At 42.5% G+C, this 128,705-nt stretch overlaps 32 protein-coding genes, 1 long non-coding RNA gene, 2 other non-coding genes and 1 pseudogene across 51 annotated transcripts; 18 read left to right on the top strand and 18 right to left on the bottom strand.

Annotated features, from left to right (window-relative positions):
- The first annotated feature begins 7,326 nt into the window (after window positions 1-7,326).
- LOC108024406 (UDP-glucosyltransferase 2) lies at window positions 7,327-9,199 on the top strand. The gene is made up of 2 exons (XM_017094318.3): window positions 7,327-7,587; window positions 7,771-9,199. Exons 1-2 carry the CDS (start codon window positions 7,344-7,346, stop codon window positions 9,093-9,095), a joined length of 1,569 nt encoding a protein of 522 aa, XP_016949807.1. The 5' UTR covers window positions 7,327-7,343; the 3' UTR covers window positions 9,096-9,199.
- A 694-nt stretch (window positions 9,200-9,893) lies between these two features.
- On the top strand, window positions 9,894-12,637 carry LOC108024814 (UDP-glycosyltransferase UGT5). Its single transcript, XM_017094939.2, has 3 exons — window positions 9,894-10,298; window positions 11,025-11,284; window positions 11,354-12,637. Exons 1-3 carry the CDS (start codon window positions 10,046-10,048, stop codon window positions 12,425-12,427), a joined length of 1,587 nt encoding a protein of 528 aa, XP_016950428.1. The 5' UTR covers window positions 9,894-10,045; the 3' UTR covers window positions 12,428-12,637.
- Window positions 12,638-13,839: 1,202 nt separating this feature from the next.
- LOC127011511 (uncharacterized) lies at window positions 13,840-17,016 on the bottom strand. 5 transcript variants are annotated; one of them, XR_007764510.1, is made up of 5 exons: window positions 16,955-17,016; window positions 15,871-15,997; window positions 14,849-14,912; window positions 14,340-14,466; window positions 13,840-13,956 (listed from the first exon to the last, which is right to left on the bottom strand). It is a non-coding gene; the product is annotated as an uncharacterized LOC127011511 (long non-coding RNA). The 5 variants fall into 5 exon arrangements; XR_007764507.1 differs by lacking the exon at window positions 16,955-17,016 and adding an exon at window positions 16,380-16,577; XR_007764508.1 differs by lacking the exons at window positions 14,849-14,912; window positions 16,955-17,016 and adding an exon at window positions 15,424-15,487 and having other exon boundaries at window positions 15,871-16,345.
- Window positions 17,017-18,021: 1,005 nt separating this feature from the next.
- LOC108024806 (juvenile hormone esterase) lies at window positions 18,022-19,937 on the top strand. Its single transcript, XM_017094928.3, has 4 exons — window positions 18,022-19,063; window positions 19,120-19,449; window positions 19,508-19,640; window positions 19,696-19,937. The coding sequence occupies exons 1-4, from the start codon at window positions 18,049-18,051 to the stop codon at window positions 19,868-19,870; spliced, it is 1,653 nt and encodes a 550-aa protein (XP_016950417.1). The 5' UTR covers window positions 18,022-18,048; the 3' UTR covers window positions 19,871-19,937.
- A 1,330-nt stretch (window positions 19,938-21,267) lies between these two features.
- LOC108024319 (UDP-glycosyltransferase UGT5-like) lies at window positions 21,268-22,889 on the bottom strand. The gene is made up of 2 exons (XM_017094221.2): window positions 22,640-22,889; window positions 21,268-22,586 (listed from the first exon to the last, which is right to left on the bottom strand). Exons 1-2 carry the CDS (start codon window positions 22,887-22,889, stop codon window positions 21,268-21,270), a joined length of 1,569 nt encoding a protein of 522 aa, XP_016949710.2.
- Window positions 22,890-23,062: 173 nt separating this feature from the next.
- Window positions 23,063-25,016, bottom strand: LOC108024782 (UDP-glucosyltransferase 2). Its single transcript, XM_017094898.3, has 2 exons — window positions 24,667-25,016; window positions 23,063-24,521 (listed from the first exon to the last, which is right to left on the bottom strand). Exons 1-2 carry the CDS (start codon window positions 24,920-24,922, stop codon window positions 23,191-23,193), a joined length of 1,587 nt encoding a protein of 528 aa, XP_016950387.1. The 5' UTR covers window positions 24,923-25,016; the 3' UTR covers window positions 23,063-23,190.
- A 117-nt stretch (window positions 25,017-25,133) lies between these two features.
- Window positions 25,134-26,853, bottom strand: LOC108024783 (UDP-glycosyltransferase UGT5). Its single transcript, XM_017094899.3, has 2 exons — window positions 26,600-26,853; window positions 25,134-26,537 (listed from the first exon to the last, which is right to left on the bottom strand). Exons 1-2 carry the CDS (start codon window positions 26,835-26,837, stop codon window positions 25,216-25,218), a joined length of 1,560 nt encoding a protein of 519 aa, XP_016950388.1. The 5' UTR covers window positions 26,838-26,853; the 3' UTR covers window positions 25,134-25,215.
- A 625-nt stretch (window positions 26,854-27,478) lies between these two features.
- On the bottom strand, window positions 27,479-29,553 carry LOC108024843 (UDP-glucosyltransferase 2). Its single transcript, XM_017094981.3, has 2 exons — window positions 29,041-29,553; window positions 27,479-28,943 (listed from the first exon to the last, which is right to left on the bottom strand). The coding sequence occupies exons 1-2, from the start codon at window positions 29,312-29,314 to the stop codon at window positions 27,613-27,615; spliced, it is 1,605 nt and encodes a 534-aa protein (XP_016950470.1). The 5' UTR covers window positions 29,315-29,553; the 3' UTR covers window positions 27,479-27,612.
- Window positions 29,554-30,181: 628 nt separating this feature from the next.
- LOC108024318 (UDP-glycosyltransferase UGT5) lies at window positions 30,182-32,244 on the bottom strand. Of its 2 annotated transcripts, none has more exons than XM_017094220.2 (2): window positions 31,986-32,244; window positions 30,182-31,657 (listed from the first exon to the last, which is right to left on the bottom strand). In XM_017094220.2, the coding sequence occupies exons 1-2, from the start codon at window positions 32,236-32,238 to the stop codon at window positions 30,309-30,311; spliced, it is 1,602 nt and encodes a 533-aa protein (XP_016949709.1). In that variant the 5' UTR covers window positions 32,239-32,244; the 3' UTR covers window positions 30,182-30,308. The 2 variants fall into 2 exon arrangements, with proteins under 2 accessions (XP_016949709.1, XP_050744985.1); XM_050889028.1 differs by having other exon boundaries at window positions 30,183-31,657; window positions 32,029-32,155.
- Window positions 32,245-32,385: 141 nt separating this feature from the next.
- On the top strand, window positions 32,386-34,545 carry LOC108024397 (UDP-glycosyltransferase UGT4). Its single transcript, XM_017094307.3, has 2 exons — window positions 32,386-32,686; window positions 32,925-34,545. Exons 1-2 carry the CDS (start codon window positions 32,422-32,424, stop codon window positions 34,241-34,243), a joined length of 1,584 nt encoding a protein of 527 aa, XP_016949796.1. The 5' UTR covers window positions 32,386-32,421; the 3' UTR covers window positions 34,244-34,545.
- Window positions 34,546-54,919: 20,374 nt separating this feature from the next.
- LOC108024455 (uncharacterized) lies at window positions 54,920-56,042 on the top strand. The gene is made up of 2 exons (XM_017094372.2): window positions 54,920-55,182; window positions 55,722-56,042. Exons 1-2 carry the CDS (start codon window positions 54,920-54,922, stop codon window positions 55,804-55,806), a joined length of 348 nt encoding a protein of 115 aa, XP_016949861.1. The 3' UTR covers window positions 55,807-56,042.
- Window positions 56,043-57,029: 987 nt separating this feature from the next.
- On the top strand, window positions 57,030-69,196 carry LOC108024745 (nocturnin). 5 transcript variants are annotated; one of them, XM_017094848.3, is made up of 8 exons: window positions 60,363-60,574; window positions 65,054-65,328; window positions 66,859-66,963; window positions 67,212-67,444; window positions 67,502-67,573; window positions 67,931-68,052; window positions 68,121-68,753; window positions 68,821-69,196. In XM_017094848.3, the coding sequence occupies exons 2-8, from the start codon at window positions 65,249-65,251 to the stop codon at window positions 69,016-69,018; spliced, it is 1,443 nt and encodes a 480-aa protein (XP_016950337.1). In that variant the 5' UTR covers window positions 60,363-60,574; window positions 65,054-65,248; the 3' UTR covers window positions 69,019-69,196. The 5 variants fall into 5 exon arrangements, with proteins under 5 accessions (XP_016950340.1, XP_016950337.1, XP_016950339.1 ...); XM_017094850.3 differs by lacking the exon at window positions 66,859-66,963 and having other exon boundaries at window positions 60,371-60,574; XM_017094851.3 differs by lacking the exons at window positions 60,363-60,574; window positions 65,054-65,328; window positions 66,859-66,963 and adding an exon at window positions 57,030-57,303.
- Window positions 69,197-69,584: 388 nt separating this feature from the next.
- On the bottom strand, window positions 69,585-70,414 carry LOC108024398 (succinate dehydrogenase cytochrome b560 subunit, mitochondrial). Its single transcript, XM_017094308.2, has 2 exons — window positions 70,250-70,414; window positions 69,585-70,190 (listed from the first exon to the last, which is right to left on the bottom strand). Coding segments are annotated over exons 1-2 (516 nt in total). The 5' UTR covers window positions 70,252-70,414; the 3' UTR covers window positions 69,585-69,676.
- Window positions 70,415-70,898: 484 nt separating this feature from the next.
- Window positions 70,899-71,944, top strand: LOC108024842 (translationally-controlled tumor protein homolog). Its single transcript, XM_017094980.3, has one exon. The coding sequence runs from the start codon at window positions 71,032-71,034 to the stop codon at window positions 71,548-71,550; it is 519 nt and encodes a 172-aa protein (XP_016950469.1). The 5' UTR covers window positions 70,899-71,031; the 3' UTR covers window positions 71,551-71,944.
- A 1,055-nt stretch (window positions 71,945-72,999) lies between these two features.
- LOC108024822 (zinc transporter 7) lies at window positions 73,000-75,288 on the bottom strand. The gene is made up of 4 exons (XM_017094952.3): window positions 74,959-75,288; window positions 74,696-74,892; window positions 74,205-74,621; window positions 73,000-74,096 (listed from the first exon to the last, which is right to left on the bottom strand). Exons 2-4 carry the CDS (start codon window positions 74,874-74,876, stop codon window positions 73,597-73,599), a joined length of 1,098 nt encoding a protein of 365 aa, XP_016950441.1. The 5' UTR covers window positions 74,877-74,892; window positions 74,959-75,288; the 3' UTR covers window positions 73,000-73,596.
- Window positions 75,289-76,317: 1,029 nt separating this feature from the next.
- Window positions 76,318-77,235, bottom strand: LOC108024356 (40S ribosomal protein S25). Its single transcript, XM_017094259.1, has 3 exons — window positions 77,158-77,235; window positions 76,593-76,869; window positions 76,318-76,527 (listed from the first exon to the last, which is right to left on the bottom strand). The coding sequence occupies exons 1-3, from the start codon at window positions 77,158-77,160 to the stop codon at window positions 76,454-76,456; spliced, it is 354 nt and encodes a 117-aa protein (XP_016949748.1). The 5' UTR covers window positions 77,161-77,235; the 3' UTR covers window positions 76,318-76,453.
- A 285-nt stretch (window positions 77,236-77,520) lies between these two features.
- On the top strand, window positions 77,521-78,885 carry LOC108024821 (transcription factor Ouib). The gene is made up of 4 exons (XM_017094951.3): window positions 77,521-77,706; window positions 77,772-78,544; window positions 78,599-78,670; window positions 78,727-78,885. Exons 1-4 carry the CDS (start codon window positions 77,590-77,592, stop codon window positions 78,860-78,862), a joined length of 1,098 nt encoding a protein of 365 aa, XP_016950440.1. The 5' UTR covers window positions 77,521-77,589; the 3' UTR covers window positions 78,863-78,885.
- Window positions 78,874-81,060, bottom strand: LOC108024820 (zinc finger protein 439). The gene is made up of 5 exons (XM_017094949.1): window positions 80,764-81,060; window positions 80,323-80,705; window positions 79,481-80,262; window positions 79,076-79,411; window positions 78,874-79,014 (listed from the first exon to the last, which is right to left on the bottom strand). The coding sequence occupies exons 1-5, from the start codon at window positions 80,993-80,995 to the stop codon at window positions 78,894-78,896; spliced, it is 1,854 nt and encodes a 617-aa protein (XP_016950438.1). The 5' UTR covers window positions 80,996-81,060; the 3' UTR covers window positions 78,874-78,893.
- Window positions 81,061-81,356: 296 nt separating this feature from the next.
- On the bottom strand, window positions 81,357-82,743 carry LOC108024871 (J domain-containing protein CG6693). The gene has a single exon (XM_017095016.3). The coding sequence runs from the start codon at window positions 82,534-82,536 to the stop codon at window positions 81,640-81,642; it is 897 nt and encodes a 298-aa protein (XP_016950505.1). The 5' UTR covers window positions 82,537-82,743; the 3' UTR covers window positions 81,357-81,639.
- A 541-nt stretch (window positions 82,744-83,284) lies between these two features.
- LOC108024509 (60S ribosomal protein L3) lies at window positions 83,285-86,322 on the top strand. Of its 2 annotated transcripts, XM_017094456.2 has the most exons (6): window positions 83,285-83,368; window positions 83,607-83,799; window positions 83,996-84,164; window positions 84,781-84,916; window positions 85,244-85,633; window positions 85,868-86,322. In XM_017094456.2, exons 1-6 carry the CDS (start codon window positions 83,366-83,368, stop codon window positions 86,225-86,227), a joined length of 1,251 nt encoding a protein of 416 aa, XP_016949945.1. In that variant the 5' UTR covers window positions 83,285-83,365; the 3' UTR covers window positions 86,228-86,322. The 2 variants fall into 2 exon arrangements, with proteins under 2 accessions (XP_016949945.1, XP_016949946.1); XM_017094457.3 differs by lacking the exons at window positions 84,781-84,916; window positions 85,244-85,633; window positions 85,868-86,322 and adding an exon at window positions 84,483-84,744.
- Window positions 83,842-83,920, top strand: LOC122817829 (small nucleolar RNA U43). The gene has a single exon (XR_006367400.1). It is a non-coding gene; the product is annotated as a small nucleolar RNA U43 (small nucleolar RNA).
- On the top strand, window positions 84,265-84,345 carry LOC122817830 (small nucleolar RNA U83). The gene has a single exon (XR_006367401.1). It is a non-coding gene; the product is annotated as a small nucleolar RNA U83 (small nucleolar RNA).
- A 168-nt stretch (window positions 86,323-86,490) lies between the features above and the next one.
- On the bottom strand, window positions 86,491-87,589 carry LOC108024511 (antigen 5 like allergen Cul n 1). The gene is made up of 2 exons (XM_017094459.3): window positions 87,305-87,589; window positions 86,491-87,254 (listed from the first exon to the last, which is right to left on the bottom strand). Exons 1-2 carry the CDS (start codon window positions 87,572-87,574, stop codon window positions 86,580-86,582), a joined length of 945 nt encoding a protein of 314 aa, XP_016949948.2. The 5' UTR covers window positions 87,575-87,589; the 3' UTR covers window positions 86,491-86,579.
- A 49-nt stretch (window positions 87,590-87,638) lies between these two features.
- On the top strand, window positions 87,639-89,725 carry LOC108024507 (protein arginine methyltransferase NDUFAF7 homolog, mitochondrial). Its single transcript, XM_017094453.3, has 2 exons — window positions 87,639-88,590; window positions 88,642-89,725. Exons 1-2 carry the CDS (start codon window positions 88,267-88,269, stop codon window positions 89,635-89,637), a joined length of 1,320 nt encoding a protein of 439 aa, XP_016949942.1. The 5' UTR covers window positions 87,639-88,266; the 3' UTR covers window positions 89,638-89,725.
- LOC108024505 (GRIP and coiled-coil domain-containing protein 1) lies at window positions 89,624-92,060 on the bottom strand. Its single transcript, XM_017094451.3, has 3 exons — window positions 91,839-92,060; window positions 89,955-91,785; window positions 89,624-89,891 (listed from the first exon to the last, which is right to left on the bottom strand). The coding sequence occupies exons 1-3, from the start codon at window positions 91,918-91,920 to the stop codon at window positions 89,711-89,713; spliced, it is 2,094 nt and encodes a 697-aa protein (XP_016949940.1). The 5' UTR covers window positions 91,921-92,060; the 3' UTR covers window positions 89,624-89,710.
- A 221-nt stretch (window positions 92,061-92,281) lies between these two features.
- Window positions 92,282-93,712, bottom strand: LOC108024513 (dnaJ homolog subfamily C member 17). 4 transcript variants are annotated; one of them, XM_044092460.2, is made up of 2 exons: window positions 93,567-93,712; window positions 92,282-93,466 (listed from the first exon to the last, which is right to left on the bottom strand). In XM_044092460.2, exon 2 carries the CDS (start codon window positions 93,455-93,457, stop codon window positions 92,558-92,560), a length of 900 nt encoding a protein of 299 aa, XP_043948395.1. In that variant the 5' UTR covers window positions 93,458-93,466; window positions 93,567-93,712; the 3' UTR covers window positions 92,282-92,557. The 4 variants fall into 4 exon arrangements, with proteins under 4 accessions (XP_043948395.1, XP_050744818.1, XP_050744819.1 ...); XM_050888861.1 differs by having other exon boundaries at window positions 92,282-93,501; window positions 93,567-93,707; XM_050888862.1 differs by having other exon boundaries at window positions 92,282-93,489; window positions 93,567-93,707.
- Window positions 93,713-93,746: 34 nt separating this feature from the next.
- Window positions 93,747-94,351, top strand: LOC108024519 (diphthamide biosynthesis protein 3). The gene is made up of 3 exons (XM_017094470.3): window positions 93,747-93,960; window positions 94,026-94,100; window positions 94,164-94,351. The coding sequence occupies exons 1-3, from the start codon at window positions 93,853-93,855 to the stop codon at window positions 94,239-94,241; spliced, it is 261 nt and encodes an 86-aa protein (XP_016949959.1). The 5' UTR covers window positions 93,747-93,852; the 3' UTR covers window positions 94,242-94,351.
- LOC108024510 (arfaptin-2) lies at window positions 94,252-96,738 on the bottom strand. The gene is made up of 5 exons (XM_017094458.3): window positions 96,241-96,738; window positions 95,645-96,167; window positions 95,188-95,356; window positions 95,017-95,124; window positions 94,252-94,960 (listed from the first exon to the last, which is right to left on the bottom strand). Exons 1-5 carry the CDS (start codon window positions 96,446-96,448, stop codon window positions 94,916-94,918), a joined length of 1,053 nt encoding a protein of 350 aa, XP_016949947.1. The 5' UTR covers window positions 96,449-96,738; the 3' UTR covers window positions 94,252-94,915.
- A 115-nt stretch (window positions 96,739-96,853) lies between these two features.
- Window positions 96,854-97,847, top strand: LOC108024517 (uncharacterized). Its single transcript, XM_017094468.3, has 2 exons — window positions 96,854-97,177; window positions 97,243-97,847. Exons 1-2 carry the CDS (start codon window positions 96,990-96,992, stop codon window positions 97,550-97,552), a joined length of 498 nt encoding a protein of 165 aa, XP_016949957.1. The 5' UTR covers window positions 96,854-96,989; the 3' UTR covers window positions 97,553-97,847.
- A 145-nt stretch (window positions 97,848-97,992) lies between these two features.
- On the top strand, window positions 97,993-99,431 carry LOC108024515 (gastrula zinc finger protein XlCGF17.1). Of its 3 annotated transcripts, none has more exons than XM_044092462.2 (3): window positions 97,993-98,218; window positions 98,282-98,919; window positions 99,135-99,431. In XM_044092462.2, exons 1-3 carry the CDS (start codon window positions 98,087-98,089, stop codon window positions 99,247-99,249), a joined length of 885 nt encoding a protein of 294 aa, XP_043948397.1. In that variant the 5' UTR covers window positions 97,993-98,086; the 3' UTR covers window positions 99,250-99,431. The 3 variants fall into 3 exon arrangements, with proteins under 3 accessions (XP_043948397.1, XP_016949951.1, XP_043948406.1); XM_017094462.3 differs by having other exon boundaries at window positions 97,994-98,218; window positions 99,147-99,431; XM_044092471.2 differs by having other exon boundaries at window positions 98,151-98,214.
- Window positions 99,432-99,757: 326 nt separating this feature from the next.
- LOC108024508 (transcription factor Ouib) lies at window positions 99,758-101,830 on the top strand. Of its 2 annotated transcripts, XM_017094455.2 has the most exons (5): window positions 99,758-99,941; window positions 100,010-100,545; window positions 100,923-101,330; window positions 101,398-101,514; window positions 101,596-101,830. In XM_017094455.2, the coding sequence occupies exons 1-5, from the start codon at window positions 99,825-99,827 to the stop codon at window positions 101,705-101,707; spliced, it is 1,290 nt and encodes a 429-aa protein (XP_016949944.1). In that variant the 5' UTR covers window positions 99,758-99,824; the 3' UTR covers window positions 101,708-101,830. The 2 variants fall into 2 exon arrangements, 1 of the variants encoding a protein (XP_016949944.1); XR_001768157.2 differs by lacking the exons at window positions 101,398-101,514; window positions 101,596-101,830 and adding an exon at window positions 100,761-100,868 and having other exon boundaries at window positions 100,923-101,063.
- LOC108024516 (antigen 5 like allergen Cul n 1-like) lies at window positions 101,744-102,750 on the bottom strand. The gene is made up of 2 exons (XM_017094464.2): window positions 102,584-102,750; window positions 101,744-102,534 (listed from the first exon to the last, which is right to left on the bottom strand). The coding sequence occupies exons 1-2, from the start codon at window positions 102,707-102,709 to the stop codon at window positions 101,860-101,862; spliced, it is 801 nt and encodes a 266-aa protein (XP_016949953.1). The 5' UTR covers window positions 102,710-102,750; the 3' UTR covers window positions 101,744-101,859.
- Window positions 102,751-102,786: 36 nt separating this feature from the next.
- On the top strand, window positions 102,787-103,895 carry LOC108024512 (antigen 5 like allergen Cul n 1-like). Its single transcript, XM_017094460.3, has 2 exons — window positions 102,787-103,071; window positions 103,122-103,895. The coding sequence occupies exons 1-2, from the start codon at window positions 102,802-102,804 to the stop codon at window positions 103,794-103,796; spliced, it is 945 nt and encodes a 314-aa protein (XP_016949949.2). The 5' UTR covers window positions 102,787-102,801; the 3' UTR covers window positions 103,797-103,895.
- A 50-nt stretch (window positions 103,896-103,945) lies between these two features.
- LOC108024518 (HIG1 domain family member 1A, mitochondrial) lies at window positions 103,946-105,828 on the bottom strand. Its single transcript, XM_017094469.2, has 3 exons — window positions 105,650-105,828; window positions 104,493-104,682; window positions 103,946-104,295 (listed from the first exon to the last, which is right to left on the bottom strand). Exons 1-3 carry the CDS (start codon window positions 105,741-105,743, stop codon window positions 104,274-104,276), a joined length of 306 nt encoding a protein of 101 aa, XP_016949958.1. The 5' UTR covers window positions 105,744-105,828; the 3' UTR covers window positions 103,946-104,273.
- Window positions 105,829-106,016: 188 nt separating this feature from the next.
- On the top strand, window positions 106,017-108,606 carry LOC108024506 (dihydrolipoyllysine-residue succinyltransferase component of 2-oxoglutarate dehydrogenase complex, mitochondrial). The gene is made up of 7 exons (XM_017094452.3): window positions 106,017-106,252; window positions 106,541-106,644; window positions 106,700-106,801; window positions 106,867-107,421; window positions 107,495-107,639; window positions 107,828-108,133; window positions 108,193-108,606. The coding sequence occupies exons 1-7, from the start codon at window positions 106,178-106,180 to the stop codon at window positions 108,325-108,327; spliced, it is 1,422 nt and encodes a 473-aa protein (XP_016949941.1). The 5' UTR covers window positions 106,017-106,177; the 3' UTR covers window positions 108,328-108,606.
- Window positions 108,607-114,760: 6,154 nt separating this feature from the next.
- LOC108024317 (uncharacterized) lies at window positions 114,761-117,410 on the bottom strand (annotated as a pseudogene).
- Between the last annotated feature and the right edge of the window lie 11,295 nt (window positions 117,411-128,705).

Genomic DNA, 128,705 nt, shown 5'->3' with positions numbered 1-128,705 from the left:
ACAAAAAAGAAGAAAAAACCCGAGGAAAATAAGTGCGAAAAACCAGCAGAAGCCGACAGAGGAGGAGGAGCAAAAAAAAAAGCCAACACGAAAAATCTAATAAAAGAATAGCTCAAAATCGGTGTGTAAAAATCAAATAAACGCTGCAACTGCAACGGCAGCCACCAAAGGGAAAGCTTGCCCCCAGCTGAGTTTTCTCTGGTCGGTAAAAAGTTTGTTTTTCGCCTTGCGCCAAGTTTTGTGCGTTTTTAAATGGCCCGAGCTGTGCGGCGCTGTGCTGTGCTGGCCCAAACAAAAAGCGAACAAGAAAAGCTGGGAAAACCATTGGAAACACATGTCCAGCCAGCGGACAAGGACAAGAGCCATGGATCCATGGATCCATGGACCCCGGGAGCTGTGCAAATGTTTGTGAGCTTGGATTTCTTTTCGGTCATTACATTAAGTTGGCTATCTGTGGAGATTCGTAGCCAAGCACAAGCACAAGCACAAGAACACAAACCCCCCGATATCCGCATAAGTGGTATTTGTGCTTGTGCTTCTTGCTTTCTGCTTTTGTTCGGACCCCCAGATGGGGAGCAACGGCTGCTCCTAATGGTCAACGATTCGTAATATTTTTAATATTTGCTCAATAAAATGTCAGACAATTTCTGTCTCTGCCACTTAGACTCATTACATTTATTTGTACGGTTGTTGCTTTGTTTGTGCTTAGCAAGTTCTCCATGGCCAAGTAACTCGAGACCAAGCGAATTTGATCATACTCTTTAAATTGGTTTTCTAGCAGAAAAATAATCAAAGGCAGGAAATTAGATTAAAAAAATGTTTATTAGATCATAAGCCATACAGCTATAAGTAACTTCATAAATATTTTAAATATTTTACTATATAGTTTTCATCAGAAAGAAGCTTAAAAAAAACGCAAAACAAAACAATAGGAATATTTAACTATTTAAGTATTTTATTATTTTACAAAAATTAACCATTTATACCATTACATATGTACAGAAGATCCATGCTTACTTACCCACTAGATTTCTTAAAAACAAATGTTATCCCTGCCATTTTATTCCGTTGGAGTATCCTTTAGAGTATATATTGATCCCCTTAAGGAAAGCCGAGACATTACTCTTCATATGCGTTGGCCAGGAAAAGCAGAGATTTCCAAGAGGGCGGCATCGTGTAATCCTTTTTGTAGTTGACGCAAATCCTGTTGCTCTTTGCCAAGTCATAAAGTTTAATTTAGTTTTAAGCCTTTCAACTGGAAAATTGCATGGCTGAGGGAGCGAGACGGCCAGAGAGAGGGAGTGAGAAGGAGATCAACCGTGGCACACCACTTATCCCGCTCCCTCCCAGCAACAAAAGCAAATGGCGTTGACCGCAGCCTGTCATTTCCTGTGGGAGAGAGGGGGACGAATAGCCTGACACCCAACTCAGGGAGTGACAGAGACAGCTGACGACTTGCTGCACTGCTCTAAAATTAACACACGTTTAATATGCAAGTCGTGCATAAATTGCATTGTTGTTTTTGCTCTTGCTGCCTGCCAGTGGAAAGAAGAATTTTCCCATCTTCTTCTTTACGCTTTTTAATTTGCCATCTGACGTCAGAGTGCAGCACCGACAATGACCACATGTCAGCGCCCTGCGAGAAAAATCCTGTGTGCAGCTTTTATTTTCCCTCTGACACTTTTCGCCAAAGGGAAAATACGTGCCCGTCGTCTCGTTATCATCATTATTATTATCATCGCCAGGGCGGCCGGACATTAATGTTGATGCGCTTTAATTGCCAATTGAGGCGATGCCCAGGTCCTTGCATTCGATCCAATCAGAAAACAGGCACTTAAAGCACCGCCGCCGACGTAATTTCATTATGTATGGCCCACCGTTTACTCGGACATTTGGCTCTGCACTTTTTCCCTGTTTGCTTACAATATTCAGTAAGTAAACGCCATTTACAATATGCATTGCATTGAAAGCACAGGGTTGCATTTTCTTATCTTGCCAGAGGCGTTAGATGATTTTTGCAATACTCAAGTTCGTTATTAGCAAGACGCCTTAGTACGTTTTCCCCAAACAGTGTTGAAAAGGCCTTTAACCTTCTGAAATGCTTGTTAGCTGAAATCCAATTTTTTATCGACGAATAACTTTGGAAAACACATTCTTATCAGTGGAAATAACAAATTTTCCATTTCTACTTTGGCCAATCTATTCACCCTAATTTATGTATTTTCGCCCAATTATGCCTGTTTTTGGAACTGTGACTAGCAGACGCGATTTCCGCATTTTTGAGACAGTGCCAAATTTCTTGGCAGCCGCATTAACGACAAATGTTGCCAAGTAAACTGGCGTAAAACAAATCGCCGTCGTCATCGTTATTATCGCTCCTCTTCTTCCGCAGCCTAATTAGATTGTTCTGGCAGCTCAAAAACAACCGGCGAATAGCAGTCGAAAATTGTTAAATAATTTAAAAAGAAATTAGCGGCCATTTTGGGGGCTGCGTGTGTGCAGACAAAATAGCATGAACATAAAAATTGTAACCAATTTCATGCATAACAGTTAAATAAAATTTAATTTAGCAGAAAAACGAAGCAAATGCGAGTTAAAACGGGGAAAAAGCGAAAAAGGAACAGCAACTGCACAAATTGCCGAAAGAAATAAAAATCACAACCAGATGAAAAGAGAGGAGCACACAATCGCGGCCACATAAATAACAGAAAATATTTTGTAAAATAAAATATTTAAATGTTTGATTCTAATAATATACATTAAATTGCAATTCCAAATTTAAACATTTAATGGTTCTTAATTTGTATCTTATAAATCGCATTATAAATCCTATACTTTATAAAATATGTTCACATTGTTTTTCGTTTTAAAATGCTATAAAAAACAATATGTTTTTATCACAAAACAGGCTCAATTTATCTATTTTTTACCTCACCTGTGAGTAAGAGAGTTTCAGAAAATAGACAACAAAAAACGCGTCGGCCATAATGAAGACTTCATATTTGTGTAGCAGCAGCAACAAATGAATGCCGTCAACATTTATTATTAATTTTAATATTTCAAAGAGCTCCGTCCAGCCAAATAAAAAACAAGGCACAAGAACAGTTGAAAAGAGAACGCCACTTTACGCTTTGTCCACCGATAGCTGCTGGGCTTAAAGGCAAAGCAAAGAAGTTGGCAGCTTGAATGTTTTGGCAACGAGCCGACACACAAATTTGATGGCTTTTGTTGTTCACCAAGCGAAAATGGCCGCTTTTAAAACGCAAATTCAATTTTTGACACATTATTTTGAAATTTACTCGCCACTCTTTACACCTCTTATTTTGCCGCCAGCGACAATAATTAACTTTTAAACCATCGCCAATAGCTAAGCAAATTTAATCAATTAATTTTATGCCCTAAAAAACAGAAATAAATGGCACTAAACGCGTATGAAAATGAAAATTTCATCAACTGAAAACATTTGGCTGCGGGCCTAGCCTAAAGTTTTAGACAAACAGTTGATTGTTTGACGAAATTAAAATTTGTTAATTTATTAATAACAAATAGTTTGAGGAGCTTGAGCTAGAAGTTGAACTATAAAATAAGTCACCCAATGAATATTTCCTTTTTCTAAGCTCTGCCCTAAACTATCTGTCAACTTGTAAATTGAGCGTGTTAAAAATGCCAGAAAAAGAAGTCAAAGCCAAAAATCAAAAGACAAAACGAACTTAATTTCGACGACAACCGGAAAATAAATGGGTGCTAAAAAGGAGCTTTAACAAGGAGAAAGGAGCGAAACGCAAAAGGACCAAAAAGGCATCAACAATGAAAACCACAAAGCGGCGCTTTTGTTTGCCAGTGTCGCATGCAGTCAATCTATATACGTATATATATGAGAATATATGTGTGTGTCGCCTGCCAATCAACTCAACAATCGCAATCAATTTGCCCCGCTGCATAGCCCCTCTGACCATCCCGTCGCCTGATTTTCCCCACCCCGTTTTCCATTTCGGGCGCATTGTCATGGTGCAAGTGCAACTGTCATTTCGAGCGCAATCTCTGCATATGCTGAAGGGGCGGCGGAAAACGCGTGATATATCAGGGAAAACAACAAAAATGGCACAAAAAATAATGCCCATGGCGCCGCAGTGCTCTTTTTAATTACGATACTGCGACATTAAGGACCGCAGACATTACATGCATGAATCATAGCCCCAAGATGTTTAAAAAACAAGGAAAAGAAAAGGCTTTTCCCATATAGGTTGCCCCTGAAGGGAAAATGCAGTCGAGAGTTGTAAAAACATTGCCTCCTTATTAGCTAGAATATTGTAGCACCGATTGCAATTTCTTAAAAATATTCATTACCCATAGATTGTTTGTTCTTTACAGTCAAGAGTTTCGATCAAAAACTTAATTGGCCTCTTATTAGCTTTTTGTTTAATTAAAACAAACATTGTAGTACCAAATGTAATTGATCTAGCTTTTATTATTCTCACAAAAATCTCACCAAAATTGGCTTTAAAATTACAAAATGTACCCCCATTATATGTGAATCAAAATCATAATCATAATACGCATACGCAGCGTTGTACACACACAGTCGGAAATTTACCCAGCATTGTTATGCTAAATTTATTTGGCCTCGCAGCCATCTGTTGTTGTTGCTGTTCCCAGTGTTGTTGTTAACTTCATCAGAAGTGCGATTGAAACGCAGCTTCCGTTTCCGCAAAATGGCTGTCAATGTGTGAGAGGTGGGGGAAAAGAAAAAAAAAAGAAAGGAACGGGGAAATTCCACTTTGCCTGCAAACAAATCAACTTGAACTTCCGTTTCATTTCGCTTTTTCTTGCCATTTCATATTCTTTTGCAAGTTCACCCTGCTGCTCGCCGCTTTTCCGCCCTGTGGAAAACTCAATCCCACTCAACTCTCAATTTTTATTTTCCCTTTACTGTGCATTTCGGCGACTTTAGCGTAAATTTACTTTTCACTTTCAGCGCGCCATCAAAAAAGTTTTTGTGCATAGCTAACTTTTTGGCTCACATTACGTATATTTTCCATATTTTTCCCTGCTCCACTTGCCTTGCCTCTCGCTCAATGTGTCTTTTCAATGTCATTGCACACACTCGTATACTGAAAGAAAAATTAGGGATTTGTACAATTTAATAATATAACGCATAGGAAGAAAAATAAAAATAATACGAATAAAAAGTTTAACAAAAATCTTTTATTCAAAAATTCATTATTAAAAAATATTATATTTAAAATTAAAACTAACGTGCACAAAAATTCTACAAATAATGAAAAATTGTATTTATAAATTTTATTTATATATATTATAAAGATTTTATATTTTTCCCAGTGTACTGGCACACTCGGAAAAGCTTTCGTGTGTGTTGCGCAAGGGGAAACTCTGTCTTTTTGGCATTTCATTTCCTTCATTTCAGCCGTTTTGCACCTCGGAGCGGTTTCCTTTCTTTTCCTTTTTTTTGGGGCGTGGACGTGGGCGGATGGTACAGTGGTACTCCTTGTGTTTTTCTATCCCGGACTCACTCTTTTTGACTGATTTTCCTCGACCTAAGTTGTTGGTGCTTAATTTAATGCTCGAGTGCCTATTTAAATTTTCGTCCCTCATCGTCTGCATTTCCAATTTTGTTTTGTCATTCGCGTTTGGTTTATATTTCCCTCTCGTTTCCCAGCGAAATCAATCAGCGACCGGCACGTGTGTGCATTGATAACGTGGCCAATAATAGAAAAGCGAAATGTATTTTTGGCAGCCCATGAAAATACGCCTCAACTTTTCGTTGCGAGTTAGCAATTGTTTGTGCGATGGGTGGAAAAGATGAAAACAATTTTGTGCAGCATGCTGTTAGGCAGTAATTTGCTTTTGGCATCGGAAATGGATGTAGGACAATGGAAATGAACACGGGGCTTGGTATTCAAATGTTTGGCAATTAGAACTGTTTGTTCGAGATAATTAAATACATTGGGTGAACTCAATCTGCAGGGATTATATTCTCTTAAAGGTTTTACAATGCTACGAAACGCAAATAGGGGAACAATGGGTAAGCTTACCAATTTACTCTACTTTAAGTGAAAAAAATGGTCAAATAGAAATATCTTTAAATCTTGTAATTATTTGTATACCTTCTTCTTTACAGAAATAAATGAAAACATATATATATTTAGCTTTTATGATTTTTATAAGGATTTTCAAAGATCTTTATTTTTATTTGAATACTAGTTTCTTTAAAATAAAGAAGACTACATTTTTAGTTTTCTATTCTCGGTTTTCTTTCCCCCAGATAATACTTTTTTAAGTAGTTGCAATATGGCAAAGGGTAGTCCAATTAGCAAAAATATAACTACCCCAAAAATGATCAGTAGGACATCCCATTATGATACTGCCACCAATTCAGTCTTTGGGCCAAGATCAAGGTAAATAAACGCATAGTGATGAAAATCAATCGAGGAACTTATAACAGAACCGAACTGAGCGCGTTGCTAAAACAGACTGAGAATGTTTGGTGAGTAAAAGCATAAAGATAGATATCTGGGTATATATACACTTGATTATTGTGAAATACTACTTTTGCGTGAGGCTCAGCATGGAATGGTCTCAAGCCAAATGGTAAACAAAAAATTTTGATTGTGGAAAATCAAGTGGGTCAATTCGACCGTCGAATGAGCTACACAAATAAATAAAGATAGTACTTTAGTCTAATAAATATACATTTTTCTGTTTAATTTTTAATACTCATGCAATCAAAACTTACTTTCTTACTGCAGGGTTTAGTTTTTGTATAGTTATGGATATCAAAAACTTTGTAGTGTAGTGTTAAGAGCCAAAACTGTGCTGATCAATCAGCATTTGAATTAAAGCACTTAAGTTCTCGAGAGAGCTCACACAAACAAAACTTTTTTGACTCAATTTAAAGCTTTTGAGATAAGAGAAAATTGGTAAAGCATTAAAGAGCTTATATTTTTAAGAGAACTAACATTAATCTTATCAAACAAAATGTAAAAGAAAGTAATACTTTTGGGAGAAATGAAAACAAATGATTAGGATATTTGGGAATTAGACTTAGGATTTAATTTAATAATTATTATTTTTTCTTATAAATGGAACAATGCGTTGATTTTAATAATATAACCTTGCTTTAAATGAATTTTAATACGTAGTCTTCTTAAAATAAATAAAACAAATGCAGACTATGCTGGGATTTTTTTCTCATCAGTACACTTACCATTGTTTGGGCAGCCACTTCAAGCGTATCTATATCTTTTCTTATCAAATACTATAACTAACAGTGAAAGAAGTAAACTATTCTCAGTCTACGTAGAACTCCCAAAAGTACTGCCACAATGCGTTGGCTTCTCACAACTTGGCTTCTTCTGTTGGCCACCTTTTTGGGCCAAACATGGGGATATTCCTACCTGATGGTGAGCCATACTGCCTCGAAATCTCATCATGCAGTGGGTTTTGCGTTGGCCAAAGGTTTGGCTGACGCCGGCCATGAAGTCACTTTGGTATCACCATTTCCCCAGAAGAAGCCCCTCAAGAACCTAGTCGATGTAGACACGCCGAATATTATCACCGTAATGGGAGGTAAGTCCAAACCTTTCATTAGATTAGTTTCACGATCTGGCACGTATTGCTTATCGTCTGGAACATGCTTCACGTCATATGATAAGAAGCACATGTAAATTTGGGTTAATTCCCAGTGGGTCAACAACAAATTGGTTGATTTCAAAATAGTTTGAAATAACTAAATATTTTCCATTTCCCTAGTTCATAAGGCGCGGATTCTGGAAAATGCCAAAAAGTCGGTGATTTGGCGGTACCCCACCCTTAATGCCATGGGATTGGATTTGACCCAGGCTCTTTTTAAGGCTCCGGCAGTGCAGGAGTTGCTGGCTCAAAACCGCACCTTCGATGGCGTCATCTGTGAGACCTTCATGAACGATGCCCACTACGGATTCGCCGAACACTTCGGAGCTCCCTTAATCACATTCAGCAGCTTGGGAGCCACTGGCTGGACCTCTGACCTGGTGGGCACTCCATCACCAGCCTCGTATGTGCCGCATAGTTTACTGCGATTCGGAGATCGCATGAACTTCTGGGAGCGAGCGCAGAACTTGGGATTCCAGGTGTACGAGTTTATCTACCAGAACTTGGTTAATCTGCCCAGACATGAGGTGCTGTATAAGAAATACTTTCCCAACAACAAGCAGGACTTTTATGAGATGCGCAAGAATACCGCCTTGGTGCTGCTAAACAATCATGTTTCGCTCAGTAATCCACGTCCTTATTCTCCAAATATGATCGAAGTGGGCGGTATGCACGTGAATCGAAAGGCCCCAAAGCCCCTGCCCAAGAGTATCCGGGAATTCGTCGAGGGAGCCGAACATGGTGTTATATATTTCTCATTGGGCTCCAATCTGAACAGCAAGGATCTGCCCAAGAAGCAGCGCAAGGCCATTGTAGAGACCTTAAGGAGCCTCAAGTACCGAGTACTGTGGAAATACGAGGAGGAAACCTTTCCCGAGAAACCCGAAAATGTTTTTGTAGCCAAGTGGTTCCCCCAGGATGATATCCTGGCGCACGAGAAAGTGATTGCCTTTATAACTCATGGCGGGCTTCTGAGCACCATGGAGTCGATTTACCATGGCAAGCCCGTGGTGGGAATTCCCTTCTTTGGTGATCAGTTCATGAATATGGCGAGAGCTGAGCAGTCGGGCTATGGAATCACTGTAAAGTACGCCGAATTAACTGCTCCTCTGTTCCGATCCGCCATCGATAGGATTACCAGTGACCCCAGCTACCTTGAACGGGTCAAGGTCATGTCCCATCAATTTAGGGACCAGAAGGAGACGCCTCTGGAGCGCGCCGTTTACTGGGTGGAGCATGTGACTCGGCAGAAGGGAGCCAAGTACCTGAGAAGTGCCTGTCAGGACCTGAACTTTATTCAGTACTTTAACCTGGATGTCTTGGCCGCCTTCTTTTCCGCACTTGGCCTAGTTCTTATTTTGGCTATTCTGTTAATAAGATTTGTGGTAAATAAAGTAAGAAGTAGTCTTTCCAAGGCAAAGAGTTCAAAAAAGAAAACTAACTAAGTTAAGATTATAATATGATGTTAGTTTAAAGCTACAATAGTGTGTACTATTAGAATATCGTAAAAATGTTTAATGCACTTTATGACAAGCATGTAAAGTTTTCAAAAAACCTTATATTTAATAAAAAAAAACATTGATTTTGTATATAATATTGCATTTTATCCTTTGATAGTAAATATATACTTATTCGACCTTTTAAAACGCTAATTAAATTTTACAACCATTGTACAAGGTAATGGTAAAGATGATTCTAATATTATATGAGGCTGTTTTGATGAAGTTCATATTATTTTTTTAGATTTTTAAGATGGATCACTGAGTCATTTTTTTATGAAAAAGGTTCACTCTAAGCGAAGAGAACTACCTAGAGGGCCCCTTATGTATACATATAGTTCTTAGTTATCAGCTAAACGTTTTTTGTTAAATCGTGATTCAGTACCAACAGTCAACAGAAAGAGAGGAGAAAGCCGAAAACAAAAAAGATTGTATACCTACCCTATAAAGCCGGTAAACAAAAGAAAACGAGAATAGAGAGCAACACCATAACCAGAACTGATTGTGGAGGCGGTGGAGAGCGAGAGAGTACCGCGGAGTTTTGGAGATATTGATCGTGAGAGGCCTACAAAATATTGAAAAACGTTTTCGGCGGCGTAACCGTGATGAGAGATCATGTGAATTTTATTGCTGGTCATCTCAGATATACTTGCCTGAGAGAGGTAATAGATTGAGGCTCCCTCTCTTCAAATGTCATCGCAACCTAGCCCAACCGCTTATAATTACCTCATCGCGGACCCATGTTAGCTCAGTTTATTGCGAGGCGCCAAGGCGTCCGTACCCCTATATCAGCCGCATAGAACCCGATCGCCGGTCGATAAGAACGCATTTCACAACTGGCGACGATTAAGTCGAATTAATTGTTTTAAATAGTTTGGTAGTTTGGAGAACTGAAAATGAAACCAACATCTGGGCAAACGAGTTTTCTGGCCCTGCTGTTGCTCGGCCTGCTGAGCTGCGTGTCTGCCTACAACTACCTGATGGTGCTCCACACCGCCGCCCGATCCCATTACCATGTGGGATCCGCCCTGGCCAAGGGATTAGCCAGCGCGGGACATCAGGTGACCATTGTCTCGCCATTCGAGTTGAAGAAACCCATCAAGAACATCAAAGATGTGACGGCCAAGAGTATCACAGCATATATGCAAGGTGAGTCCAACTATTAAATTGGTTTGTGTCTTACTCAATCTGATGTGAAATTGCTGTAATTCTGAAGTAATTAGCACCTATACAAATGAAATTTTTTCCATCCATCATAATGTCTTATCGTAGTGCAAAAATTAGCTAGATCATTATACAATCTGAAGTAAGAAGGTGCCAAATACCCGTAAATATAAATTTAAGAAATTCTAATGAAATTTCAACTTTTGTCAATGAAATCTCTTGTTCTGAACAACAATAATGTATTCTTACAAATATTTGTATTCTAGTCTATTAAAAAGATTATTTTAAAGACATAATATTTAATAAAAATATTGTTTTTATTGAGATTTCGTAGGCCTATATATTATGTTAATATACATCTAGAAAATATACGGTTGGATATGGGACTAAACCGGTTAGGTTACATGGGAGAATGTTCAGAATGTGTATTTTGGACTTATACAAAAGCTATTTGTTGATTAACTAAGTATTATTATTGTGTTTCACCAATTTCACCAGCAAAAAGTATGTTGCACAAATGTTCTAAAAAATAGTTTGTCACTCCCCCACTTAAGGTTTATACATTAATCTTTTCTTCGTTATCACGAATTTGATAACGATGTAATAAATTTCGTTTGAATAGGTTATCAGGTAAATGTATTCGTCGATATATGATATATGTCAACGTAATAGAGCATTCAGTAAAAGACTTATTTGGCATACACTTTTTAGGAAGAATGAACAACTTGCTCGACTCCTCCAAGCAACCCATTATAAAGCAGATTGTTGACTTCCATGAGATGGGCATAGTAATAACCGAGTTGCTGCTGACGGAACCCTCTGTGCTGGAGCTGATGAAATCGAATCAGACCTTCGACGCGGTGATATCCGAGGTTTTCCTCAACGAAGCCCACTTCGGACTGGCAGAGCACTTCAAGGCCCCGCTTATAGGTGTGGGTACTTTTGGCGCCATCAGCTGGAACACAGATCTGGTGGGTTATTAATTGCATAAGTTATTTGGGATTTGTTTAACTAATTTATATTATATTAAATACTTAAAGGTGGGATCTCCTTCACCTCCATCGTATGTTCCCAGTGCGCTGCTCAAGTTTAATGACCACATGACCCTCGTAGAGCGAGTGGGCAATCTGGCCTTCCTGACCTACGAATATATCTTCCTAAACTACTTCTATCTGCCAAGGCAGGAGCTTCTCTACCACAAGTACTTCCCCAACAACAAGCAGGACTTTTACGAGATGCGCAAGAACACGGCTTTGGTATTGCTCAACCAACATGTATCGCTCAGTTTTCCCCGACCCTACTCACCCAATATGATCGAAGTGGGCGGTATGCACATCAACCGCAAGCGCCAACCTCTGCCCAAGGACATTCAGGAGTTCATTGAGGGCGCCGAGCATGGCGTTATATACTTCTCCATGGGTTCCAATCTGAAGAGCAAAACACTTCCCCTGGAGAAACGTCAGGCACTGATCGACACCTTCGCCCAGCTGAAACAGCGGGTTCTGTGGAAATTCGAGGACACTAACCTGCCCGGAAAACCTGCTAATGTCTTCATTTCGGACTGGTTCCCCCAGGACGACATTCTGGCCCATGATAATGTGATAGCCTTTATTACCCATGGCGGTCTGCTGAGCACCACGGAATCGATTTACCACCGCAAACCCTTCGTGGGCATTCCCATCTTTGGCGATCAGTTCTTGAATATGGCACGCGCCGAACAGAATGGTTATGGAGTGACGGTTCATTACGCGGAATTGACAGCTCCCAAACTTTTGGAGGCCATTCAGCGATTAATTAACGATCCGGAGGCCACCAAGAAGGTGCGCGACATGTCCGACAGATACCGCGATCAGCAGCAGACCCCCTTGGAGCGCGCTGTTTTCTGGGTGGAGCACGTTACCCGGCACAAGGGTGCCAGGTATCTGAGGAGCGCCTCTCAGGATCTGAACTTCATTCAGTACCACAATCTGGATGCCATGCTAATCCTTTATGGAGGCATTATCTTCGTTCTATATTGCATTTTCAAGCTGATCCGTTTAGTGTTTCGATTATTGCAGGAATTGTTTATTAAGAAAGAAAGCCCCAAGCAGAAAAAGAAAGCTAAGCAGAATTAAACTCAAGTGATATTTATGTTTAATATCCATGACCAGTTTACAATTAGGGTGCTTAGTGGTGCAGTTTCGTAAGAAAACCCTACTTTTGTTTGCAATAGTCTAGTTAATTAGAAAAGTCCGAAAAGCATTAAATTTCCACAGTTAAAACGTACATTTACATTTCCCCATTGTAAAAGCTCACAATAAAATACAGCACATTTTTTGCAAGTATCTAAGGTTTTTTTTATAAACTGTCTTCGAATTTGCAGCCATTTGGTGTTGGTGGAAAAGCTCGTGAAAATTTTATTTGATTTTACAAAGGGGTTGTGCGGTTGGTTTCTGCCTGCGGCTCGAAACTTGTAAACTAAAATGGAAAATATTGTGAACTTCTATCGAAAAAATTCTCAGTTGCCTGTCCATTTTCCTCGATTTCCCTTTTTATTCTCTACCGTACACCCTTTTAGGAAGCAACAAAGGAGTCTTCATGAGTATATTAATGCAAATCAAGTGAACTTGGAAATAGATAAGAAAAAAAAATACTTATATAAAACCAAATAGGTGCAAAAATTTAGCTTACTTTATAAATAATCATTTGTTTATTATTTTTACTCAGGGTATTTGTAGTTTCAATCTGATGATGATAATTTTTCTTTGTTGGGTCCTATTTTCAACCACTCTTTTCTTTCCCCCTACTGCAACTTGCACATAGTTAACGCTTCAGTTGTAAAAATGCCCATCAGCGCGTTCAAATTTTTAACAGCAACCAACTGAGTGCCACGCCCACTCCCATTGCCCTCCCTGCCACTCCCACTAACGCCTCCGGCTAAATGCTTTTATTTTCCTTGCCGTACATCTTCCCCTTCTCGCTTTTTTCCCAGGCAAAAGGCGTGTAAAACTTTTAGCCCAACTTATTGAAACTGTTTTGGGCCATGGCCGTGCTGCTGGAAAATCAGCGTCCGTCGCGGAAATGTTGGCGGCTTTAATGCCGATCCGGCTTAAAAGTGAAGCCAAAGATGTATTGTTTTCGTGGTAACATTTCGGATTGTTGAGAAAGTCTTAAAAATAATTTTAGCCGCAAGCAATCCTCAAAAACTATAGATTTTAATATACAACTGCACCTAAGATTCCATAACTTGAGTTATATGATACCGAATTAGTCGTGGGATAACTACATGAGTTTGTGGTGACATTCTCTAACAATCTACATTTAAATTTCTAGTTTAATCGGCAGTCAAAATTTTAACCCATTTTCATGTTCGTATTTTTCGTAATTCCAATGGATGTCGGTATCAGACTTTAAAACTATACTTCTAAATTCCATAACTTGCGTCATAGTATCCCGAATTAGACGTGGGATACCTCTATGAGTTTGTGGTGACATCCTCTATTAATATACGTTTAAATATTCCTTTTAATCGAGGGTCGAAATTTTAACCCATTTTCAAGTTCGTTTTTTCCGTATTTTCAATGGATCTCGGTATCAGACCTCAAAACTGCACTTCTAAATTCCATAACTTGAGTTACAGTATCCCGATTTAAACGTGGGATACCTCTATGAGTTTGTGGTGACATCCTCTATTAGTATACGTTTAAATATTCCTTTTAATCGAGGGTCGAAATTTTAACCCATTTTCAAGTTCGTTTTTTCCGTATTTCCAATGGATCTCGCTATCAGACCCCAAAACAGCACTTCTAAATTTCATAACTTGAGTTACAGTATCCCGATTTAAACGTGAGATACCTCTATGAGTTTGTGGTGACATCCTCTATTAATATACGTTTAAATATTCCTTTTAATCGAGGGTCGCAATTTTAACCCATTTTCATGTTCGGATTTGTTCTGTTTTTAAATAGATGTCGGTATCAGACCTCAAAACTGCACTTCTAAATTCCATAACTTGAGTTACAGTATCCCGATTTAAACGAGGTATACCTCTATGAGTTTGTGGTGACATCCTCTGTTAATATACGTTTAAATATTCCTTTTAATCGAGGGTCGAAATTTTAACCCATTTTCAAGTTCGTTTTTTCCGTATTTCCAATGGATCTCGGTATCAGACCTCAAAACTGCACTTCCAAATTCCATAACTTGAGTTACAGTATCCCGATTTAAACGTGGGATACATCTATGAGTTTGTGGTGACATCCTCTATTAGTATACGTTTAAATATTCCTTTTAATCGAGGGTCGAAATTTTAACCCATTTTCAAGTTCGTTTTTTCCGTATTTCCAATGGATCTCGCTATCAGACCCCAAAACAGCACTTCTAAATTTCATAACTTGAGTTACAGTATCCCGATTTAAACGTGGGATACCTCTATGAGTTTGTGGTGACATCCTCTATTAGTATACGTTTAAATATTCCTTTTAATCGAGGGTCGAAATTTTAACCCATTTTCAAGTTCGTTTTTTCCGTATTTTCAATGGATCTCGGTATCAGACCTCAAAACTGCACTTCTAAATTCCATAACTTGAGTTACAGTATCCCGATTTAAACGTGGGATACCTCTATGAGTTTGTGGTGACATCCTCTATTAGTATACGTTTAAATATTCCTTTTAATCGAGGGTCGAAATTTTAACCCATTTTCAAGTTCGTTTTTTCCGTATTTCCAATGGATCTCGCTATCAGACCCCAAAACAGCACTTCTAAATTTCATAACTTGAGTTACAGTATCCCGATTTAAACGTGAGATACCTCTATGAGTTTGTGGTGACATCCTCTATTAATATACGTTTAAATATTCCTTTTAATCGAGGGTCGCAATTTTAACCCATTTTCATGTTCGGATTTGTTCTGTTTTTAAATAGATGTCGGTATCAGACCTCAAAACTGCACTTCCAAATTCCATAACTTGAGTTACAGTATCCCGATTTAAACGTGGGATACCTCTATGAGTTTGTGGTGACATCCTCTATTAGTATACGTTTAAATATTCCTTTTAATCGAGGGTCGAAATTTTAAACCATTTTCATGTTCGGATTTGTTCTGTTTTTTAATAGATGTCGGTATTAGACCTCAAAACTGCACTTCTAAATTCCATAACTTGAGTTACAGTATCCCGATTTAAACGTGGGATACCTCTATGAGTTTGTGGTGACATCCTCTATTAGTATACGTTTAAATATTCCTTTTAATCGAGGGTCGAAATTTTAACCCATTTTCAAGTTCGTTTTTTCCGTATTTCCAATGGATCTCGCTATCAGACCCCAAAACAGCACTTCTAAATTTCATAACTTGAGTTACAGTATCCCGATTTAAACGTGAGATACCTCTATGAGTTTGTGGTGACATCCTCTATTAATATACGTTTAAATATTCCTTTTAATCGAGGGTCGCAATTTTAACCCATTTTCATGTTCGGATTTGTTCTGTTTTTAAATAGATGTCGGTATCAGACCTCAAAACTGCACTTCTAAATTCCATAACTTGAGTTACAGTATCCCGATTTAAACGTGGTATACCTCTATGAGTTTGTGGTGACATCCTCTGTTAATATACGTTTAAATATTCCTTTTAATCGAGGGTCGAAATTTTAACCCATTTTCAAGTTCGTTTTTTCCGTATTTCCAATGGATCTCGGTATCAGACCTCAAAACTGCACTTCCAAATTCCATAACTTGAGTTACAGTATCCCGATTTAAACGTGGGATACATCTATGAGTTTGTGGTGACATCCTCTATTAGTATACGTTTAAATATTCCTTTTAATCGAGGGTCGAAATTTTAACCCATTTTCAAGTTCGTTTTTTCCGTATTTCCAATGGATCTCGCTATCAGACCCCAAAACAGCACTTCTAAATTTCATAACTTGAGTTACAGTATCCCGATTTAAACGTGGGATACCTCTATGAGTTTGTGGTGACATCCTCTATTAGTATACGTTTAAATATTCCTTTTAATCGAGGGTCGAAATTTTAACCCATTTTCAAGTTCGTTTTTTCCGTATTTTCAATGGATCTCGGTATCAGACCTCAAAACTGCACTTCTAAATTCCATAACTTGAGTTACAGTATCCCGATTTAAACGTGGGATACCTCTATGAGTTTGTGGTGACATCCTCTATTAGTATACGTTTAAATATTCCTTTTAATCGAGGGTCGAAATTTTAACCCATTTTCAAGTTCGTTTTTTCCGTATTTCCAATGGATCTCGCTATCAGACCCCAAAACAGCACTTCTAAATTTCATAACTTGAGTTACAGTATCCCGATTTAAACGTGAGATACCTCTATGAGTTTGTGGTGACATCCTCTATTAATATACGTTTAAATATTCCTTTTAATCGAGGGTCGCAATTTTAACCCATTTTCATGTTCGGATTTGTTCTGTTTTTAAATAGATGTCGGTATCAGACCTCAAAACTGCACTTCCAAATTCCATAACTTGAGTTACAGTATCCCGATTTAAACGTGGGATACCTCTATGAGTTTGTGGTGACATCCTCTATTAGTATACGTTTAAATATTCCTTTTAATCGAGGGTCGAAATTTTAAACCATTTTCATGTTCGGATTTGTTCTGTTTTTTAATAGATGTCGGTATTAGACCTCAAAACTGCACTTCTAAATTCCATAACTTGAGTTACAGTATCCCGATTTAAACGTGGGATATCTCTATGAGTTTGTGGTGACATCCTCTGTTAATATACGTTTAAATATTCCTTTTAATCGAGGGTCGAAATTTTAACCCATTTTCAAGTTCGTTTTTTCCGTATTTCCAATGGATCTCGGTATCAGACCTCAAAACTGCACTTCCAAATTCCATAACTTGAGTTACAGTATCCCGATTTAAACGTGGGATACCTCTATGAGTTTGTGGTGACATCCTCTGTTAATATACGTTTAAATATTTCTTTTTATCGAGGGTCGAAATTTTAACCCATTTTCATGTTCGGATTTGTTCTGTTTTTTAATAGATGTCGGTATCAGACCTCAAAACTGCACTTCCAAATTCCATAACTTGAGTTACAGTATCCCGATTTAAACGTGGGATACCTCTATGAGTTTGTGGTGACATCCTCTATTAGTATACGTTTAAATTTTCCTTTTAATCGAGGGTCGAAATTTTAACACATTTTCAAGTTCGTTTTTTCCGTATTTCCAATGTAGGTATCAGACCAAAAAATTTAAACTCGAAAAGTAATGTAAGTAAACTTATAAAAATGGTTCCTTACATAAAAAAATTAGCCTTGTGTTTTTTCAATTTTTTTATTATATTGTCAGGGGATTTCCTAAGATTGACATAGAAATGAAGTCAACAGAGCGCTGAAAATTCCGTGATGCAGTCCAAGTCGGTTGTTTAGAGCCAATATTGTCTTTTAACTTAATTTAAAACCAATTTTACGACAAATGTGTTTTGACAATATTAAATTGTTGTTACACACTTATGTCAATATCGGTTATTATTTTTATTAAATGTTGGTGCAGTTGGTTCACTCATTTCTTTGTTCTCATCTGAAGCAACTATGCAGCTGTTCCCCATCGTCCTCTGTACGTATGAATCAGTACATATAGAGACGATCTTGTTATTCAGATCAGTTTCAATCACTGCTGGGTAAAGCCCCACAGCAATTTCAGCCGCAAAGTTTTGTATAAAAACGGCGTCGGAAACTTTTGCAACTCAGTTTAAGGCAGGCGTCAAGATGCTGAGGTTATACATAGTAGAACTGCTGGTTCTACTGGCCAGTTCATCGGTTTTGTCCATCGAAGTGGACACTGATTTGGGACGAGTGCGCGGTGCTAATCTGACCTCCAGATTGGGTTCGACCTTCCATGCCTTTCGCGGCATTCGCTATGCCGAGCCGCCCTTGGGAGATCTGCGATTTTTGAATCCCCTGCCCGTTAAACCCTGGTCCCCGAAAACCTTTGATGCCACTGAAGATGGACCGATGTGCCCGCAACCGTGGGATAATATGACCGATGTATCCGAGGACTGTTTGCGGCTGAATGTGTATACAAAGGACTTGAAGGCCCGTCGTCCGGTAATAGTGTTCCTGCATCCTGGAGGCTTCTATGTCTTCTCCGGGCAGAGTAAGTATCTAGCCGGACCTGAGCATTTTATGGATCGCGATTGTGTGCTGGTGGCGCTTAATTACCGCCTGGGTAGCTTGGGTTTCCTGGCCACTGGAACTAAGGAGGCCCCTGGCAATGCGGGGATGAAGGATCAGGTCCAGGCATTGCGCTGGATCCAGCAGCACATCCATCGATTTGGTGGTGACCCCGGAAGTGTTACCCTTTTGGGTTACAGTGCGGGTAGCATCAGCGTAGCTCTCCACATGCTGTCGCCCATGTCGCGGGGTCTCTTCCATCGAGGCATCTGCATGAGTGCTGCGCCATATGGACCAGTTCAGTATCAGAGCAATGATCTTCGACTGGCCAAACGACAGGCTGTATTGTTGAAGTGTCCCCAGGAACCGGTCAGGGAAATGGTCAACTGTATGAGACAAAAACCATACCTGGATTATGTGAGCACCTACAATGGCATGTTCGAGTTTGGCTGGAATCCCGTTCTCAACTGGAGAATCGTTGTCGAGGAGGATTTCGGCCAGGAACGCTACCTTATCGAGAGTCCCTTCAAAACAGTTCGAAAAGGCGACTTTTACAAGGTTCCTATTATCACCGGCATTACTGAGTTTGAATTCCTGTCTGGAGCATTTTGTAAGTGATAAGAAAGATTTAAGTAGAATTTTTTAACAATTTCTTTACCCTTTCAGTTGATCTGCGAAATGAAAGCATTGTCAGCAAGTACAATCAGGAGTGGGAACAATACGCTCCTATTTCCCTGATTTTCGAACGCAACTCTTCTCAATCGCGAGTTGCCAGTCGAGTTTTAAGGGAAAAATATATGCCAGAGAGTAAGAACAAACTGGAGTACCCGAAATCCCTCAAGGGTATGGGAGAACTGTACAGTGATGCCTTGATTGGGGTGTCCTTCCATCGGTTTCTGGAGTTGATGGCTCCCCACACACCTATTTACACCTATCTGTTTCGGTACAAGGGTAGATATAGCTTTTTGAAAAATCCAGATAACCAGGAAGCCATGGGTAAGAAGCTTTTTAATAATTTTACGTCATAAAAACGTAAATTTCTTAAATCTTATAGGCCCCGTTCATCATGATGAGCTCCTATATCTATTCCACGTGGGACTTTTGACTCCTCTATTAAAACGAGAGGAACCCGAAAACTTCATGATTGAGCTATTGACTCGCATGTGGTTTGAATTTGCTCAAAAAGGGTGAGGTTTATATTTTTACATTTTTTATATAAAGTGATTAATTTTTTGTTTCTAGTAATCCCCACAATAAGAACGATGCATACCTGAAAGATCTGAACTGGCCCCTGTACAATTCGCAAAATAAACCTTATTTGGAAATCGGTACCAATCTTACCGCAAAAACTGGAGGCTTCTTTCTGGATCGCTATCATATCTGGGAAGAATTATTCCCTCTGTCTAGTTTTTTCTGAGAGTTTAACTATACATAATCGAAAATTTATTATACTTCAACACAAGCATTCAAAAATTGCTAATGCAGATAGTTGTTCTTCATTTCTTCGATTAAGCTAAATTGAACTACACTTAAACTTCCATGTTTAGAAGCTAAATGGAAAAAAGGCACATGACACACTCGTATCTTTGGCAAAGAGCTCACGAAAATTAACAAACAAAAATGACAGAATGGTTGAGCGCATAACTATCGCCAGGTGAACGAGCATTGAGCATATTTTCAGCAATTTCCATCTGCAATTCGGATTTTCTCGACTTTCTGCCTGCACAAATTGTTGTAAAAACACGAGAGGAAAAGCGAGCGAAAAAGAGGAATGCAGTGAAGCGACCCATTTGCTTGGACAAGTTACCGATTAGATGCAGTCAAGAAGTGAGCTGATATGCCGAAGAGTCCCTGAGAATGCAAATTGGAATTGCTGACATTGCGTAAATAATAACTTCAGCTCGAACAAAAAACCCAGGTGTGTGTCTGTTTTTTCGAGAGTGACAATTAGGCGGCAAATCCTTTGCCTAGGATAGGGACAAATAATCATTTTTGCCGTTTCCGTTGATGATAATCAACAGCTCATTAAAAACGCGTCGAACCACAAAACAGGACATCATTAAATAGCCTCCTCGCCACTGCCGACCACTCGGGGGACATTTAAAGGGTTAAGAGACGCAGCTTCGGGGGGTCGCCAGATGCAACCCTAAATCGCATGAAATTATCTACATTTGCATGCCAACACAAAACACACAGAGCTAATGGCAATTCCAGCCACACCACATTTATATAGCTCATGAATTTTTGATTACGCATTTGGCAATGCGGCCAAAAACGGCCAAAAGCACCAGCCGTACCCAAATGAACCAAACCAATCCAACGGAAGTGACTCCGTGCAATTTAATATTACGCATACGCAGCGAATGCAACTGATTGGCAGCGGTTAATAAATGCGCTCAAACTGGCGCACATACTATATACCTATACCCGGCCTCGCAAATATTTGAATGCGTATTCCATAATTCACTGGACGCCAATCGAGCAGCTTTGCGTGTGACCAGAAAAGCATCGTTAAAATATAAATACGCGCATCATAATATCCCATCATTTTGGGGCGCTATCTGCGGTGGAGCAAACTGGAAATCGTGTTGCCGCTCTCAGTTGAATTTCTCAATAGATGCTTATTTGTCTGCCATTATCTGGGGCTTGCTACCTGGAATTACCTGGCGTGGAACTGAGTAGAAAGGTAAATCAATAAATTAAAGACGACCCTCTAAAGAAGCTGAAATACATACTTTTAAAGTTTATTTGTTTAATTTTCAACTTTCAGTATTACAATAAATATAATATATATAATAAAGCGAATTTATTGGCTTAGCAAACTTTGTGCTTTCTTTTTCCTATCTTAACAGCACGTTGGAATATTATCTTTAAAATCTTAACCAAGCAAAGGGAAATCATAATAGGAACCACTAAAAAAGTAGCCAAGACATCTAGGCTGTGGTAAGTGAAGAAGTCCAGCTCTCTTCCTGCCACCCTCATATGAGGCGCTCCCTGGTGACGCAGGACGTAGTGAGTCCACCAAATGGCCTTCTCCAGAGGTCTCATGGATTGATCCCGAAATCGAGCTGATTGTATTTTTGCCTTGACATCAAAACTCTTTTCCGTCAGCAATCGGAGAATTGTGACCCTGAAGCCACCGCTGGTCATATCCCTGTAGCTCAAAGCCAAACCTAGCCCCTGTTTTTTGATATGTTCCATATTACCAAGCTGATCGTAAAAGAAGGGCAACCCGAGCATAGGTTTACCATGGTAAACGCTTTCTATGGTGCTCTGCATTCCTCCGTGGGTTATAAAGAGTTTTACTTTTGGATGGGCCAGGATGTCCTCTTGAGGGAACCATTTGCTAATTAAGACATTTGGTGGTTTGTCAGGTAAGTCCTCATCTTCAAATTTCCACAGGATACGCTGTGGCAGAGTGGCAAGGGTTTCAATCAATATTTTCCTGCGATCCTCTGCCAGATTTTTGCTCCTTACATTGGTGCCAAGAGAGAAATATATTACTCCGTGCTCACCAGAGCCCTGGATAAAGTCCTCCAAGTCCTTGGGCAAAGTTCTTGGTTCCTGATTAATATGCATACCTCCCACATCTATTATATTCGGAACATATGGCCTGGGAGGACCCAATGTAAAATGTTGATTTACCAAAATCAAAGCAAAGCTTTGGGATATCTCAGACAGTGGCTGCTTGTCAGCTATTCTCGGAAAATATTTCTTATAGAGGGCCTCATGTTTGTTTTTATACCGCCAATGCCAGTTTATCCAAGAAACGGAGCGTTCTGCAAAGTGTCCTAGACGACCCACATAAGAATCCAAGTCATAGAAGTCAGTGGAAGGAGACTGGAGGTACGACATTGGTGAGGGATTGCCGACCATTTCATCGATCTTCCAGTCAGTTCCGCAAGGGGCCATTCCGATGATTGGTGTCTCCAAATAGGCGGCCAAGCCATATAGAGCATCATACTTCCACATATCCACAATGACCAAATCAAACTGACCCCTTCCTGGGCTGAGTATCTTTCGACGCACTTCCTCGTTATCAAATACCACCTTTGTAATGTTGTACACGAATTCATTGGTTACCTCGAAAAATTCCCAAGTATTTTTTGGTGTTGTCATAGCTTTTAATAACTCTGTAATAAATCTTATAGAGCATATATATTTTTTTAAACAAAATCTTTCTTACCATCAAAACTGTGAAATACCTCCGGAACGGGAATATCGTGTAGATTATTTATTGGTTCTTTTGATGGAAACGGTGTTACAGAAGTTATGTCATGCCCTAAGGAGCCCAAACGTTTCAGATACGGTAAGGCATGATAATAATGCGATTGACTTGGTATGGGAAACAAGGCAAGAATACGAGCTGCTTCCAACAAACCAGGTAGTAGAAAAAGCAGTACAAAGAACAACATCATTCTCAGACTGAAAAACATTTTTAGAAAAATCCAAGGAAAGCTTAAGTATCAACGCCAAACAAAAATCGTATGGTGTGCAAATTGATAAGATTATACTGATAAGGCCGTTAAGAAACTAAACTGAAAAAAATATTAACTAGTTATTTTTGATGAAAAATGTATTATTTAAAAAATAAATTAAATTCGAAAAGTCCTTTAAAGAAGCAGAATAGTTTTATTGTTTTTAAATTGTATATAAATGTTTGTCATATTCAATATCCACGTCCTTATGTAGGGAAATGTAACTATAACTTATAGAGCCATAGCTCCAAACAACATTTTAATTAGCCTTCTGCTTTCGTTTTTTTGTATTATTATTTTTTCGCAGGACAATCTTCACTAACTTAATCACACAAAAGACAACTATGGCAAGGACCAGCAAAAAGCCTAGTAGAAAAGTGCCCAAGACATCCAGGCTGTGATAGGTGAAGAAGTCCAATTCCCTGCCAGCAACCCGCATATATTTCGCACCCTTGTGACGCAGGACGTAGTGAGTCCACCAGATTGCCGTTTCCAAAGGACTCACGGGTTGGTCCCGGTATCGGGCAGCAGTTGTTCTCGCCGAAATATCGAAACTCCTTTCTGTCAGCAGGCGCAGGATGGCGTCCTTGAACTCCTCGCCTGTCATATCCCTGTAGTTCAGCACCAAACCTTGACCCTGTCGTTTGATATGCTCCATATTCCTGAACTGATCATAGAAGAATGGCAGTCCCAGCATAGGTTTACCATGGTGAATACATTCCACGGTGCTCTGCAAGCCTCCGTGTGTTATGAATAGCTTCACTTTCGGGTGGGCCAGGATGTCCTGTTGCGAGAACCATTTGCTAATTAAAACATTCGATGGTTTCTCTGGCAACTCCTCATCCTCGAATTTCCACAGGATACGCTGTGGCAGACTGGCGAAGGTTTCAATCAATATTTTCTTGCGATCCTCTGCCAGATTATTGCTCCTAACATTCGAGCCGAGGGAAAAGTATATTACTCCCTCCTCGCCAGCTCCTTGGATAAAGTCCTCTATGTCCTTGGCTAAAGCTTTCGGTTCCTGATTAATGTGCATACCTCCCACCTCGATTACGTTCGGTGCATAAGGCCGTGGTGGAGCCAATGTAAAATGTTGATTTACCAAAATCAAGGCGAAATTTTTGGATATCTCCGACAAAGGCCGCTTGTCGGCAATTTTCGGGAAGTACTTCCTGTACAGGGCCTGATGTTTCTGCTCATGACGCCACTTCCAATTAATCCAGGCAATTGAGCGATCCACAAAGTGCGCCAGACGACCGCCGTAGGTTTGAAGATCGTGCCAGTAAATGGACGGGGACTGGAGGTATGACATCGGTGATACATTACCCACTAGCTCGTCAATCTTCCAGTCGGTTCCATATGAAGCGATTCCAATTATTGGGGCATCGAAGTAGGCTGCCAAGCCAAAGAGAGCATCTAGTCGCCAAAGATCCGCAATTATCAGGTCGAACTGAGCCTTTCCTGGCTTCAGAATCTCTCGACGCACTCCGTCATTGTTCAGCACTTTTTTTACAAGTTCAAGATTGTAGTTGTTGATGTATTCATTGTCTGCCCACGTGCTCTTGGCCGTGCTTAAAGAATGTATAAGTTCTGAAAGAAATTTTAAGATAAGTACTTCAGACGAACAATAACGATGACATGGGGTTTTTAAGCCATTATATGAGCTTTTACTAATGATGTGGGCAGTTTTTAGTCAAAAAAGACCAGAATGATTACAGTAAACGGTAATACTTACCCTCAATGTTTTCGAATAGCTCCGGAACATAAATGTCGTGAATATTATTCACAGATTCCTTCGATTGAAACGGACTTACAGAGGTAATTTCATGGCCCAAAGAGGCCAAGCTTTTTAGGTAGGGAAGAGCGTGATAGTAGTGCGAATGGCTGGGTATGGGTAACAAGGCCAGGATGCGGGCTCCTTCCAAAAAACCAGGCAGAAGGGCCACCAACAAAAGGATTGATTTCGGAACCAATATATTAGGACTGGCCATGCTTTAGCCTCGAGTGTTAGCGAGAGACTGTCTGCTGGAACTCAGCCAAATTATTATTTCTGATTGATAAGAATAATCAACAATCGTCTACAGACAATAAATTATACAGTTGCCTTGCTGGTTAGCTTACAATTTGGGAAGTACCATACCTCGGTTGATTGTAAATCAATATTATTACTGACCTATACAAATAATTATAGACTAGCAAGAATAATTTTGATTTTGGTTTATTTATACCTATGTTTAATACACAGCTTTACCACATCGTAAAAGTTCAATTTTTGTCTCACTTTCTAATGGGTCTTTTGCTTTTTCTTTGAGTTACCACAACCAGCTACCTTAGCAATTTTCCATAAAACATAGAGAGTGATTGAGAGAACTAGGAGAGCTCCTGCAAAGAGGGTTCCTATGACATCCAAGCTGTGGTAGGCAAAGAAACCCAAATCCTGGCCAGCCACTCGCATATGGTAAGCTCCCTTGTGCCGTAGAACATACTCTGTCCACCAGATGGCAGTCTCAAGAGGAGTCATGGGCTGATCCCGATATCGATCCGATATCTGCCTCGCCGTCTCCGCAAATTTCGGCTCCTTGACCAACCGCTCGATAGTCCTTTTAAATTCCTGTTGGGTCATTGCCTTATGATCCAAGCCCAATCCAAATCCTGCCTGCGTTGCCCGCTTTACATTCAAGAACTGATCGTAGAAGAAGGGCAGACCCAAAACGGGCTTCCCATGATGAATGCTCTCGATGGTGCTCAGCAAGCCGCCGTGGGTGATGAAGAGCCTGACCTTGGGGTGGGCCAGGATATCCGGCTGAGGGAACCATTTGCTGATGAAAACATTGGAGGGCTTTCCAGGCAACTTGTCGTCCTCAAATTTCCACAGTACTCGTTGGGGCAGACTGGCAAAGGTCTTCAGAATTAGTTCCCTTCTCTCTGCCGGCAGATCCTTGCTCTTAACATTGGAGCCCAGGGAGAAGTAGATCACGCCCTGCTCCCCGGAACTCTGAATAAACTCCTCCAAGTCCTTGGGCAAAGGCGCAGGCTTGTGGGATATATGCAGACCGCCAACCTGGATCATATTCGGAACGTAGGGCCTGGGAAAGCTCAGGGAAAAGTGCTGATTGAGAAGCACCAGGGAGAAATTCCTGTTCAAATCGGTGAGAGCAACCCTTTTTGAGGCCACGGGGAAGTATTTCTTGTACAATTTCTCCTGCTCTGGCATATGCACCAATCTATAGTTGAGCCAGGCAATGGTTGTATCTATAAAGTTAGTCACACGCTCCCCGAAAGTCATTCGATCCGTAAGACCCGCCGTTACCAGGGGAATGTACGACAGAGGTGATACATTGCCAACCAGTTCATCAATATTCCAGTCGGTGCCAAAGGTGGAAATGCCTATAATAGGTGCATTAAAGTGAGCCGCAAATCCGTAGTAGGCATCCGAGCGAAGAGCCTCCACAATAATAAGATCAAAGTGATCCTTTCCAGGAGGCAAAAGGGTTTCGGTCACTTCCTTGTTAGTGAGAACTGAGCGGGTGACGTCCACAAAGAATTTGTTTACGAAATTGTTCTCCTGCCACAAGTTCATTGGATCGTTCAGCTCATTTATGATATCTGCAAAAAGGTTTAAGTCTTATACAATGTAAACCTCACAGATATATTTCTACTTTTCCTACCATTGTAATTTTCAAACACTTCCGGTATGGGAATATCTCTAAAGTTATTCACCGGTTTCTTCTGCGGAAAGGCATTAATCGAGGTCACCTGGTGACCCCGTGAAGCCAATTCCTTTAGATAGGGTACCACATTGATGTACTGCGATGGTCCTGGAAACGGAAATACGGCCAAAATTCTGGCAGCCTGAAGACAAGCAGGCAGTATCAGCAGCAGAACACCTAATTGAAGAGCCAGCATCCTAAAAATCGTCCGATCTAAGCAAACTCAGGCTAAAAACTAAATAAGTAAACGCATAATCAGCATGGCATGAGGCTATTAGATAACACCCTGAGCCCCCGACATGCGATAGCAATTCTCGACAGTTGCGATTACGGAAATTTCGTAGGCGATCCACATCTCAGCGTCGCACCCCATCTCAATTTTGCTTCCGATCTTAACCCCTTTAATGCCACAATCAAAAAGCATCATTGCTCTGCTCTTCTGAATTAACAATGGATTCCAGTCGTAAAAAAACAAAGTAAGTTTGGTTCTTAAAGTTCTAGTACAGGAACACTGTCAAATTTCTTCATATAGCTTTTTTGTTAGTACTAACCAAGGAATATTTATTTACAAATAAATATATTAATATGCCCACTTATTTTTCAGAGTGTTTAACCTTTCATAGTGATGACTTTATATACATTTTTAGACAAAGTCTGAGGTTCATGCGTGCACAAAAATCATTATGATAGCTTTTGACGTTTTGACAGTAAACTTTTTGTAATGAATATTTAAACCTTCTTACCCTTTTACCATATGGCTTAAAAAAAGAAAAACCATCTTTCAACTTCAACTACTTCAATCGGTTTATCCCAACTCCAACCAAAAGCGGCTTCATATGTGTTTTAATTGGAATAAAAAATATACTTAGTATAAGTATTATGTTTAAGTGCTAATAACAGAACAAATAATTTCAAATGTATATCAAGATCGGTGGCGGCATAAACTCGACTAGTTAATAGAATATAATTGGTTACTGGGTCTTCAATTTACTAGACCCCTTAAAGAGCTTGTAGATGATATGTCTGAGACCCCTTACAAGGCAGTTCAGTGCAGTCACGAAGCTCAGTAGGAACGCAACTGCGAATGCGATGATCAGACCACAGGTGTCGAGACCATGAAGCTGGATAAAGTCCAGATCCCGGGAGGTACATCTCAAGTGGTTGGCGCCCTTGTGCCTCAAAACGTATTCTGTCCACCAAATGGCTCGCTCCAAAGCAGTTTCCTTCTGATCGCGGAATAACTTGGACTTACTTTGAGCTGCTTCGGCATAGCTGGGCTTACTCAGCAGCTCCTGGATCAGAGAAGTGAGTTCTGTGGCATTGGCACTCCATATATCCGCACTAAGGCCATAGCCCGCCTTCTTGGCCCTCTGAACATTCAAGTGCTGATCGTAGAAAACTGGCAGGCCCAAGACGGGCTTTCCAAAATAAATACTCTCGATGGTGCTCAACAAACCACCGTGGGTGATGAAGAGCCTCACATTAGGATGGGCCAGGATATCAGGTTGGGGGAACCACTTGCTAATAAACACATTCGATGGCTTTTCCGGCAGCTGATCGACCTCGAACTTCCACAAAACCCGCTGAGGCAGACTGGCAAAGGTTTCCATTAGGACTTTACGAGTGGCTGGCGGTAGGTCAACGCTCTTGATATTAGAACCCATGGAGAAATATATTACTCCTTGAGATGATTGCTTTACGAAATCCTCTAGTTCCTGCGGTAAAGGCTGAACCTTTCGCTGCTGTTGTAAATGAAGGCCCCCAACCTCAATCATATTGGGCAAATAGGGTCGTGGGTAGCTTAGTGAAAAGTGCTGTCCCAGCAGCATAAGTGAAAAGCTATCCAAAACTTCTTCTAGAGATATCCTAGCATTTGGAAAGTATTTGGCATACAAATCCCGCTGAGTGGGCAGATGAACAATCCTTTTGTGCAGCCACATTAGTAAAGCCTCCCCCACATTCCGCAGACGTTCCTCGAAATCCATTCGCTCTGTTCGCGATGAAAGCAGCATGGGATTAAAGGATAATGGTGATATATTGCCCATCAACTCATCGATGTGGGTATCTGTGCCGTAGGATGAGATTCCTATGGTCTGGGCACCGAAATGTTGGGCTAAGCCGAAGAGCGCCTCGGTTTGAACCGTTTCCATGATAACCAGATCGAAACTCTCCTTGCTGTTCAGCAAATCCTTTACAGCTGGATCATCCAGAACACTGGTGGTCAGAAGATTCAGGAACTCCGTGGTCATTGACAAGACTTTCCATTTACTAGCCGCCTGGTTGTAGACCATGTCTCCAAATGCTGTTATATTAAGTTTGTTAAATTGAATTCATAAAGTATTTTTTAGTGTTTTTAAACCTCTGTATATAAATACACTTCTTTTAAAGATCTCTCTTACCTGCCATTATTTCGTGAATTTTTCTGGCACCAATCACTCGAAAGTTTGGTTCGGCTTTATCGCTGCCGAATGTATTGATCACGGTGACATTATGACCTCTTTGGGCCAGTTCCTTGAGATACTGCTCGGCAAATATGTACTGCGATCGGCCGGGGAAGGGAAACACGGCCAAGATGCGGGAACTTTGAACCCCTTCGTCGGCAGTGGCGCTTAACAGCAATACCAGGCCAAATAGCAGAAGGCCCAGACCAGTGCCAGAACATATTTTAGCCATTCCACTGGCAACCACAGCGATTCGCTGACAAACGACAACTAATCTCACATAAAAACTTTTCTATATATAATTATCGGCGGGTGCCGATCCGAAGAATCGCGCAAAATTTGCTCATTCTACACACAGTAAGTTCACTGAAGCGAGGCAGAAACCAATTTTTTGTATGCTCAACAAAACTCTCTCTTCCTGTGTTTTTAAATTTTATGCACATATATTATTTTTTGGCGTCACCGGCTTGACACAAAAAACTTTGTTGATTGTTTACACACAAAGCTCAGTTGTTATGCAAGCGATAAGAGAAAAAATACTGCTCTTTCTCTTCATTTGGCTCTCTTAGGCTATCGCTTTATCGCCATTTGACTCTCTAATTGTTTAACTCTCCAGTTGTTATTGTTTACTCGAACTTTTAATTGAACACGGCGTTTTTGCTCAGAGAGCTGTGAAAATACCTGTATATACCCTTCACTTAATTAAATGTAGATACATTTAGTTTTAAGAAGGCTGAAAAGATATTGCAAATCAGTTAAGTCTTTTAAATATAGTCAAATATTTAAATGTCTTATATATTAAGTACCAACTAAGGTTATTTATAATTAACCAAATGAAAATAATTTCATGGTATGATGACACAAAGCCCTGAACCATTCCAAAAATAAGTCCAAAAACACTTAGAAACAATCATAAATAAAGGTGCAATTAAGATTAGATAAAGCTACTACGGTGCTTATCATTCTCTGTCCCTGCTGTAATAAACCTGAGAAAAAAAAAACAATAAAATAATTACCATCGAACCCAAAATAAACTCTTCAACTGCGCAGATCGTGTAAAATACTTATTTTTTCGTTTATCAAATTATTATTTAACATTATAAAACTTGTAATAAATTGCATTTCTTTTAAATATTAAAAATAAATAAATTTTGAAAGAAACAAACTAAAATACTATTTTACAAAAAACTTTTTCTTAAAAAGCAACACTTAAACGTACAAATTCTTTAGCTTATCACATCGTTATTACGTTGAATGCCAATAACGGGCAAATATGGCTTCAAAAACGTGATCAAATGACCCAGGCAACACCTTCCTTTGGATAGAACCAGGAAAACGATGCCGACCACCAGGGATATCCGTACTCCGACCATCAAGAACTTGTCCAGGGAATAGTATTCAAACAGCTTCACCTGCGATGGGGATACTTTCATATGATTGGCTCCCTTATAGCGTAGGATATACTCGGTCCAATAGACAGCAGTTTCCAAGGGATGCATGGGCTGATCCCGAAATCTTCTAGAAACAGTCAGGGCATTTTCTCTGTATTTTGATTGATTTATCAAACGATCCACTGCATCCCTTAGTTCCTCTCTTGTCATGCTGTTAAGGTTCAAGCTCAGGGATGCACCCATTTCTTCTATCACTTCCAAGTTCCTGAATTGATCGAAGAACAGAGGCATTCCCAGGACGGGTTTCGCATAATAGGCAGCCTCAATTACGCTGAGCATTCCGCCATGACTTATGAAGAGCTTAACATTGGGGTGTGCTAAAATGGCTTGCTGTGGCAAAAGTTTGGATACATAGATGTTACTACCTAAGCTCTTTGGAGGATTGCCCTCAAATTTCCAAATCACTCGCTGTGGCATTGATTTGAAGCTCTCTACCAAAACGGTCTTTGTTTCCTCCGGCAAATCCATACTCTCCTGCTCCACACCCAAAGCAAAGTAGATTACACCATGTTCTGCCCCATCAATGAATGCCTGAAGATCTTCAGGAAGTTTTGGATTCTCCTTGGGGATATGAAAGCCAGCCACCTCGATAAGGCGCGGTACACTCGACCTGGCCTTAAACAAGCTGAAGTGTTGATTCAGCAGAATGAGTGAGAAGTCGTGTCGGATCTCCATAAAGCCCTGCTCCAAATGGCCAAAGAAGTGGTCGTAAACTTGACGCAGCTTCGGTAGAAAAACTAAGTTCAACAACAGCCACTCTTCGGTGGTATAAAACCAATTGTAAATGCGATCCCAAACATTTCGAGCAGGTTTGAATTCAATGGGCAATATTGGCTCATCCAGAATTGACCTTGCATGGCCCACCATGTTATAGGTATTCCAATCAGATACACATGTGGAAAGTCCGATTAGCGGGGCATTGAAGTGAACTGCAAACCCGAAAAGCACATCGGTAAAACCAGGTTCCACAACCACCAAGTCGAATGTGGTATTCGATTGCAATAAGGATCGAACTTCCAAATTATTGAGTATATTGAGCGAACAGTTTACCATTAATTTCGTCATGGAATTCATTTCTCCCCATTTGTTGGCCGACGGTGAGATTGCCATGACATCTTCAAAATCTAAAATGAAAAAAAAAAAACAGAAGAAATATATAATTTTTTAAAATCCAGCATAGCAACATATACAGATTTTAGAGATATAATATCAACCGATTTGTTTTTGTTAGATTGCCATTTTAAAAGCCTTTATCTTTTGAGTTAAGATTGTCAATCGATTTTATCAGTTTTCGACGGAATACTATTTGTTATCTCGCGTCTGAGAACGCTTTGGCTGCAAAATTAGCTTATCTTATAAAGTGTCTGAGTTTAATGGGCTACACTAGACTCAATCAAAAGGCATGTAAGGTTTCCCCGCTCTTTATACTATCCCACTATCACTATCACGTACCTGAAAAGACGTTATTATTATCCCTTATACGTATAAAGGTTACATTTTCAACGAGTTTGCAGTGTTTGTACGCATGAATCACCGTCAGCTGGTGACCCCGATCGTTTAGGGCCTCTATATAGGGTGTCATTAGCATGCACTGCGAATGCGTCTCGAAGGGGGCGATGAGGAGAATTCGCGCTCCGCGTATCCAGCAGATCGCGTTCGAAATCAGCCAGAACATCGGGAGAAGCCATCGCCCCGGTGGAAACATATCGGTCGAGCACCCACTTTTCAACTGAATACCCGAAGAGTTTTCATTTCGAACTCTTGCGCATTTTCGCTCGCTTTTATATCGCTGATTAGATTGCCAGCCCCATCGAGTTTTTATTTCGACCAAATCAAAATCGAGGCAGTATCTCTTCGGGCAGCGGCATGTGCGGTCGATTTATGTGAGATGTTTAGGGGCCCGGGCATTGGTGGTCTGCTGCTACCGGCACTGCTCTGCTTTGGCCTACTGTGCCCCCAACCGGCCGAAACGGAAAATATTTTGGCCATATTCTCGTACACCTTCGGCTCCTCGTATTTGCTGATCACTCCGTTCCTGAAGCACCTCGTCCAGCGGGGTCACCAGCTGACTGTGATATCATCGGTTAAGGAAATGCCCCACATAGAGGGTGTCCATCACATACGGGTGCAGAAGTTGGATATGCTGACGCAAAGTAATAACCTTTAACGAACTCGAATTTGCTATTACAAATTCTAAAAGTGCAAAAAAAGCGTTATAAAAGTTCTATAAAATGTGGGCAGAGCACCCAAAGAGTTTGTTTTTCAATGATCTTAGATTTTTTATATTGTATACCTATTATCAAGTGAAATGGACTATGAACATAACTTAAAATTATTAACAAGTTATAAAAACTTTGGTAACTTTTTCTAAAAGTGTATGTTATTTTTCAGTCCTCTTGGACTGCGATTACGACGTTGAAATAACCAAATGGATGGAGGCCCAGTTCGTGTCCGAATACTTTTACAACTGTTCGAAATTCGTCCTGGAGGATCCGGCGGTGCAGGAGCTGCTCCACAACGCCAGTGCGCAGTACTCGATGGTCATACTGGAGGCCTCCCACACCGACGCCCTCTACGGATTCTCGCAGCACTTCAATGCGCCGCTGGTGGGGATTGCTGCCTACGGATCGGCATGGAACATTGACTTTCTGGTAGGGAACTCGGCACCCAGTGTCTACGAACCCATGTCCGCCCTGGGCTATTCACCCGGCCACAGTCTGATGGAGAAGTGGCACAACCTGATCTTCATCACCGAGGAGCGACTGGTGGAGCGATTCATATACCTGCCGGCCCAAATCGATCTGTATAAGCAGCACTTTCCGGGCGTTTCGGCCAGTATCCATGAGCTGCGCCGTAAATTCTCCCTGATCCTGATCAACCAGCACTTCAGCATGGGTAGAGTGCGCAGTAATGTTCCCAACATCGTGGAAGTGGCGGGCATGCATTTGGCCGAGCCCACGGAGCCCTTAAATGATGAACTTAAGAAGATATTGGATGAAGCCAAACATGGAGTTGTGTATTTTTCGATGGGCCTGCAAGTCGTGGATAAGTGGTTGCCTCCGGGAATGATAAATACCATGTTGGCAGCCTTTCAGCAGTTAAAACAGCAAGTGGTTTTGAAAATTAACGATCCTGCAATGGTCAACAACTCAAGGAATGTCTATGCAAGATCTTGGCTGCCACAGCGAGAGATCCTTAACCATCCCAATGTCAAGGTCTTTATAACCCATGGTGGTCTTCTCAGCTCCATCGAGGCGGTTCACTATGCGGTGCCCCAACTCAGTTTGCCCCTATTTTACGACCAGTTTCAGAACACCAAGCGTATGGAGCAGATGGGCGTGGCCAGGAGAATGGACATCATGAACCTCTCTGCGGAAGAAGTGGTCTTGGTCATTGAGGATCTCGTGAACAATGCTAGTTATAAGGAAAATGCCAGGTGTTTATCCCAACGATTTCGTGATCAACCAATGTCGGCCATGGAGACCGCGATTTGGTGGACCGAATACATCCTGCGGCACAAGGGAGCCGATCACATGAGAATTGCCGAGCAGGAGATGTCCCTGATGCAGTACTACAACGTGGATGTTGTGTCGGTGCTCTTTGGAAGAATTGGATTAAGTGTCATTATCATGCTCTTCCTGGGCTGGAAACTGGTCTCATTGGCAACCAGAAACCTTGAGTACCGCTTTAATGTACCCATGGTAAGGTGAACCTAAGATATATTGCATAAGTCTACCAGCAGTTAACGACAAAATGAACAAAACAATTTTAAAACGTTTGGTAACCTTTTGTTTTAAAAAGTTTATAATACAAATGTTTAAATGTTTTAATCAATAGCTTTAAATGGTGATAAGTAATGGTTTAAATAAATCTAAAAACTCTTCAAGGCTGTACCTTTATGCTTTTGGACTAAACTTCATAAAACAAATCATTAAGCAAACTCACACTTTTTAACCTTAATCTGTCTTGCATTAACATGAGTTGGCTATAATCGCAGGTAGCGTAAAAAAGTGTATTAGTTGTAAATGGTTCTATCGCATTGATAGTAAATTATCTTATCAGTCTGCTAGACGACCGTGGACACCTTAAAAAAAATATTTCGACTTCAGTTATCAGCTAAAAGATTTTAAAGTGAGTAAGCATTTGTTTATTGTTTCTTTTAACAGGTTACTAAAAATAACAGTTCGTTAAAATAAAGCGTAATATTTGAAATAAATGAAAGGCTTAAATGTAGAACGGGGAGAGTGTTTTCCCCTCTTCGCTGCCACGCATATTATAATTAGAAAACTTTACCTCCTTCAGCTGTTATCTATCCGAAACCTTTTTACCTTCGGTCCTTTCTTTTTCCGCCCATAAACATAACCGCGCTCATTACGCATTTTACATCAATCAGCACGTGCCCAGCATGCTTTCAACTCTTCCAGCCAAAATAAAAAACAAAGGGAATAAAAGGGGAATTGAAAAAGGGAAGGCCTTAAGAAAAAAGGACATTAAAATGCACAGGACAGGCCGATGAAAAAAGTGCGCACAAATGCTCCCTCAATTGCTGGGTGAAAAAACCCCAGGAACGTGAACCAGAAGAAGTCGATGCCGAATCGTCCGGCGAACTTGAAGGTTCAACCGAAAGTGTATAACTTCCCCTTCATAGCCACTGAGGCGTAATGTCTGTGACGGTCCATCGATAGCCAAGGTAACGAACGCACTTCGCATAAAACAGACCCAAGCACAGTGATCACTCCCTAAGAATAACGTATAAACAAAGACATTCAGATACATGCATGCATTCAGATACATGTGCATTTATTTGCCTGTTTATTGATTAGATAACTTGATAGCAGTTTGTTTATATATTTTGCTGGCTTTTGTGATAGGCGAGCTTTTGAAAAATTAAACGCCTAAAAAAGTTAATTCAATTTATTAAGCTTAATACATGTAGTAGCTAAATGCATATTAAAATTAATTAAAAGGCGTAATTAGTCAATGCCCACCGTGTTTCCAGCTCATCAAATTTATTTGAAAGCTGCTACTAGTAATTGAAAACAAAAATCTATAAAAAGCGGTTTTTCACCCACAAGAATGTCAATTTATTTATACCCAAAAAAAGAATAAACCTAAACAGGGAAAATAAAATGTGTGCCAAACGTTGGCATGTTAATAAGTTAGGCGGAAAGGACCGAAGCAAAATTGCACTCAACGTGTTGTCAATTTGATGTTTATTGCAGATTTTTATTTGATTTTATGTTTGCAACGTTTGAATTTATGTGCTGGCCATAAAGTGCCGTCGACTCTAATCCGAAAATTCTTGTAAAATTGCCAAAGCCTCGCGAGTCACTGGGCGCTTTGGGGTGGAGAGTTGACCCGAAGTCAGGCCATTTTTATTGGCCATTTGGCAGAGGCGCCATGGCAAACTTTGTCCCTCATTGTTGGCCATGGCGTTGCCGCTGCCGCTGCTCTTGGCCAATACTCAAGTGGGCGGCTTTCATTGGCGCTTAACTAACTGAAATTAAGTAAACTTTTCTTTTGACTTTCATAAGCCTTTTAATAAGCCATAATCCCCGCTGGCATTATCTGGCCCCCGTCACAAGCGCACAAAGGACAAACACACAGACACACTGCCACCCACACAGAGACATGGGCATAATAAAATCTAATTAACATCCAGGATAGAGCTCGGTAAAACCTCGCGCAATAAAAATCATCAATAGTAGCACAGAAGTTTATTAAAAGTGATTTTCATCACTGAGGCCAAGTCTCTGTGGGTTGATGATGCTGGTGCAAATGGAAACAGGAATTAATGTAGGGCGAAGAACTAACATTTCCCGGGCCGATCAACTTTATAACACATATCCTGCCCGGGAAGGGTCGCCAAATCGGGGATATGACCAGCAGATTTTCTTAAGCCCTGGGGACAGGCTGATATCTTAGGAATATGCATACTCTTTATTAAAAGATGTGCACGATTTCTAAACATTATGTCAAAATACATAATTTTTACTTTATACATTTTCTTTTAGATCTACTTATTAAGACCACTTTTGTAAAAAAAAACTAAGTATTCTTTACCTAATAATTATTTAAGTACTTAACTTATAGTTTTAAAACAAACCTACTCAGAAAGTAACGCCTCTTTATTCTTCTTCTTTTGGGCACTTTTTCAGAGTTGCAATTTATTAAAATACTGAAAATAAATTACCCAGAGTGACCATATTTTCCTAAACACTTTCTTCGATATTACCCTGATAACTATGCCACAATAAAATCAATTACAGAGCATTTCCGATGCGTCCCATCGATAATACTCGTAATTTTCATTTTCCTATGAGTCTTATACAATTTTTTTGTTAGAAAAGTTATGCGGCAGGCTTTTAATTAGCGCCTGCCAACCAACCAGTCAGCCAGCCGTCGTGGCCAAAGTCCCAGAGCGCATTACGCATACGCAGCGTTGACGTCGAGGTTGCCGCTGAGGCTGGCACATTGGCTTTGGGATTGCCGCTGGCTGGTCGGGCACGATTTTAATTAATTAGACTTTTATGAGGCGTACATGCAGCTCCGGCATTGTTGGGTTAAGGCCCAGTTATTGTTTTTTCTCTGCTCTCCTGCTGAACTCCCTTGTGCTGCTTTTTCCAGCTTGTTGGCCTGGCCTAATAAGCGTTTCAGAGCTTAACACCGCCAACGAAATGTGTATCAAAATTTAGCATTTATTTTTGGCGGACGGGTGTTAAGGGGGAGGGTTGCGCACACACACATGTCGATGTCCGTTGGCCATGTCGTGTGCGGTAATGAAAATTGCGGTGGCATTATGCTCAACATTTGGCATAATTGCAGTCCAGGATATGCGTTTATGCTCAGAGATTACTTTTTGTGGCTGCTGGCCATTGACCAAGCTCCACCACCGCCACATACAGCACCACCATCACCACCACACCACCTCCACCAACAACAACAGCAGCAAGTGGCCAAGCGTAATAAAAGCCAGACGATGTCGCCTTTTGTATAAAGAAATAAAAATAATACCCAAAACCCCGTACTCCTCTGTGGGTTTTGTGTTCCAGCCCTTGTTATTGGTATCTCGCTTTGCTACTCTCCGGCTTCTTGTTCCCCTTTTTCGCTGGGTTTTTCAGGCAAATTAATTTCCACTTGCTTTATTATTTTCTGTTTTTTCATGGCGCGACATATTATTTGTCGTTGTCAGACCTTAAAAAAGGGGGCTCCTTACGAGCGAGATAGGGGTAGAGAAATTGTAAAGCATTGTTCTCGTTAAATATTCAAGAGATTAAAAATCAAAAGCCTTTTCATGACATAGACTAAATTAAAGTATATTTAATTATGTTTTTATAATATGAAATGGCACTCAATTTGTCAGTATATACTAAATTAGGCACTGTTCACAATTCATACATTTTAAGACAGGTTTGTCCACACTATATATATGTCAGTATATACTAAATTGGGTACTGTTCACACAACTGAAATTTTCAGAATTTAGTACCTCAAAATGTTTTATTTTTCGTGCAAACCCTCTAAAATGTGTAATTACTTATCGCCATTAAATATTCCTCTTATATTATATACATAAAATACTGCGAGTTGCAAAAAAAGAGACTCCCAAAAGTGTAAAAGTTTCTTATCATGCAAATCAAACCAGACCAGCAAAAAGTAACCAATAAACATAAAAAGCCAGTTGCAAAACAATAATTAAAATGCACACGCAACAATGTTCTGGCTAGGCAAATGTATACATAAAAAAGTGAATAAAAAATAAAGAATAAACCAAATTATGTTTATTATTATGCACGATGAATGGGGAAGTGGAAGTGGGAGCAAACAAAGCGCCGAAAGAAAAGTGAACTGTGGCAAAAAAGAAGTAAGGAGAAAACTTGGGGGTGGCGCCAAGTAATCCGCTTGTTAAAAATAAACGAAAAGGAAGAGACCGGCGAGCAGAGGAAGCGCACACAAAACATAATCATCATAAACCGGAAATATCCCGACGGCAAAACATCCGCACATAAATTTTTTAAATAGTCTACAATATTTCGTTTTGCCGTTCGGCATTTGCCATTTGCCATCTCGGTTTGGGTTGCTTTTTATTGTTGCGGTGGTGGCTCTACTTCCACTTGTTGTTGCCGCCGCTGCTGTTGGCCATATCGCGTGTAAATACGTTTAAGTGTCGGTGTGGTGTGCTGGTGCTCACTCCCCAAAGATGGTCCGAATCCGGACTGCGAGTCCCAACCCAGCAGCGCCGAGCCGAACTTGGCCAACTGCAATAAACACACAAATTAACCCGTAATACCCAAGGCCAAGCCAAGGACCAAAAGGACAACGTGCCGCAATTCCAATTCGGTTTGCTTTTGCTATGCTTTTGCTGCTGCTGTGGTTATATTCCAGGGCCCAGCAACAACGCACATAAATAAAATATTACAATTTTAATTTGTCTCTAATCCCGTTGGACATTGAATGGCTTGTGGCTGCCAACCAGCCGGGCATCCTAGTTCCCCGGGACGGGATTTCATAAATTGCTTGAATACACCCAGACCACGTTTATCTATACGGGATTTGTAGCCACGAAACAATGAATACATAAATCAAATGGATCGCTCCTGCTGACAGAGCTTATAAGGTATATGGCAAGGTATCTCAGCTCCTCTTCTTTTTTCTCCCTCACAGATTGTCGCGGATTTTCTTATAGTTCGCTCATATTAAATCTGGGCAGCTTAGCGGCCAAGACTTGATTGAAAATTCTGTCGATTGACTGGCCCATGATTGGGCCAAAGATGGAACGGAAATGCTGTGAATACTATGATAAGCTCTTTTTATAAGTATTAGTATTTAAATATTATAAATCAATATGTATCCCTAAGGAACACATCTTAGTAAAAGGTTTACTAACATAAGTACCATATTCCGTAATAGCCCATAGTGCACCATACATTTCAGTTGAATTTAATGCCCTCTAAAAGTTTTCGTACGCTCCATCATCAACGTCATGTGTTGATCTACTTATTTATGATAGTTTCCGTAGTATCCGACCCTTTCCGCTTCGTGCCGGGCACACGCTGCGTATACGCAATCTACGCTCTCACTTAATTCAGTGGGGTAAGATAGCGAGCGCTTCGATTGTGGCCCACTAAAAATCGCGATTTGAGCCCGGTTCTCGACAATAGCCGGCGGCGCGACACTAACGGTAACCGTTACGGCAACAGCAATAACTACAGCACCAGCAAAACTCAAAATGCTCTGGGCCATGTCCTGCCCTCCGCCGTTGTTGCCTTTGCTATTGCCATTGCGATTGCGATTGTGATTGCTACTCGTTGCCATTGGTGCTGGGAACTTGGCTATAGGAGGATATGCAAAACTAGGTATTACTATCCTAAGAGCAAGTAAAACTTATTGGGTTTTAAACAAGAAGCATATCTCTCAGAAATAATAAGGTTATAAAGAGTACTCGTTAGCAATGTAAAACCTCTATTTATTATTCGATTTAACTTGGTCATAAATTATAAAAATAGTTTTGCTTGTACTACATAAGAAATTCTAGATCCCCACCAATATAAAAATAGATATAGCTAAAATTAATGATGAATTTTATAGAACCTAAGTTGTTATAATGGTGTTATATTGTACATTAATTATTGGCTTTAATATACCTAAGATAGAAGGATAACAGTTTTTTAAGTTCTTTACTTTAAATTCTCTCCAAAACCAATCTCTTATTTTTAGTATTTGGCAAAGCCAGACCACTTTATACGGTTGATTTGGCCACAATAGTTGGCAGCACTGGTTTTCCAGACTGTTGCCAGGGTCCGCTATTGCTTTCACGTCTCTTTTATTATTTCACGCCATTTCAACAGCCGTGAGCAACAAGATTATTTATGCGTTTTTCTCGCCCAGTCCCAAGCACGCTTTAAAACCGTCCCAGGTCCATGTCCATGTTCGTGTCCGGGTCCGGGTCTGTGGCCCGTAGTCTATATACTGTATTCCATATTCCGGGAGTCCCGGAGTCTGGGAGTTCGCGGTCCGAGGACAAACGCATTTTGTAGACGCGCGTGTTTGGACACAAGTTAGGGAGTCTGTCCATTGCCTACTTCGCGGCGCTGTTACATTGTGGGGGAGTGGGAAAGTGGTATAAGTTGAGCAGGATGCGAGGGCCGCGGAATGGCAACGGAGAGGTGTGAGCACTTGGAGTGCTATAAAACGCCGACGGAGGGACTGTTATTGTGATTTTTGGCAATGAATACGAAATGCCCAGCGTCTCCGTTCTCGTTTTCGTTTCAGCTCCCTTTTCCCACTGGTTTCATCATCGCCACGCTGTGTTGTCTTTTGACAAATGGCTTCGATGATGTTTTTTATTGCCCAGACCTATCTGACTCAACTGTGTGTCTCCATGGCTGCTGACATTGTTATATAGCAGCCTCATATATATATATTTAATCTTACATATGTATATCCACGCATTGCGCACACTGAGGCATATTTCGTCCATTACATACGACACAGACTTCCACCTGCCCCTAACTCTACTTTTTCTGGGATAGTCAAATATTTATTTTTCCTTTTCTCATTCTTCATCGGTCTGTATAGGATGGTTTCTATTATAGGCTATTGTCTTCTCCATTGTATATACATTTAAATGTACATTTCTTTATCGGTTCTTTTTTCGCCAGTTAAAGTTCTTTTCTAATATATTAATATAGGTAATAAGAAAATTAAATTCTTTCCTTATTTAAAAAAAAAATTATTTTGTATTTTTTTTTATTTTTGATTTAAATAGATTATCAACCCAATAATTATCACTTTAACGTTTATTTGTCTTTCTCAGAGTATTCACCATTTCGGTGTGATTTATATGATCCAATTCGGTTTCTTTTTGTATTTGTTTTATTTTTTGTGTGCTTTTATTGTTGTCATGTTGCTTTGGCCGTAATGGCAGCTCGTAAAAATGTTTCATTTATGCTAAATTCATTTTTGTGCCTTCGAAATCTGTTGCCGCGCCAAAGTAATAAAAGGATTCTTTCCATTTGCCACCATTCATTCGCTCGCATCTCATTCATTCATTCATTCGTTCGTTTCCTTGTCTAGTGGGTGGTTTTCTTGCCATTTCTTTGTTGTTCGCCGGCTTCCGCATCCCCATCTCCAACAGCCATTTTTGACCCAACCAATGGGGGGTTCGGGAAGTTTATTGGCCTACAAATTATATTTGCTTTGTTCAGCAGTTAATGAGTCTGTTAACGTTGTGTGCTAGCGCTTTTGAGTGTTCATAAAACAAGCGAGTGCATACTGAGTGGAGTTTTGAGTCGCGGCATCTCTTCAGCCATTCATGGACACTCGGCACTCACCCTTTGATGCCGCATAATTACTCGATAATGTGCATTCAAATCGTAAAATCGCCCAAGTCCCGCGAACCGCCGAAAAAGGCAGTTAGCACTGAGGAGCAGCTATAAGCCGTGGCCACCTGGCCAGCTTTATGATGGCCATGAAATCGGTGGAATAAAGTGCGAAATAGTTTTCAATGGATTCCGGTGTGAAGAACAGCGTTCACGTTTGCATTTGCAGCTAATTGCCGAATCCACTTAGCATTCAAAACCAACTTTTTATTGCATACTTTCGGGGCAAAATCGCTGTACGAAACTCTCTACTTCCAATCCGCAGACAAATCAGAAATCCAACAAGCTGTGCAGCTATTCACACCGAACCCCAAGCCGCAGGACCAAGGACCAAAGACTTCGGGTTCCCAAATCTGGTATCTGGAATCCTTGGCCAGCGCCAGCGAAGCGTTGCGCAAGTGACAGGCATTAAAACCGAGTGAGAGGTTGGAGGATGGGGAAAACTGCGAGGCACCCAACCGCCATGTCATTAAATGCGAGAATCCATTAAAAGCCGAAAATCAAACCAACTTTATTGAATATCAAATTAACATGTTCATAAAAATGCGCACATTAAATTAAAAGCGGACTGGCGAACGGAGGAGCTCTCCTCGGCAGCCAAGGACAGAATGCCGAGTCCAATACCAATTTCACTGGCTGTGGTGTGAAGAGGAAATAATAAAAATTAACCAGCAGCCAGAGAAAAGAGATATTAAAGGAGATTCTCAAGACGGGGCGAACTACGTTTATGGGTTCGAGGTTATTTAATTCGTGTAATGAGCATCAATGAAAAATAATACTGAGCCACTATTTAAGCGTAGTTAAATTAAATGTTAAGCGGTGCTTAAACAAACTATGCATAAAAAATACAGCTTATCATTACAAAAACATTACCATTATTTAAATAACCGATTATATATGCATTCACTTTAATTTTGCTTGATGAAATTAAACATTTAATTGCCTTAATAATTGCCTAACGAATTTAAGCCACTTTACAAATTATTTAATGGTCATACCAAATTAAATTAGCTAGTGAAACATAATGTAAGTTTAGGAACCAATATTATATCTTAATTTTTATATTTATTTTTTGGCAATATATCAACGCATAAACCTTCGGGTTTCGGGACACTTGTTAGCCAGGACAAAGATGTCCTTTGGTGGCCTGTGAAAATAGCACGAACATTTTATTTATTTATTACGCTTAGGTGACAAGGACATTGGAGGAGATTTTGCCAGCTCCTTTTCCGATGTGCCACCTCCTCAGCCCGGCTCCTCTCCCCCTCTGCCGCTTTGTGTGTGTAATTAAGTGAGGCATAAATAAAATGCCTTTTTAGTATTCATCACAATTTATGCTAAGCTCTCAAAGCATCAAGTTGCCTATGACAAGGCGGCAGAATCTTTTTCGCATTCCTTGCCAGCGAGCTGGGGGGCGAAAGCAGCAGAGAAAGCGGCGGAGAAAGTGGGTGCGGGTTCTGTATCTCGCTACTCTGTTGCATAACTAAGCGCGTCGTGGGGCTGGGATTGGGCGGATTATACGGGTGTATCCACTAGTTTGGGGCACCGGATCCTCATCCCCCCTACAATCCACCATTACCATTTGCGTCGCCGCCGCCCGGTTCGCAGCTCATCAAATATGCAATTAAATCAGTTTCCGTTTAATTAAACCGGAAGTGCGTCGACTGCCATCTCGCTCGGTTATGTATTGGCATCCCAGTCTCACACTCTGCGGTTTGATTTTTAAGTGCTGCGCCAAGCTGGGGATTTTTACATTTTTATGAGGTTTTCCCCCCTGCATTCCATTTAATTTTCTCGCTGTTTTACTCTCCGGCTCATTGGTTATTTTGCATTTTATTGACTCGAATGGAAAGAATCAGAGCGGATTGGGGAAATGGATGGCAAGACCACAAATGAATCAGTCGCTAAGCATGCAGGAAGGCTTTGCCTGGGCAATTAGTTAGCCATTGGCATGGCCATTAAGTTAGCAAGTTGGAATCGCAATCGGCGTTGCCTTGGCTGCGCTTTAAGCCCTCGAAAACTGGCTAATTAAACCACGCGAATTGTGCGCCCTAAGTTATGCCACACTCGAAAACAACAATATTGCCAGCAACAATGCAAATTGCTGGCATTGCCTCCTTTTCTGCCTTTCCGTTTCGCTTCTTGTGCTTATTTCTTAATTATTAATTAAGAATGAACACAAGGCAAAAAGTAAGTTGCATGCGCGTACTTTCGCTGGAATTGCCACAATTTCACTGAGACGCCCGTGAGCATGCAAAAACCTCACCACACTAACTCTGATGGACGGGCATCTCGAAACTTACCACTCAAATGGGAACGACGGTGATTATAAATTATTCATGGTGTTTTATTGCTTAAATCTTAACCTATCTATCTTTGATTTTCACGACTTAAGAGCACTGCGGTTCTTACCAGATAATTAATACAATAGATAATTAAATAGAATATTATTTTTTTATATCTTCTTCTTATATACATAAGTATTAAATCAGTCAGAGAAAACATATTAATTTATTGAACCTAAAAATTGCTAGTTCTGAAAAATTGGTTTGAGAGAACGAGATGTAAGTATATTTAAGATGAAAATTTTTAATAAACATTTTATTTATATCTCATACCATACAAGGTGAAACTTAATCAAAATCAGGATATATTTTTATTGGAATTATACTATTTATATATAGTCCATATATTTGAAAGAGCATTCCTTAGGTTACCTGAATTATTTTTGGCATTTTGCAATTTACCCACTTTGGCAGCCTCGTCAAGACATTTGGATACAACAATTGTGTCACTTCAGCCATTCACCTCAGCAGTACAACCAGCCCACCCACCCAACCACCCACCACGCCCACGAAGCCCACCGCCCAAGCCCAAAGCCCCGGCACTTGTATACCTAAGGTATTATCCAGCGTTGTCAACGGCAACCAACGACAACAATGGCGATGACGACGATGATGATGATGAGGAGGAAAACGAAGACGATGTTGCCATAAGTTAATTTGCGTCTCATATATGCATGCCTGCATTTGCATGTGTGTCAGTCAGCCCGGGTTTTGCATTAAAACTTGAAAATTTAAATGCCCTAAGTGATGCAACAACTTCAACTGTCTTACCGTCTTTCAAGTGGCCACATAAGCATGTCTCTCCTTGTGCCAGTGTACGTAGTATCTCAGCGATTTCAGTTGTCTGTGGCTTGCGTAATTAGCATGAAAATAACTTTCTTAACCACCTGCAGGCAGGGCTTTAAAGATTTTTCGCCGAAACAAGAATGCAGAATGCGTGGTGGCACTTGGCACTTGTACGTAATTGAAACAAATGCATATTTAATGAATTGCGCATAACTGCTAATATGTGTCATCTGTCAATAGAGAGTTGTTAGGCTTTGGCCAGTAATTGATTTTGCGCATTTATCACGCAAATTAATGTTAATTGTGAGCTAATATCGAAATTTATCACCCCGCCCACACTGCGTATGATTGATGTGCTCAAGTGAAAGCACTTCAAATCGATCTATGTGCGCGCTTAAGTGGGCCTATTTACGAATGTGGTACACATTCGGTGCCGTAAAATAATAGTAAAAAATATATATTAAAAAGACATAAAGTTTAATATTGAAAGATAAAGATACAGAATTAAAAAATGATTGAGGTGCTCAAGTAAGAGCACTGCATTCGAAATTCTACGTGCTTAAGTTGGGTTGTTTAGGAAAGTACTTAAAATTCGGTAATCTAAAATAATAATAAAGGGTCTCCAATGATTTATAAAGCATAATATCTTTGGATAACTAATAATTATATCGGGCGTTAGTCCCAATCCCAAAATACAACACACGTGACCCCCCACATTTTTGGGCAAGTCGAAGATATTGGTAAAACATTCTTCACTATTTCTTCCGCATCGTCTGCGTTCTCTCTACTTTTTTTTTTCAATTTTAATTACAAAACTTTTCAGGGAACCGAACTTGGGTCCGTGGGGGTCCCTGCTCGGGCGCCACGCTTGATTACAGGGCGTGCTTATGCGCTGATTGCTTGGCTATGAGTCCCATTCACTCCATTCACCCGCTCCTGCCCATTGGCTTCTCTCACCCGCCCCACTGATTGTTTCATGCAGCTTGACTTCGCCATCATTATTGGCCATTGGTTGTTCTTTTATCTCTGCGTCTATTTTTGTGCTTTTGTATTTGATTTTGGCTCTTTTTTTCGGCTTAAATGCCACATAGTTGTCCTTTTCATTATTTATTTTCTTTTGACTGCGAGCTGTGGCAACGAAACTCTTTATCAAACATTGTTCTGATGTTTTTATTACTTTCTAAATACTTTTGTGGGGCATTGGTGATTATTTGCACAATGCCAAAGGGGATACTTTGAAGGCAATCATAATCACTGGGGAGGAGGCTATAGATTGAAGATGGCAATACTCTTTGTACTAATGAAATCGAAGAAAGAAAACTATAACATTTTTATATTTCATAGAACAGGTTAATTGTAATTTTAAGGAAGGATATACGATTATTTTTATGGTAAAATTAAATGGTTTAAGTTTTTAATTAACATATTTAGAAAAGATCTCACATTATATTTTCAATCAGAATTGGAGGAAATACTTTGTAGAGTCCTTACAGTTTTACATATTATATAGAATTATTTTTTATATTATAACAAACCTTTTTCCTTTTCAAGCTTCTTACCTTAAGAAAGAGTATAATGACGTCTTTTCCGGCTGATTGCTCGCAGTGGTATTACCGATACTTTTACCTTTTCGGGCTTCACTTTCCCTTTAACCTTTTTCCACTTGAACTTCTGTCTAAGGCCAAATGCCAGGAATTTTTCACCAGGATCGAGGCCAAGTTTCATTTAACCAAATTAATTTTCCAAATTAATGGATGGCATGTCTGCTTACCTCGCTTAACTCGTTTTCCTGGCCCCGAAAGCGCCCCTCTCCCGCCTCCGCCGCTTTTAACCATAAAAATTTCTTTAAAATCTTGCCAAACGTGTGTGTTTTTTGTTTCTGGCCGGGGTGAAATATGCTGGAAATGTTGCCACAATGCTGGCAGGCAAAAGAGTTGACAGGAATCTCCTGCTGAGAGCGAGACAGCTGCTTGTGGAGGGGCAGGGCAGACTACGACGAATTACAATTATGATGACACAAATTGGTTATGTTTTTCTCTGTGTGCGTATGTTGTTTTTTGTTCTGCCTGGAAGTTGGTTTTATTTTATTTTATTTTATTTCTCTTCTTTTTTTTGTGCTCTTTTGGTTTTTCTAACAACCCAAAATGTCAGGATACTCAGACAGGATACATGGCATGTGGGGCTTGTCATCGTTTCGTTGGCATTCGGTTGGCTCTCTATCCATTTGGACATTTTTGCCGGCTCACCCCAAAGCGAATAAAAACAAAATCGTAAAAAATCATACAGTATAATGCTGAAAAATGTAAAAATGGCTTGCTAGCCTTCTGGCCAGGCCAGGCTATGTATATCCTAACATAAAATATGAAATTACATATAATAAAAAATCAAGCCATAAAGTTGTTTGCTGCTGCGTGGCTCCACTCTTTGATGCTGGAGTCATATTCTTTGGGGTTTTTCCAGGCCAAGGTGAGATGGAAAATACTGCTGCCGGGGTCTCCTTTAAAAAGTAACTAGAACAAATTGCATTTGATTAGGTCGATTACGTAGGGGATGCTAGTATGAAAGATGAATACTGACAAGAGCTAAGGAAATGCATATGCAATTTAAAGAATTTTCATTTTAAATATTTGCTATCTCTGTAAAATATTAAAGAAAATATTTTTTAAAAAAGTTTAAATTTCTTAACTGCCCCAAATGACAGGCTACAATTAAAGTTATTTTTAAATGGGAAATCCTGTAAATTCATTTATTAAAATCCAACAGGTACAACTTTTGTGCGAAAGTCAATTGGATGCTCAATAGCTAATAACCGCTGGCTATGTGTGCGTGTCCTGGTTTTCCAGGAGGGGAGTGGGCTTCGGGGGGTGGGGGGAAACAATTTGGAGTAACAGAACTCCCGCATACAAACGACTATTTCAACCCTCCGGCCAGGGAAAACCACCCCCACCACTACCGCCACCACCCACTGAAATAACTTTCCCACCTGCTGGCCAAGGAAAACAACAACAGCAACGAGGGCATATAAATAACAATGTTGCCACTGAATATGAGGAGGGGTCTAAAAATGGGAAAATGAAAATTGTTTACGCTGCCCACGGAGTTCTTTCGCCAACAGCATACGACCCTAAGTTATTAAATTATTGTTCTGGCCATAATTTCAGCGACACTAAAATTAAAAAACCATTACCAAAAGCCGGAAAAAGCATTATTTGCTAAAAATTGTGCTGGTGGTGGAGTATCACCCTTGGCCAACGCCAGGAAAATATATTTCCGCTTAATTTATTAACGGTTTTTGTAAGCCATAAACTTTTCATGAGTGCGTGAGTGTGTGTGCTTGGGCCCTCCACTAAGTGATTTTTATCTTAGACGGGCCAAACGCCCCCGTTTTGTTTCGCTTTTTTTACGATTTGCACATAATTATAATTGAAATTGCGACGACGAGGAGCCGTGAGCGCCAACGACTTTTATTCGAGTGCCAATAAATAATAGAATCAAGTCATAAACTGATAAATGATGTGCCACCATCAGCGGCAGGATGAGGATGAGTGGGTATACCACTCCCAGTCTCTTTATTTTTTGCTGTAATAAACAAAGTTAATCATTTAGGATAATTGAAATTTTTACGAGACACTCAAAGTTATGTTTGCCTCTTTTCTTTCCGCTTTTCACCAATTTGGCAGGTAGCTTAGACCCGGGGCCCTCATTAGTGTGGGGGACTTGATGCCCAAGTGTTATGTACTTATCGATGCAAGCTGTTGATTGGAATTACGCCCACACGCCCAGGAGAACAAAGGCAGACGAGGACGAGATGGCAATACATAAAGAGGGGCCAACACGTGGACCATCAAAACGCCTGAAAGTATGCAACAAATGGCGAGTCAGCAAACAAAGAACAAAAGACTTGGATTCTGTGGTGAATATGATGATTTCTCGGAGCTTTTAAAAAATTAACAAGGTATGACATTCCGTTTTTGAACTAAAATACTGATTTTGTCATAATACTAATCATTTTTATGTGGAAAATAAATATCTGTGTTTTTTGACGAAAAAACTGTAAGTTTGCCTTGACATTTTATAGTGTAACTTGGACAAAAATAGTCAGAAACCTACAAGACGTATTGTATTGGACTGCTAACAAGCTAGACAATTGATCGTAGTAATTTTTTTGCTGATTCTAGAAATTAAAAATTTTCTCAAATTTCCAATTTTTTTACAAGGGGTAGCATCGTCTTTTTTTGCGAAATTGGGTCAAAAATTAAATTTTTTAGCTCTGAATGCCAGTTTGTTGAAAATTTTATTACGAGTTCAACAAGGTATGGCATTCCATTTTTGGAATGTTACTTTTTTTGTTACGCCAAAAATACTAATTATTTTTAGGTGGAAAATTAGATTTTTTTTGTTAAAATTTAAATTTTTTAGGTGTGAATGCCAATTGATTGGGAATTTTATTACAAGTTCAAAGGGGTATACCATTCCATTTTTGGACTATTTCTTTTTTTATTCGTTAAAATTACTGATTATTTTTAGGTGAAAAATTAAAAAATTTTATTTTTTTGGCGAAATATTTATATTTTACCTTGACTTTTTTGGTGTCTTATACATTATACATCTTATTAAAAATTAGCAAACTTTATAAAGTGTAAGAACTACAGTAAAATAAAAGGTATATAATCTTTACTAATCAATAATTAATTTTCACATTCACATCTGCCCTTAAAATGAAAGTTCGTTAACCTATTCCCTGCCACTGTGGCCACACTTGATGCACACAAACCGAACACCTCGAAACACATGTTCTCCACCCTTAAAAAAACCTTGCTGGCAAAATACATTAAAATTAAATATTAAATTTAAGTGCATCATAAACGAAAAACAATGAACCCATCAGACGGTCGAGAAAGACAGCCATCGAGTGTGAGGCTGAGATGGGTTGGGAATTTACCTGGGCACAAGTGTCGACGCCTCAATTTTCATCACACCGAAATAAGAGCAGAGGTGGAAGAAATCCGAATCCCCGAACCCAACAAAAAGAATGAGACCCGGACGTAAGCCAACTGACAATATGTTAAACCGAAATGGTGGCATGGAGTGACGAGGCGGGATGACTTGGATTAAGCTGCACCAAGGAAAAATTCGGAAAGAGGCGAGAGCAGTGCACTGAGGAAAGCAAAGGTGGTTCTCCTGAAATAAGATGTAAGAAATGGAAATAGTTGTTCTTTGATTTATTTAAATAACATGATCAGATGGATTTTATTTTTCTTTTAGCGTTTAAAAACTTGCTATAAAGGTGCTTGAAAGTATGCAACAATATATTGTCCCTTACATATATTGATTCTATTTTCTGCAGTATACTTTTAGGCATCTTTATAAGTGATTTCCTGTAAATGTTGACGGTTTCAAGAGAATAATATTTTTTATTTTCTGTAAAATTCCTCCACCTTTATCACATTCTTTCAGTGTAGTCCCACTGTTACTGCCACTACTGCACTTGTCGATATCGACGTCAAAGTCTCGTAATGCCGGCACTCGCACTTGTCAGCCTAAAAGATGACAGTGATGGCGATGTGTTATTCTTGCCACGGTGTGGTTGCGGGAGCGAGATGGCGACCGAAAGGACGCGAGGTCCTGGCGGGTTAACACATATTACGGCCCTTGCGTATTGATGTCGATCAAACCGATATATGTATAGTAGGTATGCGACTGTGCAGTATATGTGCCCGTATGTGTGCGGCTGTATCCAACGCAATTGAGGTCATGTCCATGCGGCATCGCCGAATGGCGACGTATATGCCAAAGCATTAACTCGGCATTTGTTTCAAGCTGCTCCGAGGCAAGTCCGAGAAGGGCGACATGGGTTATGGGGCATGGGCATGGTCGGAGGGATATTGGTGTATTGGCGGGTGGACAGATAGCGCAAGTTCGGGCCGAGAGTTGCGACATATTGAAAATCATTGCACACATACCCATACACTCAACAAGCCAGGGGAATGGCAAAAAAATATAAAGAAGCAAGAACAATGTATCGAAAGACAAACGGCATTGGCATCAATTTTTATTTGCCTGAACTGGCATGTTTGTGTATGTGTGTGGCCGGAGGAGAAAAAATTTTTATTACATTGAAAATTTGCATAAAATATTTAAGCCAAATGGTCGGTCGATTGTACGGGTAGGAAATGTGGCCAAAAAAAAAACACTTCCTTGATGCGGTGGCAGAATATCAGCCCAGCTCCCCACACTTTTAGACCTGCGAAAGCTGATGGGATTTGTTGTCTGAAGATTTGACAGGCCTTAAGGGCTACAGAATGGAAACCGACAGTTGCGGTTCGATATGCGAAATATCCCATAATGGAGTACCTCCTTGTAGTGGGACCACAGAGCGATGGGATTGCTGTGCAGGAACGATTGTGGGAATATTAAAGGTATATCATATTTTGGACAAGTTGTTTATTTAGGACTCCATATTGGAGTATTTCTTCGTATAGGGATAGATCGATTGCAAGAATATTTAAAAAATGTTATATCGAAATAAATAGTGTACAAAAATTCTTCGGATTGGGATGCATTGATTGAATAAATATTTAAAAGTAGTTATTAAGGCGAGTTACAAATTTGATAAAAAAGGCATCAAACTAAAAATTTTATTTAACACTTTTAAATAATTTAAAAAACTGAAAAAATCTCAACTTCACATGTGTGAATTTTAGGTACTTTTCTAAGTTCAAAAAAATTTAAATTACTTAAAGAAAATGAGATAGCACTACATCCCTATAAAGACAAAAAAAGATGGAAAGAGAGAGTGGAATCCGTAGAAAACTTCAAGGATTCGCCGCACGTTCGCATCTTTAACGCCATATGTTGACTTTTGCTACAATTTTCATGCTAACCCACGAGAAGTGGGCCAGGGGCGGGGTCGGTTGGCCATATCCTTTATCTTATATACGCTATTTTATGCCTGCACCACACCACGCCAACCACCCATCTTATATGGCTGTTGTTGTTTCTCGCCTCTTTCGCCAATAGATTGTGCCACCACACTTTGGCACTTTATAACATAAAGTTTCATTTGTTTTCTTTCCTTTTTCTTGATGTTATTATTTTTTTGCTATTTTTTTCGCCACTTTCTTTTTTTTTGGTTTCCATTGTTGTTGTTAGTGCTTGTAATGCGATCATGTAGTTGTGCCCCTCTACTTCTGCTCCCCCTGACTTTATATTCGGTTTGGGTCGCATATGCTAAGCCCCGAATACAGAGAAACGAGTCTGATGTCTTGACATCTGTCTACCGGGCCCACAGGCCCCAAACCACCCAGTTTTTGGGCTTTGACAATCGTCCAAAAATGTAGATTTGCATGCACATCAGCATTGGGCATACATTTATCTCGCCCACTGTCGACGATGGCCCCTTAATGCGATGGCACGCGAGAAAGGACAGCCAGATAATACTTAAAGGATAGGGATGTATGGGATCCTTCAGAGGAATAGTGAAAATTGTAAATAAATTGTTACATAAACATATCGCTAATTTTATAATAATAGTTTGCTTTATTCTAACTTATGCTTTAAATTCAAAAAAATCGTGTAACCCCAATAAAACGATTTAAAGCCGAGTAAATTTAAACTTCACGACTCTGCAATTAATCTTCTGGCTTTTAATACCGCAAACGAGTCACCGCTTCGATTGGATAAAATGTATGTCTAGGCAGACCTGAATTCACATTGATTGAACTGGATGTGCCCAGTTCCGTGATTGATTGATTCGAGTAAGTGCAACAGTTTATTTGCATATTTTGCACAATTTTATTACACAACGGTAAACAGAGCTGAATTACTGCAAAAATATGCAAAATATTTAAATTGCCAAAATATCCCTTAGCCGAGCACATAAATAAGGGAGTTCGCAGATGTCAAGGGAGGCCACAGGGATGGACAGCCCAGTGTGGCAGAAGCCAAACAAATGTAAACTCGCTTTGTAGTTTATTGAAAATTTAATAAAGTGCAGCCCACAAACACAGGGAGTGGATGGATAAAATAGGGAAATACCGAAATGCCGAAATGCCAATGAATGCGGAGACTGCACGGAATAAGAAATAGCCAAATAAATATGCTATTTGCCTTTATTGCAATTCAATTTACTATCAAAGCATCGGCTACTGGAATCAGCAGCCAATGGACATATTCGGGGCCATATTTATGCCATAAAGGATTTGCAGCTCCCACAGCTTCTTGGTATTTTTGGAATTTAAATGGAATTTAAAAAGCATTTCTGTCCGGAATGGTTGTCAACTACTCGGCACAGGTATGATGACACAAATCCGCCCGCAGGTGGGGCAAAAGCCAAGGCTGGGACAGCCTTTCGAGCTGCAGCTGCCTTCTGTCATCCGATTTCCTTGCACTTTTGCGATCAATAAATGCGGCTGCAGGGAAAAAATAATTCTAAAACGAATGAGTGATTGTTTGAATGCGTCATCCGATTTTAATTTGATTTCTCTGGCATTTTGCTGAACGATGAAAATAGAAAGGGTAACCATGAGCTAAGGAATCCAGGTATTAATTGGTGAATGGTTAAAAACATTATTCCAACTGTTTTATACTTAGAAAATATTCTTCACTCACAGCTTTATTCATTTTTGTCTAAATCCTTAAAATAAATATCAAGTTACAAATATTGAAAGTAAAATGTAATGCTTAAGGAACCCTATATATTCGCAATGACTGCAATATTCTCAATAATTGTCATTCGACAAACACCTGTCAACGAACAAAAAGGATCAAATATCAACTTGGATTTAGCCCTGTATTGTTTTCATTCTTGTCTCGAAGACAAAATCAAAATCCAACAGTACGGCAATAAACGAATTTCGGTTATAACAATGCAGTTGACCTCCGCTGGGTTGTTTCGAAAAAGGAAAACCCCTGCCACACAAACTGCGTTTAACCGCATGCAATTTTGTTAGCATGCACATGTAACCATGGTCTGGCCATGGGGACAATAGTCGAAATAGAGCCGGACTATGGGGTCCAAATTTGGGGGAGGAATCCACCTAATTGGGGACAGGGAAGGCTCCAAAAATGTCCCTAGGTGTTGGCCACATGGGAGCCGAATGAACGCATCTATTTGTATTTTGTTACAGGACATGCTCTCAGTGGGCATATCCTTTGCTCGCCCGAAGAGCCAGGAAGGCATGGGGCTGTCACAGGGACGACAGACAGAGACTTTTATTGAAAATGTGCTATGGCTGAAATTCATAACTGAAACAGAAAAGTGCACGGAAAAAATATTGATAATACTTTACTATATTTTTGACCAACACCTGATGATAATAATATACGATGTTTAATCAATAAAATATATTGAATAGATCCAAAAAATTACAATAACATTATAATTATATACTTTTTTTTTACTATTTTTAAATAAGAGATACAATAAATTACAGTGGAAGAACTTTTTTGGAAGATAATATAACCAAAATTGTATATACAATACTTATATTATAAGAAATATATCCCTTTGATTTACTTACTCATACTTGCCCACACTTTTTCGAGCAGTGCACTGCATTTAGGTTTTCATTTTGAAATCAAACATGGAAGGTCCTGTCCCCCGGGCAGGACATTCGACTTCGTCTGCTTTTACGGCAAAGAGAATTATTGCGTTTTTGCGAAACGTTGAGTAATACGATTGCGGTGCTAATTTAGCTGCAATCTGCAATGCTTCAGTTCTAGTCTCTTTTCTGACTGCCACAGCCGGCACTTGGTTAGTGACGATGGCAAATCATTGATACGCTTCGATTGCCGCCAGGGAATCTTATCAATGGCCGGCCAAGTGGCCGATGGCTCTTTGAAAAGGGGCTCTGGCAAGTCAGTCAGTGTCAACATGTCGTCGTGGGTTGTCTCCACCACCGAGCTGTACGATTGCGGGGCCCATGGGCCAACATCATCCTCGGCCCCATCCTCGCGGCACACGCGACTGATCCTGCTGGTGTGGCACAATCTCGCCGAGAAGTGCCAGAAATTCGGCAGTTTTCTCAGGCGGGAGACGAATAAGCCCCTGCCCAAAGAACTGCGGCGATCGTTACGTCTCAACAAATCGGCCAGAAGAAAAGGCTATCGGAGTTGCGAAAGCGAGGCAGATAAACGGTAGGCATTATGGAACCTATGTATTATATTTGAATGGGCCAGATAAGCCCATTGTTATTGTTTACCTCAAGGTTTGACTATGTGCCGACACCTGTGAGGCAGAGCAGACCTCCATAAGCCAACTTGGAGTGGTGAAAATAGTAAGATATTTATTTTGAGACAGAAAGCATACCACATTTTACATGGACAGTGGCTACTTTTCGTTCTTTTAAGTATTTTTTTAAGGAAAAAGGTTAATAATATGTAAATTTCTAAAATAAGTAAGCACGGAAAAAATAAACAGGTACAATTCAGCAACACGGATAGTTAAGTACAGGCGAAAGTAACTATTTATTAGTAAAAGTGCCTAAAAAATTGAGGGTTTTTGCAAGGGCAATAACTATTGCGATGGTGAAATTGACAACTTTACCTAAAAGATTTTCCTTGGGTACTTAAATTAAAGTTTCAGGCGACTTTTAGTGATTTGACTAAAATACAATCAACAGTAAATATATTTAACCTTATCTAAGTGAAACTAACTAACCTCTTCCATTCTCCAGGTTGATGAAAGAGCGCTTAAACGAGCCCGTCAACATATCCATTCGCATGGGTCCTGCCTATGACTATAGACCAACGAATTTCTAACCAATCTGCAAAAGGATACTAGGAAATAAAAAGAAAATAATTTAATTAGCTCACTTTAAATTAAATAAAAATAAATTAATTCAGATTAGTAAATTTGGGGAGAAAATACAAGGAGTTATAGGCAAAAAAAAAACAAAGATACAAAAGTATTCCCAATTATTTATCTAAAGAAATTTAATCGAAAAAAATTAATGTTAAATAATATTATTTATAAAAAAAGAAAATTGTCATTTCCATCATGCATGCAAGAAACTGGCGCCACATTTTTTTCGTTTTTTTTTTTTGTAAGTAACACTTACATTTAATTTACATTTTTACATTTAGTGTCTTCACATTTAGTATTTTTACATTTAGTATTAATTTGTTGTAAGCTCTCAAACAGCTGTTGCAATCCAAAAGCTTTACAAGTAATCAAAGCTCTTTTTACTCTTAAAGTCTCTCTTGATTCGACCAGCTCTTTTCACCTTTAGTTGGCCTCTACTCTGCAAAACGCCCACACCAAAGTTTATTGCCCCGCTCACAACAAGTGGACGTGACTTAGTGCATTTCTCATAAGGTATATCACCTGTTTAATAAAAGTTAAAGATTATATATATATTTTTTTATCGAATTATACATGTGAATTGCCAAGTTTTATTATGTACTACTAGTTCGCTAGAATAAATTAAAATATATTAAAAAAACGTTTTAAGGTAGAGGAATAGTATGTAAAAGTAAGTAAAAGTTTAAAATAAAAAAATGTAATTTTCAAAGTTTTTTAAAGAGGTGATGAATGTTTTAGTTGTTTCTGCTTTAAGTAACATATAGGCAAATTTAGAAATGGGAACCGTAGCCTTACGTAATACCAAATTTGTTTGTCTAGCATTTTCGTTGTTATAATTCTCAAGTTATTTTTCTGTCCCAATCAAGACCGTTAGAAATGGTTTTAAAGTGCAATTATCAGTGCATCTCTGCCTTTTATAATTCTCAAGTTATTTTTCTGTCTTATTGAAGATGCTTTAAAAATGCTTTTCAAAAAGGAAAGAGCAATATGCGGTCGGTGAGTCCTTGAAAATAACTCGAATTTCAGTTGGCTTTTCCTTTCTTCGCCGCCTTGCACTAATTCGCGCCGTCTGGCACTCTCACTCTCCGCGGAGCACTCTCTCCCTTGATTCCCCAGCTGCTCTCTTCCGATTCGTCCCAGAAAGCGTTATCTACCGGGTTTTTTCTTGGCGCCCGCTTAGTGAGAAAAACGTGTTCGACGCGGAAATGACATTGATAGTGAAATTTTAACCAAATTTTACGAGTTCCAGTTTTGTTTACAATTTTCGGCCAGCAAGCAAAACAGTAAAGAAAAGTGTCGTACTTTGAAAAGAAAACTTATTCAAAGCCATCGAAAAAAGTGTTCACCTTAAGTACTCAAAATTACCATACACAAAGGGTTCAGTGCAAAATGAACTTGATTTCCACAATTGTTTACTTCCTGGTGGCATTCTACAAATTCTTCAAGAAGTTCTTGTAAGTGGCACCAATTATCTAATATTATTAAGAGACTCTGTGTTTTTGGGTGTGCCAGGCCTTGTCCTTTTTTCGCCCTTTTTTCCTCCCTTAAAACAACAAACTCGGGAGCTTATTGATAAAACAACAAACACCCTGCACGAAAAACATTTCGCTGTTTGCTGCTGCTTTTCATAAATTAAGTTTTCTTTGTGGGGGCTTTTCCGTCTCGGTCTTTGTTTGCCGTTTTCCTTTTACTTCGATTTTTTCCTTGACTTATTGTTTATGCGGTTTGTTTTTTATACAAAAATACAAATTTTACTCCAATCTCGAGACTTGTGCGAGCGAGAAAGAGAGCGAGTTAGAGTCCAACCCGCTCTTTGTGTGCTCTTCCCTCTTCCCGCCTCTCCCTGTCCCGCTCGCTCAACCCCCCACCTTGGAAGCGCCACGTTTTTGTTTGGGTTTGAGGTCGGTAGGAAATGGTGTGTGGTTTTGTGCCATGTGGAGATTGTAGTTCAGCCAAGTGCCCCTGTCTTGGGGTGGATTTCGGGGGCGGGGATTACATCGGAAATGGGTTTTTAATTACAATAACTGTCCTTTTGTGGGCCTGTTTCGGGTGAGCTCTGCAGCTCTGGGGGCGTTGCCCACATAATTTCCAACAACCACATAAGATCGGCTCTGATTAAAGTGAACATCTCTTGTCGGAGGAGCCCGTAATTTCCTCACAATTGACCGGAATTCCCCGGCTAAATATTCCACTTGGTGGGGGCAATCATGGGTGACAAAAAGTAGTTTGGTGAAAGCCAATTACCCGCCCTTGATAATTGACCTGGAAGAATTTGGGTGCTATTAGTAACACGTAGATTTTCAATAATTGTTGATTTATATGATTCTATGATTCTTTATAAATGTACGAAAAAATGTATTCAGATTTCAGTTTTTATTTCACAATTAATCAAAAATCAAACCCAAAACAATCAATTATATTATTAAAAAGCATTAAACCAGTTCGGAAATTATCCTTAGCTTATCTTATCTAATGTTATTGCACAAGACAAAATCACGAGAATTTAAAATAGTTACTGAAGAATCAAAAACACATTTATAATTATAATATTTGTCAACCAATCGACATTAAAAAGCATTTAGTTAGTGTTAACCACCAAAAAACCCATTAAACCTGTCAGGCAATTATTCCTATCTTATCATATCTTATGTTATTGCTAAACATGCGATCCAATACAGGAGTTACGATGGCCACTGATTTTTACCATCTCTTAACCGTATAATGGTTTTCATACAGCTTTTACTAATGGGTATATAGTCAATCGATCTTGATTTAACCATTTAATACTGTAGCAATGATAATTTTAACATCAGCAACCTATATATATTTATACAAAAAAATATGTATAAAAAAAGACTCAGTCTTTAGATTGTTTACATATTTACTGATGTAGATTTTCATCCTATTTTACACTGAAAAAAAAACATTTCCTTCATAATACTTGGGGACTTATAAGAATTTATTTTAACTAGACCATGGCATTTTTTGGTTGTATTGTGAAACTGTTTGAAAAGACGTTGTACAGTCATATATGATAATAATATTATAGAAAACAGATAAAATTCCGAAATAATATATGAAGTATATTCACTAGGCATTCATTCAAACATGAAACATAAATCCGGCACGTTTTTCACTTGACCCAACTGATAAGGTGCAAAAATATGTTTGGCAGCCGCTAATGAATCAACACTCCATGGACAGAACACTTTAGTCGATAAACTAAATAGCGAACTTTATACCGAAGCACATAATCATGGTCGCTGTTGCTCCCCACAAAATCCTTATCTTATCTCAGCGGCTAGCCCACTGGCTGCGAGAAATAAATATACAAAGGCTCGTCTATAGTATGTTAATGAATAGTTGCACTCCCCGCCTAATCGGCAGTCACCACTGACCTTGGCAGGCCCACTGGGAGCTGGACTTGCGAGAACTACGCAAATCCAACCGCCCCAAACTAAATTAAACCAATTGGACCGAGAGTAAATCACTTTTATTTTTGCATCCCCATTCTTATCAACAAGGCAAATCCTAACCTAAAAACCTAATCAAAGAGTTTAACAACTCATTTGCACGAACTATGCTAGACTGTTAGCCTAACCGGTATCCTACCCCCAAAATGGGTCAATTAAGGCAATTTTATGATAACAGTGCACCAGTTTTAAGGAAATTTACTCAGTGAATTTTATTTATGGACCAACACCACCTTTAAAGAGGTCCAAATACCCCCAGAATGGTAAATAAAGACCAGTCGCGACTCCAAGTAATAATATCACTGCGAATTTATAAATCGTTCTAACCGCTGATTCTTTTTTGGGCTCTAAGGAATTGAAGAATTTCAATAGACGATAGGAAGAATCACATTTGTACATTTTTTTATGGTACCATTAAAAATCTTGAGAACGATTTAGAATAGCATATATTTTCATAACCATATATATTTCTCTACTCATCACTTTTTATCCATCCCCATTTTCATCAATATGTACTTTATAAAATCCAATTTAGGGTATCGATAATAATTAAGTAAGGAAATATTCCCAGAGATTCTTTATCAAGAAGCTAAAGAGGTAAAGCACACTCCTATTACTGCGAATTTACAAATAATTTTCACCACTGATCTAATTATAAATGTTTTTATTGCAAGGAGAATCACAATTATAAATGCTTTTATGGTACCATCAAACAACTTGAAGCAAAATGCGGAATGATTTGGTAGCATATGGTGCGTGTGTTGTACATTTTCCTAATCACACATATCACTCATACGCGGGGTATGCCCAATAGAATCCAAGTAAAGAGCCCCTCGCGAGTGCTTACACTAGTGTTACAGACCCTGAGAGCGTGAGCCATTGAACTTAGCCCGATAATGAGGTAGAGCGTCTGGGAACACCAGAGAGGAGTCTTCTCGCCGGGCGATGATTGTGCAATGGGGATGGCTGCTCAGTCCGCCTTCCCCAGACAAACAGAGAGGTCTCTTGGCATTATCCTTATCAGTCGATGGGCCCTGAGAGCGCTGGTATAAATGTCGAAAAGCACGTACCACCGAGCTTAGTTCTTTGCTGCTCGCCGGGGTATCGAAACCGCCTGAAATTCGCGCTCTGTCAGTCCGCAATAGACAAATTCTACGGATCGCGAAAAGGCTCTTCGGGCACACTTTGGATACTCCTCGTCGGCGGCAGCTAACCATGTGTGGTAGTGATCTCTAAGGCAGTCTGCAAAATGGTGAGTCCCAGAGCCCGGTGCGATCTACGGAATTTGCCCCACTGAACCACTTGCAATGTGCGCCACAAAAAACCTTTCGGGAAAAGCGGTCGAAGTTTCATTTCGCGTCCAGATGGAATCAGCTTTGGCCGGAGTAGAACCAGTTTTTTCCAAGCCAAAGCCGACGCGATACTCTCCATATGTAGTACGTTTATGGGTCCCAATCTGTCGCTATGCTGTTGTATAACGAAAAATAATCGCAAGGCAGCCACTAAAAGCTCAGGGCGTTCCCTATTTGTCTATACCCTATAAAAAGGCGGACAGGTGCCATAAAAAGATTGATTTAATATTATAAATAGACCTGTAAAAACGACGGATACCCGAAGAAAATGCGTATTTAAAAAAATATATGTGCTAAAGCGCATATTTATTTTGTAACATTCGGGAATATGTCATAATATTTACTTCGAAAAGTATATTTTTAAATGAAAGAAAAGCCATTTCAATAGTATTTCACTTACAAAATGTACTTTAAAGATTCTGTTATGGTAAACAAAAATGTAGTAAACAAGTCGCGACCACTCAGTTAAATAGGAAGTGAAAGATAATGAAGCTTACGTATACACAATCTTTATAGTAATTTCAGTATGCATTTTTTGTTTTAACATCTGGGACAGATGCAGGTCATCTGATAGTCGAGCATCCCAGATGGTTTCGAGTGAAACATCCTGATAAGCTTATCAAATGGCTGGCGTTCTTCCCTTTTTATTTGATTTGTGTTTGCTTGGATTAATCCATATCAGATGTGTGATCGATGACCCGACCAGCCAGAGGAAGCAGGTGGTCAGCCACTATATAGTCAGCAATTAACAAAATTAGTTACATAGTTTCATTTTCACAATTTTCCATTATCTCTCCCACGAGGTGCGGGCCTGTCATAAATTGAGCGGACCTGTTGCCAAGTTCATGTGGCTTTCTCGGCATTTGGACGACAGGTCCCCACAGAGCCGTACACTCACGTACATATAGCCATATAAATAAAACTCAATGTCGGCCGCTGCTCTTGTTTATTCCGCTCGATTTTCCGCAGTGCATTGCCAAAAAAATCAAGATTCGTACAAACGCTTGTAGAGCAGTCGCACCTGCGGAAGGGGAAGAGAGTATTATATTCAATTAGTGATACATCGAAAATTGACTCAAGTTATATAGGTATGTACGGTTAAAAATATAGAAAATGTTTATACAAGTAGATCAAGTTCAATAACAGCTGAGCAAACATTGTGAGGCAAACTGAGAGGATGTGGGGTACATTTGTCAAAATTAAAACTAAATGTTTGTGGATCAGTACAATAGTTCTCAATACAAACATTATTTATTAATAATAAATATATTTTTTAATTAACAAAGGCCTATAACACATATTGTGTGCCGTAGAAATAACCATCCTATTGATCTTGGCCAAATTTTCAGAATATTTTACATGTAAATACAAAAAAACGTTTGCCTACTTTTAGGCAGCTATTCTAGAAGAATTTAAAATGAAAGGAACTCAAACTGAATAATTTTAAGCCTTGGACAACTATATCCGTCAAAGATATATATAATTAGCATTAATTAATTATTATTACTTAAAAGCAGTTTATTAATTTTCATAACGAGAGATTCCTAGGTAGACACCATAAATTACCGCACTGCGGAAATGAATGGAAGTCGTTCTGTTCATTCAATTCGCTGTAAGTTTATTAGCCGAATGAAGTGCAATCAATTTGCTCTTGAATTAATGCAAATCTTGGAAGTGCACAATAATTTATTAGCTACAAATTAGCATTGGAGGCTTTCGGCTTTCCTATCATTGCGTTTTTGGGGAGGAGCATACTGAGGCGTAAAATTAATTATTTCTGTGTGGATGTCGAGTGACAGGCGGCCGACATAGAGCGTAATTAATCAATCCCCGCTGATTGAAAACTGTTCTTTATTTATCTCTAATTGATTGTTTGCGGAAAACATAGCAGCACTATTGGTCTTTAAAATTAAGTTACACATTGGCAATTGATGGGAAATTATTGTTTGGTTGTTACAGAAATTACTTCCTTTTGTTATTATTTTTTAAATATTTTTAGAATTGATTAGAAATTAATTTTTGTTTTTTACATTCATTATCAATTATAACTTATTTATAATTTTTAAAATATTTTCATAATTTATTTGAGTTTTATTTCTGGTTGTTGCATGTATTACTTCCTTAAAAATGAATGATTAATTGGCTTTTTTCTTGTAAACAAAATTTTTGAAATATTTGCAATTATTTTACACCCGTTGCAACCTTAAGTTCAAGTGAAATATTGCTTATTTGTTATGCTTTCGAAGCAATAACAACGCTTGTCGAACTGATTCACCGGGTCAAGTTTAAAGTCAACTCGATGAAAGTATTATTTTGTATTGCACTGCGACTCTATTTGGCTACCAATAACTTTGACATTTTGGAAAGTAATCAAACAAAATGTGGTTTGCCTTTAAGCGAGCCGAATGAGAGCGGCAATTGCGATTTCAATTTTGATTTCATGCCATACATTATATGGCACATGAACCTATGACTGCCGCACAGCGGCAATATGTCTGGGCCTGCTCTTTAATGAGAAACCAGAGAGAGATCGGATCAGGGAACTGAACTGAAATGAGCAACTGGCACTTGCTTGCCTCGATCTCGACTAGAGTCGGCCAGAAGATATAAATAAGGAAAGGCAACGCACGCGCGTATTAATTGTTGGCTGTTCTAAACGGCCAGAAGTGCGCCTAGCCAATATAACGCATACGCAGTGTGTTTGATGATATAAAAAAAAGAAAAGAAAACCCCAGTGAAATGGAGCAAAAGAGTGAAGTGAGGGAGAACTATGGCCATCGTCGTCAGCCAGCCCTGGGCAAGGCCATGCCAGTGACTGCTTTGCTGTTGAACCTGGAGGCGAATCCTTTGGATTACCGCAGAAGTGATGGTGGTTCGGAACAGCTTCCAGAAGAACAGCTTCCCGAAGAAGATGACAGGCCACCGCAGTTGTTCAGCATAACCGATGAACCGCCCTCGCCCAGTGGCGAAGAGGACTTTAAGCCGCCGAATCACTATACGGAAGACAAAAAGCTGGCTGGTGATGGGCTCAGGGATATACCCTGTTCGAACTGCCTCCGATCCGCACCCGAACACCTAATCGATCGGAACTCGGCCATCAACGAGATGTGTCAGCGCCTGTGTGGTCCCGAGTGCCGCAGACCCCAGGGTCTGACGCTCGATGGCTTGCGCCAGGATTTCCTCAGGCAGTACGAGATCGCGGAAGCTGTGGCCAAGACCTCGGCCATGACCTCCACCGTTCAGATGAAGCAGCGCCTGGCGGCACGAAAACTGGAAATCGGCAAGGAAATGGACGACCAGCTGGGCGTGGCCAGCCCCCATATCGATATCAATCTCGGCCAGAGTGGTTCCGCTGGCCATGGGGAGTTTGAGTTTGAGCCGCCCCGCGATCTGCTCTTGTACCTGGTGAGGTGAGATACTCGTTTCGTACGCAGGGGCCATGGATGTGGCTGTGGATATGGATATATGTGCCTCGCCTGCCTGTCGTGCTTATAAATCAAGTTCATGGCTTGCAGCGTGTCAAGTGTTCTTAGGCATTGGCCAGGCCTCAAAGCCACTTAGCGGCAATCAGCAACAGCAACAGCAACGACGACAACAGATCACCGAGATCACCGACAAAAACTAACCTTGCACAATTTGCGCGAAAGTGATCATGACAAGAACTGACAGTATATAAAAATACATATAGCTGTGTACCAGGGAAAGGGGGAATACGAAGGATTTTATTTTATTTACGAGTTTTAATGGGGAACTATATTAATTATGATTGAATTCAATGATGAATTATTAACAACTGACAGTATATACATATAAAACGGGGAAATACGAAAGATATTATTCACTTTATAAAGTGGGAAAACCATATTAAGGCTACTCAGTACACTTCGTATGAACTTTATTAAATATACTTCAATTTGTTATGATTGAAATCATTAATAATTCATTGAAAACTACCATCAAGGTATATCAAAATCATTTTCTCAGAATTTAAATAAATAACATTAAATGCTTCCGTAAGCATTATATTATATTTCCATTTCTTTCGACCTTCACAAACATTTTCACAAGCTTCAGTGTCGATTTCGTTGGCTTATCTAACGCAACAGTTGAGAACTTAATTGCTTTCCATTAAGTGATAACTCATAAGTGACAATTAAATTGCCCTCATATCAACGTGAAATGAAGTGAGGAGATCCTATCAATGAATGAAATAAAATAATTACATGTAGGTCACGAAAGTGTTGCGGCACGTGCCGAGTTCAAAATTCCGCTCCCGAGATTAGACTAGTGGGCATCTTGCAAGTGGCGTTCGGCGAATGGTCAACCACTAAACCCCCCATATAACTAGCAACTAACCCTGTAATATTTTGCCTTTCTAGGAAGCACAGATGGGGCCGCGTCTCTTTGACATTGCCATACTGACACTTAATATAAAACACTTCAAGTTATCCTAATATCTAAACCAGAAACGAAGAATCCCAGTGAATGCCAGTTAAGAAAAGTTCAGAAACCGAATAAACTGAAAGTGATATTCTACTTGGACGTTGAGTAAATATTGACAGAAACAGTTCAAAATGGAGTTTCTAATGAAAACATCGCGTTTGATCGTCACATCGAAGACGTTCGCGAGACGTGTGGCCGTTCCGATTCCCAGGTAACGAAAATGAAAACGAAATCCCCCATCCCCATTCGCGAAATCGGATGTATATGTGGTATATATCTTTGGGCGGCCAGCTCATTACGCATGTAACTGCGTTGCTGTATAAATTGTGCAGATACAATTGTGTCTCCTTTGTCTGAGCCATTTGCATTTGAGAGCATTTTGCCATTCTGCTTAGGCATACAACACCGCCGGGCATTAGCTAAGGATGCTGGATTTTGCATACCTATACCCCCGAGTACATTGCCCATACCATACCCACAGCCTGGTACGACTCGAAGAGCACTTTTGTTTTCATCAACTGATAGCCACAGCCCGCCGCCCTGGCCGCATAAATATTTAACGAGTCATATGGAATCGTTCTTTTGTTTAGCATTTTGGCGGGGCGCTCTCACACGTGAGCCGCCGAACGTATTGATCTCGTTCTGGCTGCGCGGTGCGGGGGCATCTGTATCTTGCAGATACATCTCGTATGCGAAATACCCGTTTGTGCGTGCACTCCTCGCGATCTTTTCGCTGCCTCAACGCGCGAATGATCTCTCTAATAAAACCCCGCACTTCAGTTGGCATTCAGTTTCGCCAAAGTCGCTTGCAAGCGCACCTCGTTCCGGCGCCCCCAAAAAAAACATCCGAAAATCGTTCGAAAACCCAACCTTTAAATACCCAACATCCCAGTCCAGCTCCTTTGATCCTGCCGCCATCATGGAGCCTGCCCTGCCCATAAAGCGAGCCAACAAGGCGCCCTGCAAAAACGATCGCAAGGCCTATCTGCAGAAAGTGATGCTGACCAGGTGAGCGGGGCATCTTCTACTCGCGGGCGGGTGCGGTGGCCATCTGATCCACCGGCGGGCGATCGTGATTGATTGCGGTGACAGGCCGAAACCCGTAAGCCCCAAAGCCAGTCGCCATTCGCCATCCAATCCCCGGCGCGAACTGGTTTCGGTTCTCTCGCGGAGCGTTCCAAACCAGACCAGACCAACAGCTGCGAAGCTATTGACCGAGCGACATTTTTCGCCTTTGTTTTTGTTTTGCGGGATTATCGTCGCGTGGGCGACTTAGCATCTCCTCCTCTCAAGACCCCCAATCTCCTCCAATCCCCATCCCCTAACTCCCGGTAATCGCCTCCGAATCAGAGCATGTGTGCTAATTGCCGAGAGCTTCGATGTACGAGGACCAGACATTGTATTTCTATCATGAAATAGATTTCAGTAGCTCAGTTTCAGCTGTATGCTACCCTTTATAATGTAACTGATTACATTATCAGGAAATACCAGAGATATCCTAAAAAACAAATTGAAAAGATTTTTAAAATTTTAAAGTCCCTATTTTTACCAAGATGTCTTCCTTCTTTTTTAATCAATCACCGACTTTTATTTACTTTCATTTTTGCCTCTGCTCATTTATTTCGATGTTTTTTTTTTTGTATTTGTAAATTCTTAAAAATGTTTTGAAAAATCCTAACAGTTTTAAATATTTTTCTCCCCCAACACACACTATATAACACGACCAAAAAACTAATTTCAGCAAAGGGAAAATGGAAAAGTTTTATATGACTCAGCGTCATAGCCATAGTCTATTCATTTTCAGCATAATACTGAGAAAAATTCTGTATAGAAAACCAGATGCTTTGTGAGTACCAGAATATGTTGACATTATACTTACTTAATCGATGTTGTTTACTTGGTGTTGTTCGCTGAAAGTTGTTTGTTTGTTGCAAGAGCTTTTTAAGTTATTTTCGATTGAAGTGCTTAAAAGAAAACATTATTGAAGAGTTGTGTTTTGCAAGCAATATAATCGAATAGTGAGCGTTATACAAAGGTTGAAATTGTTTTGGTTGTAATATGAAACTAGTTTTCAACGGTTTAATCGTTTTCCAGAATGGGTTCATTCAACACGGCTCCAAAGATCAACAATGTGGACTCCCAGGACGATGGCCTGGAACTGCCCGCGGGCCTGGACACCTCGGCTCTCCTTCAGCACGTCCAGCAATTGAGGGGCGGTGGCATAGAGCAGCCCTCGCTGCTCACCCGCGGCTTCCTGAAACCGCTGCCGGTGGACGAGGACGTGACCGACGGTCTACGATGCCTCCAGCTGAACTCCGTATCGAGGGGTAGGATTGCATCCTTGTCTTATCCGTGAGAATATATTTTCTAATGCCTTTATGTAGTTTGCAGTGCACCAGCGGAGGGCGACGCCTCGCACAACATTCGATTGCTGCAATGGAACATTCTTTCGCAAAGTAAGTGTTACAAATAACTGAAGCTCTATAATAATTATTTAAAATTAGTGTGGTAAAAACAAACAAATGGGCTTTTAAGGTACCCCTTATTAAACATTTTGAAATCTATAAACACATCCTAAAATAAAAAAAAAATAACTTCAATACAAACGTTCTAAAATTATATAAATGTTTCTAAGATAATATTAAGATATCCCGAATTTAATGAATCTGAATATTAAACTAAGGAAAACTGGCACAAATTTCAAAAATGATAGTAAATTTACAAAAGTTATTCTAACATAATATGTATTAAATGATGTTATGAGACCTAATTAAATGAGACATTATTTTCTAAAAATCTTCCCAAAAATGTAGCTCTCGGACAACACAACGATGGATTTGTGCGCTGTCCCGAGGAGGCGCTCACCTGGGAGCACCGCAAGTACCTGATTGTTCAGGAGATCCTGCAGAACCAGCCCGATGTGATTTGTCTGCAGGTACGTTCGCGCCATTGCCGATCCTCAGGCGGTAGCTCTTTAACACCTAGTTTGGTATATCCCACCAGGAAGTAGACCATTTCAAGTTCCTGCAGACGGTGTTGGGTAGCCAGAACTACGAGGGCATCTTCTTTCCGAAGCCGGACTCCCCATGTCTGTATATCGAGCAGAACAATGGCCCCGATGGATGCGCCATATTCTACAAGCGGGATAAGCTGCAGCTGCAGGGATACGATACCAGGATCCTGGAAGTGTGGCGCGTGCAGAGCAACCAGGTGGCCATAGCCGCCCGGCTGCGAATGCGAGCCAGTGGTCGGGAGTTCTGCGTGGCCACCACCCACTTGAAGGCCCGTCACGGCGCCCTGTTGGCCAAGCTGCGCAACGAACAGGGACGGGATCTCATCCGGTTTGTGAAGCAGTTCGCCGGGGAGACGCCTCTGCTGCTGTGCGGCGATTTCAATGCCGAACCGGTGGAGCCCATCTATGCCACTATACTGGGATGCGATCTTCTCCGCTTGGGCAGTGCCTATGCCGATGTGAAGCTAGACCGCGAGAAGATCCTGCAGCCCAGCGAGGATGTGGGCGAGTTCGTGTCGGAGTCGATGAAGCGAGAGCCACCCTACACCACCTGGAAGATTCGCGAGGAGGGCGAGGAGTGCCACACCATCGACTACGTCTTCTACACACCCGATCGCCTCAAGGTGGGTCGCTAGATCTAACATATCCCAAAATCCTGAAATTTATACCAAAACCTCTCTTTACATTCAGATCAAAAATTGCCTAGACTTTCCAGAGGGCGAGCAGATCGGCAAGAACCGCACACCCAGCTTCCAGTATCCATCGGATCACTTTTCCCTCGTGTGCGATTTCGAGCTGCTACCCTCGGCGGAAAACGGAAAGGGAAGCGCCAGCGATGGGGAAAATGAAACGGAAGTGGAGGGCAGCAAACACGGTTCCATTCAGTAGGCGACTCCAGTTCGGGAATTCACCACAGAAGAAGTTTTAATTACATTACATCGATTGTGATATTAGTTGTTAGATACATATTAGCCTCGTACACAACCGTTGCACTACAGCCTGCAGCTTTTACAAATGATAATCCAAAATCACAATAAATAAATGACATAATACGGAAGAAAGTTAACTGAAATGTGGTTTTCCTAATAAAATAATAAATTTATCGTCTATGTCGTAAATATCGAAAAATAGTCCCCGAAGTCTTGAATGTCTTGTTTCCTTATTATCTCCGAATTCTAATTTTCCTAATGCTCTTATCAGTAGTAAAAAGTGTTGCCTACTTTTCGGTGTGGTTTGTAATCGTTCTCCCAAAGAGTCGGGGCTCGGGGCGTATACTTGATTCCGCTGCCTTCACTGGACCGCAAATTACCTCCCAAAGAGCCTACAAACAGAGATCTCCGTATAAACTAACAACAATGATTAGAAAACACGCAAATCCTGCAAATTGCAGGGAAAACCCATAGAACGCAGTGCATTAAAGCCAACAAATGAGTTGCGTAACACAACAAACAGCATTTTAAATATACACACTACATGTATTTAGTATATAACAATTTTCACATAATGCTCGCACTAGAATTTAATAAGTATAGCCAAGATCTGGGACTTAGAGCAGGGCCAAGATAGCGGTCAGCACGAAAGAGGTGGCGACCATTGCGTAACCGGTCGAGTAGACCTCCTTGATCTTCAGGAACCGCCCGGTGTCCCAGAAGAGGTGGCGGATTCCGTTGGCGGTGTGATAGCCCGCCGGATAGGCGATGATGAACTTAAGGGCGGTCAGAGTGGCGCCGCTCAGCTGGAGGCCCTCCACCATGGTCACATAGTGGCTGATGTCGTGCGACGAGATCAGGGCGCCCAGTCCCAGGCCCCAGACACCCACTCCCAGGGCCAGACCGGTGCCGCGATGGCAGATCGACAGCATGGAGGTCAGCTGCGGCTGGTAGATGGTCAGGTGGGGCGACAGCTTCCTGCCCAGCCGCTCGTTCTTCTCGAAGAACGACTCGTCCTTCTGGGTGGCGGCCACGGAAACCACCTTCAGCGACACCTGGCGGCTGGCAGCGGCCATCTGGAGGCCCTGGCGCAGCGCCGGCGAGCGGATCAGCGAGCTGGAGAGTGCATACCTGCAAAGAGCAGTCTCAGATCAGGGTTTTCGCAGTGCCATTTCGCGGAAATTACGTACATTTCTCTGTTTTTCACTCGAACTTGTATTGATGGGACCGTACACTGCCTGCGCTAATAGCCCGAGCCGGTGTTGCCACCCTGTTTTACAAATTCAAAGGAGTCACCGGCTCGATAGTATCGATGACATAATACATTTTTTGTTTGAAGAGTTTTTCTTTTTTTACTGTGCTTATTTTGAAATTTGTTTTTAATTTATTTGACTAACGTAAATTATTTGTAATGCATGTTTTGACTCAAGAGCTTTCAATCACCTGCCGAAATATCAGATAATAAAAACTTTTTACTAAAACTTATCAAAAGGTAATTCAATCGATAAAAACCAAACAAACAATATAAACAAAAGAAAACTATGTATTTTCAATTGCTTAAAATGTAACAGAGAGCACAACAATAAAGAAAATGATCCACAACTTAAAGCAGCAGCAGATACGCTTTTGTTACGAACAAAAGCTTTAATTTTAAAATTCTAAGTTACTGACCAAAGTTATTAAAAATTCAAAATAAAATGAGAATAATTTTTAACTATCAGATCAGAGGGAGTAGCCCCCACAGCACTATCGATAACTACTAGGCGCTGCCCTACCGGCGTTTGGCGTTGCCACGCTGACGCATTTCGAGCGAGTTGGCAGCTCATTCGCCATTTTTTCTCGCTCATTCTTTTTGCTGTTCGAGTGAGCGCGTGGCAAGTCGTTCCGCAGTGTTCCCGGCCCGGTGCAGTTGTAGTTGCATATTCGCCAGCGATTCAGACGCCATCTTCCGACCCCCGACAACCCAATCACCATGAAGATCTACAAGGATATCATCACCGGCGACGAGATGTTCGCCGACACCTACAAAATGAAGCTGGTGGACGATGTGATCTACGAGGTTTATGGCAAGCTCATCACCCGCCAGGGCGATGATATCGTACTGGCTGGGGCCAACGCATCCGCCGAGGAAGCTGACGAGGGCACCGAAATCACCTCCGAGACGGGCGTCGATGTTGTGCTGAACCACCGCCTGCAGGAGTGCTTTGCCTTCGGCGACAAGAAGTCCTACACCCTCTACCTTAAGGACTACATGAAGAAGGTGCTGGCCAAGCTGGAGGAGAAGTCCCCCGACCAGGTCGATGTCTTCAAGACCAACATGAACAAGGCCATGAAAGACATCCTCGGCCGCTTCAAGGAGCTGCAGTTCTTCACCGGCGAGTCGATGGACTGCGACGGCATGGTGGCCCTGGTGGAGTACCGCGAAATCAATGGCGACAGCGTTCCCGTGCTCATGTTCTTCAAGCACGGTCTCGAGGAGGAGAAGTGCTAGATGATCCGCCGCTGACACCTCCCCCCCACGGAACTATACTCATGCATACCTTCTACACATATTTATCAGATGCTTAGTTACAATTTTGAAAGTCTTAAATTTATGTTAAACGCTGACAAAATGCCTGTCCTCGACCTGTGCGATTTTATTTCTGATTTCTTTCGGCCGGAGCACTCATAAATTCGACTCAATGTATGTTTATTGTTTGAAATCACACCGAGCTAAACAACTGAATTGCGCCAACTATTGTAATTAAAATAATATTTTGATAGAACAACACCTTACAACTTTTGTATGCATTTCCGCCCACCAGCCCTTGCAGAAAATCGAAATAATAATCGAAAATGGGAACATCAGTGCTGAAAATTAAACGGAAACCATATACAACTGTAAATCCGCATGCCTGTACTTCTTTGCCTTTAACCGTTATTCGTAGGTAGACGCCGTCGGCGCCATATGGTGGCGCGGGTGCGAGCGAGACAACCGACCCGCCGTCTGAGTCACACGGCTTGGGCCACTTTTTTTTTGTTGTCTTTTGGGCAATAGCGAAGTTATTGACCTTTGACAGTGATGTACACGTGCCCCCCGCACGCATACGTACATGTGTGCGTAAGTATTTGGAGGTCATGCGCACTGGGTAGCGATTTTCTGCACGCTGCAGTTCCACTTGCCCCAGTTTCACACGTTGGACTCGCCCTAACCTCAACCGAGCTGGCGAAATGCGCCACTCTCGCCAGAAATTGGAATTCTATAATCTAATTCTAGGGCGAGGAATACGGCCGTCTTTATCTGCTGGCCGGGCGGGGCGCACCAGCACAGGTGCTATTTCCATTTCAGCAAACGTGTCGACCTGTTGCCATCGTCGCGTGAGAGATGCGCACAGTGGGGCTACTCTAGGGAAATAAGTAGATATGTAGGTAGATAGGTTTTACTATATTAACTTATTTTTAAATAAGTGAAATTATTTTTTAAAATTTTAATAATTGTAATTATTAAAAATATGAAAAAACAATTTATAATTTTTTATAACGAATACCAACTTTTAAAAACAGCTTTATCAGTGCTTTGAAAAACAGTTATCCTATTGAATAGACTATTTTCTGAATAGGAAAACTTTAAGAAAAGATAAAATCTCTTTAAAACATATTTATTTAAAAACATTTTCTGAGGTTTCGAATTTTGTGAAAGAGGACGTGTTTGAGCCTGTGCCAAACCCCCATTTTTATCTTATGATATGAAGGTTAAAAAAATACTTTATACCTGAAAATTAAACTTTACATAAAATGAGACTCACTGGTGGTTAGCGTGATCCACTTAAAGTCACCTTTGTAAATAATCTTATCAATTGAGCTACTAAGTAAATAGAGCAAATACTGCTTTTCATTTAGAACACACGAATAACCATCTCAAAGCACTTGCAAAAACCCGCCCAACCGGAATTAAAACTCCTTTCATTTCGGTTTACGTATAAAAATGCTAATAACAAATTAAATTTTATTTCGTTCATAATTTTGATGCTTCAAACTGTGGCAAAAACGGTTCACTAATGCACTTCCACCGCACAGCGGAATGTCCGTGGAAATGTCAGTCAGATTAGATGCTATTTGTAGGTATGCACGACTCTGGATTTGTTCATTCTGAATTTAAAAAAGACTTTAAAAGTATGTATTTACTTATGCACAAATTCTTTCGCTTAGCTTACAATTACACTAATGCTTCTCGGTCTCGACTATCGCACATGCTATGCGTTAAGTTTGTATAGAATGGAATGATGCCGAAAGCATTTCAACAAATACAAACGTTAATAAGTTAACAAAATTCGGAAAATTACTAGTACAACTGAAGTTTGAACATTTTTGTTTTACTTAGCTCTTGGAGGGGACTTTCGGAAGTGATGGGTGGCTTTGTGGCGCCGCAGTGAACTAAAATTTTCAAATAATATTTGATAACATCGACGCTCGCTCGCACTGCACACAAACATGCAACACGCGTTGTTAAATATACACATCATTGTACAAGCACACCGGTGGGTCGATCCCACCTGGATCAGACGTAGTCCAGCTGTATGTAGATCTGCTTCACGCCCACCGCCTCGAAGATCATCCGCGTGTGCGTGACGACGTACTTGGGATCGACGTTCTTGGACACCTCCAGCTTGAGGGCTCCCACATAGACATCGGAGCAGAGGGTCCAGAAGTGCGGCTCCTGCACCGCATAGACGCCGGCCAGGCCGGTGACCTTCTGGTAGCACTGCGGCAGGGATCGGTCCAGGTCGGAGGGCTGTCGCTGCATCAGGATCATTATCGACTCCTTGATCAGACTGAGCACACTGAGCGCGATGAGCAGGGCGATGAAGATGGAGCAGATGGGGTCCGCTATCATCCAGCCGAACATGTGCATCAGCACTGCCGAGATGATCACGCCCACCGAGCCCAGGGTGTCGGCCAGGATGTGCAGGAAAACGCCGCGCATGATCTGCGAGTTGCTGCCCGACATATCGCCGTGCGAGTGGCCATGGCTGTTGTGGTCGTGTGAGTGACCATGACCTAGAATTCAGGGGGAATGTATTACATTATATAGATTATTTTTTATCATTCCTAATCATTGAAAAACCGAATCAACTCTTCAGCCATCAACTATCATCTTAATGTTACCATTGTCCAATGTGATGGCCTGGTGATTGTGGTTGCCGGCGTCGTGCGAGTGGCCGTGTCCATGGCCTCCGCCGTGCGAGTGCCCGTGTCCACCGCCGCCGTGCGAGTGTCCATGGCCACCATGATTGAAGGCATAGATGCCCACCAGGTTGACCAGCAGGCCCAGGACGGAGACAACGAACAGTCGCTCGTGCTTGACCTCCGGCGGCTCGATGAGTCGCTCCACGCCCTCCGACAGGATGAAGAAGGCGATGAACAACAGGAACAGGCTGTTGACAAAGCCGGCCAGCACCTCTGCTCGCACATAGCCGTAGGAGAACTTGTCGTTGGCCTTCCACTTGGTAATAACCGAGGCGGCCAATCCGGCCAAGAGGCCCGTGCAGTCGAAGAACATGTGGAACGAGTCGGAGATCAGGCCTGCGGATTAGCCATTAAGAGGGTTATAAACTGCGGATAAGATAAAAAGCCATTAGTGGCTGGGCGGCACCCACCCAAACTATTGGTCACGATGCCGTAGAAGAGCTCCACGAAGGCGAAGCTCAGGTTGAGCAGCAGGAAGAGGAACAGATTGCGGGAGTTGGGGTCCGAGAAGATGAGTCGCTTCCAGCTGTTCAGCTTCTCCCGCACCCGGTAGCCGAAGCTGCTCCTGTCCTTGTGCGACAGCGGTATCATCCTGCCGGATATGATTCTGTAAAAGAATTCGAGATCACCGTGAGACTGGCGGACCTTCAGATAAAGCAGTTTGTTTGCGTACGTGGTATTATCGGGGGGCTATGGCCGCGCACTCCAGCTGATTCCGTGATTCCCACTCCGCCTCTGGCCGGGTCCGCGAGAATCTTTATCGGCGTGTGGCGGCGGCAGGTCTTTTCTTTGACTCGGGAATTACCTCACAGCCCAAATCGCTTCCTGCTCTGCTCGACGTCGTCGTCGTCTTGTGTGCACAGTTGTGCGGCGCGGGCTGGTCGATATGCGAGTTTGCTGCAGCTTAATTCATTTTTACTGGCTGCCAGATACCAGAACCGAACTCCCGTCTTTGCCAGCTCCAAGCCAATCTGCCGTGTTGTCATCAAAATAAAGATAACCACGTAAACATTTCGCCCGAGCGCTGGCGGCGCTTCGCTGTGAATGGCAGCCGAGCACAGTGGGTATCCACCCGGATGTTCGCTGGGTGAACATTCCATCGTGGGGGTGACAACTCTTTTTATCAATAAATTCTTAATATTAAAAGGTATTTATTATTTACTTAAAACAAGTTTTTTGCAGATCATGTAACAGTTGAATTGAGCTAATTAAGCAGCCAAGAAAGACGTACTTATTTTGTCAGAGCTAACTTTTTTATTCTTTAATTATATTTTTAAATTCATTTTTGTTTAGGCTTAAACGTTTTGAAAACCATAATATTGCGAAATATAAATCCTTTATTCGTTTTGAGCATGCAACCTGGTCTTTGTTTACACATTCGAGTGCTTACTGTCACGTGATAACGCTTAGGGTGAATGTCATCATAAGGAAGAAGCAGTTTAAAAATTCTTATTGGAATCGGTAAAACAAATATTTTTCATACATAAATTAATATTGGCATCCTAATACAAGTAAAATTAACACTTATTATTATTAAATATTAAAGGTGCTAATTCAGCTGATGAATCCATTTATGTATTTAGTTCACTTCAAAAGTAAACATTTTTTTCATGAAAGTATTTTTTTTACCTAAGGTAAAATATACTTACGTATGTATCTCTCTAGTTCTCAAAAAAATGGATTTATAGAAAATGTAATGTTTATTTATAGTTGATTCTTCTTGAATTGAGTGGCTATCATTTCTACTTCTGCTTTGCATGTTGAAGGCGCAGGACTAGAAACTATCTTGCTTGTTAGTTGAATGTATACTCTTAGCTAATAAAATTTTAAAATTATAGGAAGTAAAAGAAACATTTTAAAAAGGATAAGTTGCAGAACGGACCTGCGGGTTCCACATAATTTAGATTACTAGGATCTTGGATCAGCAATAGATATTTTCCGATCCGGCAAAACATTGAACTTCCGGAAGCCACTGATCCATGATAGACCCTTCTTTGAGAGGGTATCATGTCAATAAAACATCACGCAAATGTCCCTTACATCAATAAGAAAGCAAGTTTATTCAACATTTCACACACAGCGGCATCGTAGTGCTCTCGAATACAAACAGAATCCTTTGTAAAGCGAATGCAGCCACGGATTTGCGAGATGGGCAAAAGGTAAAACATTTACGCCTCATCACCCTTGGTGGCACGTGTGTAGATGACCTGGGAATGATGCTGCACAACCTGCTTGATCAGACCTGCAAGTGGAGAGGATGTGGGATTAGTTATTGACCTACGGGTATTCGCATTCAGATAAACATACCCTTCTCGCGCAGCTCGATGAGAGCACGCTTGGCCAGGGAGCCGCGGATCTTCAGACGCTCAGAGACCACCGAGGGGGTGATCAGCTTGTAGGCGGGCACTTCCTTGTACAGCTTCTCGTAGGTAGCCTTGTCGAACAGCACCTGGTTGTTCAGCTTGTCCCTGACTTTTCCCTTGGACCACTTCTTCTTCTTGGCCTTGCCGCCGCCGGATCCCTCCTTCTTCTTCTGTGTCTTTTGCGGCTGCTTGGCCGAAGACTTCGCGTCCTTCTTAGGCGGCTAAAAGGGTGATAAACAAATGGATGGTGTTAGTTGCTGGCACTCCAAGTAGTATAAATAAACTCCTCCTTTGGCCACGGGAGCAGCACCCGGAGGAGCTGGCCGCTTTCGAGGTTAACGCATGCTTTTGTTTTTCACCCGGATTTTCACATTTTCCCCCCTTCAGTGGGTGGTTTTTCCATCGCACAGCCCTGGGGCAGCACTTCAGTCATGGTTTGCCACCGTTTGCAGGCCACTTTCACAGTAAAAAACCATTATTTTCGAAGAATTCAGTAGCAGCGAACTCACCATCGTGAAAAGTCAATGCAGAAAGATGGAGGGCGGAAACGGCCAGAGTTACCAACCATCGTATAGGGTAGCACACCTGCCTATCGATAGTTCGTGACGCAGTGGGAAAAATACTAAAAACTTTTTCAATTATTTTTGAAGAACTCGTAATCTATGCATTGATAAAGAATTTAATTTTTGGGCTTAAAATATATTACAACATAATAAGAAAATGTTCGGCTGATACAAATGTGTTTTTTAACCATATTGCAGATATTTAATTTACTTTTATTTTAATTTCAACAAATATAAATAAAAGTCTATCTCCTCATCCAAACGATAGTTGATGTGTGACCAACGGATTCTAGTAAATTTGGTATTCTGACCAACGGCCACACCTTTTGTGCATGTCAAACAAATAAATTTAAATAATTGGCAAATCAATTGGGCGAAATGAAAGAGTTCTGCCGCACCTGCGGCAAGACCATCGTGGCCGACCAGTGCCTCCAGATCTTCTCGCCGGCGGGTCGGAAGCTGCTGCAGTGCGTCCGCTCCATAACGAACTGCTGGGTGAGCACAAAAGCCGAATTCCAGTGGGTTTCCGTTTCCACTGAAGATTGTTTACCATCTTGCAGCTGCAGAATGTCCAGGATTTGCCCATTCACATGTGCCCAGATTGCCAGGCACTGCTCAAGCAGTTCCAGAAATTCCGACGGCGCTGTGCCAAAATCGAGAAATACTTTGCCAGGCGACGGATCAGGATGAATCTCGGCGAGGCCCCTGCGGCGGTGCCTCTGCAGCTACCCGTCCAGCAAACGGCTGCTCCGGATCCGCTGGGCATCGACGAGCTGATGGCGGCCAGCGAAATCAAGGTGGAGCCCGCCCAGGTGCAAATGGAACCGGAATTGGATTTGCCGTATCTGAACAATCAGCTCGCTGAGGGAATCAACTATGAGGATGGTCCGGGCGAGGACTTTCTGCCCCCGCCGGAGGACTATGGAGAAGAACAGACTGAAACGGTGACAACCAGCACCAGCAAGCCGGAAAAGAGGAGCATCAAGGCCAAACTCAAGTCCAGCAAGCACACAATGCGCATGGGCAGGAAGCTAATCCACGTGAAGGTCATCAACGACAAGCAACCGAAGCGCATCGTGGACCGAAACGGACCAAACCTTAAGCCCTGCATCTGCGAGCACTGCGGCCGGCAATTCAAAGACACCAGCAATCTCAATGTCCACCTCCTGCGGCACACGGGCACCAAGCCCTTCGAGTGCGAGCAGTGCCACCAGAAATGCTATACCCTCCATCTCCTGCGGCGCCACCAGCTGAAGCACACGGAGGGACCCTACGCCTGTACTTTCTGCGGCCTGGAGTACAGCACGAACAGCTCTCGAGTGAGGCATGAAAGGTAAGTCATTTAGGGTTTCCTTTTGCTCCATTTACATGGCTTTCCATTCCACAGGGAGGCGTGCAAGAAGGGGCGAGCTCCGCAGTCCAAGTGGGAGATCATCAAAAAGGGCGAACGCACGTTCCAGTAAGTTTTCATGCTTATTCAACCATTGTGATGGCTAATTTCCGTCTTTCCTTCAGCTGCGAAGTGTGCGATCTGTGGTTCCTGCGCGCCGGCAACTTCACACAGCACATCAACTCCTCCAGTCACGTTGAAAACGAACGCAGAAAAACACGCAAATCCAAATCAGTGCAACCCCCCGCCTTGAATACATGAGACAACTGCGGTTAAAAAACAAACTCTCGTTTCATTCGTCTTCAACAAGTGGCTCTAGACCCGTTTTGCGAACGTTTTCCTGGTGCGTTTTGCTGTTTGCATGAGTCTTCATGTTGTACTTGTAGCGGAAACGGACATTGCACACCTCACACCTGCAAGGATCAATGGGAGATTACACATACATACATCGTACCGATCTAATGGTTAACCCACCAGTAGGGACGTTCTCCGGTGTGGATGAGCTCGTGCTCCCGCAGTCGCGTGCGCTGATAGAATCCTTTCAGGCAGATGTCGCACTGCAGCGGTCTCTTCTCGTGCGTCATCTCATGACGCTTCAGCTTGTTGGGATCCGAGTAGCTCTTGCTGCACTGCTGGCACTTGTAGGCGTTGCCATCGGTGTGTGATTTGATGTGCCAGCCCAGTGCGTACTTGGAGGCGTAGTGCTTGTGGCACAGCTTGCACTGATAGCGCACATCCTCCCGAGGCTTGGGCATGGGCTTGGGATTGATTCGCTTCACAATTCGCCGTGGGGGAGCATTGTGGACCTCACTGAAAGAGTGAACAGAAATTGAACAGGAATATATAAATCGCTTCTTATTTACTTTGTTTACCACCAACCTTTCATGCTTTTGACGCGCTCCCGCATAGGCGAAGGTTTCGCTGCAGAAACTGCAGGCGAAAGGCGTTTCGCCACGGTGGCGGATGCGTATGTGCATGTTGCGCATGTAGGCGTCGTAGAAGGTCTTCGGACACTCGCTGCACTGGTAATTCTTGATGCGACTGTGCCGGAGCATGTGCATCCGCAGGTTGTGCGACATGCGGAAGGCCTGGCCGCACTGGTCGCACACGAAATTCGGCGGTTTGTCCCGCAGCTGGGCACGCCGGATGAGGTTTCTCTCTTCTTTCGTCTTGGGGTTGGCCCTGCGCCTTGGCTTTTGTTCACGGACTGCGGTCTTCCTGATCCTGGGCTTCTTTGCAATGGGTGCCTGCTTTTTGGGTCTCTCATGGCCCGTATATTGATTTATCAGCTCCTTGAATATCTTGGCGCCCAGAGCCACACTAAGTGGATCTGGTGTGGCGGGCTCAGCGGATTCTGTGGCTGGTTCCTGACTTAATTGGTCATCGGAAGGGGATTCACCTTCGCCAGACTCTTCCTCAAGGTCTTCAATCTCCTCCACATTTGTGTACTCTGAATCCGATGCGAAGTCGGGCTCTGAAGTAGCTTGCTCCTTATTCACAGCCTCCATTTCCGTTTTATCTGGTGCGATCTGGGCTAAGGACTTGGCCTGGCTGATCTTGAGCTCCGTGTTGATGCACATCTCCCGGAAGTCGATGGCCTGGTCTAGGGCTAATACACAAGCGGGGCACATGAGCTGAGGCTCGTCTGGCTTGGGGCTGATCTGTCGGAGAAGTAGGATTACAAGGGCTTGCCTCTTACACGTAATGAAATAACAACTCACCCATACGCCGCTGATGACTTCTATGTGGAAGAGCAGCACACTGTTGGCCTGGTCAAAGAGATCCTTGGCACTGGAGTCCATGGCGAAGTCCTTGTAGCAGATGCGGCACTTTGCCAGCTCTTTTGGCTTGTCCTCGCCGACAAGCGGATCGAAATCCATTGCTATAGCCTGTGATAACTCCAAATTATCACGTTGTGGACTGACAAAAGTTGGCGCCGCTGGAGCACCCGGCTCGGCCTCATCCTCCGCCAAAAGTTGGGCCACCAGTTTCTGGTTCCTGCGCCGCTGCGTCCGCTCCTTACGGGCTCTTTCCGAGGCAGTTTCATGGCTTTTGTTTAGGCAGGGAACTGCACCTGGTCGCAGAGTTCGCTTTTTGGCCAGGCCTGGTTGAAGGACGAGGATTAGGTTTATGATTTTTAATGGATTACTGTCAGAACTCACCCATCTCGAACTTTAGGGCTCCCTCGATGTCTTCGTCCTTGAAATGGGCTATACAAATGCAGGGATTCTTCAGTTTCATGGACTCCTCCGTAAACCCGCAGAAGGCGAGCCAAAGTTTGAATGTTTCCGGGCACTTGGGAAAGCGGAAAAAGCCGACCTGTGGCTGCTGACCCGGATCCCTCTTGGATCTGCCCACAAAGGCATTCCGGCAGTTGGGCACGGCACATCTCATAGTTTTAGGGGCACATGAGTGCGCAATGTTTATAAAATTTATATTTTTAGCATCGAATTAGTGTGACCAGCTGCCGACCGGGAATGATTACCGCAGGTCGAGGTGGACCTCGTAGTGACGTCACAAGCTGCAGATTATTTTGAAAGCATCTTTAACCCTATAAATAAAATTGGGGATCTTTTCAAATAAATCTTTCTTAACTTCCTTTTTTGCATTAAAATAACAACATAAATTAATATAATTTGCATAGTTTCGTGGTTACTGGATTATAAGGTTTTTATATCCTTATTTAAAATGGATTCCAATTTAAATATTACTTGTTTCCCGCCACTTCATTTCAATTGTAAACAAAATAAAATAATTGCGCAGTAATAACATGAGCATCTTTTATTTTGATTTACATGCGAACCAAGGGACTGTAGACACACAAAATATTTTCATTAATTCCCTGAACTTGTTGATCACAAAAACAGACGTTTTTTGTATCGCTCAAAACAAAATTTTGTAATTCCAATTTGGTACGAATTTACGAAAGTATAAAAAGTATACGTACACGGATAATAGTATGAGTAACTAAGACTAAGCTAGGGCGTAAGATTAGGATATTATATTTAAGAGAGTACGATGCGGTGAGGAAGGGGCGCCTAGTTCTTGCCCTTCTCCACCCTGCCAGTCTTGACTCCGTTGAGCTTCTGTTTGGTCTCCTGCTTGGCGGGCTTCTTGGTCTTCTTTTTCTTCTTCTCGAAGGCGCTGAAGTCGACGGTGTCCGAGTCGTCCTCGTTGCCGTACTTCTCCATCAGGCGGTCCATCAGGGAGCCGAAGTTGGACTCGCGCTGGTTGCGACGCGCCAGGATCATTTGCTGCAGATCCCCACCGTTGTCGGCCAGATCCTGGTCGTCCTTCTCCTTCTGGCGACGCTTGAGGCGCTCCTTGATGACCTTGGCCTCCTTGAACTCGCGCGCATACTTCTGGTGGCGCTTCTTGCGCTTGGCGGCCGGCTCCTCGGTGAAGATCTTGTACTCGGGCACCTCGCCGCTGGCAATCATGTCCTGGACGATCTTCTGGATGCGCGGCTCGTCCTCCACCTTCATGAAGGGCACATGGTTCATCAGGTAGTTAATGCACCCCTTGCCGCCCAGATACGCCTTCTTCAAGTCCGTGCGCTCCAGCTCCGAGTCCACATACTCCTTCTCATAGTTGTTGATCTCCTCCTCGGTGATGGGCTTGAAGATCTTGCTCCAGAGGTCCAGCCACGACGACAGCTTGGACTCCCCCTCGTCGTCGTCGTCGATCACGCCCTGCTCGTCGTACAGGGCCCGCTTCTGGCTGTCGGTCAGCACCTGGTAGAGCTTGGACAGCACCTTGAACTTCTCCGTCGACTCCTCCTTCTGCTCCTCCGGCACTCGGTCGGGGTGGACGAGCAGCGAGAGCTTGTGGTAGGCCTTCTTCACCTCCTTCTCGGCGGCGCCCTTGGCCAGGCCCATCAGCTGGTACACATCGCGCGTCCCAAAGTACTTTTCGCACAGCTCCAGCGTCGACATTGCGAATTTTACTTTATTTTCCCACAAAAACACAAACACCACCACAAAATGCGCCAAAACGCCGCGCCAGAGTGACCGTGCGGGGGGTGGTGAAATATGCTGGATGGCAATGGTGCGAAGCTTGGCTGTATTTGCATGGTGAAGGCCTCTCTACACTGTCCAATTTCTCAAGAAACTCTGTCGTAAGTAAAATTTGAAATGATTTTAAAAGATTTCTGTGGCACACTGATACAAAGGTCTGATTGCTGAAAATAAATGTTACTTAACAATGTTAGATAGGGGCCGCATAATTTCACTAGAGCAACCAACCAATTTTTATACTTATTACTTTGCTTAAGAAGTAGCCAAAAAACCATGATTGACTACAATATTATTATGTTGCTTGGGAATATATTTAGGGGTACAACTTGAGGTAAGCTCTAAAAATAACAAAAAAATTAAGCAAATATATCACCAATGGCTACCTTGATGGTGCAAAGTTTATGTTAATGAACCAATGAGTAATCCCTATTTTTGTTAGGCTATTTAAAGCAATTTAAGGTAAGTTTTTTTTATAAAAATAATAAAATATTGTGGTTTTTTTATTCATAAAAGAGCCAAGAAGATGAAGAACCAATTTTTGCGCTTTAAAAATTAAAACGAAAAAGAATGATGTTAACAGCTTAGCATAGTCATGAACCAATGCATGCGCCTCGGATAACTACTTGGAGAGTTATTTTTTAGCTCATTTTTTAAATGGCCTTCAGCCACACTAACCCATTGCAACCAACTTCGCTCTGCCGGGATCCACTTCCCTTCTTTTCGTTTTCATCGGCTGAAGAGAACAGTCATGGTAAGGTTTCCTCTCCCGGGCATAAGATAAAATATGTGAACAGTGTGAAAATATTAATAAAGTAAAGTAAATAAATTAAAGAAAATTAAAAAACTAAGAAATGCAAGTGGTTTTCCACAAACTGTAAAAACCAAGCCCATTCCGTTGCCCTAACCTGCACTTGCAACCTCCACGTGTTCACCTAACCTCAAAGTGAAAGGCCAAGATTGCTGATGGAATTTCTCTATTTATCTTCCAGTCGCATCGTAAGTTCTCGGCGCCCCGCCATGGTTCCATGGCCTTCTACCCCAAGAAGCGCTCAGCGCGCCACCGCGGCAAGGTCAAGGCCTTCCCCAAGGATGACCCCAGCAAGCCAGTCCATCTGACCTGCTTCATCGGCTACAAGGCCGGCATGACGCACATCGTCCGCGAGGCCGATCGTCCTGGCTCCAGTAAGTACTTACTTCCGCATACAGCCACCAGCCGACCCTTCCATGATGAGTAAACTAGAAGATTTATGGTTAGAACACAACTGATTAACCGTGATTATCTCAACTAGGGCGGACTGATTGCTCCACTCAATAGATGGAATTTGGGCAATCCCTTAGCGTGATTTTAATGGCTTTTCTCTCCCCTAATTCCTCACAGAGATCAACAAGAAGGAGGTGGTCGAGGCCGTCACCGTGCTGGAGACCCCGCCCATGATTGTGGTCGGTGCCGTCGGCTACATCGAGACTCCCTTCGGTCTGCGTGCCCTGGTCAACGTGTGGGCCCAGCACTTGTCCGAGGAGTGCCGTCGTCGCTTCTACAAGAACTGGTACGTATCGAGGACCATGTGGTTTTCCCCCCTCCCTTCTCCCGGCGCCATTTTGTTTGCAGTACACACATGCAGAGGAACCACGTGTTTTCTACTAGTCTGGATGATGATACGATGGTATCTGAATGAGCAATATATTGTTGAGAAACCTTCTACCATCTGCTGCCTTCCTTCTGATCGGCCTACTAGAAAACACCTGGTTTTGTGTAGGATTTATCTTGCACTATTAAAACCGAACTGTGTGTGTACTTCGCTGTAAAACCCTATAGACATCCACGTAAAGACGCCCCTTATTAAATGTAAAATGCAATCATAAAGTTCTTCGATCAGCTTGCTGAGAGAGCTTTTCAAATCGCTGAAGGTTGTGTGAGCTGTCAGGTTTTTGGTCTTGCGGGCTCTGAGCCCCTGGTTAACTGAAACTACTTGACGAGTGAGCACGGCATGGAAGACCGCATCTCCGCTCGCCATTTGTTTGCGATGAGGTGCACTTCCTGTTCTATCTCGCCCTTACATAAACAGCAGCGCGCCGCTAAGAAGTTGGAGTTGTTTGAGGCACCCAATGGATTGCGTGTCATGTCGCTTGTCGTTTCTGACCAACTTGACCATCGTCCATCAGGTACAAGAGCAAGAAGAAGGCCTTCACCAAGGCCAGCAAGAAGTGGACCGATGATCTCGGCAAGAAGAGCATCGAGAATGACTTCCGCAAGATGCTGCGCTACTGCAAGGTGATCCGTGTGATTGCCCACTCGCAGGTAAATATCAATTCCGCTTGTATTCCAAAGACCCTCTTGAATTCACGACGTCCTTGGCCTTGTTGCGCCACTGGTGCTGGGTCCTCGGACTCGGTGCCTTTGGTGCGCCTGGCCTAAAAAGCATTCGCGCTGTGGTTTCAATGCACAGTTTAGGGATGCAACGTCGCAGAGCAAACTGCCCCTCGGGTGGCGGAGCTTGATATATTCCAGTAACGGTGCGGAGCCGTTCAGGCGATGATAGCGCGGTTAAACCATATCACGCACAGTCCAAAAATCGTATCCAACTACGAATGAAACTAACTGAATCCTTATTTCCTCTTCCCTTAGATCCGCTTGATCAAGCAGCGCCAAAAGAAGGCCCATGTCATGGAGATCCAGCTGAACGGCGGCTCCATCGAGGATAAGGTCAAGTGGGCTCGCGAGCACTTGGAGAAGCCCATCCAGGTCAGCAACGTGTTCGGCCAGGACGAGATGATCGACTGCGTCGCCGTGACCAAGGGTAAGGGTTTCAAGGGTGTCACCTCGCGTTGGCACACCAAGAAGCTGCCCCGCAAGACGCACAAGGGTCTGCGCAAGGTGGCCTGTATTGGAGCCTGGCATCCGTCGCGTGTGTCCACCACCGTGGCCCGTGCCGGTCAGAAGGGTTACCACCACCGTACCGAGATCAACAAGAAGATCTACCGCATCGGTGCTGGCATCCACACCAAGGACGGCAAGGTAAGCATTCGAGCGCCATCGTTAGACATACTTCAATCTGAAAAGGCTGTAGTAATGTCTGTTGCACTGATGATAAAAAACCCAAAAACATTAACGACATCGAAACTAAAAAAAGCTTGATGAACCGTGATTTTTATAATGATAGGACTGATAACAGACCTCAGCCAAAGAAGATTGAATTCTCGCTGTTTTTCCAAGATTTCAGTGGCTAACGCATTCAATTATCTCTTGCAGGTCATCAAGAACAACGCCTCCACTGAGTACGATCTGACCGACAAGAGCATCACCCCCATGGGTGGCTTCCCCCACTACGGTGAGGTCAACAACGACTTCGTCATGATCAAGGGCTGCTGCATCGGCTCCAAGAAGCGCATCATCACCCTGCGCAAGTCGCTGCTGAAGCACACCAAGCGCTCGGCGCTGGAGCAGATCAAGCTCAAGTTCATCGACACCTCGTCGAAGATGGGTCACGGTCGCTTCCAGACCCCTGCCGACAAGCTGGCCTTCATGGGTCCGCTCAAGAAGGATCGTCTCAAGGAGGAGGCCGCCGCTACCACCAGCGCCGCTGCTGCCGCCGCCGCCACCACCGCTTAAGAAAAATGTCGTGTCAACGATTAATTGTCTGCCCGCTTCTACCGCCCACAGCTGCGGTAGGGCGGCGCTCAATAAAAATATTTTGACTAAGCTAATTTAATCAATGTTTTAAATTCAAACCACTGGGAAAAGACTGCTTGCGTGATAAACGTTACATATAAATTATTATTAGGACGCTAGTCAGTAGCTTACCATCAATAAACAAAAAACAACTGAATACACAAACATCTTTTCTCTTAGATTTCCAAACCATAAAGAATATGTAGATTTTAGCAAGTTATATTTGCGCAAGCTTTGTGTAACAAAAGAAGTTAGGATCATTGGTCATCATCGTTCGAGTCCATTGCAGTTTTCAAAAAACGTGGGCGCCCTCCACGACCTTCTCGTTGTCGTAGATCTCCTTGGCGTAGCACAGGTTGGGGTAGTCGAAGGCGGCTCCGTAGCGGTTCTTGCATCCCGTGGTGGACTTCTCTCCGGGAGTGTACACGGGCTGGCCCACGATGTTGGAGGTGGCGAAGTTGCAGGTCAGCACGAAGTGGTTGTAGAAGTCGCGGGAGAAGCGCACGGCGGCACATCCCACGTGGGTGTTCTTCTCGGCCACGGAGATGGTGAACTTGGCCACGTCCTTGTTGGGCAGCTCCTCCGGGAAGCTGGCGAGGATCTCGGGGGAGGCGTTGGGGCGCTGGGCGAACCAGTTCTCGATCTGCTCCTTGATCAACTCGGCGTCGGTGTACTCCGTCTCTGCTCCACTGTAGCTGAAGATGGCGTTGTTCTGGCCTGCGTAGGCGAATCTCTCCGTGCTGCGGCACTTGTCTGGCAGGGATTCACAGGTCCGGACATTGAGCAGGGCCAGGTGGGCGAGCTCCTCGCACCAGGACATCTTGGCCATGCGAATCGCCTTGGGTAAACCCTCTATTTTGCCTCCAGCCACGTTGTTTCGCAGTTCGTTGAAGAGGGTCAGGATCAGTTTGTGATGGGGCTCGATCTTCACCTCCCGCACATCCTTGGGGCAGTTTTCGCTGAAGTTCTGGAAGGGAATATGTGAGTATCTAATAGAGTTGGGTTTCCATTGCTTACTCCTTTATTGTTGCAGGCTATGTGCTTATCCAGGCAAGTGGGCAGAGCACAGTAGTCCACGGCAATGGTGGCTCCGATAAGGAATGTTAGTACAATGATTGTCTTCATGGTGACTTCCAATGCTGGCTTCTCACTGAACTCCACTAGTTCAGGGGGCTCTTTATATAAGAAACCAGCCACACATATTCCTCGGATTTCAATTTTCACCTGCGAAATGGCAGCTGTTTTCGAAGGAATCTCTGGTTTCAGCTCAAAATTCCTGGTAATCATGCAAGTAACTTAACCAGGAGGTGCTCCTGTCCTCTATATAAGCCGGAAACAGAGCCAGTTGAATCAGTCGCAACTCAGAAGCAATCCTAGCCAGACAAGTGCTACAGCTACAGAGGAGCAGAGACGGAGTACACCGATGGCTCTCCTGAGATCCTTGCCAGCTTCCCGGAGTAGCTGCCTAACAAGGACGTGGCCAAGTTCACCATCTCCGTGGACGAGAAGAACACCCACGTGGGATTTGCCGCCGAGCGGGATGCAAGAACCGCTACGGATCCGCCTTCGACTATCCCAACCTGTGCAATGCCTAGGAGATATACGACTTTTACTTTTCTGAAATAATATATTTAAAATCTTAAAGTAACGGCTTTGAATTTCAATCAGCTGTTTTTCCAGCAAGTGGGCAGTCCCTTTTGGGGAAATTGGAGTACCCTATAATTGGGGTAAAAGGTATATATTTTCTTGTACATATTATCAGTCCATGTATAAATTAAGTTCAAAAGAAAACAAGAAATATTAGTCTATAAAAACCTCGTATATTGCATATGGAAGTCTGTAATTTTATGACACAAATGTTTAAATATAAATGGTTAACTTTATGGTGCTAAAAATCAAATACAGGGTATCCTTCCAACGGCTATCTCTCCCTCACAAGTCTCATTTGTTTTCCGTATAAGTTTTTTAGCCGGCTCGAGATGTTACGCGAAGCTTTAAGGATCGGCAGCCGGCGATGGTATAGCTACAAGTCAGTCCGTCGCCCGAATCTGGCTGCCACAGGTGCTGCCAAGGTGGAGCCGGCGAAGGAGCAACCGGGAGCATCCTCAACGGTGGAAAACGGAAATGGCAGCCTGGCCAAGCAGCTGCGGGCCAAGATTCTTGCCACCGGACCCATACCCGTGGCGGAATACATGCGCGAGGTGCTGACCAATCCGCAAGCTGGCTACTACATGAACCGGGATGTGTTCGGCCGGGAGGGTGACTTCATCACCTCACCGGAAATATCCCAGATCTTCGGAGAGGTAGGATATTCGCATTAGAAGTGATCCGGCTAAACCTTTCTCTCCCCGCAGCTCGTGGGGATCTGGCTGGTGAGCGAGTGGCGCAAGATGGGCAGTCCCTCGCCCTTCCAACTGGTGGAATTGGGACCTGGTCGCGGCACCCTGGCCAGGGATGTGCTGAAGGTGATCACAAAGTTCAAACAGGACGCCGAGTTCTCCATGCACATGGTGGAGGTTAGTCCATTTCTGAGCAAGGCGCAGGCACAGCGCTTCTGCTACACCCACAACATCCTGCCCGAGGACTCGCAACTGCCCCATTACCAAGTGGGAACCACGGCCACGGGGACAAAAGCCTTCTGGCACCGCCGACTGGAGGATGTGCCTCAGGGCTTCTCCCTGGTGCTGGCCCACGAGTTCTTCGACGCCCTGCCGGTGCACAAGTTGCAGCTGGTCGATGGCAAGTGGCAGGAGGTGCTCATCGATGTGGCTTCTGGTGGGGCCAAGGATGCAAAGCAGTCTGACTTCCGCTATGTCCTCTCACGCAGCCAAACGCCCGTTTCCAGTGTTTTCCGTCCCATGCCTGGCGAGACGCGATCCTGTCTGGAGTACTCCCTGGAGACGGAACGCCAGGTGGGACTCCTGGCCGAGCGCATTGAACGGGATGGCGGCATCGCCCTTATCATGGACTATGGACATTTTGGCGAGAAAACCGACACCTTCCGGGCCTTTAAGCAGCACCAGCTACACGATCCCCTGATCGAACCGGGAAGCGCCGATCTGACGGCCGATGTGGACTTCAAGCTGGTGAGGCATACCGCGGAGACGCGCGGAAATGTCCACTGCTGCGGACCCGTGGAGCAGGGCCTGTTCCTGCAGCGCATGCAGGGAGAGGCTCGTCTGGATCAACTGTTGGCTCACGCATTGCCTGAAAACCAGCAGGTCATCCGCTCTGGCTACGAGATGCTCACGGATCCCGCGCAAATGGGCAGTCGCTTTAAGTTCCTGGCCATGTTCCCCGGCGTGCTGGCTACCCACCTTCAAAAATATCCCGTCGTCGGATTCAGTTAGTGATTGCAGGTTAAAGATGTGTTTGTTAAGGACTTAAATATGTTGCACATGATTGTTAAACAAAATACGAATGTTATTTCTTCTGGAATGATGCATTGATCGCCTGCATCTCTGCGGCGGTGAACTGGAGCACCGCCGAGATGGCGTTTAGCATGTGACGCTTGCCATCCGCGTCCCGGGTAACAATGTAGCTGATGATCACGTTCTTCAGGTACTCCAGGTTGGCGCCCTCGCGCGTCTTGCAGCGTTCGAGTCTGGAATGGAAAAGGGAGCGCATTTAATACAAATCCTGGTTAGAGATTCTGAGAAGAACCTACCTGTCCACCTGCTCTTCGAGGCACTCAATCTTCTCGTGCATTTCCTGTTGCGATGTGACCTTATCCTGGATGGCCTTCCTCAGCGTGGACTCAGCGGCATACTTGGCCTTGCGGAGGTTGGTGATTTCGATGTCCTTACGAGCCAACTCATTGGCGTAGTGCAGCATGTGGCAGTTCTCGCCCAGCGACATTTTCTTGGAGCGCACCTTCAGCTTCCGTTCCCGCTGCTCGCCCTCCACCTCGACACTGTCGGCATCGGAGGAATAGTTGAAGGATTCGGCAGTGGCTTCCAGTGTGGGAGTGGCCAGTGTGCTGCCCACACCGCTGGCCGAGTGAAAGACCTCGAAGGAGGTCTGCAGCGTCTTGATCTCCTGCTCCTTCTCATCGAGAAGCTGCAGGGATCTCTGGCGCTGCTTCTGCAAAAGCTGCTCCAGTTCGTTGAGCTTGCAGCGCGTCTCGTTTTCCAGCTCCGCCTTGGCCTCCTGCCACTTGGTTCGCTCGTTCTTCAAGGCCAGGCGCAGCTTCTCGCCCTGCTGCTTCAGTTCGATCTCCGCCTCGTCGATGTTGCGATTGAGCACCTGCACCTTCTCCTGCAGCGTTTGGATGTGCGAGTGCTGCAGTTGGACCTTCTGTTCTAGCATTTGTCGTTGTTGTTTGGCTGCCTCAAGCATTTGCTGGACTCCCTGGAGCTGTTGCTCGCAATGGGCGTGACTTTCGGCACGCGTGGTTGTTTGGCCGCTTAGAGAAAGGATCTCGGCGAGATCCATGGGATTGGCAGATCGGGCATTGACACTGGTAAGCAGTTTCTTCAGACGCACCATCTCGTCCACCAGCGTGGCCACGTCCACTTCTTCGTTTAGAGCTTTTAAATTGGATGTGGGACGGACATGGGCCTGCTCCAAGTCCTGCAGCTGCTGTTTAAGGTCGTGGATGCTCTCCTGATCTTGCTGACGCAGGCGATCGTAGCTGCCCACTGTGGTGCTGAGCTCGGCCAGGCGCGCCTCCAAACTGGCCACGCGATCCTCATGCAACGCCGCCTGCCTGCGACTCTGATCCTCTGCCCGCAGCACACGTCTTTGCTCCTGGCGAATGGCCACTGCATGCTGATCCTTCAGCTGCTGCATTTCCAGGCGCACTTGCTGGAGCAAAGCAGCGCTATCCGCACTGGCCGCCGCCGCTGCAGACTGCTCTGCCTTGGTCTGGTATTGCTTCAGCTGTGAGCGGGCCTCCTTCAGCTGGGACTGCAGTTCGCGCAGTCGACTATTTTCCGCCTCGTTGCTGGCGAACTGGGTCTTGAAGTTGTTCAGCTGCATCTCGATGTTGTCCTTCAGATGGCGCTCGTCGGCATAGAGCTTCTGCAGCTCGCGAATCATGAGCATCTGGTTGTTGGTCTCCTTCTCGCGCTCCTGCCGCTCCACAATCCACTTGGCCTTGACCTCGTCCACGTCGCTTTTGGCCCGCGCCGCCTGCTCCTTGGCGCGCACGTGCAGCTCCTGGATGGTCTGCTCTTTCTGGGCGATTTGGCTGCGCAGTTGCTTCTTGTCCGCCTGGAAGGAGGCCTCCATGCGGGATTTCTCGGCCGAGAGAGTGGCCAGCGAGTTCATCAGGGTGATGATTTGGGTCTGCAGTTGACCCTCAACGGGAGGAGGCGCAGATGGACCCGAAGCTCCCTCCGCTGCTCCGTCTGCGGTGTCTGTGCTGGTGTTTTGGGACTCCACTTCCCTGGCCGGAGATCCGGGGTCACCCACCGCCGTGGCCTCGGCGTGCGCCGCCAGACTCGTTTCCAACGCCTCCTTCTCCTTCAGCAGTCCCTTGTAGGCAGTGACCACGTCTGCAAATTGTGTTAATCACCCGGAATGCACTGGGAAATTGCCAAGAGCTCACCTTTCAGTCGCTTCTCGTAGCGCCCCAGCTGCTCCTTCTGCGTGGAGACCAGCGCCTCCAGTTCCCTCTGCCGCTTCTCCATCTCGCTGCGAATGGGAATAAGTCGCTTAACTTTTAGTTGACTTGGCTTTCCAATTTATTTCTCTCCCGTGGCATTTTTGCTCTGCCAATGCAAATGCAATTAGCAATTTGTAGCAGCTGGCAGGCGGAGCTGCCAACTTGTCTGGTTTTCGGAGCTACTAAAAATGGTCCAGTGCTGTAAAACTATTTTATTTGAAATGTTCTCATCAGCTCTATAAATATTTATAACTGATAAACTATTATTATAAAGGTTTATTTAAATAAACAAATTTTAAAAAATATTTCATTTAAATAACATAAATGTAGTTACATAAATTCCCACTAAAAATTGATGTTAGAATCTTGAAAAATATTTATATATATTTATTTTTGACTGAATTCGGTTTTTTATTAATTTAAATGTTTTACAGATTCGATGTTATCATTGTATCTATAAATATAAATATTTGTCCAAATTTCGTATATATTTATTTATTTTACTCTAGTATGGGTCGTCTAAACGTCTTAATTTTTGATTTTCCTAGTTTTTTTAACTCAATACAACTTAGATTAAACTACTTTTTTTAATATAAGTTGTGCTTATCGTTAGCTAATTGTAAATAAATAATAAATGTAAAATAATCCTAAATAATAATAGCCTATTCGCCCTCCTCCTCCTTCATCATCTGCTCGATTAGCCGCTTCCGCTCCTCGGCCTGCCGCATCTTCCGCATGACTAGGTCCTCGTAGTCGGTGGCTGAGCTGGTGCTCCCTGTGGCGGGTGAGTGGGATGGCTTCTTTTCTTCCGCCGGCGGCGTTACCCATTCGAAGTGCAGTGGCTTGGCGGGATCGCCCTTTTCGTAGGCCAACACCATGTCGCAGGCTTCGCGGGTGGCCAGCTCCACCATGGCACGTCCGCGTCGCTTGCTGTTGACCACCAGGGCCACCACGTCGCCGTACTTCTTGAGGTACTTCAGCAGCTGCTCCTGCGTGTAATCCTGGCCCGGATCGGCCTTCCACTTCATCTTGATGCGATGCTGAGCCGAATCAAACTTGGCCGGCTGCTGCAGGAGTTTCTGTTTCTCGGCGTGATTGCGCCTAAATTGCTCCTGCATGGCCCGCTGCTCCTCCTCCAGCAGCCGGGATCCCTCCCGCCGCAGCCGCTCGATCTGCTCCTGCAGCAGCTCCTCATCGCTCTTGGCCACCGTGCTGTACGGCTGGGCCTTGGCCAACTTGTTTAGGGCCGCCCGTTCGCGCTCCTCCAGCTCCTGCTTGAGCTTCTGCCGCTTCCCGTCCAGCTGGCGACTCCTCAGCTCCGCCGCCTTCTTGGCCTTGAGCACTTTGTCGTAGGCCGCACGCGCCGATTCATCCGTGAGGATCTCCAGCGCCTTGGACAGCTCGTGGAAGCGCTCCACCGCCTTGGGATTATCCGGATTCTTGTCGGGATGGCAGTCGAGTGCCCTCTTGCGGTACGCCTTGCGTATCTCATTTTGATCGGCCTCCAGGGAAATGCCCAAAAGATCGTACAGATTGATGTCGCTGAACTTTTTGCTCGCCATTTCGATGTGCTAAAATATTTAAGTAATATTTACTAGGTTTACCACTGCAAGAAATCGCAAACAAAACATTTGTTTACCAAACGAAACTGAGTCAGCTGTTCGGAAATACCTGTTCTTTGTCTACGCCAACTTTAAATATATACGAATATTTTATTAAATATGTATTTTTAAAGATTTTATAGCCACAGATAATTGCACAACTGCAGCCTGCTTCCTTGAAAATGAAAATAACACAATTCCCAGCCAAAATTGTTTACTGGATCAGCTGATTTGTGCAGCGAGTTGGCAGCCCTGCCGCACAACGTGCGCAATTGTTTGGCGTGGAGTTGCCTTTGTAACCGCTCAAACCCTAAATATAATGGTTTCAAGCCCCTGAAGCACGAAGAGAGTACGTCATGAGCATCTATCACGACGAGGTGGAAATCGAGGACTTCGAGTACGACGAGGAGGAGGAGATGTACTACTATCCCTGCCCGTGCGGCGATCGATTTCAGATCTCCAAGGTAACGCGGCGTATACGCAACCCCTTCCTCAGACCCCTCAATAACTTGGTTATTTTCCGCCTCAGGAGGAGCTGATCGAGGGCGAGGAGGTGGCCACCTGTCCCAGCTGCTCGCTAGTCATCAAGGTCATTTACGATCCGGTAGGTGACTCATCCAGATTCCCCCGAAAACCCACTGAACGCAAGATACATTCCATATTTCAGGACATGTTCAAGGCCGAGGAAGATGAGGAATCCGCTCTGAACGAGAAACTCAGCGACTTGAAGCTGGAGAAGAACTAACGCAGGCAGCTTGGTGTAATTAAATAGTTTTTATTTATATACTTTTATATATATAGACTTCGTTTTAGTGTAAATAATACGTTGACTAGTAAAACAATGAATTCAAATTATGCAAGCTCGCGTAAACATTTCGATTTGTTATGGATTATTCGTTTTGGGTGAATTACAAATGATTTATACACGCATTGTACAATATCTATAACTAAAACAAGGGGTTATTAACACATACTGGGCACTTTGTGGTCTAAGTCTCACAAGCAGAGCGCATTATGATACCCAAACGCAAAGTGGCAATTTGGAAACACAAATCAAAGGAACTGTGGCGCACCAAGTGTGGAAATGTGAGTAGTACAGACAGAGGGAGAGAGAGAGTTACATACAGTGGAAAGCGGTTGGAAAAATATATATATCAATACATAACATACAGTTACCACTTTCTGCTTACGGCTTAGGAATTCGACTTAAACTTAGCGCGTAAATATTGTTACGGTTCGTCATGCAGCATCCAGTGGATGGATATTGGATTTACTCTGCTCCAGATTTCTGTTTAGAGAGCGTGCTCGTTCAGCAAGTGAGTGGGGGAGCACGAGGACGAGAGAGGTCCATGTCCCCCCAGTATATGCGCCTAAATGCCGTCTGCAATGCTTTTCGAGAGTGGGAGGGATCTACGGATTCTACTGTTCCAGCCAGGATCCAGTGACCGCATTGGGCGACTTAAGCTGCAAGGCAGAGAGCTTAATCATTGGATTACATGGCAATGCTGAGCCATACTCACCTTTATGTTGAACTGCTTCAGGGTGCTTTCCAGCGCCATGGCGTTGCCCGAGAAGTAAGCTGCGATGGCATTGTGCAGCAGAATCAGTTGTTTGTGCATCACTTTAATCTGCAGACGGATTACACACATATCATACGCACTTATCTCCTGTTATATTAAGGTTTTACTTACGCGATTCTCGTCGAGGAATTGCATTTTAATGGCCACGTCAGAGCGCAGCTTCTCGTATTGCTCCTTGTGCTGCGCGTAGCTGCGCTGAGTCTCCTCCAAGGCAGCAGCCGAGGGCGTCAGCTCCGGCTTGGTGTTCTCCAAGTCCATGCGATAGGCATCAAATTCGATTCTAAGGGGAAAACCAGATTTAAAATGAGTTTCATAAGAAATGACCTTGTTTTTATATTGTTTTTCGGTTTAGTTTGATAAGAGCGCCACAAAAAAGGGGAATTAATCATGTTTTCGTAGAGCTGGTTCAAATTTGTCAAGAAATGAAAACGAGATAAGCAAATTTGCATAAAAAGCAACGCTACATATCAGAAATACGTTGATATCATTATCTTTACAGCTCTAAGGGCCAACATGAATAGACGCAAAGGGGCAGGAATATTTCATCATGCCGAAAGAGCTCCATTACCTGGCTGTCTCGTAGTGTCGTATCGTCATCAGGGTGTCGTCGATCGTCTTGTTGCACAGCGTGTTTACCGACGAAATGAAGAAGTTGAGCGCGTTGAGCAGCAGCTCGCCGTTCTTGGTGAGGTTGCGTTGCGTCTCCGAGTTGCAGGTGAACTCCTTCTGCAGCTCCGGGTTCTTCTGGGCCAGATCGGCGAAGGAGTCGGCCAGCGCGTGCTGGGTGACGATCACATGCTGAAAGTGCGAGCTGAATGCCCGCGTCAGCCTTAGGATGGACAGATACTTGCGCTGCGTTTCGCGCAGCTGCTCGATTTGGGCCTCCAGTTCCGAGTCCACGGTGCGCTGCGACTTTCCCAACTTCTCCAGCATAATCTGCCGCGTGCACTTGTACGTGGATATGCTCCAGTTCTTGAGGCTGTCGATCTTGGAGGCGCTAGTGCGTATGAGGCTGCCGCTCCCGCTGTCCGTGGGGCTAAGGGTGCCGTTGCCCGAGGGTGGACTACTGGGCGACATGGGTGTGGTGGGTGCTGCATGGTTATAACAATTTGGTTTGATGAGTCAGGCGGCAGGTGGGCCAAAAGTGATGCGATAACGACTCACCTGAATGGTTGCGCAGTGGCAGACTGTTGGGGGCGCCAAAGGGACCGCCCGCGGCTCCATGGCCTCCTCCTCCGGCTATGCTGTGGCTGCTGGCGCTGCCTAGGACCAGGCTGCCGCCCTCGGTGCCCGTGTGTACCGCGCCGCAGCTGTCGTTCAGCGAGGGCGCGTCCTTCAGCATCTCGTGAATGCTGCGCTCGCGATCCGCCATGGAGATTGCTTTCTTTCAGCCCCCGAAAACCCTCTAATTGCCTGCGGAAAATGACTTTTCCTGTCTGTGGGGGTGTGTGCCGTGTGTGTGTGTGTGCGGGCTGGGTAAACGGCGTAGGAGGCGCTCCTACTGCGATTTCCACGCCGGAATCAATATCGCGCTCTGTGCGAGGCGAGACTTTAGCACCCTTCGCCTAAACTATCAGCAGTCTTGCAATTTTCAAAGATCCGGATAAAGTTCATCAAACTTTTTTAGCTGAAAAAGTGTGACCGCGTAATCATGGATCAATAATGCCGTCCGGCTCTGTGAAATATACCTATTGTACCAAATATACTAAATAAATTGGGCGACTATTTCTAGATCTAGTGGGGCAATAGCTAAACACTCACTGGGTATTTTGTCACTCACACCCTGCGGTCATACCAAAGTGGACATTCTTTTGCTTTTTGGGGGATTTTACGGAAACCGAGTGGCCTGCCCTATCAGTTGGTTATTTAATTGCCGTCGATTGCGTTTTATTGAAACCTCAAGTCGTTGAAAAATGGGTTACCTTTTGTTTGGCGTAGGCTTGGCTCTGGTGGCAGCTTTAGCCGTCTACTTGAACTTGCCCGGTGCGCCGCAGAGCGCGGCTCGTCCCAGGCGCCGGGACGAGGACGAGTATGAGTATGAAGGAAGTTGCGGAACATCTAAATTGCGCCGGAACTTAAGGGACCAGGAAACGCGGCGCAGGTTGGTGATGCCAGCAAGTGGCGAAGTGGGTTTCTAGTTTCCTAAACCTCGTTGCTTCGTTTCAGTCTGCCTGGAGACAAGTGCGCCGTCTGCTTGGATGAAATGAGACATGGCAACATGAATTACATGAAGTGCGGCCATGCCATGGACAGGGCCTGCTTTGAGGAGTATCGCTACCTTCGCAGGAACTGTCCAGTTTGCCACAAGCCCATTAACCTCAGTCTGCCTGGCGACGACTGTGCCATTTGCCTGGAAGCGCTTTCCAAGTCCAACATGGTTCACCTGCGCTGCCAGCATGCTCTGCACTGTGAGTGCCACCAGCAGTATATCGAGAGTGGAGCCAAGCGCTGCCCACTTTGCCGCGAGGCACTGTAGGAGCACAACATATCTTTCAGCGATCTGTTACCACAGTAATGGGTCTCTCTACTTAAGTGCGCTCCCCGGGAAGATAGTGGGGAACACACATCAAGTGCTTAGCCCTTGTTGCACAAAGAATTTGTACTCATAAGCATGCGAAACGATAAGCAATCGAAAGAAGTCTGTTCTAGCGTCTAGTTGTCAAGCGTTTTGTTAAATAAACCACACAAATTGCCTTTCACAAATGCCTCTAGAGATCGATTTGTACTGATTTGTGATCTTGAAACGAATAAAACTATTAAGAAGAAACCCATGCTAACAATTTTATTTTATTGCAGGGACCGGCCGGCCCTTTTATTTACGTTTCCTTTGTTTTGATACAAAAATGAAGTTTATATTAACCAGTGTGTACACACCAATAACTAGCTAATCAACATCTGTTTTGCTTCTTCTCCTACTGCCATTCACTTGGAAAAATAAAACAATATTCTTTACTTTGATTTTAAAAACATTTCGATACTGTTTGCTTTGTATTTAAAATATAACTAAGGAATGTCTGGGCCAAGCTCAGTTTGCCGAACTTGCGGCAAGAATGTGAAGAGTTCGCGAGCCAGAGCCACCAAACTCTTCGACCAGCACAACTATCATTTAATTAGTTTAATAGAAAACATCACCGATATGTATGTAAGTATCTGAGCCACTGAAATATAAACCCTATTTAACTATTTAATTTAAATAATTTACCAGTTGGAGTTCGACACCACCATGCCGGATCTTATTTGCCATTGGTGCAAGCAGCAGCTGGACAGAATTCTGGCTTTCCGCATGAAGTGCCTGGATGTCCATCAGTCGTTTTTGGCCTCCAACAGGAAACGCTTGGAAGGAGTGTCTGCACATGATGAGGAACTCGATGAGCAGGAAGTGGAGCAACAGGAGCCTTACCAGGTGGATAAGGTCAAGGAGGGGGAGGCAGAGCAGGAGGAGCACCGCCAGTCGCCCAGGACCAGGCCAAAACGGGCGCCGCCTAGCTCCAAGACCTGGTTCTGTGAGCAGTGCGGCGGAGTATTCAAGGGCAAGTCTATCCTGGACTTCAAGATCCACCTGCAGCGCCACACCGGCCACAAGCCCTTCGAGTGCGACCTCTGCCAGTCCAAGTTCTACACGAAGTACGAGATGCGCCGCCACAGGATCCTGCACTCGGATGCCCGGCCCTACGCTTGCCGCTTCTGCACCAAGACCTTCCGCTCCTGCAGCAGCAAGGCGATCCACGAGCGCAACCACACCAACGAGCGGCCCTTCCAGTGCCATCACTGCGAGAAGACCTTCACCTCCAGTTCCTCGCGCCAAAGGCATGAGATGGTGCACACCGAGCAGCGGAAGTACCAGTGAGTAGGAGTTACTGGTATCTCGATGTACCTGCTAGGATGTACACCATCGCAGGGAGTTATTCTTATAGATCCTTACCGTAGAGTGAACTTCGTATGGAACCTAATAATCCACAAAACTATAACAAATGGGCTTTAATCACCAGAATAATCACAATATATATTTAAATTATAGAGTCGGCAGAGATTCGAATACTTTTTAATATATTAAACAGTCTTTTTTGCAGCTGCGACACCTGTAACCAATGGTTTCAACGGTCTAGCCACCTAACCCTGCACAAAACCACTAAACTACACCAGCAGAGACTGGAAAGAGCTTCGACTGCCTAAAAGGAAAATATAAACCTGCTAAGAATCAGTTAAAAAATGGATAAACTGCATAGAAATTAAAACAACTTGATTTTTGATGACCAACCTGAAGATACAAATTATATTAAGTTACATTGACTGAAACAATTATTTAGTTTAAGAAGGTACAAATAATTAAAAATAATATTTAATATTTGCCTAAAGAGAGGGATACTTACCCCTAATTATAAGTTTCGGTACTTCGACTGTCTAAGAATGGGGAAAAAATATCTTATGATAGAAAACAGCGTATAAGGAACTTGGAAATAATCTTAAGTTGAACTTACTATCTTATAGGACAAGATAAGCTTAATTTTAATTTGCATTGAGTGCACAAGGAAAATCATTAAACATTTTGTTGAACATTACAAAGAAAAGATCACAAGATAAGTCGACTTTTGAATTTGCTCGGGATGTTTGCGCTGCGGGGCGAAAGTCAACTTCGGGGGTTGCAAATTGCGAATGCGCCTTCTCTTGTTCTTCCCTGCAAACAAACTATCACACACTTCCAATCGATCCGGGCGTCTCCGTCTCCTGGCTTATCTTATTTTTAAGTCATGCGGTACATTTGCAGGACCTGCTCGCGAATGTCCGATCCCGCGGCGGCCAGGAACCTCTTCGAGCCATCGAGCTCCTCCGTTTTGCAGCAAATCGAGGCCCTGACCAACTTGCAGGTGAGTTTGTGCGTGGGCGTGTTCCCAGGGCGACGCACCGAAGGCTAATCCCTATTATTAACCTGCAGCTGAAGGAGGACGACAAGCTGCCCAGGTTCATGTGCCAGGAGTGCCAGCACGACCTGCAGATTGCCATCGACTTCCGCCGCGTTTGCATCGAGGCCCAGGAGCTGCTCGAACTGCAGCTGCGGCAGGTGGAAAAGGAGGAGGAGGCCCTCGAGAACCTGGCCGAGCAGTGGTTGGACGACTGTCCCGGGGAGTACTCCAACTTGTCGCCGCTGCCACAGAAATATGATGGTGCAGGCGAGGGTCTTCTTGATCTACAGCCAAGGGATGTGGATTTTGCGGAGTCGGCGACAAACGACTGCAAGGAGGATAGTGCAACGGATGCATCGGAATGCCCAATGGACAGCCAATTGTCGGAGGAGAACTTCGACCTGCTGGTCTCGCCCGAGCCGGATGCTCCGAGTCCCCAGGGCAGCGAAGCCATCGATAATCCAGAATCCTCCAGTCACACCTGCAGCAAATGCGGCCTCGAGTTCGACACCGTGGACGAGCTGACTCTGCACAAGTACCATCTGCACGATGTACCTCCAAATACCAAGTAATCATTGTACTATATGTGTCCAAGCCCATTTAGCCTGTTTACTTCAGTTCATTCCCTTTCACTGTCCCCTTTTCAAACTGATTTTAATTTTTTGATAGTATAGATTCATGGACAATTTAAATGTGAGCACATAGGTATATTTTGTGTTCATTTATTTTAATAACATATTTTTATTCGTATTAATATTTATTCCGTTTTTGCTTTGATTTTAGAAAGGTTTTCTGTATGATTTTATTGCGGCTGTATTAGTGGATATCAAAGACAGATCTTTAGGAGTTGTTTTCACCCTTATCCAAAGACTGACCCCCAGCCTACCCACAGTACGAGCAAGCCAACCATTAGGGAGTACAAAACTAAATCTATATCTTTTCCAGATTCGTTTGCGACCACTGCAGCGAGGGCTTCCGATCGGCAGCCGCCCTCACCAGGCACTGCAACATGCTAGATCTTCCACTGACGCACCCCTGCACCAAGTGCAGCAGCAAATTCCACAACAAGATCCTGCTGGAAACCCACGAGGAGCGGTGTCAGAAGGCACCGGTCGCCCAACATGTGTGCCATATATGCGGCAAGCGGCTGACCACCTCCTTCAACCTGAAGAACCACCTGGTGCGTCACACGGGAACTCGACCCCACAAGTGTGACCAGTGCGACTCCTCCTTCGCCGTCGCCGCGGAACTCAGTTCGCACCGGAAAACCCACACAACCGAGCGACCCTACGCCTGTCGCTACGACTGCGGGAAAACCTTCCGATTCTGCAGCGCCCGCAGCATGCACGAGAGGTAGATCCTAACCAGAACTCCGCTGTCAGTTAAGACGTACCTAACCTGAACTATTGTCTCCCCCAAGGGTTCACATGGACGCCAGCAAGCGGATCTATCAATGCGAGTATTGCCCCAAGTCGTACGTAACTCCAGGTGACTGCAGGGCCCACCAGAAGTATCACAACTTGACTCGCGATCACAGGTATGCATTCCACCTCAGGAACTATTTTAATACCAATCACTTGCCTTCTAATGACCTTCTTTACCCCTCAATCTCTTTCAGCTGCGACATCTGCCGCATCAGTTTCAAGACACTCAAACACTACAAATCTCATGTGAAGTCAAACGCACACAAGACTCTGGAAGCCCGTGCTAAGGCGGCTAACAAATCCTGAATTCCATCACTCCCCTCATGAAAAGTATTCCTCGAATTGCAATTACTATAGTCTGCTGCATTTTAAATATATATGTGTATATGTACCTAAAAGATATTAATAAAGCTTCCGTTCCATAATCAAGAGTCTTGTTTCCCATTATTTCGTCCGCCCTAGAATGTCTTGGCGTTTTCGATGACCTTCTCGTTGTCGTAGATCTCCTTGGCGTAGCACAGGTTGGGGTAGTCGAAGGCGGCTCCGTAGCGGTTCTTGCATCCCGTGGTGGACTTCTCTCCGGGAGTGTACACGGGCTGGCCCACGATGTTGGAGGTGGCGAAGTTGCAGGTCAGCACGAAGTGGTTGTAGAAGTCGCGGGAGAAGCGCACGGCGGCACATCCCACGTGGGTGTTCTTCTCGGCCACGGAGATGGTGAACTTTGCCACGTCCTTGTTGGGAAGCTCCTCCGGGAAGCTGGCAAGGATCTCAGGAGAGGCATTGGAACGCTGGGCGAACCAGTTCTCGATCTGCTCCTTGATCAACTCGGCGTCGGTGTACTCCGTCTCTGCTCCACTATAGCTGAAGATGGCGTTGTTCTGGCCTGCGTAGGCGAATCTCTCCGTGCTGCGACACTTGTCTGGCAGGGATTCACAGGTTCGGACATTGAGCAGGGCCAGGTGGGCGAGCTCCTCGCACCAGGACATCTTGGCCATGCGAATCGCCTTGGGTAATCCCTCTATTTTGCCTCCAGCCACGTTGTTTCGCAGTTCGTTGAAGAGGGTGAGGATCAGCTTGTGATGGGGCTCGATCTTTACTTCTCTCACATCCTTGGGGCAGTTCTCACTAAAATTCTAGAGGAGAAGATGTGAGTATCAAGAATAATCCAGTATCATTACTTACTCCCTTGTTATTGCAGGCTATGTGCTTATCCAGACAAGTGGGAAGGGCACAGTAGTCCACGGCTGTGGATGAACCAAAGAGAGCAACTGCCAGGAGCAGGAAACCAGGTAAAATGGTAAAAGCCATTGCTTGGATTGCTTCTGAGTTGCGACTGATTCAACTGGCTCTGTTTCCGGCTTATATAGAGGACAGGAGCACCTCCTGGTTAAGTTACTTGCATGATTACCAGGAATTTTGAGCTGAAACCAGAGATTCCTTCGAAAACAGCTGCCATTTCGCAGGTGAAAATTGAAATCCGAGGAATATGTGTGGCTGGTTTCTTATATAAAGAGTCCCCTGGACTAGTGGAGTTCAGTGAGAAGCCAGCATTGGAAGTCACCATGAAGACAATCATTGTACTAACATTCCTTATCGGAGCCACCATTGCCGTGGACTACTGTGCTCTGCCCACCTGCCTGGATAAGCACATAGCGTGCAACAATAAAGGAGTAAGTAATGGGTGCCCAAGTCTATTAGATACTCACATATTCCCTTCCAGAACTTCAGCGAAAACTGCCCCAAGGATGTGCGGAAGGTGAAGATCGAGCCCCATCACAAACTGATCCTGACCCTCTTCAACGAACTGCGAAACAACGTGGCTGGAGGCAAAATAGAGGGTTTACCCAAGGCGATTCGCATGGCCAAGATGTCCTGGTGCGAGGAGCTCGCCCACTTGGCCCTGCTCAATGTGCGAACTTGCGAGTCCCTGCCAGACAAGTGCCGCAGCACGGAAAGATTCGCCTACGCAGGCCAGAACAACGCCATCTTCAGCTACAGTGGAGCAGAGACGGAGTACACCGACGCCGAGTTGATCAAGGAGCAGATCGAGAACTGGTTCGCCCAGCGCTCCAACGCCTCCCCCGAGATCCTCGCCAGCTTCCCGGAGGAGCTGCCCAACAAGGACGTGGCCAAGTTCACCATCTCCGTGGCCGAGAAGAACACCCACGTGGGATGTGCCGCCGTGCGCTTCTCCCGCGACTTCTACAACCACTTCGTGCTGACCTGCAACTTCGCCACCTCCAACATCGTGGGCCAGCCCGTGTACACTCCCGGAGAGAAGTCCACCACGGGATGCAAGAACCGCTACGGAGCCGCCTTCGACTACCCCAACCTGTGCTACGCCAAGGAGATCTACGACAACGAGAAGGTCATCGAAAACGCCAAGACATTCTAAATCCGAGTTTTACATCCCAAAAATCATCTTCAACAGCGGTTTGTATCCGTATCCATAAATGAGCATGCAAATAAATAGCTAAAAAGCTAAAGAATCAAATATGTCACCAGTGATTTTAAGTTTAGAAAAAAATTAAAGAAATGTAGGGGTTCTGTTTTAGTCTAAATTGATTTATTTAAATATATCATATCATGCGAGAGGTATTCATAATCTTGTCGTCTGCCTTCAACAGCTTTCGTTTGGATGTCCAACTTGTACAATTAAAACACACCATATCACAATCTTACGCAGGTATACAAAACATTATCTAATTCTCGGGGCCTGGACAGTCCAGCCTCCAGGGATCCTAACCCTCTTGATCGGTATGAATCTTTGATGGTGCAATACATAGAGTTACTGATTGCTGGGGTCTAATATCATCCCGATTTGTGTTGGTGGGGTACTTTTAGAGAGGGAGGCCATACAATCAGATGAGCTTTAGTTATTCAGTGACTTTGTACTAAAATAAAGAATAAACCAAAGGGGGGTAAGTGAAATAAACCAATAGGGGAACACAAGGTAAATAAATAAACAGTAGGGGAGGACAAATTTCGAATTAGACAAGTGTGAAGCTTGGGATTGGGCTTGGAGCTTCGTGTACGAGTGACAACAACTATAACTACAGCTAGTATTAACTAAGTAGGAACTGGCCATTACTTCTCCTTGGGCGCCTTGTCGAACAGGTACTCCTTGGCCATGCTGTAGGCCAGTCCAATGGTCAGGCAGCCGACCACGGTGCCCTGGGCGGCCACTCGCAGCTGCATCAGGAACACACTCGTGCTCATCGTGCCGCGGTTCCGGTACTTGTACGCGCCAATCGCTCCGGCGGCCACAAAACCGGCAATACCTGTAAGTAAGAGTGGAAATCACTGATAAGTTTCGCTTGGTCATTATGTGGGTGCTTTGTTGTTGCTAGCTTTCTGTCCCAAACAGCTGATAAAAGCCAGACGGCGGGCAAATATAAACATACAAAAGGTGAAAAAAAATTATGAAAGCAGTGCTGGTAGTATACAATGCTAAATATCTAGCTACTTGGGTAATATATATATTTTTCCAATTTCTTATTTTAAGTTGCATTCTTATTAATTTGCAAAAAAAAATTCAGCTTAATAAATATACCATTTTGAAATCTTTTTTCGACATTTAAAGCACCCTTTTGAACTTTTACATATAGTGACAATACTAAATAGATTTTTAATTTACAATAACAAGTTCTGGTTTGAGTTAAAGAACTTCTTTTTCAAATTTTAAATATGAGTTTTAGAAACTTCTTAGTTAAATTTTATAAAATTTACCCAGAAGTGGGAATATATAAAATATATGAAAAATCTAGATCTAGTTAAAGTCAAACATATATAATAGCTAGATGGGGGAAATCGGTCAGATCGGCAACACTTGTTAGCGTCAGCTGTTAGTTGTCACACACGCAGGCAGTGAGGTACAAGTTCAGTATTCGAACACGCGCCAAGATCAGATGGCAGCCTGACGTCACGGATGCTATAATCCCATTTCCCGTTGCATCGCACACCCTCTGGGAGTTGCGAAATATTCCTGTTACATCATCCGGCTTCCAGGAAAATGACAGATCACGCAGCCCTAAGCGTTATGTCACCAAGTGTCGGAGCAGTCCCCTAGTTGCCGCTAGCCTCGGCGGTCAATTGACATGGCCAAGGTCAAGATTGGCCGATTTTCACGCACACGCATCATGTACGTATGTATGTATATGTTAGCATCTAACAGTTTGCAGCCAAAAGTTTCCATGTGACGTCACGGCGGCCAAACTTCCGCCGAGCGCAAGTTCCGCCCCAACTCACCCACTAGCATGAAGGGCGACTCCTTGGCTTTCCTGGACAGTTTGTTGGCCTGGGCAGCATCCTCCTCGCTGTCGAAAAGTGACTTTGAACTCATTTTGAAGGCGGGCGGACTTGGCTTTGACTTTACGTTTTGCAACGTTCGCGAAACTTTTTAGCAATGCCAATAATCGATAGGCGATAGGTACTGATAAGCGATAGACATTGATAGACGATACCCTACCACCCACTTATGGGTGGGTGAAGCGGCTAACCGCGATATTTTAAGAGGACCGTATTGGTAGTTTGGTATATTTGTGCAAATGCTCCATCAGCTGTTTTGGCGCTTTCGGCGCTTTTTCGCCAGGCGGCGCCACCGCCGCTTCTGTCATGACATAAGAAATTGGTATTTTTTAAAGGGAAAGGGGCGGACTGCAGAAATCGACGTAGCTTTGCCTTGGCCGCTAACTCTGTTTGAAATTCGAGTGCTTCTCCGATAAATTGACGAGTGACAAATCCGCCGACCCGTAATTCGCGCAACAGAGTCGCAGCATGACGGGAATAATTTCGATCGTAACGAGGCGGCTGCCCCAAACTTTGGGAGTTCGAGCCCTGCGAAGCAATGAGGTAAATTTTCTGAGCGGCCTCTGCGGGGGATTCCCTGGCGGCAGGCGGACGGGGGGGCTCGGCCAGGTGTGCCATATTTGCTCCACTGATATACATATCCATATCCATTAATATCTTGAAATTTGCTGCCCGCCTGGCACTCGGCGGTTATGTAATTGTATGGGTGTGTGTGCGTGCGCGGCTGAAAAATGGGGAAAACTTTTGTTTGGGACGCCCTGCCGCACGTGATCCGCCAGCCGCTGCCGCCTCCTGGTTGTGCAATCACTAATTTTCACCTCTGCCCACCAGCTGAAGCGCTGCATCCGCCAGTATTCCCGGCTAGTCGTCTGCGCCGCCCAGCAGCAGCAACTGCTCAGCCAAGATGCCCAGAATCGCTGCCAGAATGCTCCCAGGTGAGTGCAACACGCTCATATCTGTGACCCTCCACTGAGTTTTCTCCATTTCCAGGCTCCTCGCCTGGCAGGGCTTCCACACCACGTCGAGTCTGCGGTCGGAGCAGACCGTGAATGTGCCTCCCTTCGCGGACTCCATCGCCGAGGGTGACATCAAGTAAGAGCTGGTTTTCGGCAACAGGTTTCCTGTTAACTGACTAATGACCATTACCCCCGCAACAGGTTCACCTGCAAGGTGGGTGACTCATTCGCCGCCGACGAGGCCGTCATGGAGATCGAGACCGACAAGACCACGGTGGCTGTGCCAGCTCCCTTCGCCGGCTCCCTGACCGACATTCTGGTCAAGGACGGCGACACCGTCAAGCCCGGCCAGGCCCTGTTCAAGATCAAGCCCGGTGCAGCGCCCGCCAAGGCAGCTGCTCCGGCGGCTGCTGCTGCTGCTCCCGCTCCTGCTCCTGCCGCTCCCAAAGCCGCCCCAGCTCCCGCTGCCGCCGCCCCACCCATGGCGGCTCCCGCTCCAGCTGCCGCTGCTGCCAAGCCTCCACCACCTCCACCCAAGGCGGCGCCTCGTCCTCCGCCAGCTGCCCCCGTGGCTGCCCTGAAGCCGGCCGTCGCCCAGGTGAAAGTGCCACCGGTCGATGGCTCGCGCCAGATCTTGGGCACGCGGTCCGAGCAGCGCGTCAAGATGAACCGCATGCGTCAGAAGATTGCCGCCCGCTTGAAGGATGCCCAGAACACATGCGCTATGCTCACCACTTTCAACGAGATCGATATGAGGTGATGATTGATTCTAGACTAGAGAATACATCAAAACTTTATATTAATCCCCAAACTCTTCACCTTTTTCCAGCTACGCCATGGACTTCCGCAAGCAGAATCTGGAAGCATTCACCAAGAAGTACGGCATCAAGTTTGGCTTCATGTCCATCTTCTCGAAGGCCAGTGCCTATGCGCTGCAGGACCAGCCCGTGGTGAACGCCGTCATCGATGGCACGGTAAACAGGCCTCCGCCCCGCCCTCCGCTTATCAATCGCTTATCGCCCGTGACGTCGTAGCCTGATGGGCCATGCTGTTTAAAGTGCGCCTTATCAGGCGACACTTTTGCAATTTCCCGTGGCGATAAGACGATGAATGTGGAACATTCGGTGTTGCCAAGCGCTCATAATTCCCTTGATTTTCGCAGGACATTGTGTATCGCGACTACGTGGACATCTCTGTGGCCGTGGCCACGCCCCGTGGCCTGGTGGTGCCCGTCATCCGGAACGTGGAGAGCATGAACTATGCTGACATCGAGATCGCCCTGGCCGGTCTGGCCGACAAGGCGAAGCGGGACGCCATCACCGTGGAGGACATGGACGGCGGCACCTTCACCATCAGCAATGGCGGAGTGTTCGGATCCCTGATGGGCACGCCCATCATCAATCCGCCACAGAGTGCCATTCTCGGCATGCACGGCATCTTTGAGCGGCCAATCGCTGTCAAGGGAGAGGTTTGTTGCCGCCCAGGCCATCGTTTCTACCTGTACTAATGCTGCTGTTTCGAAACCAGGTCAAGATTCGTCCCATGATGTACGTGGCCCTGACCTACGATCACCGGATCATCGATGGCCGCGAGGCGGTGCTGTTCCTGCGCAAAGTCAAGGCTGCCGTGGAGAACCCAGCGATCATTGTGGCCGGCTTGTAGAGTGAATTGTCCCAAAACGCGTCCACGGCCTTCAGTTGATATTAGCCTCCGTAATTTGAAACTAATTTTTGGTTATTTATTATTTTATTTCGCGAGCGTCACAAAAACTAGAAAAGCAACAAAATTCGAACTCTACTCGTAGCATCGGAAGTAGTCAAAATAAATCAAACGTGGATCTTTTCTTAAACATAAACTGTGCACTGAATGTTACTACTGTTAGCCTAAGACGCTGCGAAGCAATGTCGTAATAAAGCGATGACGAATATTGACCAACCTCAATGCATGCGGTTTTGAGGGTCCCATAAAGAGGGCATCTGCTCAGTCTCTGCCGGCACTCGTACAGCGTACAACAGCAGTCGCCACACAGACAAAATGTCTGCACTACAATCAATCTGCACCGAGTAAGCAAGTGTTCGTTTTATTTGTACTTGTTTTGGTGGTAATTATAGAAGAAGCTACCATTACCTTATCTATTATTATAACAATTTGAGTGTCTAAATTCAAACTGTAAACACCATTATCATTTATTTTGTCATGTGAGGTTGGCTTTTAATTGTATTATAAGTACCTTGAGGTAGTAGATGGGGATTATTTTGGTGGCTTTTGCAATCGCTATAATACCTTTTGATAAGTCCTCTTTGATAGTTTGGTGGTATGATTGAACACGTTCCTGTTAAAAGATCCCAACTGCACTATATTTCTTTATAAGAATTTGAGATAAAATAAATCTGCATATTGTGATTCTTTCACTTTTAACTTTCGGTATACATATCATTAAATAAATTGAAAACCCTATAGTTTGTCTTGATTTTCCTCGGAAGGTTTTCCCTCAAGGATTTAAAAAGATGGGTTCAGATATTTTAAGTGTACCTTAACAGTCATTAAAAATGTACAATTTTTAATATTTCCCATTATCTTACCGTTTTTAGCAGCTTAAGTAATATATTTTGGATTGCAAAAAATCTGTTGATGTACCAAATTTTTTTTTATTTAAGTAGATCCACCTGAAAAACCTTTTGCTGAAAGTGCAGAGGTAAAGTAAAACTCGTTATTTATTGTTTTGTTATTAGAGCAAATTGGCTTGTACAATTTTATTGATTTTTGTTTGGTAATAGTAATTTTACTTTTTCTAATGTTTACAATATTTATGTGTTTTCGAGGTTGTGCGGTTGAATTAACAATTTAAAATATGTGTGGTTACAAAAGATTAAATGTGATTTAGAGGATTGATACAAAATGATACTTTTGGATACATGACTTTTTAAAGATACTTATGGAAAATTAATTTTTTTAGATCTATCAAAGATTGATTAACACAGTTTTGATTTAGTTTTGTTTCCTGGTTGAATTTGAGTGGTCTTCTGATGCTGTTCATAACATTTTTGCTTATCACATGTGTCGAAAAAAAATATTAATTGTATCTGACGACGATAATGATAGTAGGGAGAACATCGAAATAAAATGTATAAAAACATACTTGTGCGTGTAAATGAATGTAAATATATAAAATCACATAAAAAATGCGGCAATCGTTTCGTCTAAAACATCTCGCAATTCGATTGCGAAATTTCCAATAGTTGAGGTTTTAGACAAAAGGATTGGCATTATCTACATTAGTTTCCGTTTTTCTTTTGCCTTTTGTGTGAGTTTTTGTGCAATTTCTCGTATTCTCGTGTAATTTTAGCTTAACTAAGGGGATACAGAGTGTAGTTACGTGGTACAATACGCGCTTAATCGTAGTTCCTGATGATGGTTCACTTTTTTTGGGTCCAAAGAGGCCTAAGGTGGAGCTAACGTGTGTCTTTTTGAGCTGCCCGTGGGGGAATTTCCATTGTCTAGGGGTTGAGTTTGGGTCGGGGGCGTTTGTGGGCGGGGTCAGTCGGCACTGCACTTGCAACCTGCTAAGTGCAACACCCTAATTCTAAGCAATTACACTAGGTATCCCCAACCTTGTGTCCGAAACGTTTTTCTTTTCGCGAGTTTTCTTTGTCCTTTCTTCCTGTTCTGGCTATATGGAATATATATATTCTTGATCCCTTCGTCTGGCTTATCTCTCTCTCTAACTATCTCTATCTGTCTCTCTCTTTGCGTAGATCTGTTTTGGAAAGGATTTCTTTTTCTTTTTCTTTTTCTTTTTACAACTTTTGAATGTCTTTCAATAGAACTATTGTACAAGATTCCATTTGCTACTCTTCGTGGTTGCTTCTCGCGTCTGTCTCAATGATTTTGCAAATTTCCAAATTGCCCGAAACTTCCTAGATACTTTTGATTTCTTTCCTACTAGCCAAAGGCGGAAGATGCTGCTCTCTGCTGATGATGGGGTTGTGTTTGTAAATAAAATTCATAACTAAATTTCTGGCCGGATTCGGGATTCGGGGGAGGCGGGGACTGGAGCTTCTACTTTGTAAATTTGCTTGCTTGAATTTGGTTTTTTTGGGGCTTCGGCTTGGGTGCTTTTTTCAGGTTGGTGTTTTGCTAGTACAAGTCGGAAATGTGTAATTTCATAAGACGGTTTTTGCATTTTCTTGTTTGCCAAGTCTCTCTGGGTGGTGATTGTGTGCGGGGTCTGTGTCGTCATATAGTCATCGTGGAGTCGGCTGCCACTTGGCCGGGCAACTTTAGCCATGAATTTATAAATCAAAAACGTTCTGCTGTCTAGTGGCCATTGACTGGGCGCTTGGTGGGTGGGCTTCTTCTGGGGCGGATTGGCTGTCCTATGGTGTTGTGTCTTCTTGGCAGAGGGTCTGCTATGGTCCTTGGCTGTGCTGGTGTGTGGTGGCCACTGGCCCCCAGGCCAGCCATATTTTATTTATTGATGGCAATTATGCCTCGACCTCGGCTATTGCCAGTAGTTTATATAAATTTGGAGTTTTGTTTGATGTGCTTTCAGCTGCATGATGATGGTTCGAACTTTTGCCAAAGAAACCAAGTCTGACCACATTTCTGAAAGGGATTCTGATTCGGGGGGTCGGGGCTCGGAGCTCGGAGCTCGGAGTTGTAGTTTTTCAGCTGTGCTCGTGACACTCGTCTCGAATATTACTTAAAGTTGCGGTTCTGCTGGCGTGCTGCCTTCATTTTGTTTGAGATTCTGATTTCGATTATAATTTTGATTTCGGAATTGGATTTGGGTTAAGTTGTGCAGTGTTCTGTGTCTTCGTATTCGGCGGCCTTCGGGCGAGAGTAATGGGCTTGAGGCCTCTCCTGGGGCGGATCAAAGTGGTCATCTTTTGAGGATGCTTGGATGCTGTTGATTCTGCCGGGTCAACTGGTTTTTCAACCCCCTTCTATGGAGAGTGTACTTGGGAAATTCGCGTGCCTTTGTTTCGGTTTCAGTTTCAGTTTCAGTCTTTTAGTTTTCAGCTTCGGTTTTTGTTCTTGTGGATTTGGAATTTTGCACGAGCGCTGGAAATTGTTTTGTTTTGCCGTGATTTATCTGCCATCGGCCGCTCGCCTCGCCCTTTGGCCGCCATTTGTAAGATTTTGGCCAGAAAGTTGCCAGGAGTTTCCCTAACCATGTTCCTGTGCCTGTCGCGTCTTCTTCGCCAGCACCAGCTCGGAATTTTGGTGCTTTTCGGCGGCCTCCGTTTTTGCTCCTGACATTTGTCGCATTAAAACTTCCGCAGTTTCTTGTAATTTATAATACTGCCTTTTTGAAATTTAGCTAGAGTTCGTCGTTTTTTCTCTCTTATTTTTGGAATTTTTGGCTTTGTTTTGTTTGGCTGAATTTAATGGGTGGGCTGCGTACACTTAATCATCTTAATGTGGTAATAATTATGCACCGAAAGGTTCCTCGAATGCTGCGACTTCTGAACAGGAGGATTTGTTGTCAACTTATTAAATTTGGCAGTGCTTTGGTCGGTCTTTTTGAATTTCGGTTTGTTCTTATTGTCATTTTAATTGTTTTCCGTAATTACTATACACTTTCTTTTTTGGTTTTTGACTGAGTGTGGACTTGGGTTGGAGTTTTGGGTACCTGGTCTGTTAAAATGCTTTAAATTAAATTTTGGTGTGAATTTTGAATTTTGTGGCCGGTGAGTGGTTGAATTTTGGTTCAATTTTGGTGTCAGTTTTCAATTTTGATGATTGCCAGAGGAGCCGAAAGTTGAAATTGGATTTTGGATATGTTTTGGATGGTTCTAAAATAAAATAATTTAGATATGTTAATATTATTTTTGAGTGTTGAAAGAGGCAGACCTTTTAGTCGAATAAAATTGTAAATAATTAAAACGTTTTTCGATTTCTTTCACTATAAATGCATTTTTCAAATTGTTGCTAGAGTCATTTAAATTTTACTTGAGATGAAAGGCAGTTCATTTTTCGTATTCCAGACCCTAAGATAATGGATTTCGTATGTTTAAAAATATTTTTAAGTGGTTGGAAACATTTGATGAATTTCGCAATAAAATTTAAAAGCGTGAACCAAATTTTTAAAAATTTAAACTAATCAAAATGTATGAAAAATTTTAAATTCTAATAGTTTTCAATGAAAATCTATTTGTATGTTGTAAATCTTCTCGAAGTGCGGTAACTATTTGTGGGATTTTAATTTTTTTTATTGATTTTTGATAATAAATTTAAAGAAAAATATATTTTTGATTTATCAGTCTTAATAGAAATTTTTGTTGAGCTTTTTGTTGTATAAGAAGTAAATCAAAAAAAGGCTAAAGTTGTTAAACGAGTTTTTGATTAAAAATTTAAAAAATATCTGAAATGTGTTAAATTGTTTTCTAAACTGGCTTGGAAGCCCACTTAATTTTATATATTGCTTTGAAAGTTTTTTTTTTTTAAATTTGTGTATTTGCTTTTTATAAATCTAGTTTGCTTTTTCAGAAGGTGCTAAAGAAATGTTATTAAAACTTTGTTTCCAGGACTAGTTTTGTTGATTTCTGTTTGCTTTTTTATATTGCAATTTTAATTTTTAGTACTATATATATTTGTTTTTTTTTTGTATTTTTCGATCTAATGGCTTCACAAATATTTAAATTCGCTAGGTTTTATTATTTAGAAATAAACTTTAGATTTAAAATTACTTTGAAATGTTTGATTTCATCAATTTGAGTTTTGACTTGCGTTTACTAAAGTTTCTTGCCAGTAATATTTTAAATAAAAAGTTCTGCCAATTATATTTTTCTAATACTTTCTTTGTTTGTAATTTGTTTTGAGACATTAATTTTTCTTGTTCACATTAAACGAAATTTTATGATGAGCGGTTTTGAATTTGACTTTTATATAAAGAATATTTCAGTTAATAGCAATGAAGATTTTGCAAATTTAAGGTAGGTAATTGTCAAAAAATCTATCAAAAATGAATTTTATAAAATTGTCCTCATTTGAAGGAATATTTGTAAAAATTGGGAATGAATTAAGAATGTCTAATTGAATAATAATTTGGTTAAAGTTTTCATTAAAATATTTTTTGTGATTGAATGATTTTTTTGCCTTCAGATAAGTTTAAATGGATGATTTTATTTTTTTGTCGAGATGAGTGAATAAATTGGATTTTAATATATTCTTTTGGCTTTCGTATTTTTCATATTTTTTGCTTGAGCCATTTGGAATTTTGTAGTATTTTTATTGTTTTGATTTTGAATTTACTGAATCTAGTTTATTCGCTTTCAAATTTTGTGAAAATTTGTTTTGAAATTTAAATACAGATATTTACACTTGGAATTTTGAATTTGGTAAAACTTGTTTTCTTGTTTAGGAATCTGAATGCAGATATTTTAATTTGTGATTTTGAGCTTTGTAATAATTTCGTTACTTTGTTTTTGATATAAAGAATTAAAATTTTGCTGATTTTGAATTTGAAACAGATGTTGAATTTGTTGGTATTAAAAACTAAGGAACGTTTTTCTTTGGATTTTAAATTTTGATTTACATATTAATTTATGTTTTCAGCTGTTGAATTTTTTGTTCATATTTAATGTTGTGCAAAAGTTGTGTTTTAAAATTAAACCTTTTCAAATGAATTACTGGTATTTGATTTATAATTTGTAGTATACGTAATCTATTGATTTTGAATTTGGATGCTTGTGTTTAATTTGGTTTTAAAATAATTTATGATTAAACCTTTTCATGATTTGGAAATGAATTACTGGTATTTGATTTATAATTTGTATATACGTAATCTCTTGATTTTGAATTTGGATGCTTGTGTTTGGTTTTAAAATAAGTAATGGTTGGTTTTGTTTGGTCCTTTTTGTAATTGATTAACCACTTTTAAAAGGAAAGTTTTGTCTTTTGAATTTTGTTAATAATTTATTAAGACAACTCGAAATAATTAATTTAATGTTTTTCAGCTAGATTTCGAATTTCACTTAAAAACTTTAAAAATTGTACTTTAAATGTTTTGAATTTTTGTAGTTAAGTTTTGTTTGGTTTTATTTCATTACCTTAAGGAATGAGTAAATTTTTGAATTTTCACTTTTTAAATTTGGATTGAATTTGGAATTCGCTTTATTTATTTCTTTGAATTTAAAGTACGACTTTTTCTTATTTTTGAGTTATTGTTTTGGCAATGAATTTTTGGTTTTATTTCAACAATTTCAGGATGAGTTTTTAGAAAGTAATTTTCATGTTTAAATTTGAATTGAATTTGGTTTTAATTTGGATAGAACTTGGATTTGTTTTTTTTTTATTTATTGTTTTGAATTTGGAGGATGACCTTGGGTGTTTTTTATTTTTCATGTTAAAATTGGATAATTAGTTTCTTTTTTAACGTTTGTAATATAAAAAGCATTGATTTTGATCTTTTAAATTTGGATGCGCTTTGATTTGGATTCGATTTTTTAATTTGAATTTAGAGGTTTATTTTTCTGTTTAATTTGATAATTTAAATTTAATGGAAATATTTGTAATTTTTACTTTCTGAACTGGTATTTTGGATTTGATTTTGAATTAATTTAGTAAATTTCTTGACTGAAACTTTTGTACAAAAAACATTGAAGTTGAATTTCATGATCTTTTAAGTTTGGATGGGCTCCTCTTAATGTTTTCGTTTAGATTTGGTGAGGTCTTTTTACTTGATTTTTAATTTTTATGGAAATTTTGTAATTGTAATTTACTGAACTGAATATGAATACGTGTTTTTTTAATTTGGATGGAATATACATAATTAGAATTTTGGATTTCTGATTATAAAGATTTTGCTGTCTGAATTGTTGTTTTTTGTTATTAGAATGAATTTTATATTTTAGAGAACTGAGTATTATAAAGATTTTAAATTGATTGAATTTACCTATACTGGTTTTGATTTATATCTTTTCTGATCTCTAAAGGCTTAATTTGTGGTTTTTGGTCTGGTATTTTCTTAATTTCAGTTTATGCAATGTATTTTCTGTTTAAATCGCAATTTTGCCGGTCGAATTTGTTTCTGAGTCAATGACCAGGAGACATTTTTGCGTGCCTAAGGGTTGAGGGTGGGATTGATGACTTCCCTTGGTTTTGTACTGATTTCTTGGCTGTACAAATGTGCAATAGCTCTTCTTGCGCTTTAAATATTTCTTTGAAATTTTCAAAAACGTGTGATTAAAAAATGCCGCAACGCCTTTGCTTTCCTTGATGAAAATGTCAAGGAAATATTGAAAGCGCTGAGGAATGCTTGTGTTAAGATTGAGTTCTGAGTTGGCTATAGTGTTTTTTTTCCTGTTTTTTGCTAACCTATAACCTATTACTCGTTTTCGTGGTATTTTTCTATCGAACTTTTGGGGTCAGGCTATTTCTTTTCTTCTTGGGAATCGTAGAAGCAGCTTCCTTTGCAGCCATTTTCTTGCCAAAGGGGTGTGAGTGTGTTTGGGTGGGTGAGTGTCTTGCTGAGCGTACCCCTGCGCGTGTGTGTGTGTTGCCTAACGTGTGTGTGTGTGTTTGTGTGTGAGTGGTGTGTGTGTGTGAGTGTGGTTGGGTGGTTGATTTGCGCCTAAAGCTCTGGGCCATGCGAAACGGTCTTTTGGCATTTTGCTTACTTTTTGCATTAAGATTGTGGTTTAAACTAAAAACTCGTAATAACGAAACTCGAATTTGGAATTTTCAATTCTTTCGATTTGCGTTTTGGGACACAAAATGATAAACTATTGCATTGTGTGTGTGGAATTTGGCGGGGCAGGGGCGAACTCTTTTATAATGAATAGAAAAAAAACTCAGGGATTCTTGGTTTGCCTTCTGGAAATGAAGCCTTCTGCGATGCCGTAGAAGAAGAGTTCGTTTTTGGATTTGGGCTTGTATCGGTGGGATTTTGAAATTTTGCTTCTGGGCTGCTTGAATAGAGGTTGGCAAGGAGGTCTACCTTTGGCTCGAATTTGGATGTTTTTAGAGTATAATTTGGGTTTTTCTTGGAAAAAATAGTTTTGAATTTTCTAATAAGGCTTCAGAGGGGGTTTCTCAAATCTGTTTTTGAAATTGGTTTCTAAACAGTAGTCAAAACATACTTGCGAAATTTGGAGAGCAGAAGGTGGACACTCTCTCGCTCTCTCTTTTTCTCTCTGCTGCTGCTTCGGCTCTCTCTCTCTCTCGGTCTGTGCTTGTGTGCGAATTCGCCGCAGGATGTGGGCTGTATGTGTGTGAGTGTTTGCTTGGTCTTCCTGTCGAGGGGTGGTGGCTTTTTTTGCTTTGCTGCTTGGGGTAAATCACTGCCCCTGCTTAGATATTCAGCAGGATATCTACGGCGGGGCAGCTTTCTCCTTTCCTTCTCTGGTTATCTGCTGCTTCTGCCGGCGTCGGCGTCGCTGCTCCCTTTCGTCCTTCTGCTCCTTTCGCCGTCAAATGCTCGATCCTTCGCCTCGCAATCGAGTTCATCGTCATCAGCTTTCTCGGTGCTTGGGGCGCCCAGCAAAGGTGTACTTGGATTTTTGGATTGTGCCTGGACTTGAATTTCGGTTTCCTTCCTTGCCGTTTCTGTCGGATTTCTGTTTGATTTGCTGGCCGGATTTCTTGCTTGGGCCCACACAGGACTCTTCGGTGGGCGGCGGCGGCGGCGCCCTGGGGGCGTAGCAGTTGCTGGAGACACTGGCAGTTGGGCTGGCTGTGGATTTTGATTCGATTTTGGTAGCAGTTCGGATTTTGAATTTCGTTCTTGGCGAGATTGTCATTGCAGTAGAGAATTATGAGCAGTAAACACTTAAGAATTTTGTTGAGTTTCATAACAATTTCGTTGGCGGGGATGTGAGTGTGATCCGGATGCAAGATGTGTGGTTACTGCTCGATCCATAATAGCTTTCCTTTCTTCAGCTTTTCTGGGGTTCCTTTAAAAAACAACGTTTATATATTAGATTTTGTAAGGATTCACGGATCATTGTTTGAATTTTTATAATTTTTGAATATATTATATGATATGTATTTACCTGTAAGATATAAAAACGATATTATTATCTCTTTCACTAAAGATTTTTCATCTTTTGGCCGGATGGGTTGAGAACTTTCCAATTGGTTCCAGGTATTTAACGATTTTGTTGGTTTTCAGCTTTCCTTGATTTTAGTTGTTGGTTTTGAATTTTGTTTGTAATTATTTCAATTCCAGAATTTTATATTTCAAGTATATCCAGGAAATGTAAATTTGTTTAATTTGTTTTTAGCTGTTTTAGATGTTTTGAATTTGGTTAAACTTTTGCTTAAACTTAGGCTTTTGTTTTGTTTTTTTTTTTTAGTTATACTTTAACCATCTCGCGAAAATGTGTAAAAAGTGAATTCCACATTAACTATTTTCGCAAATTGTTCGTTTGGAGTTTGGCTTGAGTTGGTACTTGGGTTTTATACAAATTAATCTGACATTCGGCGGTTGAATTTAAGCAACTTTTCGTGTGAATTTTGTCGGGCTTGCTGCGGTGGATTTGGTTGATTTTTGTGATTTTTGTTTGGTTTTCTGGTCGGTTCTGGAGATGCTGCAACAGCCTCCTTAGCGCCGCCTGGTCATGGCGCTGCGAGGAGTCCTCGGTCCTGGTGCTTCTGTTGCTCCTGTGCGGCTCCAGCTGCTGCTGCTCCTATGCTGTTGATCCTCAGCGTTTGAAGATTGAAATGAAACTGATTGATTCTGCGCAGCAGCCGCAGTTTATATACCCGCCAGATCGCGCGAAGCGACGCCAAACGGATCCGATCGCAATCAGGATGCCCGAGCTTTGTCCATTGTCTGCCAGGATGTGGACAAAGGACGCCGTTGGCAACAATGAAAACCCGTTGGGCAAGTTTATTGTAGAAAAAGCAAGGCTCAAAAGATCGGAAAACGCTCGCGTTTCCCTTTGGTGGTGGGTCTGGGCTCTGGGATCGCAGGGTGGTTATAGGGATCAAAATCTCCAGCATCATCAGTTGGCACACCTGGCGGGTAGCAAAAGCTGCAGCAGCCGCTGGACCAAACTGGTTTCTAGGGTCCAGAGTCCTCGCGTATCCTTGACCATTTGAACTGCAATTGTCTGGCCCTGTTGATGGGAAAAATTCCCCATTTGAACTTGTTTTTCCACACTCAGCTCCTTGCCGCTGTCGAGGACCGCAAAAACAAGTTTCTTGAGTCAGCGAAATTTGTCAGCTTTAAATTTATGGCCTGCACAGGTCTATAGCGGGCTGGGCTCAGGCCGAACCCAGATCATCTAACCCAGATTTCCCCATGTAATCCATTTGAGTGGGCCGCTGGCCCCCATTCGAAGTCCGTAATCCATCACAGCTTTCCGCTTGTGGGTCAACCTTTTCCTTTGGATCCTTGCTCCTTTTCGTCCGTTATTTTTTTATTCGCATCTTTGCTAGTTTCATTTTGGATGCCATCTTTCGGGCATAGCAACAAGTTAAGGGTTGCACTGATATTTTTTTGCATTTTTTCCGTTTCCCCGAATCCCACAGCCGAAGCACTTTTATTATTTAAATTGCTGTTAACCCTTGTTTGGCCTGGGTTGGTCCCGGTCATTGGGTTAGAGGTGGGGTCACGACATCCATGCCAGTCTGCGAGTGTGAGCGAGCATTCCGAAATGGGACATTAGTGCTCGTCCATTGTGAATGAGCCGTTTGGCAGTCGTTAATGATACGCCCCGTGTGCAAATTGAATGCCGGAAGTACATACAGTCCAACTTCCTTAACATAAATCACACTTTCCTGAGCAGGAAATTCGAGACAAAATGGGAATGATTTAATATATAATCAAAATGATTTTTATTTTGACAAAAAAATGTTTAAACTAGTTATACGTAATATATAAAGTCTAAATAGAATAATACAAAATTAAAGTATAGTATACAATGCAAAATATTTTCTTTTTTGGTTAATAAACCATATAAATGTGTATAACCAATAAGTTTTAAAAAAATGTATTAATTTTAACTCTTAATATAATCAAGTCCTTAGTCGTATTAGCCTTTTTCGATATGTTGAAGATAATTGTGGCAACTTAAGATGCTTAAAGCTTTTTTATCAACCTATTTACATAAAATTTCCTAACAATTTTTTTTCATGCTCAAACACAAAATATTGAGGAGCAAATAAAAAAGTCTAATATTTTGTAGATGTCCATACAAATCAATAAATATTCCAAAGCCGCAAGAGCACAAGCCACACATTTTCTTGCCCAAAACTTGGCAGTACAGTTGTGTACAAAACGCCCAAAACTTCAGATGGTGCCGTTAGGCTCGGGTCCTTTGGCAACCGAAAATGTGGAAAAGAGGAGGCCTGGACGAAAAGAAAATTTACATATTTCTGTTAATTTTGCATTGAAGTTGGGTTCATAACGAAGAGGAAACACTTGAAATTTGCATACATTTTCCTCGCTCACACAAACACTAACACAAACTCACACATACACACACACACACATAGCGACGAGGGGACTTCTATATATGCAAATTTGTGTGTTGTAAAGTTTTCATATAAAATACAAGTAAAAACTGAAAGAGAGAAAATGGATTTGGGGCTGCGGCCAAGGATGGGGCTAAATGGGGTCTGCCTGCTAAGGACAACACGGGCACAAGAAGGACAACACCAACAGCAGAACCACCGCACACAGACAAAGACAGGGCCTACACAAAGGAGGTACTGGCCAAGAAGGATTGTGCGTGCCAGTTTATCCTGTGAAAGTGTCCTGACCGTGTGTATCCTGCCCGAGTGTCTGAGTGCCTGAAAAGTCAGCAAAAGATACACACACAAGCGCCGCACACACACACACTCCTACTCCAAAATAACCCACACATACAGATGGGGGAAAAATAAATTCGGCAAAAGGCTTTTCCAGAGAAAATGCTGGCCTTTAAGAAGAAGGGGGTCGATATGGGGAGGGCTGGCGGTCGAGGCGAGTCGGCTGGCATTGTTTGGATCAAAAAGGCGCCTAAAAATACTCGCACAAGTTCCTATCTCCGGCGACCCTCATTTTTGGTTGGCCAACCATTTTTTTCCAGCTCAGCCTTATACTTTTCCATGCTGTTGTCCCGCCTGCCGCCCACATTTATGTTACCATAATTTGACTTCAAGAAAAAAATACAGAATGAAACAAGTTAAACTGCGGACAAGGAAAGATGGCATACTCTTTACTCTAGCTGAATATATATACTTTGGCAATGGGCGTAAATTAAGGTTTAAGCCATAAAATTTGTAGGCATAAATAAAACTTATTTAAATTACAAACAACTAATTTACTAACTAAAACATTGTTTTAGTTTTATAATAACTTGAGTTGCATACTGGTAACATAATGATTTTATCATTTCCAATGTTAAATTACTAAAAATGTAGACATTTGTCTTAAATTCCATTAATTAACTGCATTTGTTATTCGTTTAGGAACACATTTTTCCAATCTGTTTTTGTTATTTGAGGAAACATCTGTTTTAAAACCCAGTCTTTTTTGTGGTAAAAACGAATTTCTTAGCTTATTAGTTTGTTTTTAAGATCTGAATACAATGAATTGATAAATATCAATTGTAATATTAAAGTTATAGTCCTTACTTGGCTGATACCGCATCCTTTTTAAGGTGCATCGAACACCCATCAAAATGCATTCGTAGGTGTTGATCGGAGCGCAGTCTTCTATCCGAAGGGTATGAGAACAAGGACACTCATTAAACACACACACGCAGGACACCCACACTGGAAACAGGGAGCCAACACTTGCTAACCGAATTTCCGGCTGTAGTTTTTCGGCCATGATGGGTTCATTTTTCAGCACCCACACACATACACTCTAGCAGGGACATGTGAAGCGACCACTTATGAAGCGAAAGTTGGCATGCGCACACACACACACAGTCGCACAGATCCTTGGGATGGGGGCATTTATGCGGGTGTGTGCGTGTGGCGTTCTTTTGCGGATTTTGCAGTCAACTTGAAAGCCAACAGGCAAAACTATATGGCTAATGTGTGCATGTGAGTGCGGGGGTGTGCATAATGTGTGATTGTGTGGAAATTTTTGGGCAGTTTCATTTCGTTCATATTTATTAGTTGGCTAGGACACACACACACATATATATATATATATATATGAGTAGTTTTACTTATACACCCACAGGCAGACAGAGAGGGAGTCATCAAAACAGGACAACAAGAAACGGAAACATTTTTTTACTTTGTATTTCGTATTTTGTATTCACCCTCATCAGTGCAAGTTTAAATGATGTTGCCTGTTCTATGGCAACTATCTCCAGAGTGGTTTAGCAGGCAAAGAAACTGAGGATTTATATAAGAAATTCACGATAAAATGCATTTATATAACATTTTAATGTAAATTGCTGTTTTTTTATAATGGTTTAAATAGTAAAATATATTTTATACTAAATTCAAAACCAATATTCTCTTTTTAATATTTGATTTTCTTAAATAGAAAATAAGATCAATTTAGAGAGATTATTTCCTATTTAAAGTCCTAATTATTGATTGAAATTATGCCTTAATTTATACTTCTTACTCTTCACTTTTTTCTATTTATTATTTGAAAACTTGCACCCTTTTTTTCTGAGTGCTTGTGTGTGAGACCCATTTTCATCCATAGATACACAAATACTTGGCCATGCCTGGGCCTCAAGGATATTTCCTCCTCCCCCCTTAATAGTTGGTGTTAGGGCAAGAAAACAGAGGGAGGAAAGCTTGGGTCCATTGGCCTGGAATGGGTTAAGCCGGAGCTCCTTCTAGCCCATTTCCTGACCGACCAACAGTTTTGCATCTCAACTATAACTACTGGGCTTCTGGCTGCCTGTCCCCAGCAAATGTAATCAATTTTTATGCCATTATTGATGCTTCGCAGGGCAATTTCATCTGGGAAAGGGTTTGAGGCGTTGCCAGTTTCTATTTACGCCTGAAAATTGATGTGCAAATTAATTGGGAATTTTTGGCTGATTTAGCCCGGCGAAGGAAAAGGCTTCCGGTTGTGTCTGGCCTGGAGATCGAGTCAGCCTTTAACTGGGGGCGTGCCTGGCTTGTGGTTGGGACATCAGGATCCTATCCTTAGGAGTGGAGAACCTGAAACCAAACGAGGGCAACAGTATTCTGAAGGAAAGAAGCCTTAAAGCAATAAGAGATAACCAAGTATTTTCAAGTATCTTTTTATTTGAAGTAAACTTATCTTAATAGGGAATACAAGTAATACCACTAGCTAATATCCCAAACACTGGATTTTTTTCCTCCTTCTAACTTTGCTTATATTTGTCCCTTGTGTATGTCTGTGTTCGTGTCCTTTTTCGTCCTCTGGCCAAGCAGGATGTGCAAGAGGTTTGGGTACGGCTGCCACATTTGGCATTAAACATGTGTGTTACCCATTTTTGTATTTTTATCATTAACGATTTTGTATGGCAAAGAAGAATCCTTTTGTTCCAGCTTGGACCCTTCAGATATGTGTCTCTGCTTTTGGTCCTGTTTCTGTTGCTGTATCTGTGGGTCCTGCGAGAGTCCCTCGGCAAGTGTATGTGTTTTTTTTCCTACGAGTGTGTGTCCGTGTGTGACACATTTGTTTCCTTTTATAATTATGTCAGCTGCAAGTATTCCTCCTACAAAAGAGTTTATCAGCGCCATAAAGACACAAGTGCCTAATGGCTCTGTCGCTCCTACGCTGTTGAGTTGGGATTTGTTTAGCTTGGAGAGCTAAATTTTGCCCTTTCAACTAATAAAATTGTCGACAAAGGAGTGAGTTTTTAAAGCTTTAAATATATTAAAGAATAAGTAAAAGAAAGCCTTTGTATTATTAAGAGATAAGAGAGGCTTTAAGACACTATTTACAGTCCTTAAGGCATTAAAGGGCATTCAAGAAGAACTCTTGCTATTGTATGTTTTTTAAAGGCAATTTTAATCTGTAGGAGTAATTTTTGATTGTATTTCCCTACTGCTCCATATTCCTTAATGGATCTCTTAATACCCGCCATAAAATGTCCGTTATTTTGCCGCCATCTGCAACAATCACCACTCACACACACACTCGAGCGAACGAGTATATTAAGGACTCGCAGTATTTTCTTATCAGAGGCCTTAATCCCTGCGGGTCTGACACACACACACACACACAGAGACGAGAATGAATTCCATTAGCATAAAAATGTCATAAATAAGGAGCACGCTTACGTTACTTATTCGGCTGCTCTCCTCCTACAGAGCCGGGGGTTGTTCTCAAATTCAAAATGGCGCCGCTTTCTTATTAGAATCGAGAAGGGGCGGAGGGTTTCAGCCGGCAGCATCTTCCTACATTTCGGGGGTGAGTTTTCGCAACAGAAAATTGAACCCAGGAAACCAGAACCAGTTCTCGCACACCCTCACACCCCTCGACCTTGCCACGCCTTTTCTTGTGTGTGATTTTGGGCATGGGTGTGACTGTACCGTACTATACCCTCATTGTTGGTCCAAAGTTTCGGAGGCGGCCAAGATGACGTGCTCTAATTGATGTCGCCACGCAGGGTACTGAAAGAGGAAGGATTCGGCTTGCAGGCATTTGAATATTGATTTTCGCACCCCCTCCAGCCCCGAAAACTGGACGGGTGGGAGGCCGTTCATTAATTAAGCTGACTTTGACGAGGGGAAAGTTTCCGCACAAGGCGGACGAGATGCCGAAATAGTTGCTCCGTCCAAGGCAGATCCGTAATGCGTGCGGTCGAACATCAAAAGTGGAACATGAAAAGCACTCGGCCGTGGAGTATGTGCGCCCAAAACCACCCACCAGTTCCCCCATAAGCGGCATGCAAATTGCGTGTGTCCCACCTAAGCGCCCACTAAACACTGCGGGAAATACTTGCTAACTTGTTAGTAGAACTGAAATAAACCAAAAAATATTTTAAAAGGCCAAAAGATTAGAATATATGCTTAACATATAACAATTTTTTTACTTTGATTTAAACCATATATTAAAAATGTATCTTCTGATACTGGAACCTACCCTTAAATTTTCGGGAACTAAATTTGGAGGTGTGAGCTTAATAGAACAACTTAAAGTAAATTATGAGTATTAAAAAATAAATCAAAGTCTTTTCTATTTTATTTAAAAAAAAAACCGAAAATCCTTTCAAACTAAAGTACCTCTAAACCTAAATCTTATAAGCAATTTATAAAATTCAATATGGCTTATATTGATCTTTAATCCAAATCTGGTAACTTGAAATGATTTCTTATCTTACTATATGATACCGGTATAGAAAGTCTCTGGTAAATATTTCTAGCAAACATTTTTTATAATTATGGAAAAACAGTTTACGATTTTTTTGGTTTACCAAATGAAGTTTGTTCGATTCATGGCAGCTGTTTAGACAAAATTTTTCTCAGTGTCCTCCCATGTTGGCGGTTCACTTAGGCAAAATCGAAGCTGGGGCATCTTCTTGATGGTTGCGATAAATCATAAGCAAAGAGTCACAAAAAAGCAGTCGACAAAATGTTATGTACATGAATGTATTTAGAAGCCATGCTAGATGCGACTTCCATCCTTTCGGCCTTCTTCCTGGCCCATTTCTCTCCTTTCGCCCGTTTCTCCCACTTCTGCCGCCGAAGCTTGGCTAAAACTTCTTGGAATTTGCTGCTGCAAATAGTTTGAGTCTCGTCCTGCTGTCTCCCCCCACGCCTTCTCCGCCTCCGGAATATTTATAAATGAAAATTCCAACAAGAACATTTTCTATTAAATTTTGCCCCCCTCTGCACGAGAAAGTTTTCTTGCCAAGGCCCTCCGTTTGAGTTTTTGGTTTTGGTATGGGTTGAGTTTAGTTTTGGTAAGGGGTGATGGCTGGGTGCTGGGCTCTGGGTGCCTAGGCCAAAAGTGTTTTCGTTTTATTGCATTACATTATGTACGATTCGCATGTACACACAGATATACATAGGTTCTTTTTGCTGAGCAAACTTTTTGCTTTGGCAAAAGTTTCTTGCGAATGGAGCGAGCTCGCCAGCTCGTACCCATTCAGGATCTCCCATTACTTTTGCAGCTGCAAAGTAAAAGTTCTTAGCTGCTACACCATGCCATGCCATCGTATACCCGTCCCCTTGGCCATTTACCAAATGTGCCAACTACTTTTTCTCAAGTACCACTGCGGGACATTAAATCCTGCTACGTGCCTCGTCCTGGCCACTGCCGGATTGTTGGATTGTTCAACTGTTGGAGGTATTATGCCATGACCGAAAGTTTGAATAGTTCTTGTGCAACACAAAGTGTGGGACGGGTGCAGGGAGGTTGTGCAATGCCTCCTCCTCCTTTTGGGCCATACTTTTTGGGCCCCAACTATTAGATAAGGTTTGACCCTGCCATTACTCACAGCCTGTCTTGGAGCTCGGCTCTGGACTGCTGGCCAGTGCTCTCCTCGAAGATGCTCTTTCCCACACGAAGGCGATTCCACAACTGGACAGCATCCGTTCCCACAGACGGAGGATTCTGCTCGACAGGGTCCTAAAACCAGCCTGTCCGGTTGCCGGGAAAAAGAGTTGAAAAGCTGCCCAAAACAGTGTGAGAAAATCTTGGCCAGATTGACCTCTGACCGGCCAGCAGAGAAGATCACCGAAGGGGTTGAAAGCAAATTTAAAGATGCTGCATGGCCCAAGATATCATGAGATACTTATTTCTAGGCGATTCTGGGTTTAAGGGTAACAGTATTTTGAAAACTCAATATTATACAAAGAATACAGTAAAATTAAATTTTATATTATTTAAATTTAATCAAATATAAAGTCCAGCCCAGCAGGTGCCAGCTTTTTATTAATATTCTTACTATTTGATTTAATTTTTATTAGTTTATATTAAAAAAAAAATGGTTTTAGAGCATTTTTGTTGAATAACAAGATATTATACCTACACTTTTATAACATTATAGTAATATATCCCAACCCTTAAGTAAAACAGACGTCTGCCAAGATATCTGAGGGTTCTTCTGGCCCATTCCCCGAGCCCAGAATAAGTTATGTTATTCGCTTACCATATCCAATATTCAAGGGACAACCACAACGCCCGGCTCCAAGAGCTTTTCGTTTCGTAAATTTATCAAATTGGGGGTTGGATTCTACGCAAACTCGTGTTGGGGGTGGGCGAAAAAGGCTTAGAGGGTGGGTAGGCTGGCAGGCGATAAGTTTTTATGTCTTGAGCTGATGGTGTTGAAAAGTTTTTGTGAAACTAAACACAGAGTACAGCCCACCCACCCAACGGTCCCTGAAAAGGATATAGTTCGGGGGTTGCTGGGCAGGAATATGGCCGCAGCAACTTTTGTGCGGGCGTGTGCGAGTGGGTTTTAATGAAAGAGTATACACATATACAGGGCACCGGACCCCTGGAACGTTTTCTTCAAGGAGCCCGGTCCGCAAAGAGGGTTGGAAGGGCACATCCTTGCCGGACATTGTCAGGAGGATGTGCTGTTGTGCATAAAAGATAATGATGTTGCCTTAAACTTTTGGGAATAAATAATAGTTGTAGTGCCCACTCTATCCCCTTACTTTCTCTATCCCTCCCACCCCGCAGGCACAATGTCCTTGTTTCAGTCTGGCTGTAAGCTAAGGTTATTATCTTTCAAGTTTTCAAGCCCCATGTGGAAGTGCCACAAACGGGAGCGGCAACAACAGGCGAGCCGTAAAGGGACGGGACCCAAGGCCTTAAGCTTATAATTAATTGCATGTTTGGTCGAGACGAAATAATCCTTTGTACAGAAATACACCCGACCCTCGAATATACACACATCCTGGCCCCCATCACATCTTATGTTTGCCCATGCGTGTTTTTAAGCCCAAACCTCCCTCTTTGAGCATAGTTTGAGCAGCGCCCCAAAGTTTGTTACATGCCTTTTGGGAAATTTACAGGCAAATGAATGTTATCATAGCTGCTCCCACTGCTCCGGGTACTACCAAACCCCACCTCCAAAGGCCTATCCACCTACCAGTGACCAGCTTGTTCAACTGTAAAGAACTATGCTATACAACCCGTTCGTATGTGGCATCTTTTTTAGCCCCCATTTTGCTCGCCTGTTGCGGTTGCCACCCGTTGGATATGTGAAATTTTATTAAAATTGATGAATGAGCCGCTAATTGACGAAACGCCAGCCCGTCAAACGAGGCTAATGCAGCCTTTGTCCCTCTGATTTAAGGCCATACATCTGGGCCAAAGTAGTCCCGGCGTTTATGGATATTAATGACGCGCTTTTGTGCGTGGGATTCGCTGACTAATCAGCCGAGTTAGACGGATCCTGTCAGTTAGAGGTAAGTTACACAGAGAAAAGGGGGTTTAAATTTGGAAATTTCTTCAACAATCCCAAAACGGAGCCTGCTTTTGACGCGGAATATTGAGAAGAAAAAGTGAGAAGACAAAATTCTCAAACTATGAAAAACGTTTAATTTCCCTTTAAGAAATTCTATCTATATAAAACCCTCAATTTTTTAACAAAATTGTATAAAATGAAGGATTAACTAAATAAAGTAAATACGTATTTCTTGACAATCTTTGCAATAAAATTGTATATAGTAGCTTAACATATTTTTGCGATTTTTGCGCAGTGAAGTGTCAGTAATCAAATCAAATTTCGGAAGTTTTGAACTTATTCTTGATTGCCCTCGCTGGCTCCGAGATACAATACATAGATGGTCAGTCCTCTGGCGCAACTCACGCCCCTTCTGGCATTTTTCGGCTTTATCTCCATCCTATGACAACAAGAAGCTGGGAAGATTGAGGAGGGCAGGCAACCAAATGACAACAATGGCCAAATTTTAATTGAAAACTTTAATTTGGCAACACAACGAAGTTTGCCTGGCAAAGCTGGGACTTCACCGGGGGCGAGTGGAAGTCTGCAGTCTGTAGTCTCCAGTCTGCATCTTGGTTGAGGTTTAGGTATAGCTGTAGGTTTATTTTGTCGTTGTCATTGCCCTTGGCTACGTCTTGTGCAAAGGAGCGAAGGACCGAAGGATCTGGGGGCTGGGCGGGAATTTGCCGACAATAAAATGCCGAAATAAAACAAGAAATTCAGCTCGGTGTGCGAGAGTGTATTTACTTATGG

The sequence above is a fragment of the Drosophila biarmipes genome, chromosome 3R (assembly GCF_025231255.1).
Source record: "Drosophila biarmipes strain raj3 chromosome 3R, RU_DBia_V1.1, whole genome shotgun sequence".
NCBI classification, from domain to species: Eukaryota; Metazoa; Arthropoda; class Insecta; order Diptera; family Drosophilidae; genus Drosophila; species Drosophila biarmipes.
This window is presented reverse-complemented; position numbering and strand designations above follow the sequence as displayed.

What these genes read in the sequence shown, in the direction of transcription:
- LOC108024406 (XM_017094318.3), top strand. Translation starts at nt 7,344, where the DNA reads ATGCGTTGGCTTCTCACAACTTGGCTTCTTCTGTTGGCCACCTTTTTG. An exon ending in TATTATCACCGTAATGGGAG is followed by an intron (nt 7,588 to 7,770) that starts GTAAGTCCAAAC and finishes CCATTTCCCTAG; the next exon opens with TTCATAAGGCGCGGATTCTG.
- LOC108024814 (XM_017094939.2), top strand. Translation starts at nt 10,046, where the DNA reads ATGAAACCAACATCTGGGCAAACGAGTTTTCTGGCCCTGCTGTTGCTC. An exon ending in TATCACAGCATATATGCAAG is followed by an intron (nt 10,299 to 11,024) that starts GTGAGTCCAACT and finishes TACACTTTTTAG; the next exon opens with GAAGAATGAACAACTTGCTC. An exon ending in TCAGCTGGAACACAGATCTG is followed by an intron (nt 11,285 to 11,353) that starts GTGGGTTATTAA and finishes AAATACTTAAAG; the next exon opens with GTGGGATCTCCTTCACCTCC.
- LOC108024806 (XM_017094928.3), top strand. Translation starts at nt 18,049, where the DNA reads ATGCTGAGGTTATACATAGTAGAACTGCTGGTTCTACTGGCCAGTTCA. An exon ending in ATTCCTGTCTGGAGCATTTT is followed by an intron (nt 19,064 to 19,119) that starts GTAAGTGATAAG and finishes TTACCCTTTCAG; the next exon opens with TTGATCTGCGAAATGAAAGC. An exon ending in AGATAACCAGGAAGCCATGG is followed by an intron (nt 19,450 to 19,507) that starts GTAAGAAGCTTT and finishes TAAATCTTATAG; the next exon opens with GCCCCGTTCATCATGATGAG.
- LOC108024319 (XM_017094221.2), bottom strand. Translation starts at nt 22,889, where the DNA reads ATGTTTTTCAGTCTGAGAATGATGTTGTTCTTTGTACTGCTTTTTCTA. An exon ending in GGTATTTCACAGTTTTGATG is followed by an intron (nt 22,587 to 22,639) that starts GTAAGAAAGATT and finishes GATTTATTACAG; the next exon opens with AGTTATTAAAAGCTATGACA.
- LOC108024782 (XM_017094898.3), bottom strand. Translation starts at nt 24,922, where the DNA reads ATGGCCAGTCCTAATATATTGGTTCCGAAATCAATCCTTTTGTTGGTG. An exon ending in GCTATTCGAAAACATTGAGG is followed by an intron (nt 24,522 to 24,666) that starts GTAAGTATTACC and finishes AATTTCTTTCAG; the next exon opens with AACTTATACATTCTTTAAGC.
- LOC108024783 (XM_017094899.3), bottom strand. Translation starts at nt 26,837, where the DNA reads ATGCTGGCTCTTCAATTAGGTGTTCTGCTGCTGATACTGCCTGCTTGT. An exon ending in AGTGTTTGAAAATTACAATG is followed by an intron (nt 26,538 to 26,599) that starts GTAGGAAAAGTA and finishes ACCTTTTTGCAG; the next exon opens with ATATCATAAATGAGCTGAAC.
- LOC108024843 (XM_017094981.3), bottom strand. Translation starts at nt 29,314, where the DNA reads ATGGCTAAAATATGTTCTGGCACTGGTCTGGGCCTTCTGCTATTTGGC. An exon ending in AATTCACGAAATAATGGCAG is followed by an intron (nt 28,944 to 29,040) that starts GTAAGAGAGATC and finishes TTAATATAACAG; the next exon opens with CATTTGGAGACATGGTCTAC.
- LOC108024318 (XM_017094220.2), bottom strand. Translation starts at nt 32,238, where the DNA reads ATGTTTCCACCGGGGCGATGGCTTCTCCCGATGTTCTGGCTGATTTCG. An exon ending in TAATAATAACGTCTTTTCAG is followed by an intron (nt 31,658 to 31,985) that starts GTACGTGATAGT and finishes TTTTCATTTTAG; the next exon opens with ATTTTGAAGATGTCATGGCA.
- LOC108024397 (XM_017094307.3), top strand. Translation starts at nt 32,422, where the DNA reads ATGTTTAGGGGCCCGGGCATTGGTGGTCTGCTGCTACCGGCACTGCTC. An exon ending in GTTGGATATGCTGACGCAAA is followed by an intron (nt 32,687 to 32,924) that starts GTAATAACCTTT and finishes GTTATTTTTCAG; the next exon opens with TCCTCTTGGACTGCGATTAC.
- LOC108024455 (XM_017094372.2), top strand. Translation starts at nt 54,920, where the DNA reads ATGTCGTCGTGGGTTGTCTCCACCACCGAGCTGTACGATTGCGGGGCC. An exon ending in GAAAGCGAGGCAGATAAACG is followed by an intron (nt 55,183 to 55,721) that starts GTAGGCATTATG and finishes TCCATTCTCCAG; the next exon opens with GTTGATGAAAGAGCGCTTAA.
- LOC108024745 (XM_017094845.3), top strand. Translation starts at nt 63,414, where the DNA reads ATGGAGCAAAAGAGTGAAGTGAGGGAGAACTATGGCCATCGTCGTCAG. An exon ending in CCGATGTGATTTGTCTGCAG is followed by an intron (nt 68,053 to 68,120) that starts GTACGTTCGCGC and finishes ATATCCCACCAG; the next exon opens with GAAGTAGACCATTTCAAGTT. An exon ending in ACACACCCGATCGCCTCAAG is followed by an intron (nt 68,754 to 68,820) that starts GTGGGTCGCTAG and finishes CTTTACATTCAG; the next exon opens with ATCAAAAATTGCCTAGACTT.
- LOC108024842 (XM_017094980.3), top strand. Translation starts at nt 71,032, where the DNA reads ATGAAGATCTACAAGGATATCATCACCGGCGACGAGATGTTCGCCGAC.
- LOC108024822 (XM_017094952.3), bottom strand. Translation starts at nt 74,876, where the DNA reads ATGATACCGCTGTCGCACAAGGACAGGAGCAGCTTCGGCTACCGGGTG. An exon ending in CATCGTGACCAATAGTTTGG is followed by an intron (nt 74,622 to 74,695) that starts GTGGGTGCCGCC and finishes GCTAATCCGCAG; the next exon opens with GCCTGATCTCCGACTCGTTC. An exon ending in GGCCATCACATTGGACAATG is followed by an intron (nt 74,097 to 74,204) that starts GTAACATTAAGA and finishes CCTGAATTCTAG; the next exon opens with GTCATGGTCACTCACACGAC.
- LOC108024356 (XM_017094259.1), bottom strand. An exon ending in CATCGAGCTGCGCGAGAAGG is followed by an intron (nt 76,528 to 76,592) that starts GTATGTTTATCT and finishes CTCCACTTGCAG; the next exon opens with GTCTGATCAAGCAGGTTGTG.
- LOC108024821 (XM_017094951.3), top strand. Translation starts at nt 77,590, where the DNA reads ATGAAAGAGTTCTGCCGCACCTGCGGCAAGACCATCGTGGCCGACCAG. An exon ending in TCTCGAGTGAGGCATGAAAG is followed by an intron (nt 78,545 to 78,598) that starts GTAAGTCATTTA and finishes TCCATTCCACAG; the next exon opens with GGAGGCGTGCAAGAAGGGGC. An exon ending in AAGGGCGAACGCACGTTCCA is followed by an intron (nt 78,671 to 78,726) that starts GTAAGTTTTCAT and finishes TCTTTCCTTCAG; the next exon opens with CTGCGAAGTGTGCGATCTGT.
- LOC108024820 (XM_017094949.1), bottom strand. Translation starts at nt 80,995, where the DNA reads ATGAGATGTGCCGTGCCCAACTGCCGGAATGCCTTTGTGGGCAGATCC. An exon ending in AGCCCTAAAGTTCGAGATGG is followed by an intron (nt 80,706 to 80,763) that starts GTGAGTTCTGAC and finishes TCCTTCAACCAG; the next exon opens with GCCTGGCCAAAAAGCGAACT. An exon ending in AAGTCATCAGCGGCGTATGG is followed by an intron (nt 80,263 to 80,322) that starts GTGAGTTGTTAT and finishes CTTCTCCGACAG; the next exon opens with ATCAGCCCCAAGCCAGACGA.
- LOC108024871 (XM_017095016.3), bottom strand. Translation starts at nt 82,536, where the DNA reads ATGTCGACGCTGGAGCTGTGCGAAAAGTACTTTGGGACGCGCGATGTG.
- LOC108024509 (XM_017094456.2), top strand. An exon ending in GTGTGATTGCCCACTCGCAG is followed by an intron (nt 84,917 to 85,243) that starts GTAAATATCAAT and finishes CTCTTCCCTTAG; the next exon opens with ATCCGCTTGATCAAGCAGCG. An exon ending in TCCACACCAAGGACGGCAAG is followed by an intron (nt 85,634 to 85,867) that starts GTAAGCATTCGA and finishes TATCTCTTGCAG; the next exon opens with GTCATCAAGAACAACGCCTC.
- LOC108024511 (XM_017094459.3), bottom strand. Translation starts at nt 87,574, where the DNA reads ATGATTACCAGGAATTTTGAGCTGAAACCAGAGATTCCTTCGAAAACA. An exon ending in TAGCCTGCAACAATAAAGGA is followed by an intron (nt 87,255 to 87,304) that starts GTAAGCAATGGA and finishes ATTCCCTTCCAG; the next exon opens with AACTTCAGCGAAAACTGCCC.
- LOC108024507 (XM_017094453.3), top strand. Translation starts at nt 88,267, where the DNA reads ATGTTACGCGAAGCTTTAAGGATCGGCAGCCGGCGATGGTATAGCTAC. An exon ending in TATCCCAGATCTTCGGAGAG is followed by an intron (nt 88,591 to 88,641) that starts GTAGGATATTCG and finishes CTCTCCCCGCAG; the next exon opens with CTCGTGGGGATCTGGCTGGT.
- LOC108024505 (XM_017094451.3), bottom strand. Translation starts at nt 91,920, where the DNA reads ATGGAGAAGCGGCAGAGGGAACTGGAGGCGCTGGTCTCCACGCAGAAG. An exon ending in CTACGAGAAGCGACTGAAAG is followed by an intron (nt 91,786 to 91,838) that starts GTGAGCTCTTGG and finishes CACAATTTGCAG; the next exon opens with ACGTGGTCACTGCCTACAAG. An exon ending in CTCGAAGAGCAGGTGGACAG is followed by an intron (nt 89,892 to 89,954) that starts GTAGGTTCTTCT and finishes TTTCCATTCCAG; the next exon opens with ACTCGAACGCTGCAAGACGC.
- LOC108024513 (XM_044092460.2), bottom strand. Translation starts at nt 93,457, where the DNA reads ATGGCGAGCAAAAAGTTCAGCGACATCAATCTGTACGATCTTTTGGGC.
- LOC108024519 (XM_017094470.3), top strand. Translation starts at nt 93,853, where the DNA reads ATGAGCATCTATCACGACGAGGTGGAAATCGAGGACTTCGAGTACGAC. An exon ending in ATCGATTTCAGATCTCCAAG is followed by an intron (nt 93,961 to 94,025) that starts GTAACGCGGCGT and finishes TTTCCGCCTCAG; the next exon opens with GAGGAGCTGATCGAGGGCGA. An exon ending in TCAAGGTCATTTACGATCCG is followed by an intron (nt 94,101 to 94,163) that starts GTAGGTGACTCA and finishes TCCATATTTCAG; the next exon opens with GACATGTTCAAGGCCGAGGA.
- LOC108024510 (XM_017094458.3), bottom strand. Translation starts at nt 96,448, where the DNA reads ATGGCGGATCGCGAGCGCAGCATTCACGAGATGCTGAAGGACGCGCCC. An exon ending in GCCACTGCGCAACCATTCAG is followed by an intron (nt 96,168 to 96,240) that starts GTGAGTCGTTAT and finishes ATAACCATGCAG; the next exon opens with CACCCACCACACCCATGTCG. An exon ending in TGAAGCAGTTCAACATAAAG is followed by an intron (nt 94,961 to 95,016) that starts GTGAGTATGGCT and finishes TCTGCCTTGCAG; the next exon opens with CTTAAGTCGCCCAATGCGGT.
- LOC108024517 (XM_017094468.3), top strand. Translation starts at nt 96,990, where the DNA reads ATGGGTTACCTTTTGTTTGGCGTAGGCTTGGCTCTGGTGGCAGCTTTA. An exon ending in GACCAGGAAACGCGGCGCAG is followed by an intron (nt 97,178 to 97,242) that starts GTTGGTGATGCC and finishes GCTTCGTTTCAG; the next exon opens with TCTGCCTGGAGACAAGTGCG.
- LOC108024515 (XM_044092462.2), top strand. Translation starts at nt 98,087, where the DNA reads ATGTCTGGGCCAAGCTCAGTTTGCCGAACTTGCGGCAAGAATGTGAAG. An exon ending in AAAACATCACCGATATGTAT is followed by an intron (nt 98,219 to 98,281) that starts GTAAGTATCTGA and finishes ATAATTTACCAG; the next exon opens with TTGGAGTTCGACACCACCAT. An exon ending in ACCGAGCAGCGGAAGTACCA is followed by an intron (nt 98,920 to 99,134) that starts GTGAGTAGGAGT and finishes TATATTAAACAG; the next exon opens with TCTTTTTTGCAGCTGCGACA.
- LOC108024508 (XM_017094455.2), top strand. Translation starts at nt 99,825, where the DNA reads ATGCGGTACATTTGCAGGACCTGCTCGCGAATGTCCGATCCCGCGGCG. An exon ending in AGGCCCTGACCAACTTGCAG is followed by an intron (nt 99,942 to 100,009) that starts GTGAGTTTGTGC and finishes ATTAACCTGCAG; the next exon opens with CTGAAGGAGGACGACAAGCT. An exon ending in GCCCGCAGCATGCACGAGAG is followed by an intron (nt 101,331 to 101,397) that starts GTAGATCCTAAC and finishes GTCTCCCCCAAG; the next exon opens with GGTTCACATGGACGCCAGCA.
- LOC108024516 (XM_017094464.2), bottom strand. Translation starts at nt 102,709, where the DNA reads ATGGCTTTTACCATTTTACCTGGTTTCCTGCTCCTGGCAGTTGCTCTC. An exon ending in TAGCCTGCAATAACAAGGGA is followed by an intron (nt 102,535 to 102,583) that starts GTAAGTAATGAT and finishes CTTCTCCTCTAG; the next exon opens with AATTTTAGTGAGAACTGCCC.
- LOC108024512 (XM_017094460.3), top strand. Translation starts at nt 102,802, where the DNA reads ATGATTACCAGGAATTTTGAGCTGAAACCAGAGATTCCTTCGAAAACA. An exon ending in TAGCGTGCAACAATAAAGGA is followed by an intron (nt 103,072 to 103,121) that starts GTAAGTAATGGG and finishes ATTCCCTTCCAG; the next exon opens with AACTTCAGCGAAAACTGCCC.
- LOC108024518 (XM_017094469.2), bottom strand. Translation starts at nt 105,743, where the DNA reads ATGAGTTCAAAGTCACTTTTCGACAGCGAGGAGGATGCTGCCCAGGCC. An exon ending in GTCGCCCTTCATGCTAGTGG is followed by an intron (nt 104,683 to 105,649) that starts GTGAGTTGGGGC and finishes TCTTACTTACAG; the next exon opens with GTATTGCCGGTTTTGTGGCC. An exon ending in GACAAGGCGCCCAAGGAGAA is followed by an intron (nt 104,296 to 104,492) that starts GTAATGGCCAGT and finishes TCTTTATTTTAG; the next exon opens with TACAAAGTCACTGAATAACT.
- LOC108024506 (XM_017094452.3), top strand. Translation starts at nt 106,178, where the DNA reads ATGACGGGAATAATTTCGATCGTAACGAGGCGGCTGCCCCAAACTTTG. An exon ending in TTCAACGAGATCGATATGAG is followed by an intron (nt 107,422 to 107,494) that starts GTGATGATTGAT and finishes ACCTTTTTCCAG; the next exon opens with CTACGCCATGGACTTCCGCA. An exon ending in CAATCGCTGTCAAGGGAGAG is followed by an intron (nt 108,134 to 108,192) that starts GTTTGTTGCCGC and finishes TTTCGAAACCAG; the next exon opens with GTCAAGATTCGTCCCATGAT.